Source organism: Uloborus diversus, chromosome 6 (genome assembly GCF_026930045.1).
Source record: "Uloborus diversus isolate 005 chromosome 6, Udiv.v.3.1, whole genome shotgun sequence".
In the NCBI taxonomy this organism is placed as follows: Eukaryota; Metazoa; Arthropoda; class Arachnida; order Araneae; family Uloboridae; genus Uloborus; species Uloborus diversus.
Window position 1 is genome coordinate 121,421,679 of NC_072736.1, and position 144,179 is coordinate 121,565,857.

Genomic DNA, 144,179 nt, shown 5'->3' on the forward strand with positions numbered 1-144,179 from the left:
CTATCTTCGTTATCTATTATTTGCATAGTTTAGGATAAAAATCCTACGTGAGCAATGATAGTGAACACATTTCATGCTTGCTCCAGAGAAGCCTTCATTCAAAATTTTATTTTGATTACTATTAATATTACTGTTGTAAAGTAACGAATGTTTATAACAATGGGTTTTTAAATTTAATCATTCAATGGGGAAATTACATGAAATTTACTGTTTTCCACCCTAAGCGAAATAATAATTTTAATTTAGAATTTAATTTTTCAGCGTTAAGTTGTACCTTGAGATTAATCAAATAATTTCGTGGAATTTCTTAGTGATCTAGTTGCTGAGATATAAGCAAAGCAGGACTCAGAATTTCTACGAGAAACATAGCAAGCATATGAAAAGTGCTTAAAGCTTAAAAAACACTGGAAACACGGGACTTATGACGCATCTGGATCTACCTATTGATTTCTTTACATACAAAACCTCTTTTTTCCCCTACCATAATGGATGATGTCGCACATATTGTTACCCCCCTCTCTCCCCACTCTGTCACAATTTTACGAATAAGATTGTCACCATTTGTGGACGACCCTTAACCGTCAGCTTGACATTGTTTAAGACACAGGGAAAAGTTTATCGAAAAGAAAAAAAAATCATCAAACATGGATATTAAGTGAAATAACAGACTCAATAGGCCTTGAAATATTTATCCAGAATGCATATGTGCAATAAGAGGAAATTAAAAACAAGCTTTTAATAGCGCGCCACACATGTGAATTTCTCTCCGTTTATTGATTATATTAAAAAAATACACACACACACACACACATATATATATATATATATATATATATATATATATATATATATATATATATATATATAACCAATTTAATTTCAATCTTTTTCTTTCAAATAAAAACTTTATAGTTTTAGTATATAATATCATCCATTCATTAGTTGTTTAAATTTTAATAATAAACCTATTAGCAACCTGGAACTTCATATTATGGTAGCTTAAAGGAAATTCAATTCAGGTAATTACGCAGCGTTACAACTATCTTTCCCCCAATTTCCATAATGGTCTTCTCAATATGCTAACTGTCAAGAACTTAAGTTGGTCCTAAGAGTTATTTCTAAAATTAAATTTTCCAGGGACTCCTCAATTAGAGGACAGTTATCCACGCTTTAATGGAATTCATTTACATATATCTGAATGGCAAATATTTATGGAGTGCACGTTTCCTATATAAATTCAGTGGAGCATTTCGAAAACAATATGCAGTCAGCTATAAATGCTTTCATGGATTAATATTAAACTATTCCTGTTAACACATTACGGATTAGTAGTAAACTGAACCTAGATTCAGTTCTTGGTACTAGTTAGTGGATTGAAGTAGATAAAGTATAAAAATGCAAATGGAACTGTTGTTAAGGATCGTGAAATGTAAATGAATGGCAAATGTTATTATCTTTTCAAAATCATAATTTTCATTTTATAGAAAAAAAAAATAAAATAAATAAATAAATAATAATAATATTAAAAAAAAACGAGAAAAGAAAAACTAAAACATTGAATGGCTTCAGTTTTTTCGATCCAATAACAAGTTGCATCAGATTTACTAAACTTAACGAAACGAATAAATAAATAAATTAAACAGTAAAAAATGTTAAAAGTCTACAGGTTGGTTGAAGTGGAAGTACCTATGCGAAGCCAGCTAGTGCTCTTATCCATCCTGGTATATAGATTTCGTTTAAACTATTACTAGGTATTTAACAGCAGATCAATTACAACCAAAGAGTAGAGAGGTCCATAAAAGTGGTCATCATCAGAGGACATGGAGAAATAATAGCCAATAGGTTTGTGAGAATACCTACATGGAACCAACTAACGGTGACGTCAAACCCGATATATAGATTCAGTAAGTTACCGCCCTATAACCATGGCTAAAGCAGAAATACATAGAATACTCCACCAGCTCAGTCAATTCCAGCCGAGTACTGCAGTTCCGTGCTTATTAGCATTCATCAACCCGGTATAGTTGAACCGAACCATTGTTTCGGTCACTCGTCAGGCCAGTGCTAATTCTGTATTAGCTACCAGTTTGTTTGGCACTCTTGGATTTCTTAAGAGGTTTTCCACCTTCAGCTCAGTCACTCCTATGCCAGGCTGATAAGCACGAAATTGCAGTCGTCAGCTGGAATTGATTGAGCTGGCGGTGTATTCCGATATGTAGATTTTGGATAAACTATTGACACGTAACTGATACACGATCAAATTCCTTTTAGTTAGCAATTCGATAAGTTGCCACTAAATTCCTTTTAGGTTTCAAATATATATTAGGTGGACGAGATCAGTGGTCTCAAAAGTGTAAAAAAAAAGGTAACTCTACATTTATCTATTGTCAGAACAGATTAGTTTGTTTTGGTCAAGGCAGAGGAAAAGTTCTCCTCTAATCTCAAGTATCACTATTAGAAAAGAATGAAGCATAACTTTTTTTTGGGCGGGGGGGGGGGGAGGGGAAAGGTTAATAAATCTTTTAATTAAAATAAAAAAGGCATGTAATCTATCAATTTTGATTTCAAAAAAAAAAATGTCATCCAAACATATTGTTCGGAATTTAAATAAAATTATTTTTATTAATTATCATTTTTTTGCACTGTTAGAAGAACCTTTTATCACGTCGTAAAAAAAAAAAGAAAAGCATAGAATTGTACGTAATCGCTATATTGTCCCTGTTAGAAAAACAAATGTCATGTGAGGTGTTTAAAGATTTTATTAAAATTTAAAAAAACCCTTTCGTTACCAGAGTTTAATGTGTGTAGTGTTTGTGGACATTGGATGAACTTCGGAGCTGTTTGGATGTGGTTCGAGCAACATACGGTGTACAGATTGAACATCTTTTCTTCTTGTGGTGATGAAGAGATTACGTATAATTACACTTTGTTCTTTTTTATTTATTTTTATTTTTTCCCTTTTTTTAAGATGCAATAAAACATTCTTGAACCTGTGAAGTATTATGGTACAAACCGCAAATTCATACGACAACTTGTTGCTGTGAATATTTTTTTAAAAATGTGTCAAGGACTTTTTGGACACAATGTATATCGAAATCGCTACCCCTGATAGTATAAATTCAAAAAATGACCGAGTTTCCAACGAAAAATGCTTCATTTTCAGTTATGTTTTGTTAGTTTCTCTCTCATTACATAAAAAAAGAGAAAAATCTTCGTTATGAAATGACGGTTCGTGAAGTTTTGTGTAAATGTTGATAGAAAGCAATTATTAAGCTCATACATGATGCATAAACGAATAAAGAAATCTATATATTTTTTTTAATTTGCTTTGATTTATTTTTATGAACTGTTTTTCTGTGTAAGTATATATAAAGACCACACATTTATGCTGTAAGACTAGGTATTAAAAATTAAAACAGTAATAATTATGGTAAATAATAATAGAAATTTTAATTAAGTGTTTTAACCAAATATCGAATAAGAGGCAAACTATTCAGAAGACTTAAAAATTCTTTCAATCGAGAGTAACATAATTGCATCTTTTAAATTAAAACTGCAAATTTTATTCTTTTAGCGCAAATGAAGAAAATATTCAATTGAAACATTTTTACTGATGAAAAGTAAGAAGCAATTATTTTGGCTGAACTGTTTAATATTTGTTTTTGAAAGTTTTTGTTATTACTAAAGAGAAATCTTTATTCTTTCTTACCTTAAAATTATTTGAGCAAGGAATATGTTTCGTCGTTTGGTTTCCGGTTTAAATAGCATTGCATTTTTATCGCATTTTTGAAGATTATTCTAATTGCCGTTTTATGTGTATTGTGTTTGGCTTACGTTTCAATATGAAAGTTTTCTCCCAGGAGTTTTCAAGTTTATTTATTTATTTTTTTGCAAAACTATTTATAAAGAAAAAAATGTGTTAACACTAGCTGAAAGATTTACGGAATTTTTGTTTCTCAAAAGAGTACTTCCTAAAAAATAGTAGATAAAAGCAATTTCTATGTGACAGAAAAGAAAGGAAAGAAAAGAAACATTCAATCACCGTTCAGGGTTAAACAATACGATTTCTCAATTCAATCCTTTGTACATTTATAATAAAAAGGCACCTCGACTAACCTAACCTTAGCTGACGATTAGTGCCTACATCTAAACACTGCTTAATTAGCACGGGAGCTTAACCTTCTGTCCTTCGCAACATTTTCACATGACACTTTTAGACGGAATTAAACATATTTGAGCCTAAAAAAAGTTTTAGAATCTGGTACTCCCGCACTTTTCTTTGGTAAGAGTTAATTCCTGTATGTGACCAATTCACCCCTAAAGACCCACTGCATTATACAGTGCTGGCAAAAAAATCTTTACATTTGGTTGGCAATTAAAAACCTTACAAGCAAAATTCTTGTCATGATTTTACTTGGCATGCTCATTAGTGATTTGGCCGAATAGTGAATTTGGTCACTCCAGAATGTGACCAAATATTCGGTATTCGGCCAAATCACTAGGGAGCTTGCCAAATAAAATCACGACAAAAAGTTTGCATGCTAAGTTTTTAATAGCCAACCAAAAGATTTTTTTTGCCTGTATTGTATGAAAAATATATCTTGTTGCTAGTGTTAGTTTCCTGCTCAAATTTCGAGGAAAATTATTACTTATGTATTGCAAAAATATTAAAATTTCAAGAGCTCTGTTGCTAGGACGATACGTATTTTATGCATATAGATTTTTCATAAATTTCCAAATAAATCTTTCCCCAAATCTTTCCCCGCATCTCAACTCAGAGCGTAAAAACCTGAGTAACAAAATATTTCTTCGGAAATATATTGCATGATATATTATGGCGCGTCGATCTTCCAATCTTGCATCGAGTGAATGTTGCACGACACTTTTTAGGCAGGAGCGTCGCAACCAGCTGTCAAAAAGAAATTGATAAGTGACTCCTTGCTTTCATAGGTTTATAGTTGAAAGTGACGGCCGTCACCGAAATTTAAGTCTAAAGTTTGAGGCAGCACATTTCTTTTACAAGTCACAAGTATATATTTTTACTGCCAAGAATTAGATGTTTGAATGGAATTGCTGTGGAAAGCTACTATTTTTGTAAGCATTGATTATTCAATAATAAAGGGTGTTTTTTTTTAGAGGTAGAGAAATTTAGATTCAAATAAAACACAGTTAAATATTTTTGATTGCCATGAATGTTGCTTTATTCGAAAGATGATTCTTTGCCATTTTTATTTAAATATGATTTCTGTCATACGGCCACCTCGGCTGGCTCGGAGAAAGTTCAATTGGAAAGTCCAATTTTCTCACTTTTTGCATCAATAGAGGCCGTATGTCAGTGATAAGGTGGTGAATGTTCTTTTCCAAGGCGTCAATCGTCTGTGGCTTATCGGTGCAGACCAGAGACTTCACATAGCCCTACAAAAAGTAGTCCAGCGGTGTTAAATCGCATGATCTTGCAGGCCAATTCACGGGTCCATTACGCGAAATTATTCGTTCACCGAACGTTTCTTTCAATAAATCAATTGTGACACACGCTGTGTGGCATGTTGCACCGCCTTGTTGTCTATTCATGATGAAATGACAAACCGAACTGAACACAAAACAAGTGACAGCTATCAAAATGGCACACATATCAAACAGTGTTGCCAACTAAAAGTTCTATACCTCTAAAAAAACACCCTTTATATTCTTTCCTGCGATGAAAAATTGTTTAAATGTTGTCAAAGTAGATTCAAGGATTTATTTGTCATCAATTTATTTTGTGTTTAACAAAAATGTAGATAGATTTATGTTTAGTCAAATACAGTTTTTTTTAAATGTGAGATTAAAAATTATCCCTAATACTTCGGACACTATAATTTAAATATTCTTTGCATTTTCCCCTATTGTCTCGTCGATTTCACTATTTTTTTCATCTGCTTAAGTTGAACTTCAGCTAAAATATAATCTGAAATAAGTCCAACGATCCCAACTTCTACTATCCGAATCGCTTTTTGAACTTCGGATAAAAACATTAAGATAGAAATGTTCTACGATTCGCAAAATAATGATTTTGTCTACGAGCTATTTCCTCCTCTAGTTAACCTACCATAACTGTGGCAAATACAGCTTGGCCGGATAAGGAAGGCTACGCAAATCTTAGTCCTAGTATTACAATACTGCCAGGTTAGGTTTTGCCCAACTATAGTTAAACAGTTTTCTTTGACTGATACATTCAGCAAGTAATGACTTTAAATGAAAAATTATCATATAAGCTATGTGCTATAATATGATTAAAGTTAATAACCAACGTAAAAAAGCACATGTTGTGAAAAATTTGTTTTCCACAATTTGTGTTTTATTTACGTTGTTTTTCAATTTAATCAATGACTTTAATTTTAAGTACGGTACGTACCACGTACACACTCTGCAAATGTACAGTACTTGTAATTTTCTCCCATTTTCAATATGAATAACCCTTTTTTTGAAAAAAAAAAAAAAAAATCTGATTATCCGGATTTTTTGATTATCTGTACGGGGTTCACTTTCAATTGATTCGGATAATTGTAATTCTACTGTGTGTCGAAAGTGATGATAATATTAATGCCTACAAATAAAAAAAATTCAAATTTTTCTCTACACCCACGACTCAAAAAAAAGCCCTGCATACTTGTTTTCCGGACATATGAGAGCTGTTCAGTTCGACACTGAATTTATTATTTAAAACATACATACCCCCCCCCCCCCATAAAAAGGTTTTGAGTCAATTTCCTTAGAAATATGCTCCATTGACAGTAACACACTTGGCCCACCGAAGTTTCCAGTCCTCGAAACAATTCTGGAACTCTGACTTTCAGGATTGCTTGAAGCTGCTGCGTCGAATTCTGTTTTATGGTATCAATGTCCTTGAACTCGGTGTCTTTTTAAGGTGTTCTTGATATCCTTTTTCAAAATTTCATCACACGATCCTACGGAAATGTCACACTCCCTTGAAATTTCTCGGACTGTTAAACGACGATCAGAGAGCACAGCAACCTACACTTGTGCAATCTTGTCCTCATTGTGAGAGGTGGACGTGCGTCCAAAACGGGGATCACTGTCCTGTTTTCATGATCTCGTAGGTTTTAGTGCCCGTTTTACAGAGCTTAAAGCAAAAATTGATACAGATTCGCTGCTCCATGTTTTCACATATTTTTTGTTTTCGACGAATGCTCGCAAATACTCTACATGAAAGAAGTCAGTGTGAACGAACGGTGCACTGTACACACCTACCGATTTTTATGAGACGAGGTGAAATTTGCGCGCGCATGATGCGCGCAGTCCCACCGCTAGGGGTTTTCTGGAATAAATAGAATACATTCAGTCTCGATACTTTCTGAGCAGCCCTTGTATAAAGCATCATTTACTTTCAGTTGAATTCGAAACATTAAGAATTTTGGTAAGAAAGGATTTTTTTTTAAATTACTTCTTTCAAAAAGTTAAAGGGGTATAAGTTTTTAATTATTTGCTCTTTCGAGCATACAAAGTCTAGCAGTTCACTATAAAAATGAAAAATCTCATGAAAGGGAGAGCGTCTTAAAAAAAGGGGAATCACGGTCCTTCCGGAGTGCAGAGAAGTCGAAGAGGTGCCCGCCATTCATGTCCACTGCTTCGTCACTAAAATGCAGTTATGAGAGTCCACCAGTCTAAAACGATGTAGAGGAGCCTGAAGAAGGTCATGTCCTGTCACCTGGCGAAAAGAAGAGACCCCCACAGCTCTAGGTAGGTCCCTGGGAATGCAAGATGACAAAAGGCTATCCCAAGATTTGCCGACAATTTATAACCCAAGATTTGCCGGTGAGAAAGAATAAGCTAAGCTGCAAGTTCAGTATGACCTCGTTTATCCAACCTCCGTTTATCCGTTTTTCTTGGTTTGTCAGGAATTAATTTGTAGAGAAAAAGAAATATATTCATGTAAATAACTAGGCGGCTCCTCTGCCCCCTGCTCGCTAACGCTCACCAACCCCCGAAGATTGCTTCGCAACCTTATTTGATTCGCAAAGATTTAAATCGTCAATTAAAAAGAAACAGATTAGAAACACATTATGAGCTCCCTTTTGGAACAAAAAGTACCCCTTCCTCGGGTTTCAAAATAACTTGTACCAACTTGCAGATCCATAAGGGCTAAGGGGCTCTTGAGCATTGCAAAACTGCAGTTTTGTATGTTTGAAATGTCGCTTTCATATTCGTGGTCTCTGCAATTTGATCTTTAGCTCGGGGATTGTACTGAGTTGAGCTTAAGATTTTCCGTTAAAATCGAAACCCTTAAAGTTGTGAATAAGAAAGAAGAAACATGTGAATCAAAAAGACGTAACTATAGCAACGCCAAATAAAACATCAATAATTTTAATGGATATGAAATTACTCGAACTTGATTTTTAACGGCTTGTAACTTTTTTTTTCTTTGGAGATAGAATCTTAGTTTTTCGACCATAGGTCGAGTTCGATCTGGAGTAAAAAAGAGCCGCTCTTTCCAGTGGCTCAAAAAGAAAACTGGGGGAGAATTCCTTCGCTTTTTACTGATAGATTTCATAGGGAAAGTAGTGCCTAAATTTTAACTAAGCCTAAAACAGTTCGAGCTAAAAACGCAAATAACTCCCGCCGTATTTAAGTTATTGAAATAAATTGCGTAGAACGCGGAAAATTCTACCCTTTCCAACGATATATAATATTAATATGTCCAAGTAATTTTTCACCCCTTTTATAGGCAATAATAGGCAATTTACGCGTTTTTGGAGCTTAAAAAATTAATTACAATAAATAAATAAATAAATAATTCGAATTAAAAAAAATAAAACGTGAGGTGCACACCCCCCGGGGCTCGAAGTAATTTCGAACAAAATTTCAATGCTGTAGGTGCTATAGGGTGTCCTGGACACCGGTCCGCCACAGACTTCCTTCCTAAATTTCTTAGAGACCTTACGACCAATATTCACCGAGATATGAAACGCAGCGTTTTGTGACTTACACCACTTTTCACTCGTTGTCAATAACACGTTTTGGGGGAAAATATAGCTGTTAACAAGTGTTTAAAACTATATGTGTGCACAGAGTGTGGTTTTTCAAATTGTTCGAGGTTTTGTAGTGTATTTTTGCGTATATCACGGATAACATTTTCATTTATTTTTGAATAGCAATGAAAAATATAAGTACCTTAAGCAATAAATAAATACCTTTGTGCCGAGGAATAACAGGAAATATCCAACGTTGTTTAGCACAAATAAACAGATTTCAGAATACACGTGTTTCGAGGTTCCTTGAAACCTCGAAACACGTGTATTCTGAAATCTGTTTATTTGTGCTAAACAACGTTGGATATTTCCTGTTATATAAGTACCTTGTTTTTCTTACTTTGATGGCCTGTCTTTCTTCTAAAAGGGCGATAAGTTCCAATCTCATCTTCTGTATGGTCCCTTAAAACTTTGAAATGGAATATCTCCTTGAGTTTTGGTTACACAAATGTCAAGTTTTTTTTTAGTAATAGTTTTCAATGGAGGTTATTTCCCTAAATATAAGTTGGGGGCCCTGAAGCCCGTATGAAAAGTTAAAATTTTGTATTTTTTGACTAATTTTATTTTTATTTCAAACTTTCGCTATCTTAAATCTGCATCTGATTTTGAACATTTTTGCAACTGGAAGTATACATCTAAGACTAACGGTTGCGAAAATAAAGGTCTTGCAGGTTAAAACGGAACACTTTGTATAAAATTAGCACGGACCAGACGAGTGACCGAAGCAATGGTGCGGTTCAACACAAAGATTGAAGGCAAACCTAAGTATTTTGCTGCAATTTACCACCCTATGTCAGGGCTAAGGCAGAATTATGTAACTTACTGCAAAACATACGCAACTAATTCAACAAACAATATGGCATACTTAAGAGTAAGTTTTTTACCCGAAATATCCGGATTAGTTTTAGTCCTAATTAGTCCGGATTAACGATGTTGTGCTGTAGGCAGAAATTTTATGAATTACAAAAATATTGTTCATTCTGGAGATATTGTTCATTGCTTATTCTCGTAGTTACATGCACCAACTAATAGATTTAACATGTGACAACCAAATTATTTCTTATTTACTCGTTAAATCCGGATTCTTGTTAAATAAGGGGGCGTTATAAACGAGTTGGACTGTACAAGCTACTTTGTAAATTATTGAAAATTCCTAGTGAAAATGAACATAAAAAATTTGAAAAGTTCATATAATGAGCAAATTAGAAATATTTTATCAAATGAAGTTCTTTTACTATTTATGCATTTTAAGAAGATTTATTTGAAGTTTTAATATTTCTTTAAAAGCAAATTTTATATCACTCATTTGGAAAAAGAGTGCCACAATACGAAATTTTTTTAATTTTCTTCTTTTTTGCGCTTAAAGGGATTCAAATGACGTTTCCTTACTTGAAAAATGATGTTAGATTTTTTTGTTCAAATTTTAACGACTGGAGAGGACAGTAAATTTACTTTTATTACAGTAAATTTCCTAAACAGTTAAATTTCAAACGCTTCTTCTGTAAAATTTCATTTCTTTGTATTTCTTCTTCCTAATGAGCGATATTTTGTAATAAAGTGAAAGAAAATTATATCATCATTAAGTTGGACTACAATGATGTTTAATAATATTATTTTTCTGTTATTATATATTCAAAATATTCAACTTAAGGGCTTTCAAACGACACCAAATGTTATGTTTCTAGTAGATTATAAGTAGCATAAAAGTTTAGAATTTTAACATTACTCGTATACAAGGTACAGACTCATCTTAATCATGCGTTTCATATGAAATATTGTTTTTTTCTTTTTATCAGCTTAAATTCTGTACATAACTTAGAAGCAAACAACATAGTTAGAGGAACAAAATATTTTTAAAGACATTTCTGCAAAGAATTACCAGGACAGTTCGGAGTAATCTAAGTACGGAATTAGGTAATGGGAATCCAGATGAAAAAATTTTTCAAAATGCGTTTTCTTCCACAGGGAATATATTACATTTGTCGAATACATTTAAGTTTTTGAGGAAGTCATCTGGTATAATTCTTTTGACTGCAGGGAAATTTTTGCCGCATGATTGATGTTTTTCATACTTAATTCAATTCTGCGGAAATAAAAAACGAAATTTGTACCCACGTTTTTCATTTATTTCTCTTTCAAAGTTAGGCCTAGCAGTTTGGTACGACGTTATTCGAGCCAATTGATGCATAACATGTTTCTAATTTATCATGCTACGTAGAAAAATTGAGTGTTGTATACTTAGTGCTGAGGTTTAAATGATTGCGTCTTTACGATGAAATTGAAAAGAGAAAGAAATTAAAACTGTAAATTTTATGAAAAGTGAGATATTTTTTTGAAAATAATAAATATTTTGAAAGGTTCGCTAAGAGTTATTACTGCACCTTAATTAACATTCTTATAAGAGGAGCATAGGAGAAGATTTTTTTCACAGCAGAGTAAAAATCTTAAAAATAGTCTGCAAGATAAATCGACAGTAAATTAATCATGAAATGCATAAAAACAAGAGGCTAAACTTCTTAAAAACTGCAAGTACATGCTACTCGTGAAATATATCCCAGAAACGAGAAAGTTCAGTCCAAATCTTTCTTCGCTGAAATTTAAGATTTATTATTCCTTGAAAACTTACTTGTTTTCTTTCACTTGAACTAAGAAATACTCTGCAGAGTTACTTAAGAATGCGTCGTACGTGGCAGCATCACGCTGTTTCTGCTACCAGGAAAAGGTAAATATATTTTAGACTAGTGGCACCCGCACGGTTTTGCCCGTAGTAGAAAATTAAAAGGTCTTTTGGTTAGCCTGTATTTTTACAAGTAATGTATGATGAATTTCTTGCCAATTGGCTTGACCATGTTACGGTTCCACGTGATGACAACTTGGTAATTTACTCGTCCATCTTATGATAATTTTGCTCGGGAAAATGTTCTTAAAATTGGATTAGAAAAAGAACAAAATCGAATTTTTGAAAAATCGCTTCGAGGGGCACGCCTTCATTCTACAAACTAATTCTGTGCCAAGTTTCATGAAAATCGGCCGAACGGTCAAGGCGTTATGCGCGTCACAGAGATCCTGACAGACAGACAGAGATCCGGACAGATATCCAGACAGAGAGACTTTCACCTTTATTATTAATAAAGATTTAACAAATATAACTAATATGCATTTAATGACTAACACATTTTATTACGAGTCACACCAGGGACCGATTAATCTCTGAAGTTGGGGGAAGCTAAGTCTCAATTCAGGGCCCCCCACCTTTTGTTTTTAGTACATATATTCTAAAAATTCTACGCACATTGAAACAAAACTCACTAATGCTATAAGCAGACTTCCAATTAATGTTCATCTCGCTCCCCCAGACATATTGAATTTTTGTACAAGTTACACATTTTTGTACTCCCATTTGCAGCAGATAAGTTGGTTAGTTGCTGTTTCAGGTTTGTCACTTCATACAATTTATCCAGTGTGATATTGTAGTACATTGGGGCGAACTCTATAGATGAAAATAGCTTGCTACACATTTCATGAACTGTGCCCTCACTTTTTAAAATTCTTCCAAACTTTTTATTTAGCAAATTCTAATGTTTGAATATCTTTAAAAGTATATTCAAAAACGGAAATCGAAAATTTTATGTAATTTCTGAGACCCCTGTTAAATCTGAGGGGAAGCTCAAACTTCCTGAGTCTTTTGGGTAATCAGGCCGTGAGTCCCACGCATATAAAGCGATACAATTTCCGCTAACTTTTAGCACAGTTTTAAATTTAGAATAGTGCTGGACATGACATAATATTACTTTATCTGGTTTGTGTTTTTTTCAGTGAGCGCGAAAACCTTTTCCTCCTAATTTTAATATTTTATGTAAATTAACGCTTTACATGTTTAGTGATTTTATAAAAAAAATTTGAACTTTAAATTACGAAATATTGTCCCTTTTTCATGAGAAGGCACTTCGCCACGCCTCCTCGAACGCAGAGCTCCATTTTACGCGGGGGTGATCGGTACGCAGTTCACGCGCTTCTAAAGGAGACAATCAGACAGCCTTAATTTGGGCGTGCATTTTAATGTGCAAAACAGTCTAGTGTCCTTTACATCACTTGATTCACTTGTCTGTTGTCATCTTAGTTATTCTTACATATTAAAAACAGCTGCTTTTACAACGAAATTCTATGATCCGAATGTACCTTCTGCCGAAAACAGCAAAATAGAACCATCGAATACCACGTGACGAGGGAGGAGTCAAGTGCCTTCTTGTGAAAAACGGACAATACCATTAGTTTATAATCGTCAACCGAACTAACAAAAGTATCAAAAGTTGAAGCAGTAATATTTTAAATTATACTCGGGGAAATCCCAACCTTATAGTTGAAGGCTACCAGAGTGTATTCGTGTGTGTTGCATACTGTTCGTTAGTTTTGCGCCAACTATAGTTAAATTTGACTGACTGTTTTCATTTTCTACACTTTAATTTCTAAAAAAAATGTATAACAAAGTTACAACACGTAACAATGAAAACCAGCCTTTGCATAGAAAATGTATAAAACTTAACAATGAAATCCAGATTTTGTGTAGCAAATGTACAAAACACAATGATGAAATCCAGAATTGTTATAAAAAATGTTCAAAACGTAACAATGAAATACAGAATTTGTGTAAAAAACGTACACGTAACAATGCAATCCTGAATTTTTGTAAAAATGTACTAAACGTAACAATAAAATCCTGAATGTTATAAAAAATGTGCAAAGTGTGACAATAAAATTCAGAGTTTGTATATAAAATGTACTAAACGTAACAATGAAATCCATAATTTGTATAACAAATGTACAAAACGTAAAAATGAAATGCAGAATTTGTATAACAAACGTACACGTAACAATGCAATCCTGAATTGTTGTAAAAATTTACAAAACATAACAATAAAATCCGGAATGTTATAAAAAATGCACAAAATGTGACAATAAAATTCTGAATTTGTATATAAAATGTACTAAACGTAGTAATGAAATCCGTAATTTGTGTAACAAATGTACAAAACGTAACAATGAAATCGAGAACTTGTACAACAAATGTACAAAACGTAACAATGAAATCCAGAATTTGTATGAGGCATAAAATTGTATGACACCAGAGAATGAAAAAGAAGCTATTGCATAAGAGATATTTCATAAATTAAGAGGGCATTGAAAGTATTTTCTACTTTCTCGATAATTGTTTTCTGATTAATCTATATTGTAGCAAAGGTTTCTCGCTGTCAGAAATTCAAGACTTATCATGAGTCGGGGAACCTCAAAATACTTTGACTTCCTTTTCCCTCACTTATTGGAATGACTTCTCAAGACGCAGTAATGATTAATGTTCCTGGCTTTATTTGAGCAACATAATTAATTGTACTTCCGCAGCAATAAGGCCCAATGTCTTGGAAAATTCTTAATTCTAATTTCAAATGTTGATTAAATACTTCGAATACTTTTGCGGCTATTCATCAATGCCTTTCTTGACATCAAGAAATTCTCAGTTTAAAGGAAATGTCCGTTTGACTTATTGGAAACATTTATTGTATTCTGCATTATTTAAATATCATTTCTGATATGTTTTGGTTTAATTTTTACGAAATTATTGCCCAAATTAGTGTTATTCTGCTAAGTGATAGATTTGTTTGCGTTTCAGTAATTTATTCATTTAAGGTTATTAAACACGAGTAAATCTTTACATAGGGTTTTTATTTTACTAAATGAGATCACAATAATTTCTACATGAGCATTTCTGAAAACTAATTGAACTTTTTGTGCTGAATTTCTAAGCATATAATGTAGACATTTGAACTAGTGCATGCGAAAGAAAATATAATTTTATCATCGTCTCCTCTTCTTCACTATCCCACATATAGTATGCATCAATGTGTCAAACCGTTCACGTGTTTTGCATAACAAACATTAATTATAACTTTGTAATTTAATACAAAATTTTTCTTTGAAACGTTAATTAAAATTTTCAAAGCAAGCAAGTAAAACTTTCAATCATGCATACGAATTTTTGAGTCATGGAGTTTTAAAGGCATTTGCACGAAGTATTTTATCATCAAAAATGGAAGGATACATGCATAATTAAGAAACGAAAAAAAAATCTGAAGGTCATAGATATTATTTCTCAAAGGATTTTTTTTGTGGGAGTGCCATAACTTCCTTAACGTGTCATCAAACTTCTTGAGTAGGGCATAATTTTAAGTCCTCCCCCCCCCCCTCGTTTTCTGAAAAAAAAAAGAAAAAAAAAACTAACAAAGAGTTATAGGGTTTAAAGCAACAAAGAGTTAACTCTATTTTTGGTTGTTTGGTTCAACAAGGAGTTATCTCCTGTTGATAGTTCTCAAGTTCGTTTTATTCAAAAAGGAATTATCTCCGGTTGATAGTTCTCAAGTTATTCGCTAGAATGAGTTAGCTGCATCATTTGCTTGAGGCACTATGGAGTTAACTTTAGGAGATTTCCCAACAATAAAAAAAATTGAATCAACTCTTTGTTGCTGTAAACCATTTCAATTCTTATTTTGCAAGTTTTTATCAAAATTACTCTAAAAAAACGAGATGGATTTGTTCGGTTATGCTACACACTTCCGCTTGCATTGCTTCAAGAAAAAGTCATATACTGTCTAACCACGGATTGCATGGAATTTTCCACCGTCCGGATAATACGAATCTATGTGAATAAGGGGGGAAAGTAAAAATTTGATGCTCGTATTCCGCTCATTTGAATGAGACTCTGCTTCTGCAAAAGCTGACATCGGTAAAAAATCATAGATTCGTCCATTTCTGGCTGTAAAACGGATGTTTGTCTTTCCACACAATCCGTGGTCAGACAGTAGCTCATTCGGTAAAGCGTTAGACTTTCAGCCAAACGGTCCCTGTTCAAGGGGTCTTTCATGGTCCTTTAATTGCAAAAATTTTGCGTATAATACCTCAACGTTGAAGTTAATGCAGCGATAATGCTCTTCTACCAAGAAAACTAAGTGTAATGTTAGCTTTAAACGAAGCATCATCTAAAAAATTCATAATTAAAGACTTCGTAAAGGTGGATGATTTTCTGCTGAATGCTGAGCTGTAAATTTTCTTCATAACTCTATATTTTTGTGGGCCGAAAAAATGTCGAAATTCTGATGAAAACTTGCCTTAGTGCAGAAAATTTGTGAATCCCTAGTTCCTAACACCAATTACTGTACAAAATTTTGTGACTCTGAGTTAACGTCTTCTGCTCTGGCAAGAAACGTGAACTTTTAAGATTTTTCGAACGAGGGACGCATTACAAAGTAGCACCTACATAATACGATGTAATGCTTCGAATTTTTAATCATATCAATGACATCAGACCACGCTTTGAACCAGGATGATCATTTAAAAGGTTTAGGGGAAGAGGGTAAATGGTTCCCCTTTCTTAAAAAAATATTTTTACATATAGGGGGCGAGGTTTTGTAGTTTTCCGATAAAATTTCACTGCGCTTGTGTCTTTTATCTCCCGCCCCTGAAAAAATTCGAAATAACGGATCTGTCTTTGATTTTGTAAATTCCTAACACAAATTATAATTAAAAAAAAATATGTAAAGTCTCCTATCTCTGAGTTAATTCCCTCTGCTCTGGCAAGTGGTCTAAATTGCAATGGAGCAAGCATTATTTTTTTCGCGTTACTGTTGAAGTGGGTAGAGATTTAAAACTTATAAGGTCTTTAATTACAATGTAATTGATGAAAAAACAAGTTCAATTAAAGATCAAAGTTTTTATACGAATACAAAAACTCTCTGGAAAATACGCAAAAAATTAACTGCATTTAGGATATATATTTCTATTCATTGAGAAAAAAATATAAAACGACTTATAAAGTTTGTTAACTGTGAGTTATTAAAACTGCAAAATGTACCTTTTTCGGGGAACAGACGGTATCAATTACATTGATACATTTTTGGCAAGTATCTTGATGCATATTTGAATTTCCACGCATGCTTTGATCCGTCTCTAATAGTATTGGTCAGTTTTTATTGTAAACCAGGATCAAGTATATGCATTTAAAAATAAATTTGAGCAAGATTTGAAACTCAGTTGATAGTTTTATTGTTAAAGTGTTCAACCTCAAGATTCTATTAGCTGTTCTCAAGCAGCGAGACGTATTTAAGTCACCCAGATCGCGGTTAGTAAGATAAGGAGAGTATACGCGTTGTTTCACGCAGGTTGATATCAGTAATAAATATTGTTGCTCTTTACTCATCATTGTCGGGTCAACTTGCATTCTACTGGCTTAAAACTAACTATGCGACACTTTTTAGAGTCGCACGGACTTTTTTGCTTTTTCCAATTTTACCCGAGTAAAATTTATGACCTAACGTTGTACCATCAAGAAACTGGAAGGGATGCCGCAATTGGAGTTCGTTAAAATGTAAAAGGCAAATAGCCCTCTGCAAGAGTCATCAAAGATTTTGCTTTAAGTGACGAATGATTTCAGCTTTTAATCCAGTGAATTGAAAGCATTTTGAAATATTAATCAGACACAACAGACAACTTTTAACAAATGTTGAAACCACGTGACTTCTTTATTAGTCTTCCCTTATAAACAACGAAGTAGAGCCGATTTCAGTTCAAGGCAGACTCGTTATTTCGATTGTTTCCAGGTCGGGGGGGAATAAGGAGCTCAATGAAACTTTATTTGAAAATCTCAAAACCCCCATTTATATGTAAAAATATTATTTTTTCGAAGTAAGGAGGGCCATTGACCCCCTTCCTGAAAAGCATCTAAATGGCGGGCCTGGTTCAATGGGTGATCTGATGTCATTGATGTGATTAAAAATTCGAAATATTGCAGCGAATTATGCACTACTTTGTAATGTGTCTCTCGTATTTAAGGATTTTTTTACAAAATTCTCAAAATTCAGGTTTCTTTCCAGAGCAGAAAAAATAACACACAGGCTTGAAATTTTACGCAGTAGTCTGCGTGAGGAAGTTACGAAATTTCCGCACTAAAAATTGAAGTTCTGTGGAATGTATTGTAAATAACTAAAAATATTTTGTAAATTTTTCTCTTCAACTGATATTTTTCTAAAAATCTCAAAATCCCAAGTCTCTTGCCAAAGCACAAGACATTAGCTCAGAGTCACAAGATTTCACACAGTAATTAGTGTTAGGGAGTCACAAATTTTCCGCATTAAGCCTAGGTGCTCGGCAGAATTTCGATTTTTTCGGTCCACCCTACTGAATATTTGACCTTTAGTAAAAATGTTTACAACTTGAAATAGAAATTATGCTATTTACTCAGTAAACGTATGAGTCCATAGAGCATTAGGTTTTTTTGACTTAAGGGCCCAAGGTGCGAATCCCGGTTCGGGCTGTGTACCTACGGGTTATTTTTAATTGGACTCTATTTTTTTTATTAAGACCTTTAAAACTTCCTTTAATATATCTCAATTACCATCTTCTCATAAAAACATATTTTACGTTAGAGAAGACGTTCTTATATTACATATCTTTAAAAGTTCCTTACTCAATAGCATACCTTGGTATACATTTTTTACATTATTGGACGTACTATGTTTAGTGTACAGAAATTTTTAGCAATCAAAATCATTTCTTTGAACCCATTACAGTTAAAATAGTTCTAAGCTAATATTTTCGAAAAGCCTTTGAATCTTAAAGCTTACTTTTTGCAATCTAATTGCCTCAAAAATGTCTTTCATTTTACTTCTGAACAGTGTTTTTTTTTGGTTGCGCCAAAGCTTCCTACATACTTTAACTATCATAACTCATACTGCACGCATATCACATCATTAACCGACTTGAAAAAAGGAGGTTATAATTTCGTATTAAGGCTTTTTATGTGTGTTTTCGAATTATTCCAACACTACTGGACCGATTTGATTTTTTTTTTTGTTTGGATGGGTATACTTCCCAGATGGTTCCATTGTAATTTGGTCTGGATCTGATAAGGGGTCTCGGAGAAATCCAAGAAACTTTAAATTTCATATGTCATTATCACGTGGTGTTGCTGTGATCGGTGTATTTTCGCGCCTATATATATAAGTTTTGGCTTTCTCTTGAACGATATTTAATTCTCGCGACACATGAATGATTAATTTTCTCAACGCTGCGCCGCATGGTAATTTTTATCTTATAGGTGTTACTAATGTATTTATTACTGCGTAGCAAAGTAGTAAATTAAATATATTTTGCTACTTTAATAGTTGAATCAATTACCTTAATATTTTATTTACTAATAAATAACTTTATTTAGGCACTGAAATATAAAGTTCTTTATTTATTATTCCAATTTTTAAATATATTTAGTGTTCAATTGAGGGGGAATTGAATACAGAACACCCCTCCCCCACGATTTAATGTATGTTCTTTAATAATATACATTATAAATGTGTATGATTCCTGAATTTTGATCAATATTCTAGATTTACTATTTCACGATGCCGCCAGTTCAATTTGAAATTAGGGTTATATTAATAAGCAGGCTTCAAAAAAAGGAGGAGGTTCTGAACTCGTCGGATTTGTTTTTTCTTTGTACAATGTTCCATAAATACTCGAAGACACCTTTACCCAGGGGGGTGCACAGGGATGGGGAGGGACAACTGTTGGCCCGGGCCCGAGCCTGGAGGGTGCCCAATATTTTTGTAACTAAAGGTGAAATATAGGGGCAAACAATATGGAGAGGAGTACGGAAAAGTCATTTGTGATGGGCTCCAAAATTTCTGTGCACGCCCCTGCCTGTACCGATAAGGAAAAGTCTTTTTTTGTTTGAAACAGCATTGTTCCTCGGCGGTCTAATGTTAATCAAGTTCAGGTTTGATGAAATTGGAGAAACTCTTCAAATATCATACTCACATTTAAATCGATTTGTACTTTATTAACTTTGTATATCGTTTCACTTAGTCAACCGGTTTTTATGCTTTTTTTTTTGTTTAGGAGTGGTCTAACTTAGGTTCCAAATCTTTGATTTACCCAATTTGTTCTTTAGGGAAAAGTTAAGGGTAAAACAATAAATTTTATGCAATTTCCCTCACAAACGATTAAATATAAAACCCATTGATAAACAAAGGCCATAAAACAAAGGTTTATACTTTCTTTACCTATAGTTAAAGAAAGTGCTAAAAATATATATTATTAAGAGTAATGATAATGAAAATTTTGAATTAGGGTTTTCCAAAGCAAACATAAAATTCATTCTAGTGGAATTTTTAATCTTCATCTATAATGGGACCATGTGAAGAAACATGCGACTTTTATCACGAGTTACATGACACTAATTGTGAGACATAAATGACAATTTTCAATATTACAAATTTAAACTTAAAGCGATTTCACTTTTTTTTTTAGTGACTCGTGAATTTGCTTTCGGAAAGCAAACTTTGATAAAGTTGAATAAATGATGAAGACAATTTTTTTGTACATAGTTACGCATTTGAAAAAGCCTTTCTTTACAGCCGTCGGAAGTCTCCGAGACGCTCGCCGTGTTATTTACACCACTAAAAAGCAAAAAAATAAATTACTTTTAAATTAAAAAAAAACGCCTTCGAAAAATACCCAGGAACTAAAAAGCAAAAAATAACTGATTACACTTACATTCTATTTCCTATTCAAACATAGAAATGAAATTTATTTTACAATTCCAGTACAAAAATCAACTAAACTAAACACCGAATTATAAAATAAACACTGATTTAAATTACTATACGATGAATTATTTTAAATACCTAACTAATTATATACGATCTCTTAATTTTTAATAACCTTTTGAAGTCGGGGCCTCCCATAAACTACTACCTAACGTAACTGAGTAGGTTTAGTTTTAGACTAATTTCGCGTATAGTTAAATCAGTGTTTAATTCAGGATTCGGTGGGTTGTCAGTTACGTCATGTAGTTGTTTATAGGAGACCCCGACTTCAAAAGGTTATTAAAAATTAAGAGATCGTATATAATTAGTTAGGTATTTAAAATATTTCATCGTATAGTAATTTAAATCAGTGTATGTTTTATAATTCGGTGTATAGTTTAGTTGATTTTTGTACTGGAATTGTAAAATAAATTTCATTTCTATGTTTGGGTAGGAAATAGAATGTAAGTGTAATCAGTTATTTTTTGCTTTTTAGTTCCTGGGTATTTTTTGAAGGCGTTTTTTTTTATTTAAAAGTAATTTTTTTTAAAGATTTTACCGCTTTCGGCGAAAAATAAAGAAACAATTCATAGTTAGATTTTTAACTTCCTTTTTACAAAAAAGGAAGTATTGCATTCGCGAAAAAAATTTCATTCAAAATTCTGCCTTAATTTCCATTTTGCTCACCCCCAAATTAATGCTGCGTTTTTTTTTCAACCCGACCACACGCGAATAAGTGCCTAAGAACGTATAGACATTCCCCGAGATAATTACAATGGCTTTTCTCGTGACGTCCGTATGTACGTATGTGCGTATGTGCGTATGTATGTCGCATCACTCAAGAACGGTATGACCTAGAAAGTTGAAATTCGGTACGAGACTCGTAGTGGGGTCTAGTTGTGCTCCTCTCTTTTTGGTTGCATTCGGATGTTCCAAAGGGGTCTTTTACACCTTTTTGGGGGGAAATCAATGTTAATTTTAATGCAAACTCAAGTGGTGTTATAATTTATGCAAATACTTGACGATATATCGCCAGTCTTTTGGTCGCCACGTTTTGTCACCAACTTGGCGACAAATTTGGCAATTTTTTAAAATCTGGTTTCGATTTGGCCAATGTTGGTGATAGTTAGAGAGTTAACTATTGAATCATATTAAAATTGCTATTGATGGGAAAATAACTTTAAATTGGTGTAAAAGAAAGTCTTGTGATGCACACATCAGCTCGTTTCCAAACAAATCACACATAAAAAACTGGACATTAATTAGTTCAAGTCAGACCAAACAACGTAAGTAGAAGCACAAATTTGTAAATTACAGCAGACACGTGTTTCGGCGTTACAGGGAACGCCTTTTTCAATGCAAAAATAATGAGCTTATGGATGAAAAGACATCCGACAAAAGTCTTTTGTCGGATGTCTTTTCACCCAAGTATTTTTGCATTGAAAAAGGCGTTCCCTGTAACGCCGAAACACGTGTCTGCTGTAATTTACAAATTTGTGCTTCTACTTACGTTGTTTGGTCTGACTTTACTATTCAGCACAAAGGTATTTATTTATTTTATATTAATTAGTTCGTTCGTTTGATTACATACGAAAAATGTTGTAAAAAGGTAGACTTGTGTGGCCATCTTGAAAGAGCAACTACGGTAAAGTAATAACTCTGCAGGAAAGTTTAACTTTTTTTTTTAAAATAAAAACAGTTATATTCCATATTTTGCTCAAAACTTTTTAACTATGATTAGTTTCGGCTGTTTTTATGTACTTAGAGTTGTAGTTGTACTAAAATATTTGGGTGAACTTTATATTTCGGGGGTAAAAATATTTCAAAAAAATTCAAAAATAAGTTAGAAAAAGTTAAGTAAGTATAGAAAAATAAAAAAAATTGGAAAGTAGGATTTTGAGATGGGGAGGCTGTTGTCTGTCGATCTGTCCCTGTTTAAAACCTTTTTAGGGAATTATGATCGGTTTCGATAGTTTTCATGTATTCGAAGCAAAAGCTGTACCAAAATATTTCGGTGAACTCGATATTTTGAGGTTAAAATATCGCAAAAATACTCAAAAATAAATAAGAAAAAATTAAATAAGTATAGAAAAACAAATAATTGGAAAGTTGGATTTTGAAATGGGGAGTCTGTTGTTTGTCCCTGATTAACAACTTTCGAGGGAATACTGTGATGTGAACAAATCTTTTTTTTCTTCGAAAGAGCTCGGCACCGATACCCCATTACCACATTTTATTTCTTGATTTGAAAAAAAATTCGTTCAGTTTTGGACAGTAAAAAAAAAAAAAAAAAAAAAAAAAAAAAAAAAAAAAAACTGAACACTAGTGTCTACGGGGAATGCAAATGCAGATCTCGAAAAAGCGGATATGCTTGAAAGAAACTTAGTTGGAGAAATGCTCTTGACGAATAACATGTTCAACAAGAAGTTCTGTCTAGAACTAGACGAGCCTACTTTCCCGTATACCCATACTACTTTCTAGTACCTGATCAATATTCTCAAAAATAGCTAAAACCGCAAATGTTTTCAAACATATTTTTAAAGTACTTTAAGCTGATTTCTAGGAATAAAATATTCCTCACTCATCTAAAAAAATAGATGCGTAAAAAAAAGGAACAAATAAAATAGCAGCAACTTTTAAACAAAGCAGCTAATACACTTTTTTCCATTAAAAAAATCTTTAACAGCTTTCAAAACGAAAAAATAATAATTAAAATTAATAAGCTCATTAAAATAAATACATCATATCAAAAAAAAAAAAAAAAAAAAAATCGTTTCTTTTTCCCCTGTTGCCAAAAACAATTTTTTAAATGCATCAGTGCACTTACCAAAATAAATAAAAACATTAAAATGTCAACTTAAAGAAATAATTTTCATTGTCAAAAAAAAAAAAAAATCGTCTGCGCATATCTTTATGTAGAAACATAAATGACTTCGAGTTTATTCGCCGAAAACTGAATACCTAATTTAAAACTTTAGCGTAAAAATAAAAACAAGTCAGATCAACAATAATTGTTTCCGTCAAAACCATAGCCGCGGAATCGGAGTCGGAGTCAATCTCATTTTGGGGTAAAGGAGTCGGAGTCGAATATCTAAGAATCGGAGCCAGTCATTTGTCCTCCGTGTATAAATTTTTGCCAAAGCTAGGAAGTCAGAGTCGAAGTCGGGGAGTCGGAGTTCGATTAATTGTCGGGAACAAGAGTCGGAGTCGGAGTAAAGCGCCCCTAAATTCTCGGAGTCGAAGTCTGGAGTTTGGCGTCAAGAGCTATTTCCACCAAAATTTGTTAGAAGTAAATCCGCTTTCAAGTACGGAATCTACATTGACTTTACGTTTCCCCGTAGGCGCTAATGTTAAGGGATTTGAACTGTTCAAAATTGAACGGAAAATTGTTCAAATAAAAAAGATATTTTATATTCAAGTTTTTCATCAAAAGCTTTTTCCTACAAAGTTTGTTTGAAGCAAATTTGCCTCACAGTTCGGAATTACCTTGAATTTGCCCGTAGGCGCTAATTTTAAGTTTTTTTGAACTGTTAAAAATTGAACGAAAAATTGTTCAAATCAAAAAATGAATTATGGGAATGAGATCTCCTCGCCGAGATCTTTCTAACAAAAAAAAAAAAAAAAATTGTTCGAATCGGACTATTCATTCAAAAGTTATTAGGGGGGGGGGTTGTTGGGTCTATTCATTCAAAAGTTATTAGGGGGGGACAAACAGACAGACAGACCGACAGACATTTTTCCCCATCTCAATACCCTACTCTCCAATTTTTAATTTTTCAACATTTATCTAATTTTTTTATTTATTTTTGACTTTTTTTTTGTTTTTCGAAATATTTTTAAGATGCATTAAGCCTTCTTTCATGCTTTTTTCTTCTTTCTCTGACTTTTACTGAGAAAGTAGGCTAAAAATGAACGTCCAAAATGATTAAATCGAAACATTTTAAACATAACGCCTGCGGAGAAATTGAAAGCAAGTATGAATCTATATTTCAAAGTTTATTTTCTTGAAACAAACTTTGGCGGAAAAATATCTCGATGAAGAACCTGTTCGATAAAGGACGTAAAAAATGAGCAGAAAAAAAAATGATATAAATTTCTATGGAGAGAGAAATGTAGATTCGAAAATAAATTCAGATTCACTTCCACGAAACTGCGTTGGGAAAAGATTTTGACGATTAACATGATAAAAATTAACGTTCAAAATGAGCAATTAATTTTTTTAGCATTAAAACCTGCGGGGAAATTTAAGGCAAATCTAGATTCCGAACGTAAAGGTGGATTTTGAAATAAAATTTGTTACAAAAGGTACTTGACAAAGAACATGTTCATGAACGAACAATCAATATGAACAATTTAAAAAAAAAATATTATTAACGATTGTGCAGAAATTTATCAGAGGAATCTAACTGCGATGGGGAGGTACCGGGTTTGAATCCCGTGTTTGGCATGGATGTACTTTCTATCCTGTCCTTGTCCGTTCTTGTTGTGAATGTACTGTTATGCTGTGAATGGTTACCTACCCTATAAACAGGTCCTTATGGGAAATGTGTACTGTGGAAATCGAACTCACACCAAATTACGGTACAGTTTGAAAAGTGAAGCAACGCTCCCTAAATTGCCAGCCTAGCTGGCACATAACAACAACAACAATCCAGATCCAGAACTTAAAAGTGGATTTGCTTGTATCAAACTTGGTTGGAAAAAGATCTTGATGAAGAACATGTTCAAAAACAAACGTTCAAAATTAACGATTAAGTTTTGATTTAAATATTAACACCTACGAGATAACTTATTTATTTTATATTTGGCAACGGAAAATAGAAGGAAATTCAAAGGCATTTATTATGTACCAACATTTTTACCACTCTTTGGGGGACCCATGTTTCCCTGAATAAGTACAGTTTATATTGAGAAAAACACTCAAAATGAAAATATGTGAAAGAAAATGGATTTATGTATGATAAAAGAGGAAGGAAATTGTATGTATTATGTTTCTCACATTTGCTCTAAAATAGTCCTGGAAACTACTTTTTAAGAGAAAAGCGGCTGGTGGCGCGATGGTTAGGCGCTGGTCTTTTACTCCCGTTAACCCGGGTTCTGATTTGGAGTGGCCAGTCGGTGGATTTTGGAGATGCAGAAAATCATCTGCGCTCATGTCCTATGATTATGCGGCATGTAAAAGATCCCTTGGTCATTCGTTTGGCTTAGAATTATCTCGGCAAAATTAAATATCTAGTGCAATTTCGCATCAAAGAGAGCCCAGGTGCCTCCATCTAGTGGAAACTGGGTGTCAAAATTACCCTTGCCATTGACATCCGCGCCTTAATGGTGGCACATGAAAGACTGGCTGGTTTATCGGGGGATTGCACTAGGTCTACTAAAGGCCTATTGAAGCCCCATTATAGAGAAAAACTTTAAAGAGAAATGCAGTTACAATTGCTAAGCTTGTTACCAAATCTTCGTAACTGGAAAACTTATGCATTCAATTTTTATTTCACAAATTTTACATTATTTGCATTGGATTTATTCAAGTGTACAGTTTACCACAAAGGTTAAGATTTACTACTTTGTTATTTGCTTGAAAATATACTTTCATACCATTAGTACAACTTTCAAACGTTACTTTGCGATTCTAAGTCAGGAAACCATTTTAGAATATTGTTTGATTTTTTTAAAGGGAATAAAATAGACTTAAAGAAAAAAACATCGCAAAAGAATGTGCCTGATGAACCATAATTCCACGTAAAAAAAGTCAAATAAGAACACAGCTTTGACGAAATATTTGCTGCAAAAAAATTGTACTGAAAATAATTTAAATATCTTAACAATGAAACGCAGAATACATAAATAATTTCATCAACAGATTTTTGCTGTTTCAAACAAACTAGTGGAATGAAGAAATCTGTTGTAAATGCGACTCACACACATAAAAAATTCCAAGCATTTAACATTCGATTTGCTTTGAGTTCTATTCAATCATGTCAGGTCTTCCTAAATTACATCCTAGATTTAGAGAAAAATAACAGGAGACTTTCTCGGAGAAAAAAAAAATAAACCCTCGAATTCTCCTGAAAGTGACGGCTTCAGAAATTTCATTTCCTCCTCCACAAACAGCTCAAATGCACTTCAAGCCGAAAATTATCAGTGAAGTCACAAAGAATCACGGAAACGAACGTAGACGCTACATTCAATTTCCCTCTGGTTTTGTTTGCGGCGAGCCTCCGCCAGATAGCGCTATTCTTCCAACCTCTCGTCCAATCACGCCGAAGAAAATAGATCGTTCTCGGCTCTCGCGGGATGAACTGGAGAAAGTCACGGTTCTACGAAGATATTTACTCGGCGTGGGTGCATTTGGAATCTTCACTCGTCCACGTGCGTCGGAAAATGTGCCACACTTGAAGATTCGGATTTAACTTTGGCGAAAATGTGCATATATAAGTGGAGATTGATGCAGTAGAGGAAAAAAATTAATTTTTAGAACTTTTTTCGTTTTGGATTATTTCTCTGATGTAAACTAAGCTAAATTGAAAGAAACGAGGAATATTTCTATCGAATCCGTAAATGCATTGACAATTATAATATCAACTCAATCAACTTTTACATAAAATAATACGGTCTTTAATTTCAAAATTTGAATATTTAGCTGACTGATTTTTAGTTTCGGAATGTGAAAAAAATCCAGAATTTTGAAAGTGATAAGGTTATATTAGATAGACATATTGTGTATTCAACTTTTAAAATGAAAATTTTTCTGTCAAAAGTGTTACTGTTTCTTCTATAAACTTTTCAATAGATAAAGTTTCTGTAAAGTAAACTAAGCGACGGTTCAACGGAATTAAAAGAAACGAAGATTGTTCAATCAAATACATCAGTTACATCATCAGCTCAATCAGCTTTTACGTCATATAAATATTATACTCATTGATTTCAAAATGAAAAAATTCAACAGACTGATTTTAAGCTTTGGAGTGTAAAAACGTTCTGGAATTGGAGGTGGTAAGGTTATATTTTATGGCAGACAAAGTGTTAAAAACATTAAAATGGTTATATCAAAACTTTTATCTTTAATATATAAACTGTTCAACAGATAAAATTTCTGTAAAGTAAACTAAGCGACGGCTCAACAGAATTGAAGGAAGCGAGGACTGTTCAATCAAATACATCATATGTTGTCAATATTATCAGCTCAACCAACTTTTGCATAAAATTTTAGTGTTTGATTTCAAAATGAAAAATTCAATATACTGATTTGAAGCTTCAGAATGTAAAAAAAAAAAAAAAAACCGGAGTTGAAAGTGATAACGTTATTTTTTCAAGATTAAAATCGGCAAAAAATTTTAAAATAGTTATATCAAAACTGTGTTACTGCAAAATATATAAACTTTTTAACAGATGAATTTCTGTAAAGTAAACAAGGCGACGGTTTAACAGAATTGAAAGAAACAAGAATTATCTATAAGATACATAATATATTGTCTATATTATCAGCTGAATGAATTACATAAAATATTATACTCTTTGATTTAAAAATGAGAAACAACAGACTAATGTTGAGCTTCGGAATGTAAACTTTCCGGAATTGAAAGTGACAGTGAGTGATTTGATGAAGAACAAAGTGTAAAAATGTTTACAATAGGAATAGTTATACCAATTGTAAAAATGTCCTAACAAATGTTATTCTTCAACATATGAACTACTCATATAACTGAATATATTTAGGAAGACAAATAAATACTTTTTAGGTTACTACACTTCGTTATCTTTTAGAATGATGACAAGATAAAATTTAAAAATATTGACATTCTCCCGAAAAAAACATAGTAGTGAAGTAATTTGTCTTGTCTGAAATATTTTCTTGCTTACAAATTATTGTTATTTCTTTTGAACTTAAAACTTAAAATTCTGATTATGAATTCAAAAGCTGAAAATTTATACGTTATGTGATAGATTTAGTAACATGCATAAGTATTAGCAATAGATGTTTATTTGGTAGAATTTTTAATAGATATAACTAATGAAATAAAAAATATCACATCAAGACTGATTAAGATATTCAAAAACACTACTTAAAATACTCGCAGATACACGAATGTATGGGTAATACTTTTGCAATTTTATGTTAAAAAATGATTTCGCGCATTATGTAACAATCAAAATACAGGCAATTGCACCAAAAGCTTAAAAATTTTTGAAAAATAAAGGAAGGAAGAAACCGTTATTAGAATTCTAACAAATGTTACGCAATCGGTTTCTGTGCTGTCCATGATAATACAGCAGTTTACTTTAAAAGTTGTTTAAATAACAGCACCACCATTGCTCTGCATACAAAAATGAATTTTAATTCTAAAATTACAGTAAAACAGAACTAACTCTTTGGAATAATCTTCGAAGAGAACAAATTGCAGCAAGAATTTCTATCTGCAAATTTCAACCTCTTACACGTATTTGGCCAATAAGAGGGCAGTTAAACTTTTGAACTAATTCACGCTAACAGTTTGGCTACTTTTATATTTGGTCTGCGAAACACATATGGACTAGTGGAAAAGTTAGATCTACTAAGTCTTTGTGATGAATGATTGAAGACGAGTACGAGCACTAACAAGAATGGATGAACAAAAAATATCAGGTAAATGTTTTGCTTTTTTAACAGTTAAAATACTTATAGTTGTATAGATCCAGAAACATTTATTCTGATTGTTTAGCATTTCGGGAGTTTGTGATGGCTAGCACTTGACAATTTCACAACTAAGCTATACGTGTTTTAAAACAATTATCTGTAGACACTAAGTTTTTTTCATTGCCCTTTAATTTCTCATTTGGCATATGTTGTGAGATATTGCTTAGATCGTGACTTGTAAAAATTACTAAGACTCTTCTAAAAAAAAATATTGGTGTGTAGTCAAAGTTCAATTTGTGACTTGTTTATCGAGATTTCTATTGTTCAAGAAGTAACAGGCGGTATCAAATAAAAATTGGTCCACTGGTAGAATCTATAGGGTGCAGACGTTGATTCAAGTTTGGTACCAATATCTTAAAGGGGGAAGAGGGGAAGGCAATTAAACCTTTTTTTTGTTACTCGTGACTGCTATAGCTCAAGAAGTAACGAACGGAATCAAGCTGAACATGGTTCACAGGTAAAACTTAGTGGGTACAAGAGCAAATTAAATTTTGGTGCCAATAGCTTTAAAGAGAATAGCGCAATCGAACGTTCTTTTTCTTTAATTGCGATTGCTTTATCTCAAGAATTAACATTACAATTTAGAAGAAATTTGGAATAAAAGTGAACCTACACCGCAACGGGCGCTGATTCAGTTTTGGCGATAACCGCTCCAAGGATCTGACTTCGGTTACCTGATGCACTCAATCAAATCAACAATGTGAAAAACGAATCACTTTAAAAGGTTATCACTTGTTATTGCCTCGTGCAAGTTTTTCACGTGATTTCGTTGTTGCAGATAATCGAAGAAAACTCAATAGTTTAAATTTATCAGCGGGAATCTTCTATTTGTTAACAAAAAAAAAAAAAATCATTTAAGCAAGGTGTTTTTTAAAAAATGATTTTCAATTTTCACATGATTCTACTTCTGTGAGTAGATGAATTTTGTTGAGAAGTCATAAGTAAATTATAGGAGAAAGTTTCGTGATGGCCACAACATTTGTCGAATTTTTGCAACTTTTATGGATCACTTTAATGTAGAAACGAGAAGTTCCACCAACTTCAAATTAGCCCACAAGAGTAGCAATCGCACAGTAACTTTAAAAGTATTGGATTATAAAATGAGGTTCCTACTGTGCTTCTAGTAATTTTTTCATGTAGAAATTAGAAAACTGATACAGCCTTGCCAGCATAGTGTGGCATTGGGCATACTACACTTTTTTTTAAGGCAGATATACTACAAAATTTGAAGTTGTTCAGAGTTAGCAGAAAAGGCTTAAAGTTACGTTAAAAGACTTCCTATTCAAAATAACTACATTTAAGTGCCCTTGCTTGGGGGACAGTACCCTAACTTGGGACATCGTGTAAAATTTTGTTTTGAAGGCTGGTGCACCTGTCGGTACTCCATTAGTAAGAAATAAATGTTGTTACAGAATAAATGAATAGTTATCTTTTAAGACTATGTCAGTTGAACTTAGGTGGACAATATATGCGGTTTTGAAGTATAAAAATAACTCTGGTGGCCTACGCTAACACAGCATTATTAGTTTGAATTTTTGTCATATATGTTCTCGGTTATGTGCTTGTACCTTATTTGTGCAAAATAAATTTCCACTGAGCTAATTTAATTTAACTTAATTATCCATAATTTTGGGAAATTGCAAATGCCTTCCAAACTTGAGACACTTCTAATTTCGGGTACTGAGTCATAAAAAGTATCTATGAAGAATACTGTGGAAATAAATTGTATAACGGCATTGAGAAAAAAAAACAACCTAGTTCATTTTTTTTAATGATGACAACTTTAATGACAATAAATGTGCCATACTGTTACAAGGGGAGACAATCAAATGTTTAAATGACAAGTGTACATTCTGAAATCTGTGAAAGCTTAAAAGACTATTACTCGTATCTAATATATTTTTTCTTTATTATATAGTTATGAAATTAACTTCTTTATAATGATAATTGGTTTCCCGAACTACTATCTACGGCTGCATTCGTAATAGAAAAATGAAAATGTTACGTGCCCCAAGTTAGAAAGGGGGGATCCCTAGCTTGAGACAATTTTTTTGCTTTATTTTTGAAGTGATATGTCTACATAATTATACCTTGTCCGGAATTGAAGTATTAAGACCCAGACTAAGAAGATAATACTTATTTCAAACGGAAAGCCTGTAATTTATAGGTTATTAGAGGTACACTATATCACCAAAAATATTGGGATTTATTCAAACATTTTTGCAGATTTTTTTGAGAAATAAAAATTAATTGTTCTGTAACTTTCGTTACATAAAAGGTATTCTCCCGCCGTCATTTTCCAGTGAAAGTTTAATTCATTATGCATTGAGGGAACCAGCAACTAATCGATGAAACCAAAAACGAATTTTGACCATTTTTACCGTAAGTAACTGTGAATAAGTTGTAAATGTCAGCAATTAAATTACTTACTGTGCACAGTAACTTTATTCATTTACGTGAAAGTATCATCTATATTTATTAAGATATAAGCATTTCTTTCAATAATATCAATTTTGTTCGCATGTTTTTCGCTCAAAACAGGCAGAGTTTTCCATTTTCTTTAAAAAAAAAATTAATTTTTTTCAAATCTGAACAAACTTGCAGAAAACTTGACAGAAAACAAAAGAAGTATAATACTAAAATTTGAAATTGAAAATTTTATGAAATATGAACTTTTAAAGCAATTAATCTTTTACTGCGAAAGCGCAAAAGATAGCAATTTATAACCTTCATAATTTAAAACGCAAGTAGACCCCCAAACTTCTTAAAAAAATTTCAGTTCAATATCTTAAAAATATAGAAAGGTATCAGCGACCTAATGAGCAAAATTTCAATAATTCTTGGATGGATGACGAATCGTAAGGGATCGCTCGCAAATTTGCAACACTTGCGTACAATCGACCAGTGCGTGATTCATAGTAAAACAGATTATATACGAACGATCCCTAACGATTCATCGCCTATCCAAGAAATACGAAGTTCCGCTCCTTAGAACTGATGTTTTCCCAAAAGTTTTAGATATTGAACTGGAACTTTATTATGAGTTGGGGGATCTACTTGAGTTTAAAATTAGGAAGGCTATCTTTCGGAGTGTAAAATTAATTGCTTTAAACGTTCATATTTCATCAAATTTTCAAATCTTAAACTTCAAATTTTAGTATTATACCTTTCTTGTATGCTGTCAAGTTTTCTGCAAGTTTGTTAAGAGTTGGTGGAAAACTCACCCATTTATCGAGCTAAAAACATGCAAAAGAGCTGATACTTTTAAAAGAAATGTCCCAATACTTTTGGTGATATAGTGTCCCATTGGTAGCACAACAGTGACACTTGACTGTATCACTGTTCTGCTACCTTAAAATAAAGAACTATATTCTGCGGTTCAAATGATTTTATAATAATACACCTGCTACAATAAACTGTATTGCGTAACATATCAACTATTTGTAAAATAATATGGCATTTCTAGTCATTAACTTCTGCGCAGTTATGCACCAAAAGTATTTTATCGACCGAAGAGTTTTTCCGACACACAGAAAAATGTCTTACTATTCATCGCAACATGAGTTTATAGAGTGATTTTTTCTTTATTTTTTAAATTTTGTAATCATAACTTTTCTTGCAGCGATTTTTTAAAAGAAAGCTTCTTTATCTTTATAGTTGCAACTTTCAAAAATTTAACTCACTCGATTTGATCAACATTAATTCGTTAATCATTAAAAGGAGAGGAAATTAATCCTCCTCATTAAAAAAAAAGAATGGGGTTTTTCAGAAATCTCACTTTAAAAATCGCAACTATTGGGAAAATTTGATTTTCAAATTGAATTTCCAACGTTGTATGAATCTTTGGTTTGCAATGAAACACGGCACGAAAGTTTCATTAAAAAACAAACAAACTAATATTTCAATCACTGTTTAGCATTGAAATAAATTGTAAAAAAATGAAAAAAGATCTGAGTCGGACGTTTTAGAATCTAGGAGTCGGTCATTTTCCCTCCAACTCCGCAGCCCTAATCAATAATTTCTCAAGTAGTTGAAGATGCAAGTTATGCTGTACATAGCTTTTCAACATTTAAAACTGATGTCAAACAACAAAATATGTATTTGCGATGCATTAAAAAAAACTGATTTAGATTTTGTAGCATAAAATTCAATTTCTTAAATTAATTGGGTTATTTTTCAATGAATTTCAACCATTAATGAAGACAAATTGAAAAACTAAATTCCGTTGGAATTTTTCTTTTTATCTGAATATGTGTAGAATAAAAGAAACGAAGTAAGAGTAGTCGTGCAAAAGCAAAGTATACTAGCCCTTCTGTACAAAAAAGTTTCAGTTGTTTTGAAAATTTAAAAACTTTTAAAAAAATTCAAAAATGTTATTAAAAAAAGTGAAATTGTTTTGTTTATCAAGCGTGAAATCGAAAGCAGCTATTTTTTTAGAGTAAAAAAAAAAAAAAAAAATCACCGTCTCATCATTTATTTTTCTTTTTTTTTGTTGCCAAAACTTTAAATAAATCAATAAATGAAGCATTTAAACTTTGGCAGCGGCGTGCCCAGGTAAAACACGAAGTGTCAAAAAAAAAAAAAAAAACTAAGCTAAGAAGGCAGAGTGTTATAATAAAAAAACTGAATTACACCAATATCTTTTGACCCTATAAAACGCTTCTGCAAGTTCCTAACTAGAAGGTGGAAAGGGAAAATGTTTTTTTTTTTTTTTCACGCCTATGTAAAGATAACCCATTTTTCAAAACTATTAAGGAGAAATATGGCACAAAACAATACCCAGGCAATAACGAGAAAGAGTCAAAAGCAGAAGTGAAAATTTTAAGAAGTAAAACAATTACTATTTGCATAAAATCTTGAACTTCATTACTGTTTTTTTGAAGTTATTCTTCTAATATGTACGTGTAATATCGAATTATTTAGTACATATTTTAAACTGACCAAATGTCAGATCATTGAACTTTATACCAAAGTCTGCAAAACAAATGAACCGATTATTTCAGAAGGGGTGTAAATCCTACAGATATCCATTGGACTTGCGCTATTTCTGAAATAATCGATTCAAACACACTACTACGGAGATAAAAAAAGAAGAAGAAAAATACATTTCGTTTTATTGGAATTTCAAATTATGTGAATTCGTAAAAGATAGTATTCATGAAATATTTTATTTTGAAATATTAGTTTAACAAAACTGAAATAAAATTAAAACACGCGCGCACACACACACACACACACACACACACACATATATATATATATATATATATATATATATATATATATATATATATATATATATATATATATATATATATATATATATATATATATATATATATATATATATATATATATATATCAGTGGTAAGGGAAAGGAGGGCACCTTTTTTTGAACTGGGAGTAACTTAAAGCACCGAAAATATTTTATTTGATCAAAATGTTGTATTTTAAGCATAGAATAGCAGTCTCACTGCAACAAAGTGTGTAAAGTTTTACCATTTTACATGTAGTACTGTCTGAGCAAGGTTTGAGTATTTTTCCTTACTGAATCAAACCTTGGGAAAATCAAGTTATAATTTTCTGTTGATAAATTTCTATTCCTTTATAAATCGAAATTAATTTTTATTTGTTCAAAAGTTTAGTTCAAATGCTTGCGAATTTGAGTAATTTGTTCTAATGCTTAACTTCATATGAAGGGTCACCTTTGAACTGAAAAGCCGGGGCATCATTGAAAAAAAATATAAATGTATCTGTCGTGTAGGTTCCCCAAGGTGAGGGGGGAATAAATTGGAAAGGCAACCGTGTCGTATAGTGGGAACATGGAACCCAAGCCGGAGTCTTGCAACCACGACAATCGCAAGGACTCCTTGACCAACGAAGCATACAACTCGTAAGTGTGAGAATTCTATGACTGGAACAATCAGACTTAAAATGACATCATCATACAGGTCAAGCACTTTTAAAGATAACTAAAGTTGGCACTTTTGATTAGATAATTACGGGAATAAAATGGAAGTGTCTCACCCATCATGTGACTTCGCTTTGCAGGCCCGCTGTAAACCAAACATGAAAAGTCCACACAAAGTTTAGAATGGTAAAGAAGGAAGTTTATTTTCACCAAGTTGAATAAAGACACCAAAAATTGGCACACCAGCCGTGCGATGCGCGGTCGGCGGCACAGGGACAAAATATCTTCAGCACAGAATAATATTACATTATCAATTCCAATTTAGGCCATCATAATATGCGATAGGGAACTAACATCCAGAAACATCAAGCACCCACATGCAGGCAGGTTGGGGACATAATGAACATCCCCGGCTCAAAATCGGGAAGTTTGGCCAGGCACAGCGGGAAACGGCACATCCGCTAAAAAAACAAACAAGCCCCGCGCACGTCAGCACGGCACGGAGGAAAAATTATGAGCTCTCGAAATATCCGAGCAAAATACGTGGCAAGCAAAAAGTCGGTTACACCGATAACAAAACGGGTGATCGAAATTCACAAATCAAAACTCTTAAACAAAGCATTACCATATACGGCAGCCTATGATCGCGGGGAAAAGACCCTGGCGCCACATACGAAATAACCGTCTGTTGTGACGTCATCACAATACTAAAATCACAGACCGGGATAGATCAAAAGTTCGCTCAGAGGAAATCTCCTGCGCGAAATCGAAACAAACGACAAAAAAAAAAGGTAATCCAATGTGGATTACACCACATTTCCCCCCTTCGACAAAGTTTTGAAAAAAAAAAAAAAAATTTGGTCAAACAGGAGAAGAAAAAAAAATGTCTGGTACAACTAGTACAAATAGGCACAGGCTCACAGCAGAAGCTGTAAAGTAGTCTTACACAACATGTGTTATCACAAAAAAAATATTTAAGAGGTTTCCAAAAAAAAAAATTTTGTGCATCGAAATTCTACTTACGCCACGTAATTTTCAACATGCTCAAAGAAGGCACAACACAGGGCAAACTATTATGTACAAAAGCTCTAAATTGCAAACAAAAAAAATTAAATTGGCACGTGCTGCTCAAAATTTTAACACTTCCAATTGAGCCTCAAAAACTTCCCAAAAGAGCATTAACAAAAAAAAACTTTCAGTTTTTTTTTTCTTAAAATTGCCAAAATTTTCAAAATCAACTATGTACAATGGCATCAAACATGGCCAACAATTCAAATTTTCAAATGCCAAAAAGAAAAAGAGAGCAAAGTGGCCAAAAATTTTCAATTTCAAAAAAAAAACTCTCTCTTTCAAAGGTTTCTCAAAAAGGCCAAAACATGCCAAAAGTATCCTGATCAGCAAAATATCCTTTCACTTTCATTCATCTCCATATATACAAGGATACTCAAAATTTCAAATTGGCATTTTACAACAAATTTATGATGCATTCAATTTTTAACATGTCATTTCACAATATCAAATTCAAAACATTTCATTTCCAAAACCCTTGCATCAAATTCAAAATTTTGGCATTGCATCAATTGAAACCTTTCTTCAAAATTTTTACACATCATACAATCAAATTACTCAGATGCAATTCTCTTTATACATAGTGTTTCAGCTAACACAGAACATGGGTGCATTAAAAATTTCAATCAAAAAAAAAAAAAAAAAAATTCACTTCTCAAAAACGCACAAAAACATTTCAATGGTACCAAAAAATATACAAAATGGCCAGATATCAATTTTTGCAATATTTACCATCACTAGTGAATCTCAAAATCAAATATGTGTACACACGGCAACTGCAGCATTCATTCAAACAAAAAAATTTACACAAGAATTAGCTCTGATCAGAGGAGATGTTAAATTTTCAGTCATCTCAAAAAAAAATTTGCATGCTTCAAATTCACTTCACAAAACATGGAATTCCACAAAGAAACAAAGAAAAATATTTACATGTTGACACAGAACGCCCTTCATTCAAATCATTCATTTCAAGTTGTCACACATCATACAATTGGTACTCCAAGAAGGTTACAATTTTGAATGAGGTACGAAGGAAGATTTTTTCTTCACTTCACAAATCAATTTTGTACAAAAAAAAGTTTTCCAAATCAGTGAAATTTTGAGGTCGAAATAAAAAGTCAGTACTTAGTAAAATTTAGATAGCCAAAAATGTACCTCTACCACAACAAACCAAAATGAGGAAAACGGGACAAAAGAAGTAGGTGATCACCAATTTCAACAGGGCTCAACCAAACCAAAGAGCACCATCAAATGAACCTTTCACATTCAGCAAATCATTACAATCAGTCAACCTGCAAAAAGGGCAAACAAAAGTGACAACAAAGGAATTCAAATTTACAAAATAAAGGTATTTCACATATAAATATCAAAAGCAGGTCTCACAATTTTTCATTCTAAATTCACTTTTCCATTATTTTGATGCTTTCTAAGACATGTGACCAATAATTCAAGAGCATACCAAAATATATTTCAAATTCAAATAAAAAAATTGCTCCCAAATTTTGCTTTCGAAAGGGCAATGCACAGAAAAAAATTTTGCAAAAATCTGCCATTATTTTCAACAACATGTCACATGGGTCATAAACAAAAAAAAAAAAAAAAACCAAAGCAGTATGCAAGTTGAGTGAGATCAAATGCCCTTCAAGTGAATTTTTAACTTCAATAGACAATCATCAAAAAAATTTGGCTATTCATTCACAAGCATATTTTATGTTATGCATCAACCCCTAAAAAAAATTCACTTTTCATCACTCAACATTTGCTTTTGCCAAAAGAGAAAAACTAGAATTGTGTGACAAGGACAATTCCAAATTTCAACCACAAGCCAAAGGGAAAGCATATGCACAACATCAATCATCATTTTAAAAAGAATTTCACCAACAAACATCAAAATTTTCAATCAAAATTCCGTCAAGAAAGAAAAATATATACAAGATACTTGACAGCATTTCATCTTGGAAGAGGTGACCAAGGTCCATGTTTCTTGCAGAAGACAAATTCTTCATGCGCTTTAATTTGCAAAAAGTTCCAGCAGCAATTGCACATAAACTGTAAAAAAAAAAATTTAAACACTTATCACCAAATTTCTGGAGGCACTACCACCTATTGATGAGATCACTTCATCATCAGGAAACACTTGCACAAATCAGAGGTCCCTTCATGGCACTCGGTAGATAGAGACAGGATCATTAGGCACTATTATTTCAGAGGCCCAATCACTATCACGGTCAGCAGAAGGAGCCACAGGGACATAGCGGCGGCAGCGCATATCCAGCCACTCAACGTCGCCGAAGCTGGTATGGGTATCTGGTCTGTTGCACCGGCACAGGATCATGCTGGGGAACAGGAGCTCCGACATCATTCTGGATGTCAGGCACAGGAACGGCATCAGGAACCGAAGACGGTCCGGCGGAAGCATCAGGGCTCTGGGGTCTCACAGCAGGAACCACATCAGCATTGACAGGTACCTGAAATGGGATAGGAGATTCCGGTCTCCCAACATCATTGTTCTTTTTCACCGATTGTTCGCCATACAAATGTGGTTGTCTTTTCTGGAACTTCACCAAACGGTTTACATGTATTTTCTTCAGTGGTGCCTGCTTGTTATTCAATTCCTGAATTAGACGCAATACAGGTGAGATCACTTTTTTAACAAAATATGGGCCGTCATATGAAGGTTTGTACTTGTTTTTTGACTTCAAGTACACAAGATGACCAGCTTGAATATTACGAGGTTTACAATTTTCATTATGACTTTGATTTTGTGCCAACTTTTTAGTTACAGAATTCCGGTAGATTTCACGATACACAAATTGAAGTTGCTCTAAGAGCTTGTGCAATTCAAAAGCCGAATCCAAAGATGGATTAATATTGAAATTGACAATGTCTGTGATCAAAGACAACTCCCGACCGAAGTGAACAAGATTAGGAGAGAATTCAGTAGTTGAATGTGTGGACGCGTTATAACAGGCTTTATGAACATCAACAGCATAATCAAAATCAAGACCAGAAGCTAGCAAAGCTTTAATTGAAGTTTTAATGGACAAGTTCACCCTTTCACTCAGAGTGTTAGCCTGGGCATTTGCCGACGTTGTATGCCTTAATTGTATATTAAAAAGCTGATTAAATTTAGCAAACAGTTCACAATTGAACTGACGACCAAGATCTGTCAAAACTAATTCAGGTCTGCCAAACAAAGTGACGTATTTAAAGAAAGATTTAGCAACTGACACAGCAGTTATATTATTCAAAATATACAACTCTAAGTGTCTCGAAAAGGCATCAATGACAGTTAAGATATATTTGTTATTGCCAAGAGGTCCAACAATGTCGAGTGTCACTAATTGATTACATTTAACAGGTGAAAAGGTTTCCTGAAAGGGTGCTTTGTTTATCCGATGAGGCTTTGCCTGAATGCACTTAGTACAACTAGCACAGTAATTTAAGCAGTCAACATACATTCTCTCCCAATAAACATTTTTAGTTAAAAATGCATAAGTCTTATTTATGCCAAGATGTGAATGATGAGCAATACTTAAAACTTTAGCTTTTAATGAATCAGGAATGACAATTTTTAAATTTTCCTGATCATCATTAGATGAATTACTTTTGCACATCATTAAAACCAAAGTTTCAGGATGGATACAAAATTTGTTATGTTTTTCAAGAGCAACTCTATTAAGAATATTATTATAAATAACAGATAATTTGGGATCTTTTAATTGCTCTTTTAAAATAGTCGACTGAGTTACTTGCAACAAAGGATCTTTCTCCTTTTCTCCAACATCAATTAAACTCAACACATTAACACAATGTTGTAAAAGTGTACCAGAATTCTGTACATTATCAACAAAATTAACATTTTGATCAGAACCATCAGTGTTTACACAATTCCCAGTATTATCCTCATACACTTCAACAATTTCCGGTAAAACTTCCCCTTTATCGAAAGTTGTGTCAACCACAGGGTTAATTCGATTATCACGTAACAAAGAATGATCTGATACTATATCAACTTGATGATTTGTAAGGTCTGTGCGAGAGAGCATATCAGCAAATAAATTTTTTTCACCAGCCAAATGTAAGAAGGAATAATTGTATTCAGATAAAGTCATTAGCCACCGAGTAGTTAAAGATGCAGGAGACGAGTTTTTACCGTAAAATTTCAGACTTTTGGCATCACATAATAAAAAGATGTGGCGATTAAATATGTATGACTTGAATGCTTCGAGAGTCTTCACAATTGCCATCAATTCTAGCTTTATAGCAGGATACCTTGTTTCAGCTGGAGAAAGCAATTTCGAGAAGAAAGAAATTGGGATAAACAAACCATCCCTCTTTTGCAAGAGAACACCACTTATTGCCAGTCCACTTGCATCTGTGTTCACATAGAATTTCTCATTCCAATTCGGTTGATTAATATATGGATTCTTGAAAAACACTTCTTGCAATTTTTGAAAACATTCATTTACTTCATCTGTCCATTTAAAAACTGCTTTAGGATGGGTCAACTGATTCAGTGGATGAATCAAATCAGAAAATTTGTATATGAGTGTTCTGTAATATGAGCAAATACCAATGAAACGCTTCAGCTGCTTCTTTGTTTTTGGCGGAAGAAAGGAAGTAATTTTCACAATATTTGACGAAATTGGCAAGACTTTATGTTGGGAAATCTGGAATCCCAGGTAATCTATTTTGTCCATGAAAAAATGACATTTCTTTGGTGACAGAGTCAAGTTAAAGTCTTTAAGGACTGAAAACAGTTTCTGAAGCTTAGCCTTCATCTCATCAAAGGTTCTGGAACCAACGATCAAATCGTCTTGATAACTAAAAATTCCATCCATGTTTGTTTGTTTACAAACAGTGTCAGAATAATGTTGTTGTATGCTCGCTCCACTGGCCACGCCAAAAGGAATTATGTGAAAAGCATAAGTACCCCAAGGGGTAGTGAAGGAAAATTTGTCTCGGTACTCTTCTGGTAAATCAATTTGATGATAGGCAGCATGTAAGTCCAAAGTTGAAAAATATTTGTATTCTGACAATGAGTTGATCAGGGAATGGATCTTCGGAAGCGGGTAAGATGAATGAACAATTATGGCATTTAAAAGTCTTAAGTCTAAGGCCAATCTGTACTTTTGTACACCTGATCCATCATCTTTTTTCTTCACCAGGAGACAGGGGCAACCATAGTTAGATAAATTCCTAGAAATTACGCCAGCCTCTTGTAATTGATTTAACTGATTTTTAGCTTCTTCTTGAAGACTCTGAGGTATGGGGAAAGGAAGCGCCTTAATTGGATAATCATGAGTGAATTGAAAATCAACTCTGATTCTGTCTGAATGACCGAGAGAGTTCAAAGAACTTGAAAAACACTGTGTATTTTCTTTCAACAAATTTTGCATGTCAGACCGTTGATTATCCTTTAAATGAGCCAAATTAAAATTTTCCAAGTTAAATTCCTTTTCCCTGAGTTGCACAACTTCATTAGACGCCTGAATAAAGTTCAGTGAATGCTCATTATTTTTATTCTCAATCTCCTGAATATGGTCAATTTGACTCAAGTGCCCCAAAGTCATGTTTTTATTGAGATGAACTTTTTGGGAAGAATGGTTCTCAACATATAGATAAAAAGAATTTTTTTTGCACAACTGCCCATTCGGGTCCTCATCAATAGCAATTATTGAGTCTTCAATTTTAACTGAATTTACCGAATCACAAATTGTAAACAAAAAATGTGATTTGTTGTCTAACTTCCCATGAGCAAAAACTTTAATGAAAGCAGTTTGTTTTGGTTCAACAAACTGTTTAGAAAAAACCTGAACTCTATTCATAGCTTCCAAACTGGGAGATGTGTAAGCACTACAATTATTACACAAGTTCACATTGTTGTCAAGTTCATGAGGGCTCCTCAACAAAGGAAATTTGTTACCGTCATAAAATAATACATTCTCTTTAGGGAGAATATACATGTTATGTTTAGTTAAGAAATCATAACCAAGAATTCCCACAAATGGAGAATTATCTCTGATATTCATAGTGTAGAAAGAATGACGAAATAAATTATTTTGAATTTTAAATGAGAATTCTACACATGAAATAAAATCTACACTGGAATTCACAGTGGATACAGTTATTCGTCTTCCTAAATTTTTGATTTTGACAATTTGTTTAATTTTTTGGACAACATCATCACTCAAAATGCTTAGACTAGCTCCAGAATCAATTAAAAAAGGAAAAAACAAATTCGAAATTTGAACTTTGACCAATGGTAACTTATTTGACAAGTCCTCATGATGTGAACTTTGTAATCTTACATTTACCAGAGCAGCAGGAATAAATTCCTGAGCTTCAACCGACAATGAGGAATTATTTTTCACAGGAGAAGTTTGAGTTGCAAGAGTTTTACCCAATTTAAGGACACCGGTAGACTTTCTAACAGGTTTCGAGCAACTATAACCACTAGAGCGAGTCACATCTGATAGAAAAGCACTATGATTAACAGGATTATTGCCCATCACACTTAAATTTTGATGAAAAGGCATTAAATTGTCAAAAACAGGTGGTTGTGACATCACAGCATTATTTGCAGGCAAAAGTGACAAATTAAAACCAGGAGGAGGTGGAATAACCTGATTTTGTACGTTGTAACCAGCATTATTACTATTATGGACATTTTGTGTATTTCTATTAGAGTTCATAAAATTTTGTCCATTAACAACATTATGGTTAGCAAAATTTGCTCTGTGTTCAATAACTGGTTGAACTAATGAAGAATTACCTCCACCTGAATATGAATTATTAACCATGGGAAAATTGTTAGGTATGAAATTACAATTGTAATTTGGTAACAATTCAACAGTGTTATGAATAGGTTGTGGGAACTGAAATCTGGGCTCTGGATTTTGTACCGACAGACTTCTATTTGGAACATGATGTTCAAAATTTTCCATTGGTGTCTGATTTCGCATTTGACACGAATTCTCTGATGTCAGTGGGACAGAATTTTGAATTGTGTCAACGCGAACAGTCTGCGAACACTGAACACTTTTAATTGGAGAAAATTGAGTTCCCACATCATTATATGTCACCTTATTTTTTAAGAATCTCTGAATAACTCAAAAAATTAACCTGAATATTCTTCTTATTTTCATGCAAAGGAAAACGTTCATTTCTTCTCCGATACAAATTATCAGTTCTAGCATTTACATTATTACATTGAGAAAAATTTCTCGACAAAGATTTATTTTGAAATCTCACATTGTTATTAAATTGTTTCAAAAATTGAAAACACTTTGATTGAACATGCCCCAATTTACCACAAAAATTACAAATGATTTTAGCACTTTCTCTATCATTACAAAATTTTTGTTTCCCATGAAACACACCATTTTGATCACAACGCTTTAAAGGAATTTCATCAACATCAGACAATTCATCCACAGAGGTAAACAACTTTTTTCTAGGTAAACAATCATCAGAGTTCATTTGTGAATTTGCATTGAGATTTTCAGCATTTTTTAACTGCTCTTCTAAAAACACAATTTTTTTGTTAAGAGCTACTACCTGTTCATCAGAAAAATGAGGTTGGTCATAAGACTGAACATCTCGTTCTAATTGTTGCAATTGTTCAATTTTGTTTACAGCTGAATCAAAAGACTTTATGTTCAACTCCAAAATTTTGGATCTAAAGTCTGAAGGGATAGTGGATAGCAATTTCTGCAACATTATCTCATTCTGGAATTCTGGATTTTTAATTTTGAAAACATTAGTGGTAATTAATTTTATTCTATGAGCCAAATTCAAAATTGACTCTGATTCTTCCATGCAAAGGGCATGAAAATCTTTCATAGAATAAATATTTGTGACAGGCTTGAAAAATGTTAACAAAGCATCAGTTATTTTTTCTACTGAATCAGCATAGCGTAAATCAGGTGTTTCCAAAATATATTTGAGTGCGGCTCCTGTCAATTTACTTTTTAAATATAGCACTCCCTTCTTATTTTGCCAAGAATTAACTTCAATTATATCTTTTACTTGCTCTACAAAATATTCAACCTGAGTGGAATCACCATTAAAATTGTTTACATGCAACATAAAAGGCGATTTGTTTACATTAGGAGACCTTGAAACATTTTGAGGGGTTTGTGTAACATTTGTGTTTACATTTGGATTCACATTATTTGTACTGTTAGAAATAGCAGCACGAGGTGCACTATTTCTGCGAATATGATTTCTGTTTTTCATGATTATCACTTCGAAAAAAAATATTTTTTTCTCACAATATTCACAAATCAAATATTTTTAGTCATGTCGACACGTCAACATATCAAAATGCATATTGAACATATCAAAAAATTTGCACCTCTAGACCCCCAAAACACATTTTGAGTCTGATTAACCCAGCAAAATTCTTCACACAAATTATTCATTTTGTTTAGAAAAAATTTTTGTCACACCCGAAGATGGGACTGGTCACGCACCAAAATGTCGTGTAGGTTCCCCAAGGTGAGGGGGGAATAAATTGGAAAGGCAACCGTGTCGTATAGTGGGAACATGGAACCCATGCCGGAGTCTTGCAACCACGACAATCGCAAGGACTCCTTGACCAACGAAGCATACAACTCGTAAGTGTGAGAATTCTATGACTGGAACAATCAGACTTAAAATGACATCATCATACAGGTCAAGCACTTTTAAAGATAACTAAAGTTGGCACTTTTGATTAGGTAATTACGGAAATAAAATGGAAGTGTCTCACCCATCATGTGACTTCGCTTTGCAGGCCCGCTGTAAACCAAACATGAAAAGTCCACACAAAGTTTAGAATGGTAAAGAAGGAAGTTTATTTTCACCAAGTTGAATAAAGACACCAAAAATTGGCACACCAGCCGTGCGATGCGCGGTCGGCGGCACAGGGACAAAATATCTTCAGCACAGAATAATATTACATTATCAATTCCAATTTAGGCCATCATAATATGCGATAGGGAACTAACATCCAGAAACATCAAGCACCCACATGCAGGCAGGTTGGGGACATAATGAACATCCCCGGCTCAAAATCGGGAAGTTTGGCCAGGCATAGCGGGAAACGGCACATCCGCTAAAAAAACAAACAAGCCCCGCGCACGTCAGCACGGCACGGAGGAAAAATTATGAACTCTCGAAATATCCGAGCAAATTACGTGGCAAGCAAAAAGTCGGTTACACCGATAACAAAACGGGTGATCGAAATTCACAAATCAAAACTCTTAAACAAAGCATTACCATATACGGCAGCCTATGATCGCGGGGAAAAGACCCTGGCGCCACATACGAAATAACCGTCTGTTGTGACGTCATCACAATACTAAAATCACAGACCGGGATAGATCAAAAGTTCGCTCAGAGGAAATCTCCTGCGCGAAATCGAAACAAACGACAAAAAAAAAAAGGTAATCCAATGTGGATTACACCACAGTATCTAAATATCATTTATTTATTTAGTACATAAAACCAAGTATTAAAATAAAGGCTGATCACTTGATATTAAAGTCTCAGTGATAAGGTTTTCGTAAAATCGGGATTGTTACTTTTCTCACAATAGACGACGATTTTGAACTGGCTTTTATGGCCACCAGACCATTGCGTAAAATTTCGTAACATAATAACAATTCAGTAAATGAAGCAATCCCATAAGCTTCAGCTTTAACTCCTCTTATTCCGAAATTCATACGATCGTATTTGAAAGCCGAATAACGAAAACACAATCTAGATGAACGTAAAAAAGGACGATGCATAATAGTGACATTGATCCCCGAAAATATTTTTATTTAAGCTGAACATAAAGTCCGTTTAAATAATTGAAAAATAACCTTAGCAATTTGACTGTTTTACAAGAATCAACTACTTTGATACATATAAATTTAATTAAATAATACAAAGTTTATAATTTTAATAAATGATGTAGTATAATTTTATTTTATTAATAGTTCCAAGTTCTTATAAATATGCATTTTTTGATAAACTATACTTCGCTATAATTTTTGTTTTATTGTTCAAATGCACCCTCCATAAGTCAGTCTATTGGCCAAGCACAAATATCGTTCAAGTTCGTTTACCAATCTTAGGGATTAAGAAAACTTGCTTAAAATCTATAATTATTGGTGAACCCAATAGAAAAATGCAATGTTCCCACGCCGAAACTTTCTCATTAAGTTTTAATTAGTAATTGAAATAGGAACTATGATCCACGGGGGTGGGGGCTGTTAGCACTTAAACAAAAAATGTTGTCTCTTGGTAGCGCTATTACACAAAATAATTGTAATCTAAAAATTAAAAAAAAAACGTTTTTCAACCGTAATTTTACTGTTGCAAAATTTATTAATACGTTTTAAATTACTTACTTTTACTTAGTATTTGAAAAAAAATCAAACTATATCAATCTGCAGTTCTACATGATCTTAATCTCAAGTTTATTACACTAGAGCTAGAGCACATACACATTGTTAAGTACAAAAAATTAGAAGACACTTTACTTCACAAAAAAGATATTAATAGATCACCGAATAGCAATAATTGATCTACAAAATCTAAAGAATATAAACAACTTCAACAGATGCCAATACATGTTTAAAAAGTATATCAAAGTTAAACATTAGCAGACGATAAATTAAAAATTAAAAAGGATATTTCACTTTCATATCACGATGTTTTATCTTTACCAATTCGCAACTCCAACGAACTATAGGGGGCACTGAAGTCACTGTCTAATGGCGGAATTGAAAACTAAAACAAACGCACATGGTAACGAAGAAAATGCTAAAAGTGTTGTGATTTTTGTTCGTACGCATGATTGTTTCGCTTTATTCTTTTTAAATTAATTTTCAAAGTCTTGTTGATATTCTGACCCACGTAGAAAGAAATGAGAATTCAAGAAGCATTACTAAACGTCAAACATTAATGCAAAGTACGTAGTTCGTAGTTCTAAGCAGCCATTTTCACGATGTTGAATTCGATATTTATCAATTCTTGATAAAACTAAATAATAATTGTGGCCTGACAAGAATAACAATTAATGCTAGAAAATTTAATATGACATTACAAATTATTACCAAAAGAAGATGATACTTCTTTGCTTTGCTTTGGCTAGCGCTTGTTTTCCATTTGTAGCTGAGTTATTTCTCTTGAATTCCCGAATCGGTTAATTTAAAAATTTTCTGTTTCGATTTTTCTAATTTCTGAGTTACGATTTAATTGTGTCATGTTATGCAAATCATCAACAAAATTCTCACGGATATATGGTGGTAGTTTTCTTTTCAGTTGATTGACAATTATTTTTTTTACTTATCGAATTCTGTAATCTTACTACCATTTTATTCCACTCATGATAAAAATTGAAAATGGTTTAACTAAAAACGCGAAATCTCGCCAAGGCTACTTTGCTCGCACAATGCCAAAATTATAACCCTAAACAAATTTGGCGATACCTTTCAGCTGAGAATAAAAGGAATAAAGTAAATTCTTTCTCGGTTATTCATTTTGTTCTACGATAATATATTCAAGAAAATATTTTGCATACTGTCCATTCCAACTAAATGCTGCTGTAAAATATGGTAAGTTTAATTAATTTAAGATTAAAAAAACTCCCATATTCTTACAAATTCATACAAAACAATAAAATTTTTTACCTTGTAGAACGTTATCCAAGTTTGTTAATCCAGAATTTTCGCTTTCACCTATTATTAAGGAAATAATGAAAACTAACATTATTTTGAGGAGCTCGAGAATACTACTAAGGGACGAATTAATTTCTGTAGCTGAAAGCAAACTAAGACACATCGATTGCGTTAATAAATACTCAGAACAAACGGCCTGTGTTTACGTCAACAGACACACATGGAACGCAACGTGGCAAAGTTTTAGTTGCATTCGCAGTTTTATAAATCACCGCAAGGTAGCGTATTCGAGCGCTGGAGTTCCGAATTTTAATGAATTTGATTTTTGATTACAGACGATATTTTGAGTTCATTTTTAGCCTACTTTCCCGTTAAAGTAAAATAAAATAAATAAAGACAAGAAAGGTAGTTTTATAGGTTAAGAGTTAATGTATCGTAAAAGTATTGCTTAGTACAAAAAAAGCCAAAAATAGATTAAAAAAATATTAAATAAATATCCAAAAAAATAACAATTCGAAAGTAAAGCTTTGAGATGGGAAAAATGTGCCTATCGGTTGACCTATTTGCTCCCCCCCCCCCCCCCCCAAAAAAATATTTTTGCATGAATAGTACGGTTCGAACAAATGTTTTTTTTTTTGAAAGATTTCTCCGACGACACCACATTTCGGTATTTCATTTTTTGATTTGTACTATATTTCGTTCAAGTTTGAACAGTTCAAAAAACTTAATATTAGGAATTTTGAGTAAATTTAAGGCAAATATAAATTGGAAACCAAAAGGTGGATTTGTTGGATAAAGCTCTTGATGAAAACAGTTTTACGAAGAGATGTAAAATTGTTCATGACTATGATTTTGCTTTAGTGACTGTAGCTGTGTAAACTCTCAGAAAGAAAATAAATCTGTACATAAAAACAGAATAGATGAGTTCAGTGATTCTGACGATGATACTTCAGAATAAAATGTTTGCTTCTTTAAAAAAAAAAAAAAAAAAAAAAAAAAAAAAAAAACTACTTTTTGATGTACATGCATAATGTTTTAAGCGTACATGTATAATATTTTAAATGTACATGAATAATATTTTAAATGTATATGAATAATATTTTTGACGCATTTAAAATTTGTCCGCCCCTTGCTTGTCATTTTCACTCATTTTCATGTATCTTTAATGGTCTGTAAAAAATTAATGAGACAGTATTTTTTTTTTGGGAACATTGTGTTTTTTTTAATCTGTAGACAGTCAGGACTCACAAAAATATTCCTTTTTGTTGTCCCCGAAATTGGCAAACGAAGCCTTGTTTCTAAGCATCTTTTATGTTTTCGTCCCACAGCTTATCAGGTTTAAATATGAATACTTCAGATTTTTAAAGCATGATCCATTATATTTAATATTTAATTGTAAAATATTTGGATTTGGACTTATATGATGGAGAAATATATTGCCCTTATCATGTAATATTAAAACAATAGCAATTTCGGTAATGGGGTCGTTTCCAAAATTTTAAAAGTACTTTTTTCTGAAAGAGCATGTTTGCTTAAAAACATAGGATCTGACAATTTTTTGATAAATTTGTTTACGTTTAATATTTTTAAAAAATTAATTAAATTGGAGCGCTTTTGTTTACGGTTTCTGCCGATGACATCACAAATGACGAAATGCCATTCAGTGTTGCCGTTCACAGTGCAAAATATTTAATTCTCATCTTTACTGACGTGTATTGGCAACGATAGGGTTGATAGCAAGCGTAGAGCGCAATTTTAATTCGCTTCTTGATTATTATAACCTTCAGACGCGGTAAAAAATGCTCTAAAGAGCATCATTTGTGACGTCATCAAGACCACGCCTTGTTTGCAAAATCGGACATTTAAAAAAATTAATTAAAAAATAACTGTTGGGAAAATAAATAAAAAAATCTGGGTCCGTGTTATTTTTCTTGCTTATTCTATCAATTTCATTGACTAAAAGTACTACTTTTGATTGAAGGAAACAACGCCATTTCGATCTGAATAAGAGGTATTTGTTGATTTTCGTAAAAAATGTTCATAGGTGCCCTGCGTATGTTTACTCTATTTTCTCAAAAAAAAAAAAAAAACTTAAATTTGACGTAAAAATTTGACATATAAGAATGTTTTAAATATTTGATTGATGGTAGAAGTTGGTAGTGAGTGATTGTTTAAACTATATGTGACAAAATAGATAAATACTTTTGAAATTCGAAGATATAAATGATTTCAGTGATATTCACATAAAACCATTTAAAATGTATTCCCAGATTAACTAAAATTTTTCTCTTCAGATTCGTTAGAAATATAATTTGGTGAATAACTTACCATGAAAAATGGATTAACAACATATCAGTGTTTGTTTCGCTGCAAATTTTGATAAGCGTTATAGTATCCGTATTTGTCGTATGAATATTACGTATTGGTTAAAGCAGCGTTTTTAAACACGTTTTCGGTTCACGAAAGGTAAAAATACGTTAAAAAAAGTCCCTGTCTGTTTTTTTTTTTGCTTAAATTATTTCTATTAAGTATTAAAACCTATATAAACTAATGTTGACAATCAATTAAGTGCAATATTTAAATGCAAAGATTATTAGCAAATTTACTTATTAGATATAAGTAAATAAATCTTGGAAAACACAGTGAACGTTATATTTAAAAAACAATGATTACAAAAGACAGTCCAGTAAAAGAAAAATGCAAGTCTGATCGCAGTCCAGCGTTGTCTACCTTTAAAAGTGAAGTCATGAATTATAAATCTCAAAACAATGGCATGATGGTAATGAAGTTTTCCGTTCATTGAAATTTGCTACAAATACTACTATATTAAGGTATAAGCCAGTCTTTGTTTATCATAGAAACGTACAAGTAACCCTACCCAAGTGTGAATCGCCGATTAGAATAAAACTTGGCACATCGATAAAACGCTAAAAAATATTGAGCCTTTTTTTTTATATCGGCAAGAAACATCTTTAACGGGATGATATTTACCCATAAATATTGGATAACTCTGAACTAGAGTAGGCAAAATATATTCTTTTATTTTACAATTTAATCGCAAAAATTTAAATAATGATTGACAATTTGAAAAAACTAAACAAACTAAAGTTGACGTGCAGCCGAAATTATGGTTTTTCTGAAAATACTAATTATAGGGATAAACCATTCCTCGCAATCTTACCCCGTCACGGTGAATGACCTTGAAAATTAAATCTATCAGTGAGAAAGTCGCATAGTATATCAAGCTCTATTTTTTAATTTTAGAAATGTTTTGAAACTTTCATTCTAGAGAGAAGTTTTAGTCATTTGAGGCAGTGAGAAGCAAAGCGATGTAAGTGGGCTATTTAAAGTTTCAAGTTGCCTATGAGCAATTCCATTACGGAAAAATCACCTTCTTGATCTCACCATTTCAGATTTCAATAAAATTTGGCATGAAAAACGCATTTGACAAGTTATCCTTCCAATTTTTAGATTTCTAATTTGAAAATTGTTCGAAATATATAATCCAATAAAAAAAAATTTAAATGTGCGAAAAAAAAAGGGGTTTTTACAAATGACTGTAACTTCTCTCCTAATTGTAGTAGAATGAAAATTCAAAAAATGTTGTAAAGTTACAAAATAGACTGTTCTATTTATATATAACATGACGACCTTGAGAAAGATTTACGTTTTAACATCATTCACCGTGATGGGGTAATATTGCGCAGTATGGTTTACCTCTATAAATACTATTTTCAGAAAAATCTTGAAACACTTCAACTTTAGACTGTTTCTTTTTTTTTTCAAATTTTCAATCATTATTTAAATTTTCGCGATTAAAATTTAAAATAAAAGAAAATATTTTATCCTCTAATTCTGAACTATCCAATATTTAGGGACAAATTTCACCCCGTTGAAGGCGTTTATTGCCGATAAAGAAAAATATGTGTTCAATATTTTTAACTGTTCTATCGATGTGCAAAGTTTTATTCCAATCGGTGATTCACACTTGGGTAGGGTTACTTGTTACAAACATTTAATAAGTGTTGAAAAAACTACTTATATCAATAAGTTTCAATGTTGGCTAAAGCAAGAAAGGGCTAACATTTATTACTACACGCAAGGATTAGAAAATAACAGGGCTGAGGAGTTGGAAGGAAAATGGCCAACTCTGACTCCTGGATTTTGAAACGCTCGACTCCGAGTCCGTTTTTTTTTCTCAGTTCCCTCTCTCCCTTCAGGGGAAGGGGGTAAACCTCTAAACAGAGATTGAAATATTTATTCTTTTTTATGAAAATTTCGCATTTTGTATTTCATTGTAAACCCAAGACGTATACAACGTTAGAAATTCAATTAAAAAATCAAATTTTCCAATAGTTACGAGTTGAAACTTGAGATGACTTAAAATTCCTTTAAAAAATATGTTAGGTTACTTGTAATTTGTCATCCTTTAATGTTTAACAAATAGATATTGATCAAATCGTGTGCTTTCAATTTTTGAAAGCTGTAGCTTGAGAGAAAAAAAAGTTTTTTCTAAGTCTAAGTTCTTGAGTGGGGGTGGTTTGCCCTGTGTGACACCCACTGGTAGGTGACACCCAAAGTTAATTTCAGAGCTTATAAAAAATATAAATATTTTAATTCTGAAAATTTTCCCGAATATATTTAAATTATATTTTATCAATAAAATATCAACGAAAATAGGGCACATATACGTCAGGAGCAAATTTTACACAAAATACGGCGGTATACAAATTTGTACGAATAGCTTTTACTATACCTATGTTTCTTTTTCGCTAAAGTTTTAATTTAAATTTTATTGGCTGCTTTAGAATCATTCTTAATATGAAGATTTTAAGATTAACTGCAATTGTTAAGTGTTGTAATCAAGAAATCATTTACACTTATTTTGTTCCATACTTTTTAGTGAGAACCAAGCTTATAGAAATAGTCTTAATAATGAAAAAAAAAATTAGATTATTTCATCGGATCTTTTGGATTCGTGCTTTTACGCCAGAAATTATTTCAATTTGCCGATCACTCTCAGAAGTTTCCACCTGAGATACGGGCCTCGACTTACTAAATTGTTACGCTCCTTTTACTATTTTACAACTGAGATCGAACAAAACACTATATTTCTATTTTTATTTGAAAGTGATGACATGACTATGTTAGGCAACAAAACCGTCCGCTGACAGTTGCTATTAGTTAACTTAAAAAGCAAGCAAACTAGGGGATGGCTACAGAAAGTTCGGTAAGCTCACAAGCTAGCTGATTGTCATAACATAGCAGTTATTTTCTCTTTCGGGGCCATTCATTAATTACGTTAGGGTCCCGAGGGGGAGGGGGTTGAAAAAATCTCTGTATACCCTTACTTTGTGATTCGCGCGGTCAAGTGATTTGGAAGGGATCATATTTCATTAGTGTTTAGAAGGTATAAGGTAGAAAACGCATTAGGATGAGTTGTTTTTTATTTGTTTTGCAAAGAATGAATAGTGTAAAATATAATTAGGGGCGATTAATATAAGGCATGTTTTATTTTTAATTAGTATTGTACAATAGTCTAGATTTCAACTTTTTAGTAAAGAGTATTTTTTTACTCAAAATGGTTTAAATTAATAATTAGTGAATTTAATTTCGATTCCAGTTATGTAACATTCGTTATTTTATTTTTTTGAAAAACGAAATGGAATCTTACGTAAGTATAGTGGGGAAGGGACTTGAAAAATCTTACGTACCCTTACATGGGGGAGGGGGGTCAATAAATACCAAAATCATCCTTACGTAATTAATGAATGGCCCCTTAGTAGCTTTTTATACATGTAATCGAACCAATTGGTAGTCAGTTTTTAAAAAATGCAAGGAGAGTCGGTGAAAATGAAACAAAAAAAGAAGCCCGGAGTCGTAGTCGACATGTTTTTTAACGACTCCGACTCCTTTACTCCAAAATCAGTCCGACTCCGAATCTTCGACTCCGAATCCATAGTCCTGGAAAATAATCACGTCCGAACGTGGAGAGGGATGTAAGATTTTTTTTCTCCTTCTCAGTGGCGCAAATCTTATTTTTAGTCTCAAAAACCGTATGCGCTCCAAAGAAGCTTTAACACGTGGCATAAAATTGTAACTATTTCCATACTTCATTATTAATGATGGGTAAGAATAGGAGTTCTTTCTCTGGGCGTACACACTTCATAAAAATTAATTTATTTAATTAGCATAGAAGTGCAATAAGAAAGAAATTTCATCCCGTTTTGGGCATATTAATCAAAAATCAAAGGATTCAAGTACCCCTAGTTAACTTCTTTAGACCCTTGACTTATTAATAATGATGTATAATATAGGTTTCATTAGATATATACAGATGTTAGAAAAAGAAAAAAATATGTATTTGGAACATGTATGCATACATATTTTTTTTAATTTGGATTATCTGTAATTCTTCGGTGAATTAGAAAATAAAGGTAATTTTCCAAATCAGCGCAACAAAATAATTGTTTAGACCTTTTTAAAATCTTTTTAAATGCAATTAGTCACCATTTTTTCAAATACCTTTCTTCTTTCGTAATTTTCTTGAAGCCAGTACTATTATTAATAACAATGATAACAATAATAATAATGATAATAACAATAATTTCAACAACAAACATAACTATTATAATACTAACAATGCTAAGATAATAACAACCAATAGTAACGATTAGAACAACACAAACGGAAAAAATATGTTAACAGTATTAAGATAGTTATAATAACAATAATAACAATAACATTTTTTCAGCAAAAGTAATTACAATAATAATTCTAACAGCACTAACTAAAATGGTAAAAAAAAGGGAAATAATAAAGTTAAAAAAGTCATAATATAAACAATGATGATAACATCAATAATAATATTATTAACAATGATGACAATTATAATAACAATAATATACACTATAGAGACTATAGTAGTATTAGCAATAACAATAATAAACAGTGATATATTTAATGTAATAATAATAATAATCCATCTCTTACATTTCGTGGTTAAATCTGTTTAATGGTACTTTTAAGACTTAAACTTTGAGGAATGGAAAATAGATACTTTGTTTGGTGATCTTAAGTGCTCTCTGTTTGAAACGAACCCAGAATTAAAAGAGTTACTTCAAGGTGTTTTAAAACTCCATTTTTACCAGAAAGCGTGATGTGATGAAAAGTGATCTTCGCGAAACCCAATAACTCGAAGTAAATGATTGATGCTCTCTTACCTTTGGAGGGAAATTGATGCTGCAACAATGTTCCATTCCGATAGCTCTTTCATTAATCAAACGACTACGAAAGGAACGATTAAGAGATGGGAAAATTTTGAAAAACATTTTGGGAATTTCAAAAATGTTAACAAATGCCTAATGCTAATTTTAGGTTGACAGCCTTTTAAAAATGGTGGTATTTTCAAAACTTAATCGTTCATAACATGTTTTAGGACATTTATTGCTTTCTATATTTTTTTAAAAGTTGGAATACCCATAATTCTTTTGGTGATAGGATAAAATGTAAGCCGTTTTCCAATTCAGCGCTAAAAAATAACTGTTTAGACTTTCTTCATGTCGTTTTAAATGCAATATGGACCCATTTTTACGAAACCCTTTCTTCTTTTTCAATTTTCTTAAAGATAATTATATTATTAGGAGCAATGACAGTAGTAATAGCAACAAAAATAACCACAACACTATTAACCATACTAAGATACTAACAATAATAACGATACAAATAATAATGTTCCATAAAAACAATGGAAATGATCAGTCTAAGTTTTGAAATAACAGCAGAATGAATACTATATGATTTTAAATAAATTTATCATAATGCAGTTAGTCATATTTTCTCAATAAATTGTATGACATTTCTCTTTTACATTGTTCATCTAGCAATAGGCTAGACATTCATTCAAAATGCTATCTAGAATATTTTTTGGCATTGAATTCAAGATGAATAATTCAAATTTAATGCTGACATTTGTGATATTCTTAAATTTATCTGACATGCATTTAGTAGTAAGCTTGCAGGGATGCCATCTGTAAGCTATTCTTGTTATGGCTTTTTGATGAATAATACATTGGCGCTATGCATTTTTTGAATTTAGTCTATAATATTCCATGAAATCTGCTGTTGAAGCAAATAAATTGTAAGAAAAAGTAAAATTATGTTGATTCTCAAACATTGAACTACTCCGTTAAAACTTGCACTTCAACAAGAACTGGAAACTAAATAATAATATGGGGTTTTTGTAAAGCCATGTACGGATAAATAAAATACTTAGAAAATATTACTTCAGATTTGAACAATTTTTCTTCAAATTTTTGTCTTATTTTTTTTCACAGTTCATACACTCCTAATTGCAGCAAAAATTTGTGGAGTAAGGGTCATAAAAGTCCTTACATGGGTATAAAACGTCGTTTTAGGAATGGAAGTATTATTTAAAATCCATAGCTTTTAACGGGTTGACTGTCAAAATCCCCTCCCTGCGTCCATTTATAGTGAAAATATATTATAGGGAAAAGTTTAAAGATGCCATTATAGATTTAAAGATGTGGCGTATATTCATGTGTCAACGTTCCAAAAATAATTAATGTTTCATAAACCTTAGAAATCTTGACATGGTTTAACATTTTTCCTTATTAAAAGTGAGGCTCAAGTTTTGAAGAAATTTAACACACAAATCAAGGTTGTATGATTATTTTTGTAGAAGTCATTCAATGAAATTCAAAGAGATCACGTGACTGGTGTCTACCAATCACAAAGGTACCTGAGATGAACGTCAAGCTTTCGTTAAAGTAAGAGGACAATAAAGAAACTTTATCGCACCTCCCCTCCCAAATACAAACTCATATACGTATCTGCTTGTCAGCTACAGTGTGGCTTTTGGATACCTAGGGAATTTCGAGAACCCTGTAAGTTTCAGCGCTCAATTGCAATCTTAAGGATCGACAAATTTAATTTTTTGTTTGATTTCTTTTTAAGCAGCGATAAATTGGGGAATGCATAAAAATATCGAAAACTGTTATGTCTCGATTTATGATGCATATAAAACATTGTCTATGGATTAGATTAAAGGATACAGTTGAAAATTATTGACTCTTGCAGAATGCACCCTTGAATAAATTGCGGCTGAACATAAATGATACATCCGATTATAGAAAATCATATTTTCGACAATTCTGCTCATATTGCTTTAAATCAGTGATGCCCAATCATTTTCTGCCAGAAAGCCGCACCTCAACTTTAAGATGATTCTCACGGGCCAGAACACATATAAAGTTTTAAAATATAGTCAACTCTCAATAACTCAAAGGCCCGAAAGGGATCCCCTAAAACTTTCGAGTCATTGGTAGTTTGAGTTATAGGAAGTTTACACAGCCCTCTTAACAGTTTAGAACTCAATGAAAAGCTCAAAATAAGGGAATATTCGAGTTATGAGGCCTTGAGTTATCGAGCATTGACTCCATGCAAAATGTTTCTAAATAACATGGGATAATATAGAAAAGAAAAGAAAATTAAAAATCAGTATAATTATGCTTCGTTTCTTTTAATGCATTTGTCTTTAAGAAACCAATTTTTGATACACTAGTCAACAAAAAATAACTTTTTGTCAGCTTCCCGGTTTTAAATAATCAATTCCTACAAATTTTGGGTCGAGAAAAATGAATATGGTAGTGGATTTGTTACATTAGCTCACGTTTTCAAGATACATAAACGCCCACTGAAGAAAGATACACAGCAACTACACATTGATTTAAAGGTAATGTTAAAACATAAAAATAATGCGTAATACATGTTATTAAATAGGTCTTGTTTTATTAAACATTGCTTATTTTTCGGAAAGCAGTGGTTGCTTTTGGCGTTTTGCTGTAAACGATTCATTTTCAATTGCTTTTTGTACGTCAAAGAAGGACCATTTCTTGTAATAGTGCAGCAGCATTTGGTGAGAATTAACTCAACCCATTGATCCTGATATCTGCGTTCTATTGTAACAGATATATTGTGAAACATTTCCTCATGCTCACCGTTCATAGCTTTAGTTTTTAAGCAAAACATCCTGCAAGAAGTGAACAAAACAGTTTCAGAGATACATAATTCATCAATGGTCACAGAATTTCCGTAGGGATTGTTTGACTAACTGTTTTTAGTTCTCGCCTTCTCTGCTGCTTAGGAATAGTTGTAGTACAACCCTTAAAGGTTATCCTGGGTTTTTTTGCTTTCCTCAGAAATTTTTCTTCAAAACCAGTTATTTTCGTAATCGGTCGTATTTGAAGGACCGTTAAAAATTTTCGCGTAGCTTTCTTCGTTAGCTTCAATATTTTTTTCAAATTTCCCTCTAAGGTATTGGAAAACAGTCTTTGTTGACAGGTTTCACGAAGATTTTCATAATCCCCAGCAGAATGAGCATGGGTGAAAGAAAAAATAGGTGGATCTACTAGATTCTGATTTTGAGCCTTTCTCTTCCCAGAATTTAAATTTCTTGAAGTCCATTTTGGTTTGCATGTACGTTATGAGATTTTCAATCCCAACCAGGGGTCGAAGTTTAGAAGACAGTCAGTCCCATGGTGGCTGTTTCTATCTGCCAGGAACAAAAAAACGTTAGTGAGAATTCACTATCCTAGTTGGCTCCGTATCTTGAAAACTAGAACTAATTTCAACTTTTTATGGTGATTTTCGTGTTTAGCGAAGCAAAATACTTCGAAAATAGCTATTTTTGAGCCGGGTGCATTTTCGGTGTTGACTAGTGACTGTAACAGCGTTATTAATCGCGCGTTTCAATCTGTAACTTTAAAGAAAGCAACGGCCCACACGGATCACCTTGTCGAACGTGGCCCTCGGGCAGTAGGTTGGGCAACACTGCAAGAAATGATGCGTGAATGTAAAGAAAAATATTATTTTTTTTCAGCTTTAATTGTGAGCCTCTTGTTACATGACAAACACCTAAACTGTAAACTAGTTCATTCTACACGCCACACGGTGGGGCGAAAACGCCATAAAGCGTTCATGAAACGTTTTTTTTTCTCTCTATTTAACTAATTGAGGATTAATAAATTTGCACAACCTACCTCTTAGGCAATCAGAATTGGAATTTTAGAGTCTTTGTCCACTACAAACCTGAAGGGAGCCTTTAGAAAGTTGAAGAACCATGAGTGCGGGAATTTTTACAAACATTGCTTTTAAGCAGTCTGTAATTTTTTTTCTTATTAAAGGAGGGTATATTTAATTTCTGCCATGTTCAACGATAGTAATAGAACGAAAAGAATGAGTAATTGAATTCTCAAACTGAAAATCGGCTTTGATCAGCACCGAACACTTGGGAATTCAAGGTTGTTTTTTTTTCAAAACACTCTACATAAAATGTCCTCTTATGTCCTCTTAGAAATTAACAATAATTAGTCATAAATGGTCTGTAGAAAGACCCTGAAAAATAATTTGCTGCGTAAACCTGCGAACTTTAGGCACAGAGCCCAAACAAATCGAGAAAACTCCATTATAGCATGCCCGTGTAAACAAACAAGCAAGAGAGGTTTGAAAACATTTTTCAGCGCTTTTTGGCGTTTCCGCTCCACTGCGCGCCATGTGATTTCTTTTTATGGGGGTTACATCAAAGGCACTGTTTATCAACTCCAGATACCGAAATAGGACAAAACTTCAAAAACACCTTTTTTCAGCATTCCGAACCCTTGACAGCGTGATACTCTGAAATGTGTTGAACGAACTAGATTACAGATTAGATGTTGTCGTGTAACAAAAGGCTTGAACATTCAGAATTTTAAATTGAGCATTTTGTGCAACGTTCTCACTCATTGCACAGTTGTGTAATTGAACTCTATTGGAAAAGAGCTGATGTGTGCATCACATGACTTCTTTTTACGCCAATTTAATGTTATTTCCCCATTATTACCATTTTAATGTAATACAAAAGTCAATTCTCTAAATATCACCAACAGTGATCAAATTGAAACCAAATTAAGAAAAAAAAAATCGCTAAATTTGTCGCCTGGATGGCGACAAAACTTGACGACCAAAAGACTGGCAAATATCGCCAAGTGTCTACCAAATAATAACACTACTTGAGTTTGCATCGAAACTAACAACTATTTCCCCTTAAAAAGGTGCAAAAGACCACTTTAGACACACCCGAATGCAACCAAAAGAAGTGGTGCACAACTAAACCCAACTAAAATTCTACGTACTAAATTTCAACTTTCTAGGACATACCGTTATTGAGTTTATGCGACATACATACGCAGATACGCACATACATACGTACCTACAGACGTCACGGGAAAACTCGTTGTAATTAACTCGAGAATCGTCAAAATGGATATTTCGGGCGTCTATACGTTCTTAGGTATATATGCACGTGTGGTCAGGTCGAAAAAAAAAAAAAAAAGACTCAAATTCATTCGGGGGTGAGCAAAATGGAAATTAAGGTCGATTTTTGAGGGAAAATCTTTTGCGAATACTTCCTTTTTCGTAAAAGGAAGTAAAAATTGGTATATTGGCTTCATGTATCACTTAATGCAATATGTGCAATAATTTCGACTGTATGATTTTTTGAAATTGGAGCCATCATTTGTACTAACCCTTTATTTTGACTTAGGAATGTTCTATTTGCCAATAATTTTAACGTAATAACTTACTCCTGTGTAAGTTGATTGATTGCAAACAATAATACATGAATACATATCCAAAAATTTTAATATTTTAAAAGGACACGTTATTTATCATAGTTTTGTATTTGACTAACTTTTATGAACTGTTGTTAGATTTATATTTCAGTGATATGAAATGGAATTTCTCTTGTCAAACAATATGTCTCGATCAATGGAAGAGAAACGAAATCCAATAACTTTCTTCTGTTTGCCGTTTCTCTTCAGTGCTAGAAACACTTAGAGATGTTCTCTCTTAAAATCCTTCTTTTTTGTTTGTTTCATTGTTGTGGAAGACGGCAGAAAAGATTGGTAAATATTTGAGTACCTTTCTGAATTTGAAATGAAATTCATTTACAAGCGCAATAAACAATGATTTATACCTTGGAAATGAAATTTATGGAACATCATTTTGCCTTGAGGAACTTAAAGTTGAAGTTTTAGAACGGACTGGGATTTCTTGTAATATGTGAAATTATTCTCATAGTTAGTCTGGTACACCCACGTGCATAAGTTCTAAATTTATTCAAAGGTTTTTGAATACAAATAATTTAGTCAATTTTATTGAGAATGAATTGCTGGAAAAACAATAAGCCATTTCGTTTTTTTTTTTTTTTTGACAAAAACAGGATACACACATTTCCCAAGAGAAGGGTGGAAGAAAAAGTTCCATTTAAATAGAGGAGATGTCAGAAAAAAAATATTTTCCTGCACTACCCCTTCAAAGTTCAAAATGGGTACTCGGATACCCGGTTTTTGAGAGGAAGAGAAACGTTTGGTCACTGACGCTAGGGTTACAGGGTTAAAATATCTTTTTTTTTCCTTTTGAAAAATTAACGTTATTAGTATCTATCAAAACAATGAATCACAAAATGAGGATACGTAAAAAATGAAACAAATTCGTCAACCAGGAGCAGATGCAGAATTTTACTGCACGAGGGGAAATTTTCGCCTCTGATTTTGCTTCCTCCCGGAAAAGTTGTTCAAAAGAGGAAAATTTGAAACATTTTATTTCGTTATTCAAAGACATGTATATAATTTGATAGTTAGCTTTCCGGGTAAGGAGCGATTGTCCCTCTTGCCTACCATGTACCTACGCCACTCGTTTACTGCTCTTAAGGTTTAAAAATGTTCGAGGACTAAAAGACATGCGAAAAAATGCCTCTCTCCCAGCAAAAATAAATTTAATACATTATTTCAAAATGCGAAAATGATAAGAGTTTCAAACACAACTCCTTATATTTTTTGAATTCCCTTAATCTGCATTTAAAGAAAAGAAATGTCGTTTTTTTTTCTATGATTAATTTTTTGATTTGCAATTTTCGTGTTACGTGCGGTACCGAAAAGGACTTTAGAATAGCCATTTTCATAAATTTGGTTGAAACTGCATCTGTCCGTTTCCGCAGTACTCTGTTTTTCTATTTATGAATAAAATGCTTTCTTTTTTTGGAGGGAAGGGACTGCTATACAATTAGGGACAAATTCAACTCTAGCAAAATTAGATCAAATAGTAACCATCAATTGTATCTATTAATAGCGGAGTCAAAAATTTGCTTTCCCCACCCAGAAAGAAATTTCTTCTAACGCTACTGGTAGACACAATTCATTCAAATCAAACACAGTTGAGTTGAATGAGCTCCTTAGTCTTTAGTCAAATATTAATGATTCTAAGTTAAAGGTTTTTAGCATTTGTAAGTAAAAAAAATCGATTCAAATTGATATCTTGATTGAGGGACGATTGTGGGTAGACCAATATCTCAATTAACAAGGGGCATTTGAGTTGAAATCGCTTTATTTTCTTCATCAAGGAGGTTTCCCAGACATTCGTTCAAAAGCACCAATTGAATTTTTAACTGACAAACACAGTTTCATTTATTTTATTAAAATGTGCCTCAATTATAAGTAATGCTCAAATAAGTCTTGACAACGAAGTAAAAAAGAGTCTGTCTCTTCATCTGTTTATCGGATGTGTTGTTTTCACGGAAAAAGCGGATAATATTTGAACGTAAATTTGAGGAAAAATAGTTTAGAGAATGCTTAAAAATGTAAAAAGAAATTAAGATAATTCTTAAAATACAATCATTACTTTTGATTTTTATTCGTAATTTTGACACAAACTTTAGTTTAAATGTTGAATGAAACAAAAAAATATAGAAAACAATAAAAATATTATCTATTTTTGATAAATTGCATTTACTACTAAGAAACTAATAATTTTGTTTTCTTTAACAAGTATTTTAATCGTAAAAGCATAGAAGAGCTTTGTGTTTGGTGCCCGCAATTTTTGGCTTACATAATTGTAAGACAAACTACAAATTAACATTAAAACACCAACTAACGAGCATTGAAATAATTGATATTTATTTTATGTGTTATTAAACTTATAATATTTTAATGAAAGAACTATATTTTTACTTTTAAACGTTCATTAGAATATTCATTTTCAATATTACACGGATCATCTCCTTATAGCAACCAAAAGTAATTAACTTAGCACTTTTGCATCAATCAAATTCTTTTGTGCATTACATATGTTTGATGTGGGGACCGTCTGGTGGCGTGATGGTTAGGCGCTGGCCTTCTAACCCTGGGGATCCAGGTTCTGACCTGGGTGGATAGTCGGAGGATTTTCGAGATGCAGAAAATCCTCAGAGCCCATTACGTATGATTATGCGGCATGTAAAAGATCCCTTTGGTATTCGTTTGGCTTAGTATATCCCTCGGCTAAATTAAATTCCTAGTGCAATTTTGCATCAAATGAGAGTTCAGGTACCTCCACCTGGTGGAAACTGGGCGTCAAAAACACTACTGTGTCATGCATCGGCGCCTTAATGGTGACAAACGAAAGGCTGATGCATTGTTGGGGAGCGCACTAGGTCTGGTCATGGCCCAAACGCCTCTTGAGGTGGGTCTCTTATACAGGCCCATTGAAAAGAAAGAAAAATGTTTGATGTTGATTTTAAACGTATAGTTTTCAAGTTCTAAAAACCATATTTTCCCCCGCTATTTTTCACAAATTGTAACACTCAGCTTTGAGCGAATTACTGTTCCAATACTAGAGAAGACGACAGTCAAAATATACTGCTGTGAGCAAGTAAAGGGCAGTAACTGCAATTTTTTTCCTTCTTTGAATTTTTGTCATCTATTGTGCATTAACTTTATTGTGTATAAGTTTGCTTGATTAGTTTTCGCTGATAAACAAAACACGAAAAAAAAGTCATTTTCCAACATTTCCCTTTTCTTAGTATTAAATCCAAAACGCGTTTCTTTAAATGTCTTGAAAACTTATTTCTGCAGAAACTGCTGTTTACTTGCCCACGGCAGTATAGCGTATAATGCAAGGTTTAACGTTATGGAACTTTAAGTTAAATTTATTAAGTTTTTCCTTTGGTTCTTCTCGTACTTTTTTTTACAAAGACGTTTGCCTTTTAATTCATTGCGTGTTAAATTTGGTTACAGAATTTTGTAAAAGTTCTAAAATACCAGAAAACTAAATTTCCTTTCATAAGCGATTGATATTTTCCATTTGTTACAATTTTTATGAACTAAAATCAAATTATTTCAATGTTAAGAAAACTCTTCAGACAAACTCGCTTGGGCTCCTTAAACGTAATGGACTGGAATGCGCTTACACTTCAAGTGTATTCAAATGAGTTCAAGTTGATGCTCTATATTCGGAAAATACCCAGAGAGAATTAAAAAGTCACAAACTCTTTCCTGGAGGAAAAACAACCGCAAAGTAACATCAATACTGGTATTTTTCATTTTGGGGGGAAAAATGTCTTTTTTTCAGCCTCCAGTTTAGAAAGCAAAAGAAAATACGCATCCTATTTAACTTCTCCTCGGAGGCTGCGGAAAATAAATACATGGAAAAGGAACTATTTTCTGTTGTTGCAATTTTGCGGAATTCTCTGGAGTACATTAGAATAAAAAGAGTGTTTTGTAACGAAAAGCGAAATTTCTGTTACGATTAGGAACCGAAGCAATTTTCATAATGTACCGAAAGTTTTGTAACAAAAGAAAAGCTTTGAAAAAACTAAGTGAAAAAATTACGAAAATGTTTGCCTAATGCTGAAATTTAATAATAAATATGAGAATATTTTTGCATGATGATTAACATAATGTTCAGAAAAAAATCTCTAAAATGAACAAGGCGCAAAAAATAAATAAATACGTAATACAAGGCGTAAAGAAAAAAATGTAACCGGGGAAATTTTTGCACGCAGAAGATTAAAATCCTATACATTTAACTGCCAACTAATAGAATAAAGTTTCATGGTACTAACCATTCTAGCAACACTAGAAAATCCCTCACCAAGGTAAGACGGGTGAAAATTGCTTCTACATTTGAACGAAGCAATTGCCTATTTGGTGATATTTTGATAGTTGAAATTTTAACTCCAGCTGATTGAACTTAAACTCCAGTAGATAGCGTTCGTTGTTAACCATTTTTTCGTTTCTTCATTCCACTGAAATGACACAGTCTTACCGGTAAAACAGTTAAGCGACCGGATCCAGTTCAGCCTTGTCACAATAAAGCCTTTTCCTGCACGTTAAACATTACCAAAACTCATTATCAAATTATCATGCCGTGGCGTGAGTTTCATTGTTAATGAAGTCAGGAGCGTTACTTGATCATTGGCTGTTATATATATGAGGATGTTACTTTCTGCACATGCTTGTTAGTTAAAATGCAATAAGCTACATTATAAAAAGAAAACTTTCCTCAAATACAGGGTTACTACAAATGATTCATTTGTTTTCAAAACGGTGTACAAGATGATTCATGAAAAAAAAAAAAAAAAAGTGGACAAAATGACATGGCAAATCTGTCATACAACAAGGGTCAAAAATCGCATCGGAACAGTCTATCTCAATCGCAATACTCACGCGCTTAATGCACACAAATCCAGACACTGACGGATGTACGACGTATCACATCCTTATATATATTACACAAAGACGATTTTATATAACATTTCAGTTTTTAAGGAAGATAGCGGAAGCGGTTAGTGAAATTTGCGGCTTCCAATTTTCATACACGCGTCACAACGAAAACGCAGCGATCTGTGAAATCTTGTCAAAACGGATCGTTATTACGACGTTTGGTGCGCTGCCGATGCGACGCATGTATGACAGCTGAGGGGCACAAATTTCAACAACCGCTTTACGCCTTTCTTCTAAACAAAAATGTTGTGTAATATCTTCTTTGGTGATATGTAGGGGAAAGTGGGGTAAAACAGAAGTCGGGAGCAAACCGAATACCCCGTTCCAACCCCTGTAAGCGCTGAAATCGCGTGGACAAAAGAGGAACTACCTTCCACTTGGATGAAAAAGCAGCGGCTAGCGACGGCCACAAATAGATTCGCATCTTTCGTTCCTGTGAAGAAAATTCTGTTTGAGTGGTTTTTGCTTAATTTTTTTTAAACAAAACTAGACCGATTATACTACGTTCCTGTTTCTGAAACAGTAAAGGTATGTAGCTCTCTTTGTAAAACATTTAATTACTTTCATTATCATTCTAAGTAATTGTCTGTAGTACTAGTCATATAACGGCATTTTTTATGAAAGCTGTACGTGCGAGGCAAAACCGGGTACTACCTCCATACACTGAGAGAAATACGCAGCCGAATAAGGACAAGAGAAATGGAAGAACTGTCATTTTGACGGGCTCCCCATACAAGCTTATTTTCAGGCAGCATTAGAAGAAAAGAAAAAGGAAAATGATTTAAAGAAAACCAAAGATGGACGGAAGAAAAAAAACCTGAAAGCAATATAAACGAGAGAGAGAGAGAATCAAAGAAAAAGCAACATTATAAAGATGCTAAAAAGGAACAGATTGAAAATAAAAAAAGCGTCCAAAAAAAAAAAAAAAAGAAAGAAAGAAAGAAAAGCCGAAGGAGCAAATGAGGGATGAGTCCAATGAAGAGGATGACAATGCTGCCTGCATTTACTGCAAAGAGCTTTATTCGGAATCCAAGGGTGGTGAGGGATGGGATCCAATGTTTCCAATGTCGTCGTTGGGTCCATGAAAGCTGCTCATACCTGAAAATAACAATTTTACTTGAGACTGGTGCCAATAGGCCTTGTATTACAGCAAAAAATTAAAGGTAAAGACAAGTAAATTTACTGTCAGCGCTTTAATATGTGTCCTTTTATGCTTCTTCTAATATGTTATGACAATATTTAACATATGTCACTAAATAAAACTAGAATTTTGTGGAAACTTTTAAAAAATTTTATTTTCCCCCTAGCAATAACATGTCTACCCGGTTTTACCCCTCTAGTGAGGCAAAACCGGGTAAATTGACTTTAAAAAAAATAAATATTAAAAAAAAAACAAGCACTTATGTTTTTGAAACAGTGATTGCATTAATAGATAAGTAGTACATACTTTGCAAAATTTTGTTCCATTATGCTAAAAACTGATTTCTGGAAGCCTGCAAACCCTAGAGTCCCGGTTTTACCCCACTTTCCCCTATGCGATATTCGTGCATCCAACAGTGTCTGCTTTTGTGTGTATGTCTCGCCAGAAGTGTATTTGTGACTTTCAGTTCCTATGCGATTTTTAAAATCCTTATTGTATGACTGATCTGTAACAGATAGTTCTAAGTTTGGATTTAAACAATAAGCATTTTAGGTGAGTTAAATTGATGTTGCTGTGGCTAATGAATATGATGCACCTATCTAGTGTTACTAGAGGGAATTTTATGAGACGGTTGATATTTACAAGGCAGTGGTGGAAAGGTATGAACAGCCACCACGAGGTCTGCCGGTGTTTCATGTTCATTTGAATTTAATAATGTTTTATGTCTAAAAATAAAGTACATTTTTCACATTTTGAAGAGAAAAGGGGAATTCTGTCCATTATTTATCCTTTCCGCATGCTATCTGTTACTGGGTATCAACAGAATTTTCAGTGTCTGTTACTGGGGGGTGGGACCTTTTTTTCAAAATTGAGCAAATAAAAGTAGAATTAACTTATTCAGAGGACCCAGAAGCGACCAAATGTGAGATGAATAGTTTTGAGTACACATCAAAGTTTGAGTACACACATACATCAAAAGGCGCAGAAAACTGAGTTAACCTAAGAGCGAAGTCTTAAGTATGTCCGTTACTAGTACCGTTACCCTAACTCATGCGCACTAATCCTGTTATTCAGTGTTGAAAAGGCTTGATAAAAACGTATTGATGAGTAACTTTGTACACTTTCACATGTGATTGAAGGTATTTTTAAAAATAGGTTAGAATATAAAGTGGCTGTGGTAAAACTTTGTTGTTTAATCCTTAGATGTTTCAATTTAGCGTTATTAAACAAAAATTCACAAATGCAAAGGATTTGAAAATGGGAAATTTAAATTTTCTCATAAGAGCTTTCATCAGAGGTTATTGTTTTGTGGAAGCATTAGTCAAAAAAGCGGTAAACATTTGTTTCAGTCTGAAGTTAGTTAGTTCGTCAGTAAAATCTGACGAGAAAATTTTGACTGATAATGATTTCGAAATATGAGACTTTTTTTAGGTTAAAGAAGAAGGACGCTGTTTTAACTGGTAACAGCAAAAAGTTAAGGAATGAGAAATTATATATTTTCTTCTTAAGAACTTTAAAAACGTCAAAACATAAATCTACACCAGAATTTCCCGATCTGTGGGTTCAGACCCAATGCCGGGTTATGTGCCGAGTTCTGGTGGTGGCGGTTAGTGGCACTCCTATACTTTCTTTCAAATTTACTGTAAAGTAAAAAAATATCATATGAATTCTCTTTATTTTGTTTACAAATTTACAAAGTTTCAGTCTACGAATGGAATACAAGAAAAACTAGAGAAAAAACAAGAAAGTGTTAAACTTGAAACTAAACTGCTTTAACGACCATGGTAGGACATAATGTTCCCGAAGTATAATTCTATTTTATAAATTTTTGAACAAAAATAATGTAAAAATTATCTATATTTTTCATGATATTTAGACTTCATAGTCTTAATATTAGTAAAGAAAACATTGTTAGAAACTTACACTGATTTATTTTTAAAATATTGCAAATTTTAATGATCTAATTCAGTGTTTCTGTACTTCAAATTTCTGTCAAGTTAGGTTATTCTAACAAGTAAAACTTACTTTGTCAAAAACTTAGACGGTTTATTAAAATAGCTTTCAGGTTCATAAAAAATGAGAAACAAATTGAATGAATAGATAATCATAATTTTTAATAGAAGCATTTTTTCAGCTAGGCTCCTGCTCCCTAATAAAATAAAATGGAGCGAAATATTAAGAAAAAATCACTTCGCCAATCAGGAAGTGCATCACAAGAAATTGGATTTATAAAACGTGAGTCACAATGTGTTTAAAAATTTAGAGCACAAGGATCTAGGCCATCCGAAAAAAAAAATCATTTTAAAGGCATCACTTTCCAACGGAAAGATTTAAGCAAGAGCAGAACTAAATAAATTTCGAAAAAGTAAAAAAGCAGATAAAACTGTTTGAAGACATTGCGAAATCTGCGTTATAGTTCTTATTTTCATTAAAAAAAAATACTACATACATTTTCCAGAAATTCGATAAATTGTTTGACCTCAAATGCTTTTCGTCAAAAACTTTTTGACATCAGAACTCTCTTTTGCACTTGTTACTTTCTGTATTTCCAAAAATATCTTTTTACTTTTAGAAAGCTGAAAATATCTATAACCATTTATTTACGGGAAAAGAAAAATTGGATTTGTTTCACTATTCCTACTTTGATTTACTGACTCATTCTTTAAAGTGGGCTTCAATTTGTCGCATGATATCGCAAAGTACTTTACTGGTTCCAGATAACCTACGTTTCTTTTTGTTGATTTATTTCACTAATATTTCTGGAACACTCATTACACGTCTCAAATTTCCACGAAAAATAGAAAAAAAGTTCAGATCTAGTACGTTTCATCTTTTTTTTCATGTGTTTTGAAACATTTTTTTTTTTTTTTGGCTATTTAATTATTTGCTGTGACATCTCGCAACGTAATGTTTTTCTTTGTAAACAATAGTGGATCTGGTTTGCTTTTTTAAAGGGAGCGTGTACCCTGAATACGCGTAACGTTAAATTGCTAAGCTTTATGAACCTTTCTCTCAAAAAGTTTAATAAAAAATTTTCAGTGTTTGTAAGAGATATCTAGGAGTCTACTGATGTGAAATTTTTAGGCAATTCTTTTGATTTCATAATTTATTTACTTTTAACCTAGGGTCACTTTTTAATCCTTTATACAGAATTATGAAATATTTAATTAAAAATGTTTTTATTTGGTAGACAGTTTGTGTAGAAAGACCAAAAAAGATTTTATATGGTAAAGACTATCTCATAGGGAAAAAAAATAAGTTTGTAGGCGAAAAATTAAAAGAGTTATGATATGCCCGATGTTACGGGACTAAATTTGGATAACACATATTTTTTTCGATTATTTAATTAGTTGCTGTCACATCTCCTATAGCAATGTCTTTTTTTTTTTGTAAACACTAGTGAATCTTGTGTTTTTTTTTCTTAAGGGGAGTCGGTACCCTGAATATGAGTAACGTTAAATTGCTCAACTTTCTGTACCGTTTCCTCAAAAAGTTTTAATGAATGAAATTTAAAAATTTCAATGTTTTCAAGGGATATCTAAGAGTCTACTGAAGTGAAATTTTACGGCAATTCTTTATGTTTCGTAATTTATTTATTTTTAACCTATAGTCACGTTTTAACTCATTCAATCGGAATTGCGAAATACTTAACCAAACATTTTTATTTGGTAGACAGTTTGGTAGATAGACCAAAAATGTTTTTATTTGGTAGACAATTTGGTAGATAAACCAAAAATGTTTTTATTTGGTAGACAGGTTGATAGATAAAAAATGTATTTATTTAGTACTCAGTTTGGTAGGTAGACCAAAAATGTTTTCATTTTGTCTACACTTTGGTATATAGACCAAAAATATTTTTATGTGGTAAAGAGTAACTCATAGAAAAAAATTTCAAGTTTTTAGGAAAAAAAAATAAAAGAGTAATATAATGTGTCCAGTGTTCTGGACCTATATTTTGGAAAAAAAAAATTAAAAAAAAAAAAAAAAAAAACACGCGAAGAACATTAAGCAAACTTCATTGTAAAATGTTCTCCAAAGAATCATTAAACAAAATATAAGCATTTGAAATGATCAATAATACACTGTATATTGTTTTAAAAAATCAGAAAAAAAACCCTCGTCTTTACGACAAGAATCCATGGTTGGAAAATCTAAGGGGTGAGAGAGAGGAGGATAAGAAGCAAAGAATCATAAGGAACTTATGGTCGCTATCCTATTATATGCACACAAAGCCAGAAACTTATGGATGCAAAACAGGTCACAAATTTGTTACACGAAGATGATTTTACCCAACATTTTAGTTTTTAAGAAATATTTAGAGCAGTTGTTAAAAGTTACCGCCTGTAGTAACTCTAATACACGCATCGCAACAAAGGCGCAGCGACTGATGAAAGTTTTTGAAAAGTCTCGTTATTGCAACAGTACTTAGTGATTGCGACGCATGTATTACAGATACTGGCCGCAAATTTCATTAATCGCTTTAAAACTTTCTTAAGATCTAAAATGTTGTGTAAAATTGTCTTTGTAAATTATATAAATAAATTTGTGACCTGTTTTGCATCCATTAGTTTCTGTCTTTGCGTGCATGTAGCATGTCAGCGTTGTGTTTGTGACTATATGTTTCTTATGATTCTTGCCTCTGATCTTCCCCTCCAACACCTTTTAATAATTTGCTCGGGAGTTCAAACTCACCCTGTGTACATGTATATCATATGCTAGTATGAAAGTGTCTACTAGAATACGAATGCGTATATACGTGTCTACCTGAGCATATAAGTGTTCGTTTATATACGAGAATAAGCAGTTATATATGCGTATTGTCAAATGTATATCTGTATAGATAAAAAATACTTGCAGATACCTATATACGTGTTTATTGGTACATTTATGTTAATACGTATATATACATGCCTACACGAGTATATGCGTAAGCATACGCATATACTCGTATATTTAACCCTGTTTACTGTAAAAACAATGCATATTAATTGGAATAAATATTTAATTTATATCTACTTTATACATTAAGTAAAATTATAAGAACTATCTTCGTTAAGCCTAATATTTTGACCACTTTACTCCATCTTACTTAAATTGTTCTAAGAAAGAAATCAACAAACTGCTAATAAGTAAGAGTTCTTGACACATGTAGGAAGCTTCCTGCGCAGCCAATCTGTTAATTTTTTGTACAAACAAAATTCCCCAAGGGAATTAAAAGTGGTGTTTAAATTTTAAAATTGTTCATATTTACACAAAAATATATTTTTTTTTACAAAAGAAAATGTTGCCTGTTGTAAAATTTTGTTTTCAAAATGTAGTTTTTAACTGCCCTACCCTATAATTAAATTTTCATATTCATTCGAACATTTATTTCCAAGCTATAGCCATTTGTTTGATGTGTTACTTGTCCGGAAGAATTACGGTATAGCAGAGTCCCGAAAACGTGGCTTTAATTGGTGCGAAAAGTGGCTACATTTGTGAAAACGCTGGGATTTTGGGAATAGGTTAATCGACAGAGGTCAGCGCTCGAGGTCTAATTTTTTAAACTCTGCAGAATCATCGTGTGCTAAGATTTCGGAGGTTACTATATCAAAAAAAGAAAAAGACTCGTCGGGTAATAAACTGATAACTTATGATTGGTAAAACCTGATTTAAAATTCAATGAAAGTTAAATTTATTATTTCTTAATGACAATTGAAAATAACTTAATGTCCTACCAAAATAGCAGAATTTACACTTTAAATTTGAGGGATAAAAAAAATATTTCGTCACAAACGGAAGTATGAAAAAAAAAACCCCACTTTTAAAACTAATCACATCAAATTGTGAATATATCTTCCTAAATTTTCTCAAGTAATGTGGTTTTCCGGAAATACTTTCCTTCATCCTTCTTTTACCTTTAAAGTATACATTTTATAGGTTAAAGAAATTTGTTTGCTTTTCTGACTGAATTAAAAAAAAAAAATCAGCATGAAATAATGCTATTTAATTATTTCGGCTAATTGCTTCCCTTAAAAACTTGCCGCAACCAAAAATGAACAAGTTTTATTTATTTATTCTCTAAATTTAATACTTCGTTTCAAACGGGGCTAATTTCATTTAATTTAATTGGATGAAATTCATGAAGTAATTTAGAACAAACGATTAAAGTCTGTAATCAGTGCCATAAATTTTCAATTATTTAATTTCTGTCATTTTTCTTTTAGACTCATCTAAAATAAATTTGGTCATCATTTACGAAAGGGAGAGATAGGTTTTAATGAGAAATCTAAATAAAAATCATTTTATTTTTGCTAAAGCTTATGTTTAATTTAACACCAATTTGACAATATTAGTTTCTAAAGAGTCCGCAGATTAGAATTTTTTTCTACTGTAATCATTATGTTTTTTGTCAGACGTTGTCATTTGTCATGTTATTTAAGAATAATATTAATTCTATGCTTCAAGAAAGAATAACATTTACGATTGCGGTGATAAGTAGGCACTATTTTTGAGAGTCGTTTATTGCAACAAACGAAAAGGAAATATTTTGTGCTTCATGGTAGAAATGTATTGTCATCTGTTTCAACTGATTGATAGTAGGTTAATTTTGCATGCTTAGTTATTAGTAATACAAAACAATTTTTTATTTACAAGCAATATGCAGACAGCCCGGTCCAGAAACTGGCATAAATTTATTTTAGCTGCCAGTATGGTAGCGCTCTCACCTTCAGTGATATGACACTGCCTCCAGCTCGGTTGTTGACTATTCCTGACTGATGAGTCCATAACAAACTGCATTCTCTGGAAGTTATAACTCAAGCTGTTGGTATACTGCATCTAGTTCTACCATAGTTGCATAAGGACGGTACCTTGTTAAACATTCAAGAAACTTTTATGGTAAATATTACTGTATAATGGAGTGTTTACCGTACAGAAAAAATGACAGTAAACTGTACCGTAAAAAATAAACGATTGCAACTGTCACTGATGTGCCATGTGACTTACAATGCGAAGCACATAAAACCATATTTCTTTTCATTCGAATGCATCCCGATTCGTATGGTGGGCAGCAGTGGCGCAACGAAGGGGGGAGGGGGTTAAAACACACCCCAGAGACATTGGTTTTAGCATAAATACGTATTCTAATACAGTAATTCAAATTTATGAAAGGATTGTTTTGATTAAAAACCCTTTCCCAGAAGGTATTTTCCATCAAAAAACCCTTTCCAGAAGATGTTTTTCATTAAAAAAATAAGTAAAAACACTCCAGAAGGTATTTGTGATAAAAAAAACCTCCAGATGGTTTTTTTTAATCAAAAAACCCCCTCCAGACGGTTTTTCTGGCTTCGCTAGTGGTGGGCAGCAAAGTCGCCTGCCAATCCGAAGGTCCCGAGATCGAAACCTGCTACTCGCATTTTGCGTTTTTTAACTCTCGTTTATTCTACCGTAAAATTTTACAGCAAGATAGGATTTTAGGGTGAAAGTTACTGGCGACATGAATGCCAGTAACTTTTATCGTAAAATTTCAGGATTTTTTTAAACAGTGTAATGTACTGCTTAATTGTTTATTCGCAGCAAAATTTAACATGAAGTGATTAAGGACTGTCGAAACACTGATTAGTATATAATGAATTACTACTATTAAGTTTCTGTCATCAGTAGCGTCACTATGAAGGTTGGGGCGGCGGCGGGGGGAGGAGGGCTGCTCCATCCCGGGTAACACACATCTAGGGAGGGGGGAGGACCCAAAGTGTACTTTAGAACTAATAAAAATATAAATGCTTTAACTCTGAAAATTTCATCCAATATTTCTTCAGTTATATTTAATCTATAAAATGTCAATGAAAATTGAGCATAATGTTGCGACTATTTGTTGGTTACATATGCGTCTTTTGCAAATTTTATTAAAATGCATTTGTAGTACACTGGCCTCAAAAAGTTAAGGTACAACCTGTTTTTTGCGTCTAATTTGCAAATGAATGAATGTAGAAACAAAAAATATGGAGGATATTTGCATTAAATGGTTTTTTATTGAATGCGTCATATAAGTGTATAGCAAAAACGATTTATAACAAGAAAAGCAATCTTTGCGAAAAATCCCATTTTTGAAGAAAACAGAACATCACAGTGTTATGTAGAAAAATGTCATAGAAACAATACAAAAAATGAGTTCAAATAAGGAATGTGTCCCCCCTAACTTGAATTTATTGGCGACATATCGATTTTCCATGCTGTTTTGTAAGTTGTCGGACATCGGAATAGGAAGCGAAGACCAGACACAGAGTAAGCGTTGTTCCATCTTATGTAACGACCTTGGAGGAGGATTTAAAGCATCAAGCTACCTGCCAAGTTAGTCCCAAAGAAGTTCTATCGGATTCAGGTCTAGAGATCGAGCTGTCCATTCCATCCGTTCGAAATCTCGACCCTCAAGATACTCCTCAACATGCGGACTCAGTGAGGTCGTGCATTATAATCCATCAGAAATGAAGTCACTGCCAATAGCACCAGCATGTGGGCGGACATATGGATCGATGATCTCATCCCGATATCTCAAACGAGTCACAGTTCCTCCATGGAACACATGCAAGCCAGTGTGACCACCGAGCGAGGTTCCTGCCCAAACCGTGATTCCACCACCTCTATGAGGGTCATTCTCCAGAAAACGTAACTTTTAACGAAAATACTTTTCAATTTCAAAGCCTTTTGTTTTCTTTTCATTCTTACATGAAAGTGTTACCTACTAGAAGTAACCATATGGACCAGCTAAGTTCTAATTATTTTATTCCTAAATAAAAAAAGAAATACTTGTGAAAGGAGTAACAAATAAATAAGTATATAATTTTAATTAAACAAGTCATTAAGCAACATAAACAGTCACACAAGGTGTGTGACATGCCACGGAGGTGAGAATTCACATGTTGTGAACCAAAAATATACTAAAATAAAAATTATTATTAAAAAATTGTTGGCAGGTTTAAAGAGGTATATTTTGGATAAAATTAAAAATCATTGTGAAATGAATTGCTCCTCAAAGTTTTTACTGTAAAAGGCGTGTGACTGAGAAGTTACACTTTTTGGAGAATGACCCATAGCTGTGGTCTTTCAACAGTGTTTGATTGATGGTATCTAGTGCGCTGTTCTCTCCAGATCAGTAGAAGCCCTGAATCACTCTCCAGTGTAAATCTGGACTCCTTTGTGAACAGCACAGAAGCCCATTGCTGCTGGGCCCATGAAACATCTTCTCTTGCCCAGCATAAGCGGATCCTTCGCTGTGGTCCGTTGAGGGGAACAAACACAACTAGTCGTTTTGCATAGAAACCTGCATTGTGAAGACGATTTCGCACCGTAGTAGCAGTGATTCTTCTTCCTGATGCTACAATGTGGTCTGCACAGAGCTGCGGCACAGTAGTGGTTCTTCTTCTTCGGGCCGAAAGAACTAGAAAACGGTTCTCTGGGGCCGTGGTAGCCCGATCGGTAGAGTGTCGGATTCGGGGCCGGAGGATCCTGAGTTCGAACCTCGATGGTCAAAGACCCACCGTCGTCATTAAAGGGGACTGGGCGACGTTAAATATGCTCGTGGTCTCAATGTCTTCCAAGTGAAACGATACCTCTGGGGGTGCTAGCACCAGGTAGCTATTAGCTGCTGGTCTAGTTCCAAATTCTCATTAACTGTTCGATCCGGTGATGGTGCTGCCATCTATCGACATAAAAAATAATGGAGGCAAGGCACTTAGTATGCAGTCCTCGACATAAATACAGTTGTAGTCAGTTGTGACTCGGAATCGGAATGGTCCTCTGCAGGTGTTGTAGCTCGTGGCCGGCCTGGAACAGGTCTTCTGGACACTTGACACCCTCAGAGACCACCCGCACATACCAAATGCTCGGTTTATCGGTTTTAAATGCTCAGATAAATCTGAGCAAGTGGGTCTCTGAGGATCTTTATTTAAATATAAATATTGAGACGTTTAGCAGCATCAGCCTGCGACGGTCGCATTTCCATCGGTCTAACTGCCCTCCACCTTAACGAATCGGGGTAAACGACCTCTCTGAGATATTTTCTTTGACTTTTGTCATCGAAACTGCCAACAATAGTTGAAAATCAACACAACTTACACAGAAAAGTACGAAAGCTTGATATTTGCATGTTTTTTTCTTACTCGTAAAAACAGGTTCTTTTCTATAAAATAAAAGTGCTAGCTCTCGTTTTTTTATAAATGGTTTTAAAGTTCGTTAATATCATTCATGCAAACTATGCATTTTATTGTTACTGCCATTTTTTATGGTGGGTTTAAAAGAAAATACATGTTGTACCTTAACTTTTTGAGGCCAGTGTACATATTTGTGTGTTTTAATAAACTGTCGCTACACCACAAAAACAAAAAAGTTGTTTCTGAAAAATTTTTGCGTTTACATAAAACATTAAAAGTTATTATTTTTCTTTTTTGGTGGATAGGGGGCAAATAACAACACAAACTACCACTTCATGTAACGCTTGTGTTAAGAACGCCACTATTTTTTTTATTGTATGAGCATTTAAAAATATGAACCTGTTATATTTTTAGAGAGAGATTTAAATTTAAAATTTTAAATGAGCTGCATGAAATATTCAATACGTACAACTAAAAATTTTGTAATCCATCAGTATTAATATAAACCTGTTATATTTTCAGAGAGAGATTTAAATTTAAGATTTTTAATAAACTGCATGAAATATTCAGTACCGTCCAACTAAAATTTTGTAATCCATTAGTGTTATTTTTTCACAATATAAGACAAACCTTAAGTGTAATTTAAAATATAAACGAGCTGATGTGTACATCACATGACTTCCTTTTACTCCAATTTAACGCCATTTTCCCATTATTGGCAATTTTAATGTGAATCAATAGTTTACTCTCTAATTATCACCAACAGTGGCCAAATCGAAACCAGATTTAAAAAAAAAAGAAAAGAAAAAAGAAATCGCCAAACTTATCGCCAAGTTGGTGACAAAACTTGGCGACCAAAAGACTGGCGATATATCGCCAAGTGTCTGCCAAATTATAACACCACTTGAGTTTACATCGAAATTAACAATGATTTCCCTCCAAAAAGGGGCAAAAGACCCCCTTAGGAACATCCGAATGCAACCAAAAGGGAAAATGCGCAACTAGACTTCACTAGGAGTCCACGTACCAAATCTAAACTTTCTAGGACATACCGTTTTTGAGTTATGCGAGATACATACACACACAAGAAAAAAACACTAAAAGCAAGGATTTTCTTATTTTAAGGCGGGGCTTGAGCCCCCACTTAACCCCCTATATGAGCGCCCGTGCTTGCATTGTAAATGCTATGGACCCTAACTACCTAGCTATTTAGAGAAGCCACTTTTGGTGTTCCTGGAATATTGGTTACATACTTGATATTGAAAATTTAAGACAAACCTGCCCATGCCAGCAATTGTATTTTAATGGAATTGAATCCCGCTATAGTGAACCCTCACTGGACTGATTTAGTAGATTCCAAACCTCTATTAGTCAAAGCTTCGATGCATCCGATTTTTCAAAAAAAAAAAAAAGAGAGCCAAACTAGCTCAGATACTTCAATAATCAATGTATTTTATAACGCAAAATTATTAAGACACAGTAAAATTCCAGTATCAACTTTTATACTCAGTAATAAGCAAACCATAAAAGTTTATCTTTTATTGTTTGTCCTCATTATGCGAAGAAAAATGTCGTTTTTGGTTACAAGCTTTTCAATTTTATGCACTTTTTATTTATTTGTCTGTAAACTATTGTTAACAAATCTGCAACGTGTTTATCATGTTTATGTCGTATAAAAATTTCTCAAAAGACTGACAGCTGCCTTACAATTTCAATTCTGTCAGAGAGTGGCTACAGTAAATTTATACAGTGGAAAATCCATGTAAATTGATAATTATGCAGCTTAACAATTTCGGAATAAAGTTAATCCCCTACAGAAAAATATTTTCGTTTGCTTAATTTAGTAATGGTCAGTGTAAAGTTCACAACATCATTAGAGGAACAATAGGCAAGAAAAGGGATTTAGATCGGAGTATTCTTGTCCAAAAGGTGGTAACTATTGCATAAGATAGTGTTTCCTATGGAAAACTTGGTAAGTAACGTAGGTTGGAGGACGTGCTGAAAGTTAATTAAGCTAGATGAAAAGCTGGAGATTTTAGAAACTGTTTAATCGTTATCGCCGATTCACTAGCGTTTGGTGATCGTTACAAGCGTTTGTGACATTAACGAAGTGTGGCTTCAGTTGGGACCATTTAAAGGTTCCTTACAGCCGAGGGATCGTTACATCCCGGGTTCGCTACAGCGTGGTTCGACTGTATAAATAAATATGAGCGTATGAATTTAATGATATGCGTAAAGCATTTTTTATCAATTAAAAAAACTCTTGGCACATTAATAAGAAATATGTTCAAAATCATTATGATTTTTTTCTCGTTTTTTGAACATTGTTTTAGTATTTTACATTTTACTTTCAGCTTATACTTCCATGACGACTGGCGAAGATTCCTAAAGCTTTGATAGGTAGATTGAATAATGCGGAAGAGACTTCATCTGAAGTACTCACTTATTGGAACTCTTCTATTGGTGATTCTCTCCACGCATTCAGGTAAAGCATTTGGTTTACAATCTACAAAAATATTGATAATAACTTATATTAATTTGTTTTAAATTTAATAAATGGTTTGTTTTCTGTATGCATTTAAGCAGTAAGAAATGACTTTATGGCTTTTATTAAATGGCCATCAGGTAGATATTTCGTGGATTTTCTTGTGACACAGCACTTTGAAAGATAAAAAACTTTCCTAGAGGACTTCAACCCACCTGTTAGGAGTGTCTTGTTGATCCCCTTTACTTTACGAATAAGTTACAGTCAAACCTGTCTATCTCGAATTTTATGGGAGAGAAGAAAATTTCGAGATATGGAGGTTTTGAGAAACAGAGGTTTTGAAAAAAGTTCTAAAAATAAGTTATTGGAGCAATGACTCGAAAGTAAATTTTTGGAAGCAATTTTACTAATCAACAATGTCCCTTTCCTCTCAGTTTCCAAATGGATATAGTTGCTGGAAAACTTGCTTCTTGTACATAAAGTTTTAATTCTGGAGGATTATGTGACTGCCAATATTAAGAAAAATGCTTTTTGTCTCCAAATTCCAGTTAATAAAGATCGTTGGGGGATCGAATTCAAAAAAGGCACTTTAGTCGAAATTCGAGATATACAGGTTTTCAGAAAATATCATTCGAGACAAACATGGAAGAAAACATTGAATTAAAACTTTATGTGCAGGGAAAATGAAAAACTTCGACATAGAGAGGTTTTCAAGATAGGCAGGTTCGAGATAAAGAAGTTCGACTACCTTGCATTCGTGTACTAAACAGGAATAAAAAAAAGTCATATCTGTAATGACTAGAGAGCACACCACAAAAATGGCGCAGCCATAATGTACTTTCTAAGGAAGAGTTTTTACATGTATATGTATACTAGCTGCGTTGCCCGGCTTTGCCCGGTCTATTTTGAAAACAAAAATTGTGTCAAGTGACGTATATTCAACAATGAGGCATAAATAAAAGAAAAAAAAATCATCATGCAAAATTTCCCCTCCAAACAATGACGACAGATATTAAAATACTTTTAAGAAATTAAAATAAAATGAGAAAGATGGATTTAAAAAGCGTAACCATGGAAACACAATAAAATAAGTTTCAGAATTGAAAATGAGAAAGATGGAAACGATGGTTTCAAAAAGCGTTACCATAGAAACGCAAAATAAAATGGTTAAAAACTTGAATAGAGAACAGATTTTTGAACTTCATTTAATTCGCTTGTAACTTTTTTTCTAATGGAGATAGAGGGTTAAACTTCCGACCATAGGTCGCGTTAGATCTGAAGTAAGAAAGGTAGCTCTTTTCAATGATCAATTTGTCAAAAAAAAAAACTGTAGGACAATTCCTTCACTTTTTATTGATAAATTTAATGAAGAAAGTAGTGCCTAAATTTTAGCTAAGCCTAAACAAATTCGAGCTAAAAACGTAAATAACTCCCGCCGCAATTAAGTTAGAGCGTTGGAACAAATTGCGTAGAACGCGGAAAATTCTTCCCTTTCCAACGATATGTAATATTAATATGTGCAAGTAATTTTTCACCCTCATATTTGAGAATTTTTGTGAAAATTGAACGTAAATTAGAATAAAAAAATTCATCAAATTTTATTCGAACTGGTCTGCAAACCTTTTCAGGACTTAAAGGAACAAACTGAAAATTTTAGCGCAATCGACCGGGTAGTTCTCGAGTTTTGCGAGTTCAAACACACAGACGCTTTTTGGGGACTTCATTTTATACTATGTAGAGATATTATGGACAAAGCCCGAAGTTCGACCAGTTCACGGAACACGCGAATTGGCCAGGCAATTTGCGTTTTGGGCAAGAGGTTTGATCAAAGTCCGAAGAGCGTACTTGCCATTAATATTGTCTACTCTACTTTGGTTGGCCATTTCGCGATGTTGCTGGGAATCCTTGGTCAAACCCCTCAGTAATAATGGTGCATTGATCTTATCTTCTTCACGCTATCACGTTGTTACTGCATATACGTTCATCGAATAATTTTTACTATGACCTTAATATGAGAACTGATAACCAAGAGATAAAATTTTATGTATCACAAGGTTATTTGTATTTCAGACGTATCACTTATATTTGAATTCGTTTCTGAAACAATTGTACTTAGGAAATAAAAAAAGAAAGAAAAAAAACACCATTTCTATTTGTAGGATGTAAAGCAATTTGCTCTTGATTTCTTTTTTCTTACTTTGACCGATCGTTCTAAACCATTTTGCGAATTGTCCGACCAAATTCGGAAATAAGGAAACGATCGGACACTGACGATTAAGTTTACAGCAACTTTAGCCAATTCGAATCGGCTGACCAATTCACGAACTGGGCCGATTTCGGGTTTTGGCTGTAACATATGTAAGCTACTGCTTGAGGATTGGAAATAAGGTCACAATCAAGGCCTCTAATTTGTTAACATCTTTCGCGAGGCCATTTATAGCTTACATTTCATCACTTTTAAATTATAGAAGTACCTTCTATTATCCCAGATGTGTTGAGTGTTGTTTAGTTTATTTTGAGAATATTCTTTTTTTAGACTCAAAACGAGGGCTGGAAAAATTTGGGCTGAAATAATATATTTTTTTTATTAAAAAAGGTTTAAATACAATACATTTTCATATTTTGTGTGATTGTATAGGGAACATGTAAGGTTATAACCACGTAAAAGAAAATTTGAGTTGTTCTACCAAACAAGAAATTTTTATAAACTGTGTATTTTATCATAAATTGATCGTTCATTGCTCCAAATTGGCAAATAAATTCCCGTCGAACGTTTTAATTATAATATTTACAAAAGAATTTAAAACCGCGCCCATATATAAGCTTATTTTTTTAAAAATATATCTATTCATGTAAACACAAAATAATTATCGCGAAACAATTTGAACTTTAAACTAGTACGATACAATCATTCTGTAACAGAGGCCATTATTTAAAAAAAAAAAGCATTTGATATCCAAAGAGAGCTCGTTTTAAGTTTGAGAAATCAATACATCCCATACTGCTCGCAAACAAATATCGAACTTTTCTCGTTGAATCCTTAACGCTTTAATATTTGATGAGGACCAGATATCGGAAATTGTTCCATTTCTGTATGGACAAATATTGATCCACGAGTTTTCGATGCATATAATATTCTTTAATTAGATTATGTATGACTTGTGGCCTGGAGCAATATTCAGCCGAGCTTAGAATTGGAATTATCTTAAAGGTTAACTGCTAAATTTCAGCTTAACCCGTCGTGTCCTTTTTTTTTTTCTTTTCTTCTGAAAGCTATTCGCGGTATTGTAGTGAAACCACAAGTGTTTTGCCGAAGCATTATTACAGTTAATATGCACGATTGGGGCCTGAACATATTCTTTCGGAGAATATTTTCAGAACAGCTGTGTCCGTGAATATATTTGCAGAAAGTTTGAAAGGCGTTTTGAATATTAAGTGGAGAGAACAATCAGATTGGTTAGGTAAAATTAATTACGTTTTATGATGCATTTGTATGCAAGACTCATTCTGACTTTGTTACGGGCTTTTGCGTAAGCGAAAGGCTTCTTTTATCTCACTGTTACTTCAAACGTTTTTGAAACTAAGATCTTCCATAGATGTGAAGAAAGTGTGACTTATTTCATTATCATTAATTTTCTGTCAGTTTAGTTGAGCTTTTGTTAGTTTTCTAAATATATTATCATTTGTTCTTACGTATTATTATATTTTGTTAATGATTTTATTGCGTTTGAATAAAACTAAAATGTTCCACAGAACAACAGAAAGTAATCCGTATTTTCTCAATTATTTTAAAATTTTTCCGTAGGTTTGATAACTCCTCATTTAGTTTGAAAATATTTTTTTTTCTTTTATATAAAAGTTTTATTGTACTTTGTCAGTTTTATTTACGTAGTAAATAAAAGTGATAAAGACAGAAAGTGAGCTCTATTTTTTAATTATTTTATTATTTTTCTGTAGGTTTGATAACTCATCATTGAATTAGAAAATGCTTATTTTTTTCTTTTATAAAAGTTTTATTGTACTTTGTAAGTTTTATTTACGTAGTAAATAAAAGTGATAAAGACAGAAAGTGAGCCCTATTTTTGTAATTATTTTATTATTTTTCTGTAGGTTTGATAACTCATCATTGAATTAGAAAATGCTTATTTTTTTCTTTTATAAAAGTTTTATTGTACTTTGTCAGTTTTATTTACGTAGTAAATAAAAGTGATAAAGACAGAAAGTGAGCCCTATTTTTGTAATTATTTTATTATTTTTCTGTAGGTTTGATAACTCATCATTGAATTAGAAAATGCTTTTTCTTTTCTTTTATAAAAGTTTTATTGCACTGTATCAGTTTTTTACGTAGTGAATAAAACTGAAAAAGACAGAAAGGGAGCCTTATTTTCATAATTTATTTATTATTTTACCGTAGGTTTGATGACTTCTCATTTAGTTTTAAAATGTTTTTATTTTTTATTTCTTCTTTAGAAAAAAGTTTTATTGTACTCGATCAGTTTTATTTACATAGTTAATAAAACTAATAAATACAAAAAGTGAGCCTTATTTTCGTAATTATTTTATCGTTTTTCTGCAGGTTTGATAATTCCTCATTTAGTGTGATTTTTTTTTTTTTTTTGTAAAAAAGTTTACCCACTTAGTGAATAAAACTGATAAAAGCAGAAAGTGAGTTTTATTATTTTTCAGTAGGTATGAAAACTCTTTATTTAGTTTGAAAATGCCTTTTTTTCTTGAATAAAAGTTTGGTTATACTTTATCAATTTTATTGTTTTTGATAAGAAATACGAATTTTCATTTAAAAAAATGAGTTGAGATTGCTCCAAAAAATATTTTTATTATTTTTCTGTTGCTTTTCTAAACGTATTTTTACTCACCAAACATTTCATAATACGCACTTTGTCGTCAGTATTATTGTATTTAAATAAAAATAATATTTTTCAAAAGAAAGTGTGCTTTGTTTTATTAATATTTTAATTGTTTCTCTGTCCGCGTCCATTACTTTTCGAAACCCTTTTTTCTTTGCAAAAGTGTTTTATTTCACTTTTTATTCTGTTGTATTGGTTTTGATAGAAAAAGCAATTAGTGCTGCAATTCTCGATTCCAATAAATTGTTGAAGACGCTGCAGTCTTGGGCCAATTGCTGCTTCAAAAGGTAAAACTAAGCTCCACCCACTTACACCTGTCCAATCAGACATCTGCCTTGTTCGCCTCAAATTGCAATGTTTCACCTCTTTGTATTATTTAAAAATCATCTCAAAGTGACGTATCCAAGCTCTTGAACTGCAAATAGAAAAAATCCATTTCATATTTAAAAATAAAACTACTCTTAAATGTCAGATGATATTTTTCACAATATACTAAAAAGCTGTTACATACTAAAGTGTCCTCTTAACTTTAAGAAATTTCATAAAGCTAATTTTCTTTTTAAAATGCTGTAAAATGCTACGCATTTTCTACTAATTCACTGCGAAAAATTGTTCCAAGTAATTTGCCAAGTATTTTTGGTAATTATCCGTGGAACTCTTAGCAAGTTCTACGCTATTAACCAGGATTCAACGATGAAGCCTGCTGGGTTAATTTATTTAATCCTCTATAATCACCACTTCTTAAAACCTCTTGAGATTATAACGGATATGAGAAAATTAAGAGTCGGCGTTATTATAAATTGGTGGATATTTAAATCAGAGAGTTACATTAATCTTTATAAAGTAGCAAGAGTTTAATGTGTTTAGTTTTCTTTTAAAAACAAGAAAAGACTTTTAGAAGTTCATTATCCCAGCAAAAATATTGTATTAAACGTAGCTGGTACTGAATAAGTAAATTTTTTCAGTTAGAAACAGTTTGGTTGGTGTGGGGGGGGGGGGGGGAGTTATGGTGTTTCTTCAGAATTAAATGATCTTACCAGTAAAAGGATGAAACAACGTAAATTAAGCATAAATAGCCAAGAGCGTTTTCTAATACCTTAAATTTCTGTCTTACTTTTCTATTATTTTATTCATATTTTAGCAAAAAGGTTTCTACCGCAATTTCTCAAAATTAGTAAAAATGTCTCCTCAGTTGGCTTAAGGTTCGTTCATTAAATGTTGTCACGCTTTGACAGGGAGGAGGAGGAGGGGAGGTTGTGCATTGGTGACAGTTTGTAACAAGGATAGAGGGGGGGGGGGGGCAACAAGAATTGTGACGTTACTCATTTTGCTTGAAATAAAACCCTCTTTTGTAACAATATGGCTCCGTAATATGACGTCACATGTGACGCGGGAGGGGGTAAGGTAAGGTGTGGCCCTTTGTGACAAAAGGGGGAGGGGGAGAATTTCTAATATGCTGGAAAAATGTGTGGTATTATTGATACACATTCCCTTAGAATTTATTAGTCATAATGTTTAATAAATGTTTTTTAATATAACTTTTCCCAATTTCTTTTTCTTCCTTTCTTTTTTTTTTTTGAAGACAGATTATGTCTTTTTAGTGGAAAACAAAATTTAAAAAATAGCAAGTTAAAAAATGTATGAAAGACACTTTTCAAATTCGTTCGAGTTTAATCCGATCATTAGTTCCGTATTTAGATATGCTTCTTAACTTCTCTTTCGCGTTAATGCTATGTTTCTCTGAAACAAATTGAAAAACTTTTTTGCACATAATCTGCAGCGTATGTTCTTTCTGATAAGGCTTGTTAAAATAAAATCGTTCTTTTGTTTAGGATTCATAAATGCTTAAGATTTCTTCTGAATAGCTAATGATAATATTTTTGAAATATTCAAAAGAACCCCCCTTTTTTTCAGAATACCAAATTAAAAAAAAAATCATTTTCATTCTTTCTTTTTTTGCTTTTCTTTGATATTCTACTTAAAAGACCCTTAGTAAAAAACATTGTTTGAAGCAATTTCACCATTCGTTTCGGACTATCCCAGTCGGCGCTAATGTTAAGTGTTTTTTAATTTTTCAAAGGTTAAAAAAATATTGCTCGAATTACGAAAGGAAATGTGGCAACATGTCTTTATCACCATCAACTAGCTACCTTTTCGCCCAAAACCTTTCGGAATTTCCGCATAGCACGTTAGGAAAAGTGATCTTGAGCAAAATCTTTCGAACAAACGATGATTTATTAAAATGATATCATTTTCTCATAAAGTTTTAGGGGTAGTCAGACCAAGATCTACATTGATTTATTCATAACAGTCCTTTTCAATTATTTTTTAAATAATCATTTAGTTATTTATGACTTTCTTAAAAAAAAACTTTGTTCGACATAAAAATATGAAATGTGGGAACGTGTCTTTATCACTCTTAACTCCCTACCATTTAGCCCGAAGTCTCGAAGTAATTTTTATTTTGTATTTTTTCTTTCATTTTTTTATGATTAATTTGCTATTTTTAAGGACTTTTTAAATATTTCGAGGAATTTTAGGTTACTTTGTACTATTTAAATATTGTTTCCGGATTTTTTTGAAAATTTAATTGCAATAAACATCCATATTTTTCATAACATTCATGCAATTAAACAAGGATCTAACATAGCTGGAGTCTTCGTCAGGTATTTTGCACAACAATTGATACGCTTATTAAAATGAAATTTCCCAATTGTTAAAAACTTACCTTACTGAAATAAATAGGAACACGCGTTTCAAACCCTAAAAACAGATTACGGCAGTAAATATTTTCCTAGAAAGTGGTGTTAACATCTAGTTCGTTAATCTACAATAAGTATCACTGTCATTTGGTCGATTTCTCAAAAACTAATGCCAGGTGACAAGTGGGCCATATCACCACTCAAAGGTACATAAAAAGTTATATTCTTCTGTAACAAGAAAAAATTAATTTTTTTGTTTGTTTGTAATATAAATTTTTAAAATATGAAAAAAAAAAGATGTCGGGGTTTTTTAAGTGATTAAAATTAAATCAAACCTAATCATCAATTTTTACAGGATAATCATAAAGAGTTCAAAATATTTAGGCAGAGCTTCTCTAAATTTTAAAATCTAGTTTTCCTTCCTTTATATCTTCTTTACTAATAATAAAGCTGAAAGTCTCTCTGTCCGGAGGATGTCTGTAGGATGTCTGTGACGTGCATAGCGCCTAGACCGTTCGACCGATTTTAATGAAATTTGGTACAAAGTTAGTTTGTAGCATGGGGGTGTGCACCTCGAAGCGATTTTTCAAAAATTCGATGTGGTTCTTTTTCTATTCCAATTTTAAGAAACAAAAGGATCATAAGATGAACGAGTAAATTACGAAATTATCATAACGTGGAACCATAACATGGGCACAAGCCATTTGGCGAGATACGAAATTATCATAACGTGGAACGGTAACATAGATACAAGCCAATTGGCGAAGTACAAAATTATCATAACGTGGAACCGTAACATGGGCAGAAGCCAATTGGCGAGAAAATTCACCATACATTATTTGTAAATATACAGGCGAACCAAAAGACCTATTAATTTTTCTATTACGGGCAAAGCCGTGCGGGTACCACTAGTGTATAATATAGTCGTTCAGTTTTATTTAAATGGTACTAAATGGCAGTTAAACGGGTATTTTTGGAAACACCAGAAATATAAGCTCTTAACTGTATGCTTTGAATGAAAAAAAAAATTAAGGTTTCCGTCATATGCATTTTTTCCCATTCTGCGATCTTTTTTTTAATTTCACAGAAATGGATATAAATTATAAACGTTGCTTCCACCACTTAAAAAGTGAGCCTAGTGCAATTTTAATTTATACAAATGACGTATACTGAAAAGATGGAGATTCTTTTGAACAAAGAAAAGGCGACTTAAGTTATAATCAACAAAATAACAGAAAATTGCATTAATAAAGAGGAGGGAAATAAAGATTCTAATCAAATTTTATGTATATAGAAAATTAAATTGTTGCCTTATTCATTTATTACGATGAACTATTTCTTACGTTTTCCTCGAAGCAAAATTTAGGCTTTCCAAATATCCCCATTAAGTAGATTAATTTTCTTTAGTAATTTTTCTCTTTTTCCGAAAGCCACGGTACAGAGCTGGATGGAGATTTTTTGCACGAAACTTACAAAATTCTAAGAATATAAGCATATTAAAAATAGATGAACGTATTTATATGTAAAAGTCTTAACTTTCGAACTGTTTGTAAAGGAACACAAAAAATAATTTGGCAAAGTTTGTTAGAAATTATTTTTGAGTATTCATTCAACCTCTATAAATGTAAGATGATCTCACGTGCCTAAAGCTATCATGCATCCAGGGTTGACCCACTTTGTTTGAAATGTAGTGAATTCTAAATTTTATTATTCATTTTAATAAGTTAAAATGCATTAATTGTGGCAGTGAGAAGTAAATTAATGTAAGTGGAGTTTTTAAAGTTTTGAGAAAAACGCATTTGAAGTTCAGATTTTAGGTAAGGTATTCATTGAAATTAATTTCTAAGTACTGCTGTATAGAAGCATCTAACAAAGCAAATAGTTCTCTCTTTTGCCGTGAAACAGAGAAGTTCAACCATTTGTACAGGTTATCCCGAAATTTTTAATTTTTGCACTTACATCCCTTTGCTTTTCACTGCCTCAATTGCTGTTTTCTTAGCATCTTTTATGTCTTTAAGGAGAACTTTGAGGCAAGTTAAGAGGGCAAAATGCTATAATACAGTCTGAAGTAAAATTTTCTAACGCATTCTTTTTTGTTATGTAGATCTGTCGAAAGCTTTCTTTTGAATTTTAGTTTACTGTTTTGCTTAACGCATCAAGCAGGTACTAAATTATACATTAAACAAGTTTCTCTCCGAGTCAATTTTACAGTAAAAACATATTGTATAAAATCATCTATTGTTAAATCTAGGTTAAACTACTTAGTCGCATTGTACGTAAGTCCGCATGTTTTAATATTGAAATTGTTTTCATAAAAGTAACAGAGCGACAATATTTAAAGTTAACTGTCAGAAGAATTGATTTTAAATGATAATATTAAATAACTTATGAAACTAATGTGATCTAAAATTCAGCAGACGTCTTCAAACCTAATAGTTTTACCAAACTATTTACAATAAAAATATAAAACTGTGCAGTTTGAGCAGAAATGTTCAGAAACTTGAGGGATATTTGTTCATGGTTTAGAAAAAAAAAAAAAAAACTAAATTTTATGTTAGCTTTGTTTGTAGACAAATGGTGGGACTGAAGTAGAGTTAATGAAGTTATACCACAGTAAAACTGATTTTGATTTATAACAATGCTTCAAAAAACAGTTGTTCAATGTGCTTCCAATCATTATTTATTACAGCTGTCAGACAACAGAAAATACCCTGCACAGTGTTAAAAAGCAATTCAACGGTTAAACCTCACACATGATGGCATATTGCTTCCTTAAAATTGGCCAAAGAAGTAGGTTCAGTATATACACGTGAATTTTTAGACAGCCCGAAAGTCAAAAGTAAAGGTGTAAAGCAAGGTGCAAAATCTCGAGATCATGGAGGCCCTTCACGCAGAGAACATAGAAGAAGAACATAGCAGTCCAGAAATGTCTCCTTAGAAGCGTCCTAACAGGATAAGCTATGTCCTCTGTCCTGCATGAATATTATTGAATGAGGTATTTGCCTTTCTCGTAAATCAGGGATGATTTTTTTTTCGTTATGTTCATGTATGTTCTGTCAGAAAAACTTTGGAATGCGTCACCATGCAGCTCCTCGAAGAAAAAAGGGCCATTGATTCAGCTCTAGAGCCATCTCTTGGGCAAAAATGTAGCTAATATTATATTTTTCTGTTCATTACAAATAAAATACCGTATTTTTTAGTCATGGTAGTTCTGTGACAACCGCATCGTTTTTTTGCAAATAGATCGACTTTTGGATTTCCAGGTACTGAAAATGCACTAAAAATGTATCACATTGTAATTTAAAACACTAGTTACTAGTGATAAATAGTTAATATGTAAGGAATCAATGCTATGTGTTGGTATTGTTACTTTTTATAGAATCTATGTGTGGTTGTTACCCATTCATGATGGCTTAAACCCTGAGTTATTGGAATTGTCTTAGGTACATTGATGTCTGGTACCTAGGAGCATTTGATTTTTTTTGTTGCAGATTTTATTATTTATTTAATAATACTGATATCAATAGAATGATATGCAGTATAACAGTGAGATGATACCAGTTTTATTACTTTTGAATAATTCCATGACCGTTTTTGTGCAATGAAAAAAGACAGCTCAATGTACACAGACCTCTCCCTAGAATTTATATAAATGTGTGAAAATTTTTATCAAGTACCTCTTAAATGAAATAATTTCTGTTACAGTTCTTCCCGAGGTATTTCTTGAAGCCATGGTAGACAGCAGCGCCAAAATGCCTTGCAACGTTCTTCAGAAGAAAGACGACACCGTCGAGTTCATCTTTTGGTACAAGAACGATGGCGTCACTGCTCTGTACACGCTGGACGCTCGAAGTCGCCCTCTTGGCGAAGCATCTCACATTCGAAACGAAACTTACAGTGATCGAGTGCAATTTTATATTACCGCTGAAACGCCTTATCTACAGCTGGACTACCTCAGGGAAGAAGACAGTGGGAATTACTTCTGCCGTGTTGATTATCAGTGGTCAGCGACGGAGCTTACGAAAGTCAATCTAATTGTTGTTGGTAAGACTAATGAGTATCATTTGAGCTTAAATTTAGTTCAAAATACGATGTAACTATCTTTGATAAAGCCTTATTTAGTCATTTTGGTATTTGCATTATGTTTATCATCTAAATCAGTGATTCTCAACATTTTCACTACTGAGGACAGGCCCGGATTTGAAAATGTTGGGTCCACCTGCAAAAAATCTGTAGGGCCTCTCCCCAGAGTCCAGCAGTGTATATTTGCAACGTTAATAGGTCTTAGGCGCCCCTCCTCACTGCGGGGTCTGCGGGTACACAGATCCAGACCTGACTGAGGATCACTTTGTACCTTTCCGAATCCTAAATGCACCACCTATACGATGGAAATAATATTTTCACATCAATAACAATAAGTGAAATGAGATGAATCCAAAAGTTTTCTTTAATAAATTTAATTACAACTATAAAAATGATATAGATTAGCTTCCACTAGCTGATCAAGGATCAAATGAAATCTGATCGTTGACCTCAGGTTGAGACACACTGATCATGAATCACCAGATTTCGAGTATAATTGAGTAGCTTTGTAGAAACTTCTGTACAAAACATAAATTCTGCCATTCCATAAATGAAATGGCGATTACTTTAGAATTAGCCTTCTTGCACACTTTTGTTCCTATTGCTTTGCAGTATCTGCATTCACCACTGCGGTAGAATGCATTCATCATAATATAAATCGTCCCCCTCCCGTTTTACTGACAAAATGTGCCGAACATGTTAATAGAGTAAAAACTGTGTCAAAGCTCCAAGCTCCAACTTCAATGAAAACACCATTGCATTTGTGAAGCCAAACAAACAATTTTTTTTTGCAGCACTTAAAAGTTAAAATACCGGTTTTTCAAAAAGTTATGAAAAACCGGTGTTTTAAAATTGATTGAAAGTTTTGCTATTAAAAAAAATCCTTATGTGCTATTATTTTACTTACTTATTCAAGGTTTTAAACTACGAATGCAAAAAATTAAATCACTTGTTTAACACTAAATATTGCATTGTTGTATTTTCTGTGCAATATTACATTAACTCATGCAAATAGTTAAATAGGGAATTGATAACTGCTTCGTAATCTTTCTTAAGTAAAACTGTTGATCTTAGTTTTCTATTTCCCTACTGATTTAGTCAGTATAAAAAAATAAATAAATAAATAAAAATTGTTATCTTCAAATAAAAATGCAACAACTAAGCTTATAAACCATTTAGGTGTATAAAATTTAAAACATAAATTCAATTAGTTTTAGTAGTACGTAAATGATTAGATAATAGACTTTTACTGAAGGAGTATGAAAAATCGGAGTAATATTTCACTAATGAAATTTAAATTGAAAATTTAAACAACAAACTGAGTGTACATTTGAATGAAGACATAAGATGGATTAAGCAGAATTTGTATCGTTGGGATGTAACCTAATCAAAATTTCGCTCTTTTATGACAGAAATACTGCAGTTCCATGAGTTTAAATCTAGTTCTCTCTCTCTATTTGCTCAAAGCAATCTTCTTTTTAAATGAAATCAACTATTAAGTATAAATTACTGGTATTGTTCAGAATAATAAGAAATATAATTGGGATTCTCTATTAATTACATAGCTTTAAATTATATTTTTATAACAATCCTACGGAGAATTTCGATTTCAGCTGGTGGGTAATCGATTTTTTAAACAAACAAAACAATTATCGGAACTAAATTATTGGATTACGTAAGTTCCTTTATTTATAAGAAGGCAATTAAAAATTGAGATAGAGTTTTCTTAAAATTTTACGTATATTTTACGTATATAGAAATGAAATTATTTGCTTATGTTGCAAAATTTAAAATTAGACACATAAGAGAAAATAGGAACTTCATGAAACAAAAAATAATAATATGAATGAATTACAAATATATAAGAGATGCGCAAGGCAATGTTAGTGGAATATTATTTTCATTTTTCAACGAATTGTAATTTAGTGTGAAAAAGGGGTATTTCTTTATTCACATGTAGTTTGATAAACAATAATTCTTCGACCACTATTTACATCACGTACTACTGTCTAGTCCAGCAGTAGGTTTCTTTCAGATGCCTGCGACACAGATTAAAAATCATAAAGTATTCGGCAAGATAAACCGACATTAGATTAATCGTAAAATTCAAATGAGCACCGAGAAAGGATCCAAAAAGAATATTGCACTTGAAGACTAAAAGTACATACCACCTGCGATTATATCGCAGAAAATGCGGCACACGTCATTGTTTGCAGAAATTTCAGTTTTTAATTTCTTCCAAAATTTTAGGTTTTCTCTCTTCCGACTTAAAAAAAAAAGTGTGCAAACGTTTTCAAGCATCTGCGATTTTTTTGCACGTCACGACGTCGCTGTTACCGGGCTTTCTAGGTACCTTGGGTCACGCTAAATTAGTTTTCTAATGCTGTAAGAACAGGAAGTATAAAATGATTCAAGTGATTATAGTTAGAAATAAATAAATGCCTTTGCATAGATAAGTACATGTGTAAAAGTAACAACGTTTTGACGAACAAAATTAACAGATTACTGCAGACAAATATTTCGGGGTTACAAGGAACCCCTTTTTCAAAGCAAAATAGTAATACTTTGAATGCAAAGACGTCCAGTAAAACCTGTTGGACATCCGGTAAACCTTTTACCGGATGTCTTTGCACCCAAAAGCTTGCTATTTTGCATTGAAATCCCTGTAACCCCGAAACAAGTGTCTGCAGTAATCTGCTAATTTTGTGCGTCAAAACGTTGTTGTTTGCCATTTGATTATAGTTTGCTCATGTTATGTAGTTTGCTCAAATATATACGACAATTTATTTATCAGCTTACTTGAAAAACAGTTCACATTTTCTTTTTATATTTTTAGTGCCTCCAAAAAAACTAATTATCAGAGATGATTCAGGTCAAGAGGTTCGAGAGTTAGCTGGGCCTTATCGGGAAAAATCTGATATATCTTTATCTTGTGAAGCACAGAAAGGTAATACTTTCCACTCAGTTAAACATGAAATAATTATTTGTTATTTTTCAAATCACTCCCTGATTCTTTTAAATTCGTAAAATGTTTCAGTGGTTCCGAATCTTTTGGAACTCATCGCCTCCCTCCAGAGGTTAACAGACACCCTATATTACCGCCTTCTCACTATTCTTACTTGAAAAAACCATAAAATGGAGAAAGTTAACTTTGATATTATTAAACATAAATGACAGATTGTAATTTAAATATAAATGTATATACAGTGAAATTCTATTATAACGAATACCAATATAACGAAATAACCGTTTCAACGAACTACATTTTCAGTCCCTATATAACTGCCATTACATTATTTAAATTCCATTACAATGAAATTCCCGTTACAACGAACAAAATTTGCGGTCCCTTGAAATTCGTTGTAACGGGATTTCACTGTAATATGTATATATTAAGCAACTGTATCCAATCACTCTTAAACTAAATAAATAAAAAAAAGTACAATTTAAAATTGTCTCTTTCTTTCTTTATCTATTTAAAGGAAAATACATAACAAAGATCACTGACGTACTTTTCAACAGCGGAAGTAAATATTTTGTGAAATTGTTGTCTTTTGTAAATTGTACTAGCAAAAATGTCCAGCGTTGCCTGGGACATAGTAATAACTGTGAGAAACAATCGCTACTTTCATTCGTTTTCCGTTTTAAATGAAAGAACTTAAAATACCCCGCTTTGATGGGATTCAAAATCGAGCTTCTTCCTTACCCGTAAAAGAAAAACAGCAATAAGTATAAAGAACGAAATAGTATTCAGTTAGAAACGAAAGTACGACATTTAAGCATATGAAAATTTGAAGAATTTCTGAAATATGAAATTTTACTTATTTGAAAAGATTTATCACTTATTGTTATTTTTCGAACATAGTCTAAAACGTTTTCTATATGGCTTTTGAAATACAAACGGTTTTTAAACGTGTAGCCACCCATAACCCCTCTGTACATGCCTTAGTTATTCACAGAAATTTCTATTTTTTCTGGGTTCTTGGTGCAAATTAAAATGTTACCAAATCTGTAGTAATTGTTTTGGGATACCTTTGAAAATGCCCCCCCCCTCCCTACTTTGTAAAACTGTCTGTCACTAATTTTCGTCAAAATGATATTGTTGCAAAATAGTGAGATATTTTTGGTGATCACAGAATGATGCTAAATATTTTCTTCCGAAATAAGTAGCAAAACTTGACCAGTATTTGAAGTTGTGAACAAAGAAAAACTATTGGAAGTTTTTATGCTGTTTTAAGATTTGCCTAATTTAGTTAGCGGATTATTTTACATTTTAACAAAAGATTCTTTCAATGGCGATATTTTTGTTACATGGTAAAAGCCGAGAAACATTATTACGTAGTCTTTCACTGCAAAAAACAGTGCCAGTTGAAAAATTGCCTTACTTTATAATTGAATCGTTATAATTAATTATTACTATGTTCTTATTTCGATGAAATTAATATATACAGGGTGTGTAAATTAAGTAATGATACAGGTTTTAAAATCAATGCTTTTTGCATCCGATCGGTACAGCGATTTAATATTCTTCAAAATATCCCCCCCCCTTGCATCAACGCACCGCTGCCAGCGAGATTTCCACGCTTCGAAGGCCTTCTAGAAGTCAGCTCCCGGAATGTCCTTTAGCATTTTGGCTACGGTCACTTGGATGCTGTCGATGTCCCCAAAACGGGTTCCTATCAAGGGAGTCTTGAGTTTCGGGAACAAGAAGAAGTCGGGTGAATTCGGATCTGGACTATAGACTCGAGAAGATGCTTCACTTTTGTCACACTTTCGTCGGTGGTTGCTGTGACAGGGCGTCCAACCCTCTCCTTGTCATCTGCACTCTCCCGACCGCTCCGGAAGTCCTTGCGCCAGCAGAAAACCTGGGCTTGCGATAGAGCTTCCTCCTGGTTGGCCTGCTGGGTCAGGTAAAGTATCTCCGTTGGCGATTTGCCCAATTGAACACAAAATTTAATTGAATAACTTTGATCCAGCGAACGCTCCATTTTCGTCCTCTTCTCACTGTGACCAAAATCTGACTAAGAGGTCTGTTGCCCAAGCGATACACACTGGACCAGAGCTCGGAATCGACTGCTTCGCGGTGCGTCTGGTTCATTATATCTCCCACTACATTGCACAATCGTCGAAAGCGCGTTGGAGCAAATTGCGCGCCGCTCAGCAGCCAGTCTCATTACTTAATTTACACACCCTATGTATTAAGTAACTGATTTCTAATTGTATGTTTGATTCATAAACCCGTTTGTAAGTAATAAACTTACAGAAATTTTGAAAATACTCTTTTTCCCAGAATAGGAAAAAATAGGCTTTTTTGCCCATATATTAACCCCCCCCCCTCCAAAAAAATACATAAATTTACTGTTTTTCATCATAACCTTTTTTAATTAAGTTTTTTAGGGATAAATTATAGCCTATGTTGCTTTCCAATAATGTAGCTATATATGGTGAAAAAAAGGGTTAAAATTGGTCCAGTTGTTTTGAAGATTACCCCGGACATCCTTACATACAGAAGTAGCCATTTGCGTAGGCTGTTTAATAAGTAATAAGACTAATTTTACTCCACGAAACTACTCGTCGGAATGTTAATTCCTGTGGCATGAGAAATGTCTGTTGGCTGTATTAACAAAACCTACTGATAGTTGGCGCGTACAGGCTCATGTTCCTGGGTATCACATGATTAAATTGAAGACTGTTGGCGGGCGCCTACAAGAAATAAGACTAATTTTACTGCCGCAAAACCAGTCATCGGAGTGTTACTTTCTGTGGCATGAAAAATGCTTGTTGTCTGTATTAACAAAATCTACCAGTAGTTGGCGCGTACAAGTATCACGTGTTTAAATTGAAGCCTGTTCGTGGGTGCCTACAAGACGCAGCCAGTTGTCAAAATGGAAGTGTCGTTGGAACAAAGTTATGCGATTAAAGTTTGTTTTCGTCTGCAAAAATCAGCATCGGAGATCTCTGATATGATACGTGAAGTTTTGGACGATGAAGCAATGTTTAGAGTCAGTACTTTTTGCTGGCATAAAGCTATTAAGGAAGGCAAGCAGAATATGGAAGATATTGAACGTGAGGGACAACCTTCAACGTCCATCACAGAGACAATGATTAACACTGCTGCTATTATTATCAAGAGGAATCTCAGAATTATTTTACATCAGTCAGTTCTCAATGTTCCCTCAACTTAAAAAACCATTACGAGGCAAACATTTTTAAAGCATCAAAGCATGGCTAAACTCGTCGGAGGCGGCTTTGAAATAACTCTCAAAAACTTAATGTTCACAAGTGTTTAAGACGAGGACATAATGTTGGAATAAATGCATTTAGTCCCGTAGAAAGTATTCTTAAAAAACCATGTAAATTATGACGATTAATATTGTTCTGTATTTTTCATAAATTTAGTCTTATTACTTATTGAACAGCCTTCGTATGTACATAAATTTTGGGAGAATCAAAAATTCTGATCCTTAAAAAAAAAAAAAAAAAGCAAATGCAAAAATTCATAAATTTAGCGATGAAGGACGGAATACTTTCTTGAGGTTCAACCGGGTGTGAAGAGGAAGTTCCTGAACTTTAATTTGTTCCTTTTTACTTCCTTTTACAAACGAGCTGATGTGTGCATCACATGACTTCCTTTTACACCAATTTAATGTTATTTCTCCATTATTGGCAATTTTAATGTGATTCAATAGTGAACTCTCTAAATATCCCCAACAGTGGCCAAATTGAAACCAGATTTAAAATAAAGATGTAAACTTAATTTTTTTTAATTATTTTTCCCTATTTAAGGATACCAAACTACAACTTTCCAAAAGGGAAAAATCGATTTTTTCGAACTACCCTAGTGCACTACTCTAGTGCTGATACCCAAACTTCAACATTTTACGACATACTGTTTTTAAGTTATGCGAGATGCATGCGCCCATACACTCGTACGACGCGAGAAAACTCGTTGTAATTGTCTATGGATCGTCAAAATGGATATTTCGGGCATCTATACGTTCTTAGGCACGTGCTGTAGGGTTAAAACAAATCACTCAACTTTCATTCGGGGATGAGTAAAATGGTAAATTAGGACGAAATGTGAGGGAATTTTTTTTTCGCGAATACAATACTTCTTTTACTATCTAAAAGGAAGTAAAACGTTCTGTACAGATTAACATTCCCAAAATTGGCAATTTTAATGTGATTCAATGATTAACTCTCTAAATATTTCCATCGGTGGCCAAGTTAATACCAAGTTATTTAAAAAAAAAAAAATCGTCGCCAAGTTGGCGAAAAAACTTGGCGACCAAAAGTTTGGCGATACGTCACCAAGTGTTTACCAAATTATAACACCACTTAAGTTTGCATTGATATTAACAATGATTTCCCCCCAAAAAGGTGCAAAAGACCCCCTTAGGAACATCCGAAAGCAACCAAAAGGGGAGGTGCACAACTAGACCCCACTACGAGTCTATGTACCAAATTTCAACTTTCTAGGACATACCATTTTTGAGTTATGCGAGATACATACGCACATACGCACATACGCACATACGCACATACACACATACGCACATACATACAGACGTCACGAGAAAAGTCGTTGTAATTACCTCGGTGATGGTCAAAATGGATATTTCGCGTGTCTATACATTCTTAGGCACTTTTCCGCATGTGGTCGAATCGAAAAAAAAACTCAACATTCATTTGGGGGTGAGCAAAATGGAAATTAAGGGCGATTTTTGAGTGAAAATTTTTTCGCGAATACAATACTTCCTTTTTTGTAAAAGGAAGTAAAAAGGAAGTATTGTATTCGCGAAAAAATTTTCACTCAAAAATCGCCCTTAATTTCCATTTTGCTCACCCCCAAATGAATGTTGAGTTTTTTTTTCGATTCGACCACATGCGGAAAAGTGCCTAAGAATGTATAGACACGCGAAATATCCATTTTGACCATCACCGAGGTAATTACAACGACTTTTCTCGTGACGTCTGTATGTATGTGCGTATGTGCGTATGTGCGTATGTATCTCGCATAACTCAAAAATGGTATGTCCTAGAAAGTTGAAATTTGGTACATAGACTCGTAGTGGGGTCTAGTTGTGCACCTCCCCTTTTGGTTGCTTTCGGATGTTCCTAAGGGGGTCTTTTGCACCTTTTTGGGGGGAAATCATTGTTAATATCAATGCAAACTTAAGTGGTGTTATAATTTGGTAAACACTTGGTGACGTATCGCCAAGCTTTTGGTCGCCAAGTTTTTTCGCCAACTTGGCGACGATTTTTTTTTTTGTGCTTCTTATAAATTAATTGTTCTCCTGCCAAATATACCTAGCCATTCCTGATTTGTTATTTTATAAGAATGAGATTAAAAAAACATATATTCAGCTCAGTGGTGACTCTTTTTTACTTCCTTTTACAAAAAAGGAAGTATTGTATTCGCGAAAAAATGTTCACTCAAAAATCGGCCTTAATTTCCATTTTGCTCACCCCCAAATGAATGCTGATTTTTTTTTTTTCGACCCGACCACACGTACATATGTACCTAAGAACGTATAGACGCTCGAAATATCCATTTTGAAGTTTCCCGAGTTAATTACAACGAGTTTTCTCGTGACGTCTGTATGTACGTATGTGCGTATGTATGTCGCATAACTCAAGAACGTAATGTCCTAGAAAGTTGAAATTTGGTACGTAGACTCCTAGTGAGGTTTAGTTGTGCACCTCCTTTTTTGGTTGCATTCGGGTGTTTCTAACGGGGACTTTTGCCCCTTTTTGGGGGGAATTCATTGTTAATTTCGATGCAAACTCAAGTGGTGTTACAATTTGGCGGACACTTGGCGATATATCGCCAGTCTTTTGGTAGCCGTTTTGTTGCCAAATTTTTTCGCCAACTTGGCGACAAATTTGGCTATTTTTTTTAAAATCTGGTTTTAATGTAGCCATTGTTGGTGATATTTAGAGAGTTAGAGAGAGAATCACATTAAAATTGCAATAATAGAGAAATAACATTAAATTGGTGTAAAAGGAAGTCATGTGATGCACACATCAGCTCGTTATAGTTAAAGATTCCTTGTCTGAACTCTGAGCAATGAGTTTTATATGCGTTTTCAATTTCGATATTCACTAGCTTTTTATTACTATGATTTTATCTTTAAAATATTTCTCCCTTTCCCCTGTTACCTCTCAAGAAATCATTACTCCCTTGAAGATTTGACTGATCGCTCCCAGGTTGGGAATCGTTGGCTTACTCACTGGGATTCCCAACTAGAAAGGATCATGGGTATTCTTACCAATTGGCAAATTACCCCTATATGATAAAAGCAAAAACTCAGGAGTTAGTAGGTATGAATAAAATTCCGATCTGATACAAAACAGCAGTAAAGAAATCCTTCAAAAACTTAAATACAAAGAAAATTTCATTTTCTTCATTTTGAGCAAACTTAATACTGACAGTACTACGCAAGCCTGTCCATTACTGGTTGGGTGACCATAACTAGTCATTTGTTTGTTGTTCTTGTACTGTAAGAGCTAGGCTGGCAATTTGGAGTGCGATGCTTCGACTGAACCATAATTTGGTGTGATGTCCGATTTCCACAGTACACACATGCCATAAAGACCCATTTATAGAGTAGGCAAACAATCAAAGCACAGAAACACATTCACACGAAGGTAGGACAAGGACAAGAGAGAGAAAGTACATCCATGCCAAGCCAGAATTCGATCCCGGGATCTCCCCCATTGCAATCCGACTTCTTTGACCACTAGAAAAGGCGGCCAGCAACTAGTCGCTTCTCGCTTACCCTATAATTATAACCTAATGATTTTTTGAAGCATTGTATGCTTATAATTCCACAGTATTTTAACCTTTCCTCGCTTTGAATTATATTTATGTTTCCATTTCTTGCAGGTTTTCCACCACCTAATGTTACTTGGTGGAGGGATGGTAAGCTATGGGACAACACTTTCCAAAAATACGCAAGTGGAGTTGTCAACGATTTGAAGTTGATGAATCTTAGCCGATCGGATATCTATGCAACATTTTATTGCAAAGCTCAAAACACTCGGCTAATGGAACCAGTTCTGCGAAGTGTCATCTTAGATATGTACCGTAAGGGATCCCTTACTGAGTTCTTGAAATATTTATTTGTTTAGTACGAGTTCTATTACGGTTTTTTTTCTCTGTTACTTAAATACATAAAAGTAAAATATATGTGCATTGTTCAAAAGAATGTTGAGCGAACAGATATTTATTTATTTTTTGTTTCATTTTTTATTCGAGTTGCATGTTTTAACCTAACAGTTGTAAATTAAATTTTATTTCATTGAATATCAACAAATTGAAGAATTTATTCCATTGTTAATTTAGTGTATCTTAGTATATCGTTTTTTATATCGAAAGAGTTAACTGCAATATACTGAGACAAAAAACTGTAGTTCAGCTAAGATTATGAGTTAACTAAAATAATGTTCTGAATAATACTTAAAAATACTTCTAGACTCAAGGTATAAACAAGCTAATGTCTTTAACACCTTCATCTGCCTTGATCTAAAAGAATGGACTTTTTCCTGAATGTTAGAAGTTAAATATATTCAAAAAAGAACAGTATGTTTTACCTTAATTTGGTAATTCCTTTTCTATAAAAAAAACCTTGTTTTACATTTAAAAACTATTTTTCAGCAAATCGTCGACAGTAAACACGTTGCCGTTAATATATCGCTCCCCCGCAAAGAAAGTGACCCAGCTCAAAAAAACATCATTGGAGAAAACCAAGGTCTTACACAACAGTAGTTTTAAACTACTTAGTCTCAAATATTACAATTCGTGCAAAAAAGTTATGATGTGCTGTTTACTAATTAATTTTTGTTGTCTTAATTAAGAGTGGAAACTGAAAGTTCGAAAAACTTTTCTTCTAAGTTATGAAATCTTAATGATGTGTCATTATATCAATTTTACGCCTCTTTATCGATTTTCGATATCTGTCTAAAAATCCATTCCAATTAGCATTTTAAGCAATATAACCTTCTAAAGTGAGTTATTAAATCAATTATTTTTTTACAGTTTATCCTCAAAGAGTCAGCATCATCAACAGGCCGACGTCTATATCAGCTGGTAAGCGGCTGGAGTTCAAATGTGAATCGTGGGGATCTCGACCTCCGGCAAAGATATTTTGGAAACTGAATGGGACCATGTTGTCCGACCATACTGAAACCGTCCAAGACAACGTAACCTCCTCCATTCTTCGTCTTTTTCCGAAATTACGCCATCACAAGTTGGTTCTTTCATGTACTGCAGAAAATCCAAAAATGTTCGGCAGTGGCATGATTGATAACAGAGTGCTCAATATCACATGTAAGATTTTTTTGAACTTATTATTTATTTTTTTTCTGAACTCTTGTACTGTCCATCTCTGACAAATTGAGCTATGGCCTTGAGCAAGTCCATTTCTTTCAAGGGAGAGCAATCAGTAAGAAGAGGAATTGTTAGGCGCAGAGTTGGGCTTCCATTGCAAAACTTTTATTGGCGAGAAAATTCTGTACCGCTTGCTACTTCTTACCTGAATTTTATTGTTCGCCAAATAGGCAGTAACACTGCAAACTAAATCCGCAAGTTCTAAAGCCGTTTATCCTCACTCCTATTTTCAACAAATGGAATCGTTTAATCGGTCGGTCAGCGGAGCTCAAAACTAGCCAAGATAAACAGTATATCTTTTCTTTTCTTTTGTATGAACCGCGATTGTATTTGCGTTTCATAACATTCAATTTTGATAGCAAAGTTAGAAAATTTTAACGTATAAATATTATAGATAAGGTATTAGTTTGTGTTCCTGACCCTTTATTGTCGATTTCCCTGCGCTTTTTTTAGCCTATTTTCTCATACAATTTAAAGAAAGAAGGGAAAAAAAACGTGAACAAAGGCGTAGTGCTTCTTTGAAATATCGGTAAAAAAAGTCAAATATAAATAATAATTTGATATTATTGAGTAATAAAATATGGGGAAAATATTTGTTGGTCGGTCTATATCTGTCCGACCCCTGCTAACAACTTTTGGCTGAATGGACAGATTCGACCTTTTTGTTCGAAAGATGTCAGAGAGGACACTTCATTCCCTTATTTCTCTTTTTGACTTGAAAATTTTTTTCTTTCAATTTTGAGGAGTTCAAAAAAATATAACATTAGGGCCTACGGGGAAATTTAAGACAAATATGGGTCCTGAACCAAAATGCGGATTTGTTACAAACAAACTCTGTTGGAAAAGCTCTTGATGAATAATTTCCTGTTTGACTATTTTAAGGTTATGTTATGAACAATCCAAAACTTTTGAGCATTAATGAAAAATCGAAAAAAAAAAAAAATCACCAAAGGGTTGAAAAAATTATGCTGATTTATGCTGATTTTGAATATATTCTCTATTTTTGCCTTCAAGAAAAATCGAATATAGATTATGCTGCTACCAACACAACTATTGAACACAACCATCTGTTGAAAATAGTCCAACCGTCCTCAATCTCCCCTGTAAAGAGTATTAGAGAAACTCATAACTATTCTTCAGTAAGATAAGAATTATTTTATGTTCTAGACGTACCTCAAGTGTCTCTTCGCCTCATTAAGGAGGAAGCTGACCGTCAACCAAAAGAAGACGACTATTTACGCTTGGTCTGTGAAATCGATGCCAATCCTCTCGTGCTAAAAATTGGATGGCTATTCCAAGACTTGCCTTTATCTCATAATCAATCTAGAACTGATATCGTCAGTGGCAACACACTAGTGTTCAAGAGACTTACCAGAAGGAATCGAGGACGATACAGGTGTTATGCCACCAATGCAGAAGGCAGAGGAATGAGTCAAGAACTAACGCTTAACATAAGTCGTAAGTATTATATTTTCTGTACATGGTACCAATGCATATTTTGAGATAAAAGTTTTAAAATAAAGCTTGAAATGGAAATTTTCATGCGTTGGAAATAGTGAATACATGAAAGATTTTATCCCAATCATTTGGAAAGGTGTGAGTGGCGGCAAATGAAAATGATTTTTCAGCAATTGAAAAAACGATTATTGTCTTTCTTGAAATGCATTGTATCATAGAAGAGTGTCTAAACAAAATCAATTAACTAGATCTAATGTTAGGATGACAATGTATCAGTGTGAAATCTACCATACGTGTAATATCGATAACTATTCTAAACAACTAAATGTGATTTTAAGAACGTCGAATCAATTTTCTGATAACGGAAATGCATTCTGAATACTTGCCAAAAGTTATATACATTCAACTCTTGATAAATATAATCTTTTAATTTGAATATTTCTATAACTCAAAGTTTTTATTAAGTGCCAAATTTTTTACTGTTTTCAATACAAAGTTGTCTCGATATCTCGAATATACTCCTTTTCAGTCGAAGTTTTAACGAAAGTTTCGTTCTTTTCTTATGCATGAAAACGCAGAAAAGGCGGAAAAAAAAAAAAAAAACCGGCTTCCCCCTTCCCTTTAACACATTGTGTCGTTGCCTATCAGTTTGTGTGAAGGGAATAATTTATATAATAATGCTCCTTAGTGTAGATTGTATTGTAAAATTGTGTGATAAGTATCGGATACAGCTAATTTTTGCTTTGGCTGGCAACCTTAAATTTCTATGCCGGCTAATCTTTGAGCGACTTAAAATTTTGGCAAAAAATAGAAAAAAAGTATCCTTTACTTTCTGGATGATTCAAATAATCAGCTTTTAGGAAAAAAGGATTCAAAAATTCAATATGAACTAAAATCAAGGGGGAAGAAATTGGGCCTACGACATGCAAACTTAATAACGAATTTTCTAAGATATTTTTATAAAGTACTAATAATTAATTTTATCTAAACTATAAGAGTTATTGTCTATCCATTATTATGCACTATTTCTGAAAAAGAAAATGAAAATTATTCTTGAAAAGGCTGGAAGGGGAACTTCCGATAACTCGAACTACCGATTTCTCGAAGGTTTTAGTCAGTCCCTGGGGACTTTGAGTTATTGAGAGTTGACTGTGCTAACAATATCACTCAGTAGGTATGAATTTAAACTAGAAGCTTTTCAGCAGTAATTTCATTTCATTCGGTATTAACATCTCTACTTCGGTTTTTGTAGACATAGGGAAACTATCAATACTTTTGGAAAATACGTTAACGATAAGAGAAATATAACGAGTTTTTGAAGCCTACGCTATTTTTTTCCGAAGCGAAGCAAGAAACTTTAGTATCTCCTCCATTTTTTTTTACTACACGATAACAAAATATTAAAATTCAGGTTAAAAAAAGCTAAAATTTAATTTAATTCTAAAAGTGAACTCATACAAATGAAAAGTTGTACGGGAGGCTCAATGATCCGTAGGAATATGTAAATATTTTTCAATTCAAGGCTGATCATAAACAATGGGAAAAACACTTGTAAAAACATAATAAAGAAGCAGTTTTAATTAAGTATGCAAAATATTTTTTAAAATTCAAATAATTTTAATATTTTTTCCTGCTTAGAAAACGGTCAACTTCCGGTTAACCTCAAGTGTGTTTGCTTTTTCTTCTTTTTGAATGAAATTTTAACTTAAGCTTTAAATCAAAGATCAAAACCGAAGAATGACTTTTAGATCTGAAAATTAAGCTTAACGGATTTGAAGTATGGATTACTTCCTAATCTGTATTCTGCCGCAAAAAGGTAAAGCGCAGTATATGCATTCCCTCCTCCCCTTCTTTTTTGCATTTATTGTTATCTATTTCACTTCAACTTTATTGTGCAAGGTTGCCTTTTTTTTCGTTGAAAAGTGAAAAAAACTTGAAATTCCAACATTTCCCTATCTTTAGTATGGAATCCAAAACGTATTTCTTCAAATATCTCAGAACCTCATTGCTGCAGATACTGTGCTTTACCTTCATACGGCAGGATTATAGTACCGTAAAACCTCCCTTAAGGGACATCTCCGAATAAGGGACACCTCTATTTAAGGGACATTTTTTCTGGTACCAGTCCTTTTGAATAGGGACTTCCATGTATTTGCCTATAAATAAGGGACACTCTAATTTAGGGACAGTCATAGAAAAAACAAAATTACGAAAAATTATGTACAAGTGCATAAGAAAGAGTGAATTTATTGGAATTTAAGTTTCACTTTTCCTTTAAAAATTCATTGTGGAGAGTTGAACATTAACATATGCTGAAGAAACAAGTATTATACGTTGTAAAATCTTGCTGAGAGTTACATGCATGATTTGCCCACCCAGATATATATTCAAATAGTCTCAGGCCCAAAGAAGAGGGCACAGAAACTGAATAGCTTTTTATTTAAAAATTGAAATGTGAACACTAACTATAATTCAATGTCTTATATTGTAAATTACATGACATGAAGCAAATTTATGCAATGAATTACTTCAAAATAATTGCTTTATGGGGAAAAATTTTGGACTTTCCAAATGTTTAACTCAAAACATAATAATAAAATAATAAAAATTAAAAAAATCATTAAGTGTGAATTTGATTTAGTTGTGTATGAAAAATGAAAAGTATTCAATCTTAAGTGTTAATAGTGTTTGTAAGTTAATAACAAAATTATACTGAGTTAACACGTTGCATTTACAAACTAAAATACCTGCAAAGAAGGGACACCTCTATTTAAGGGCATAATGTTGGGTCCCATTAGTGTCCCTTATTGAGAGGTTCTACTGTACTCATTATTGCTAGCTATCTTATTCATAATATTTCATGTATGCATCTGGCAACAATTAAAATACAACTACGTCACACAAAAAGGCTACGGATCAGAATTTCAAAGCCCTCGAATAAAATGTTTCACCTAAGAGAAAAGAATTCATGGAGAATTTACCAACCACACAAAGCTAAAAGTGTTATTGATTTTTAAATTTCAACTGGCTACATCTTTTTAAACGCTTTATATGAAACAAACTGAATTTTTCTTTCATTTTCTCAGATGCTCCCGTGTGTAAAGAAAACCAACAAATCACGTATGTTGTTGGTCTGAACGAAAGCGTGACTGTGCGATGCGAAGTTGAAGCTGTCCCACCGGACGTAACATTCAAGTGGGAGTTCAGCAACACAGTTCACAAGCACTACAACCTCCAACATACCAACGATCGAGTGGTGAGTCTCGCTACTTACAGACCGGTCACGTCAGCTGACTATGGCACTCTCTTCTGTTGGGCCAATAATAGCATAGGACACCAGCAATCGTCTTGCTTTTTTACCGTGATTGCGCCGGGTAAGTACACTCTTTTCGATTTTGGTGGTTTTATCGTTTTCGTGACTAGGAAGGATTAGGAGTTGCAGATTCTTGCTGAAATGTATGGAAAAAGGATTATCTGCGCCAGAAGTGTTCACTTTAAGATGCAAATTGTTATTCTTGAGGTTCAAAGACATTGCATTTTAATTTGCGGAAATTTCAATCAGATTACATGTAGACAAGATAATTCTATTTTTCTGTATAGCAGTGGATTAAGAAATAGATAGCCAGAAAAACAAAAGAAACCCATGAATATAAACTGTTAATGGTAATCAACAACATTTTAACGCACAAAAATAGCAGAATATTGCATGCACGTGTTTCGGAGTTAACAGGGAACCTTTTTTTCAATGCAAAGTAATGAGTTTTCTGATGTAAAGACATATGGTAAAATTTATATTTCTGGAATGCTTAATATAACCTCTCACCAACAGCTGCCTTTACACATTACAGACTAAAACAGGAATAACCTCACATATTTGTAAAATGAGGCAAACTGGTAGTGTTGCCACTTGAAAAAAAATAATAACGATAACAGCAATGCTGAATTAAAAAAAAAAGTGAATTGTGGTTTGGTTCTTCAAAAAGTGATTCTTTACTTGAAAATACAAGAACTTGATTAGTGTCTCTAATCAATTGGCCACCCACTGTAGATTAGTTTATCTGGAAATAAATTATTAATAATATTTAAATAGACATGCTTTTTTAGTTGATTTTGTGATTAGTAGAAATTTATGATATATATTTGCTTAAAATAGATCTATTTTTTAAATATTTGTTTTGATTTCTTTTGCACGTTATTTGCTCGAACTTTTGCTATTAAATGAGTATTAACATTGGTGTATGACTTTTGATTTTAGCGTGCAAATTGGACAGCACAAAAGTGAATGCCTCTAGCCTTTCAAGAGGTAATTTCTTTTTATTTCAAGTGTTTTGTCTTTGAAAATTTGAAAACAAAATAAGGAACAAAAAACCCAGTGAAAATCATTTATTATTTTAATCACAAAAGAGCAATATTTAGAGAACACTGCATCTGGTGTATAGATTTTTTTTCTGAAATATATCCAAGCTATATTTTTCACGCAGACGATGTTTAGGAAATCAACTGTGTAGAATGTAACACGAAATACATTTTCAATTGTACCAGTTAACAAATCAGGAAGAGCTGGTTTCATTTTTAATAAAAATTCTACCTATGGAAAAAAAACTATTTGTGAGACCGTTTACATTAAATTACTTAACACCCGATTGATTCTCGGGGTTGTTGAACTTAGAGGTTTGAAGGGATTATGTTTAGGCACTTGCAACAAGAAACCTTGGTTGTTAGAAAATAATGTCGCTTCTGCCGCTTCAAAAAGTCAAGATTAACTTACGGTTATGAAGAAGTATTTAATAAGACTTGTTAGTTAGGTATACATTTATACTGCTTAAAAGGAGATATTCAAAGGGGGATAAAATGATGGCATAAGTTCCCTCAAAGGAGGAAGGTTTACTAAAGCCACATCTAATTCCAGCATGTCTTACTGGGTTCAACGTTAAGTGGCATCTGATCTTTTTCCACAGTTCACCAGTTGCGGGAGTCTTTGAGCTGCTGTGGCACCCTTAATTCTATAATTTTCTACAAGTGCAATGTAAACCAGTTCTGTTTTTCGATAGCGATCCTTTTTTTATTGACCCATCATGCCCCGTTAAAACACACACATTTTTTCTAATGTCATCCTGCTGAGCAGTCACACAATTGCCCAGTCCAGAACAGTGCGAACAAGTAATGGACACTTGAAATTAAACTTTTTAAATTTCTCCTTCAAGTTTTATGATAGAAATCACATTATTTCTTGATATTTGAGGCTTAAGAAATTTTCTGTATTTAATGATTCTAAGTACATTTTAGATGGAAGTGAGAACATTTGGCCACATTCCGTGACCACTGCAGTTGTGATAGTGGCTTCATCTGTCGTTATTGTTATTGCTGTTTGTGCAATCTATTTTCGAAGGATATATTTGGAGAAAAAGCAAAGACCGATGAGGGTAAGTGTATTTATTTTTGAAAAGGGGTTAATCTATGACACTTCCATTAAAAATGTCTTTTAATATGATCATTATTTTTCAAAAATAGTTCATGTATCAGTTAGCCAGTATTTTTTTTTATTACCTTAGCTTTTTAAAAAGAAAAAAGTAAGTTTACTGAACTTCACTCTATTTTTAAACATCTTTTTTTTCACTACTTTATCTTAAAAATAATTCAGTTAAACAATTATATATCTGCTATTCAATTTCTTTCATTGCTTTAACTTGTTTCTTAATTTCCATAATTTCACTTGAATTTATAATTTTTTCACCAAAGTTAGTCATTTAATCTTAAACTGAGATGAAACTATTAGAGCCATTAGTTTCTTAAAAGGAAAAAAAAAGTAGATCATTTACTTCTGTTGATAGAAAATTGATTTTTGATGTGAAACTTTTTATGCGAGGGCTTTGAAATTCTGATCCGCAAGTTTTTTTTTGTGTAGCGGAACTTAAGTAGTTATTTTTTTATTGTTGCCAAAAACAATGAAAAATAATAGTAATTATAAAATTAGTTTTGTTACGAGATTTAACAGGTTAATTTTAAGGCTGAAATTAAGCAAGCATATAATTCAAGTCAACAGTTTCAAGTCTAACACAAATTGCTTAAGTTCATCCTTGAAATTTTTTTGTTATATTTTATTGACAAAATTAACTTTATAATTACTAATACTACATACATTGTTCTATAGTTGTCTTAATTTTAAAAAATGGCATTATCGCTATTGCCTTCACTTTTTCTTCAATCGTGGTAGTGGACGAAAATGGGAGAATCTAATTTACCAATATGGCAGCTTCCTGTCCTACGTGAAGTTAACCAAACATCACACAAAACACTCAGATCATTCAGTTTATAACTCAACCAAAACAAACAAACATGTCTTATGCAACTTAATAAGCATGTACTAATAAATCAAATAGAGCATTTACAAATAGTCTAACAAAATTTCACGTTTTCAAAAATCAGAAAATGTGCTTCTGAACGTCAACGCACCGGAAAAGACTCATAAAACTTCCACAACTATATCGTGTTTTTGACTATAACCAAAAAATGTCATCGGTAGTGAAACCAAGAGTCAAAGCAGAGAAGCGTTGAGGGACGAAATTAGGTACGGGGCCGAAATATGGCAATTTACCTAATAAGTTATTTATTTTTTTAAATTTTTATAAGTTATTTTTGTCATAAATAACTCACATGGCCAAAATCCCAATGTATACTGAAATAAGTGAACTAATACATTTCAGAGAACGTATTGTTTTAATTTACACACATGATAGAGAAACAAAGAGAATAGAAAATAAATATTGATTCATAATCTATTTTCAGTATATGAAAGAAATGTGTAAAACAGCGATTTATGTAAATCATCTTAAGGGGTCACAGAACCTTTCAAACATTTTTTTAAAATTTAAGTAAATTTTATATTTCTTTGAAACCATAACATGCATACTTATTTCGTAATCAATAATTTATTTTCAAAATTTAAAAATATTGCCTTGTGTTTTTTTTAAATTCAAAAAATTGAGAAAAATTTCAATTTTTTAAAATGCCTAAGGCTTTTTTATTTTTGAACTAATTAAAAAAAAGTTTTTTGCTAAACGATCACTATAATCATCTCTAAAAATCTGTGCATTCATTTGCTTATGAGTTTATTAGAAAATATTCTGTGATTAATTATGTAAAAAATCAAAGTTTTTTTTTTTTAAACTAGGTTTTTAAAGGTTTAACATGCTCTAAACATTTAAATAATTTATAAAATGCTTATCCAATACACAGTTTTGTCAAATATGTTATCCCAATTGTAAAAAGTATTACTTTAAATCTGTATCTTTAATAGAAAAAAATTCTTAGGGGGTCTAATGACATGAAAACACATAAAAACCATCATCGAGAAAAAGCAATTAAAGTTTTTCTTTTGCATAAGAACACATAGCGAGCATGGCCTAAAACCACATAACTTTCAAATATTTGAACTAAAGCAATGAAACTTTTCCCCTGTGTTCAGAATAGTTTTTAGTTCTGAAATAAGCAATAAAATTTTTTTTATCGTTTCATCATTTTTGAGGTACTGTAACCTTTTAATTGTTTGAGTTCTTGATATTTATAACAAATCTATGAAAATAATTTTCTTTTTGTTTTAGATTTTGGTTATTTATTTTTGGAAACATGTCTTGCGTTTAAGCATTTTAAAGAAAAAAAAACTGTAAAAATTAAACTAATATACATTTATAATCTCTCCCAATTTTTCAGAAATACACTATTTTGTTTTTAATTGTTGAATTAAATACTATACAATCAAATATCTTTCTTTCAATAATTTTTGAATATCGAAATGCGGAAAAATGACTTTTGTTTATAACTGCACAGCAGAGTATTATTGATAAAATGTAACAAAACTCAAATTTGTTTGCAGTTCATTAGTTTCTGTAATTTGTAAGTAAGTTTTATTTATTATTCAGTTTAATCCCTCAGAATCTACTATATGTTCTTCAAGTAAAACAAATTTGAATAAGGCCATAGAAACAAGGGAATTGCATCAGAAAAACAAATTTAATCTCCTCATTTGGAAGAAATAGAACAGCACTGAAACAAATCTCTTTACGAAGCAAAAAGGCTGCAATAACTTTGAAACCGAAATAAATCTAAAAATACTGTGACGTAACCGATTGTTGTATATTTTTTTTACGATGATTTGTGTTATAAACAACAATTTTTCATTGAAAGAGTCTAAACAAAATTGCCAAAAGATGTAAGAAGTTGTTTTAATTCGTGGTTTTAAAAGAATTATTGATTTAAAATCTATTTACAAAAATCTAAATACCTTTTCAAAGAGTCATGTGATACATTTTTTAAGGTTTTTTAGTAAAAACGTTTTATGAATTACAACGATAGAAATTTGCATTATGTAAGCGTATGTATAAAATTTGTAAAATCATCATCATTTGAATAATAATAATAATAATAAAAGTATTTCATTTCATTATTTCGTTTAAGTGACAATTGTTGTACTGAAAAAATTCCGAAAAGGAAAAAGGAAATGCAATTTTTAACTAAAATTACAAGTATAAGTTTTTCTGTGTTCTTGGTTTTTCAAAATAATATTATTCGGAAAAAACAGCATTTCAGATATAAACAATAAAACGTCTTTAGTTAAAAATTTAATACTTTGTATCAAATGAACTATTTTGCATTTTAAATCGTGTTTTTAAACAAAACCTCATAGTTTGTAAGTGAAAAACACCCTAGTGCAATAAACATTGAAAAAAAAAATACTGATCAAGGTCAAAATAAGTTCTTGTTATATTGTTAAAAATATTTCATCCACTGAAATGCAATAAAAATACAAATTTACTATACTTTCAAGAAAAACTTCCAAAACATTAAAAAAAATTTTTTCCTTGCAAGCAGCTCTTTATGATTATCATCACTATTACTGTCATGGTCAGCCTTTATCAACTAATTACAGGCATCTCCTTGATGATTTCAGTGAAGGACACTTAGAAAAAAACGGTCCGCTTAGGATTTAAAATTTGTGTCTTTTATGGTGATTTCTACTGATAAATTGTCATGTATGCGTCTAGAAAACTCAAATTGTTTTTTAAAAATCTTAGTGCATAACACCTCTAAATAGAGTATAAAAAGTTGGGTAAGATTGAGGTTAAACTTTTATTTGTAAAAAATGGACATGGTGCCTTTGACTTCCATGGTACTGCGTTTTGCACTTTAAACACGACATTCTCATCTGTCCAACCACACTAATGTTTCTTCCTCAGTCTTTTATTGTTTTTCGGTATCCACACTTTTGTGATCCATTTATCATCGTTTTTGTTTTGGATAAGTTCTAACTCAGTTAAAAAATTCAGGAATATTTTAGGGTAATATAACTGTAAATTGGAGTATTTATAGTACAGAAAACTTTCTCTGGAAATTTTACCGGAAAACAAAAGCCTACCACGTGACTAAAAATGCGAAAACTATAGTTCTTGATTACTGGTCCTCCATCGAGACACATTCTGTGTACTTGCTAGAACGCCGTTCTGCGGACAAGATCCACTTTCAAACCCGGGTTGAAGGACTCGATGTGTTTTTCTGAGAAATAAAAGCATTGTTCTTGTTTTTCTACCGAAAACTTTTACAGTAAAATAGGATTTAACAGTAAAAAAAGTACCGGTAACATGAATGCCAGCACTTTTTACCGTAAAATTTCAGGGTTTTTAAAAAAAGTTTTTATAGTGCAGTACAGTTTTATTCGCACTTCTTCATGCAACAAATACCACTGGAAACACTAATTTATGTTCTAATCCATGTATCTCATTTTCTGTCGTTTCGGATGAATCCTAGCATGTAAAACTCTTGGCTGTTTGGAGCTTTCATACAATTTTTGCTCGGTAATGTACAAGTTTTTGAAGCTTAAGTTAGTACTAGGAAAATACACCTTCTTCTCCTTTTTAAACAAATTGAGTGGCCAATCTCAATCTTAAATGAATATATAGTCGCCTCAGAGCAACAGTAAGATATCTTAGCGTTATTTATGAAATAAGATATTTTACTGTTACTCTGAGGCGACGATATATATATATATATATATATGCATGCATACAACTCTCGAAGTCCCGAGGGACCGGCTAAAACTTTCGAGTAACCGGTAGTTCGAGACATTAGTAAGTTCCTTTCTCAGCCTTCTAAAGAATAATTTTTATTTTCCTCTTCAGAAATAGCGCATAATGGGTATACTATAACACTTACAGTCTAGATACAATTAATTATTAATACTAGGAAAAAATATTCTTACAGAGAATGATTTTTATTAAGATACTTCAAAAAGTAAAGTTATTTTTGACTGCTTACATGTTTTTATCGCATCTTAAAACTTATTTAGTTTGCATGTCGTAGTCCCAATTTCATTTCTCTTGATTTCAGATCGTATTGCTTTTTAGCTTCTTTTTGTCCTAACAGCAGATTTTTTGAGTCATCCAGAAAATAAAGCCAACTTAAAAAAAAAAAAAAATCCATAATTTTAAATTGCTCAAAGATTAGTCAGCAATAAAATTTTAGGTTGACATCTATGGCAAAAAGTAATCTAATCGGCTACTTCTCACCTAATCTTGCAACACCATTAGCTCAGAGGAGCACTACTACGAAAAAATATCCCCCTCACACAAGCTGATAAGCAAAAAAATGTGTAAAAGGGGGAAAAAATCTTATTTTGGTTGTATTTTTATGCATAAAATGGAGACGAAACTCTCGTCAAAATTTCGACTTAAAAGTAGTGCATTCGAGGTATAGAAATAACTTGGTATTGAAAACCACTAAATTATTTTGGGACCGAATAAAAACTTCGCAATAAAGGAATATTCGAGTTACAATGCTTCGAGTTATCGAGAGTCGACTGTATATTTTAATACTTTATTTATTGATTAAAGTATTTTCCGAAAACCTACCTAAATCAAATTTCAAGGACGTAAAATTGACAGGATTTCATTTGGACTGATGAAAGCAACCGGGAGATCACATTCCAAATTCCAGACTATAATAATGGGAATAATAAAAATGGTCTATACATCGTAAGGGCGGATTCCGGCCGTAATTGATGCTCTAAATAATCCGCGTTATGCTCGTTGAACTATAGGAAGCCGCATTCCATTGAAGGACAAGATTGATTTAAAGAAAGTGAAATGGAGAAAGATGTGTACACGAGAGGTATTGAGTTAAGTATATATATATGATACACATACACATTGTTAATGGGATTTTATAAGAAATTATTTTTAATTTTGTGAGGGCATAAAAGTGATGATAAACATATGAGTTTGTTGGTAAGTAAAAACAAAAGAAAAAAAACAACAAAAAATAAAAATTTTTCATTAAATTAAAATTGACAAATGTGGAAGTACAAAAATTATCAGACATCTGTTTTGTGGTTGCGAGGAACAACGTTTTCAGTTCAGAAATATGTAAATTAATGAATAAGAAGCAAAGCGTTTCTCGGATCATACATTTTGTATTAAAAAGGGGTCGCAACCTTTAAACACGTGGCATTATTTTTAACGCAAATTCGAGCTGTTTTAAACGTTGCCTAATTTACCTTTACTTTTTAAGGGAACATAGTCTGTTTTTCGTTGTTGTGTTGATTTTACTATTGTGCTTCGAATTTTTACCTTTTTAAACTCCAATTTTGCTTACATTTTAATGGGATATAAACAAGAAGAATTAGATTCAACTAAATAAACTGAAAAAGCTAATCTGTTAAAACAACACACCACATTAATAGTAGGGGTAAAATGTTTCAACATTTAATGGCTAGGTTACATTTCTTTAATTCTTGAATAAAAGTTCAGCAAACGCAAAGTGCTCGGACTTTGAGTAGAGTGTTGATCACAATTCCCTCCGGGGTTTGGATGGCTTGCCAAAGCAAATATCTTACCAACACAGCAACAACGTCAATTTTCTAGAGAAAAAAAAGTTTTGTGTCCCAAATGTTTGATATGTGAACTTTTCATTTGGTAAATATCAAGTCTAACGTCTAATTCATGCTTCTTTCGATGTAACCTGTTATAATGAATGGTGGTAAATATAGTAGTGTACATTAGGCGAAAATCTTGGAAATCAAGTGGACTAGGGGCTACGAATACTCCATCCTTGATGAAATCCCATAAGAAATTGCATGGAGTTAGGCCCGGAGATCACGGTGACCACGGAGGAAGGTAATTATCGCCGTCAAAAAAAAAAAAAAAAAAAAAAAACCCGCATCCAATCCAACGACCAGAAAATTTGCTATTGACCTAATGGCGAGCGTCTGTCAATAAATGAAGGGAGGGAATGAGTTTTTGTTGGAAAATTGACGTCCATTGATTGCGACATGTTAGAGCAAAGGAAACAAGAATTAGACTTTAGACTTGATATCTGCAGCATCACAAACGCTTCACTTTTGAAAAATGAAATTTGAAGAGTTTTTTCCCTGCAGTAAGTCAACGTTGCTGTTGTATTGTTAATACGTTTGTTTTAAAATAGGCCTAACAAGCCCCGAGTTAGATTCTGACACTGTCTGTGCAATGCCTTATAAAACTGGATACACTGCAGCAAGTATTTATAGCACGTTTTCATCAGTCTCTATTTTTTTTTCTGAATTATAGATTTTTCGTATGCCTCAAGACTCCCAACATCTAGGATTACTAAACAATCAAACACATTAATAGACCTTCCTAGTTTGAAATATCAACTAAAACCCTAAATGGATTTTTGAAATAATATTTTTAATTGAAGTGTCTGTTTTCTTTTTTTTCGTAATAAATGCATTTAAAGCGAAATTTTAAGAAATAATTTAATTCTTTTTCAGCAAATTCTAGACGAACGAGTTAGCATTTGCAGCAGAGTTCAATGTCACAGCAGTGGGCAACAACTGCACATTCTCATAGCAAAATGAAATGTAAGTATAATCAATGAAAAATTAACCTTTAAAAATGCTTCAATGAAAAAAGAAAAAAAAAATCTTTTCTTGCAATCCCTACTCCTTACTAAAAGGCTAAATGCATAACTTTTATTGACTGTTTCTTTTCTTAATTTAAATTTACTCTAATCAGAAAACATTTTTCAAACGAATGTAAAGATGATACCTTTCAATAAAAATATCTTTTTTTTTGACTTCAAACTCGGGGGAAAAAACAGCATTTACTAAAACTGGGATATGTAGAGGCAGAAATTAAGCAGCTTTTCAAAATCAAGGCCGTAAAATTCAATTCGTAGTAGCTTATCAATTATAATAATATTGTGTATATTCTCTAATTTAAAATGTCCCAATAACTAAACGAAATATTTAAGGAACGTCAATTGATATAACAATCAAGAAATTTCTAATTTAAGTAACTTTATATTAATGTCCCAACTTTCAGTTTAATTTCAATTTTTTTTTCAAGAATAGATTTTTTACGGTAAGTATTTTAATTTACGTTAGATCATTTTCAGTTTACTTTATTTAAATTCTAATCCTTACAATGCAACTAAGTAGTTTCCTACTTTGAAAGAAACTTATAAAGATATTTGAAAATATGATTATCATTATTTTCCATTTTTAAATTATGTTCTTCTCGTTTGTTGTCTCGTTTAAAATATTTTAGAAATTTTTACTTCAAAATTGTCTTTTGAAATCTTCTTTTCGGAGATAGTTGAAATGTGCGTCTTTGCTTATGCTACTTTGCTTTAATTTACTGAAATATGAGATTTAATGATGAATAGGGTGTGAAAATCTCACTTGTAATAGTTTGAATTTAAAAAAAAAACAATATTTTAAATACAGAAACACGGTAAAAACTGTACACTTCCGTTGTCAAAACCTTCGTTTATTGCAATGTATAGCACTATTGAAAGTACATGGAATCAATTTTACGCAGCAAATGAATTCATATTTGCAAGAACTTTTGAGTACAAAACTTTCTCTAGAAGACTTACATTGCCTCATGGAGTTTCACTATTATTTTAAAAGAGATATGAAGCTAAACAGGAATTTTAGACATAAGTTTTAATGAAAAATGCTTCCTTAAAGCGAGGTAGGGTAATGTCGTTCTTTTTAATGATTCGTTTATTAGAGGATCGTTCATTCATTTGATCCGTTCATTCAACTCGTTCATTTGAACGACTTCGTTCATTTGAAAAAGTTGCAGGTGATCTCTCTGCACGACATACTCACGTACCTTTGAAAGGTTTCATTAGACCAGTAATCTTCTTTGAAGAAAAATAGTTAAAATGATCTAAAAGTAAGAAAATATACCTAAAAAATATTTAATCAGATAGATGTATAAAGCAATTATAGTTCATTTTGTAAGATATTTCTCAGTTGCCAAATGGTAAGATATGTTTTCCATTCCCCAAAACTGCAGTTCCAATTCAGCATTTCAAAAAATTAAGTTGTTTTTTTTTAATTTTCCCAGCTACAGCACTGTATATACACTGGTGTGCAAAAATTAAGGACGAAGTCGAAAAATTAGCATATCAGCTGAACGAAGAGGTAGAGCGGACAGAAAGACCAATCAGGAGATTAAGTAAGGTGATGTACGGTAGCACATGCGCAGATATGCAGGCAGACGTAATGGGGGAGTGTCTGAGTAGTATAAAGCATGTTGTCGGTGTAAGATCAGTATTTCTGGCAAAGAGATTGCACGCCGTATAGCAGTTAAAATTACACCGAGTTGCTGCCTCAGCGAGAAATGGCGAATAATCAATCTGTTAGACGACATCTGGATGCTTTTACCCGAGGTCGAATCATTGGGAAGATGGAGAAAGGCCGCAGTGTGACAAGTGTGGCTGCAGAGTTCGGAATTGCTCACAGCATCGTTTCACGACTTTGGAGACAATTTTAAACTACAGGAACAGCTATCCGGGGGTTCAGTAGTGGTCGTCCACAAGGAACCACACCTGCAGATGACCGGTATATTGTCTTACAGGCCAAAAAAAAACAGGCGGTAGACAGCGGGAGAAATCGCTAGACACACGACACAGGCGGCTGGACGACCGATATCGCGTTTTACCGTGGCCAGAAGACTGCACGGTGGTGGTCTGTTTGCACGACGCCCTATACGGTGTGCACCTTTAACGCCTGCCCATCGGAGCAGGCGTTCTCTGTGGTGCCGGGAACACCGGAATTGGAGAGACAATGAATGGGGACGAGTACTCTTTACAGATTAGAGTAGATTTAGTCTGAGTAACGATTCTCATTGCATACTCATGTGGAGAGAGCGGGGAAGCCGCAATCATCCCTCGAACATCATTGAAAGGGACAGGTATGTAGGTCGCGGTGTTCTCGTTTGGGGAGGCATCATGCTTGGTAGTCGTACACACCTTCACATCTTCGACGCAGGTTCAGTCGATGGGACCCATTATTGTAACGAGATTCTTCTTCCATATGTGCGTCTTTTTAGAGGCGCTATGGGTCCGCAGTTCCTTTTCTTGGACGACAATGCACCGTGTCATCGTACAGTAGCTGCCTAACAGCTCTTAGAGGATATTGAACGTATGGATTGGCCGACACAATCTCCGGATCTCAATCCCATCGAGCATGTATGGGATTTTCTAGGCAGACGCTTGGCAGCTCGTACCTTACCACTAGTAACGATTCGGGAGCTTCGATTGGCGCTGCAAGACGAATGGGCAGCAATGCCTCAATAACTCATTGACACTCTCATTTTCAGCATGGGAAGACGCTGTGAAACCTGCCTAGCAGTCGGGGAAGATCATATCCCCTACTAAAGACCGGATGTTTCTTGCTGGACACCCATCACAGGGATGTTTCGGCCTTCAGTCGCATTGCGCTCCATGCTTCTTTTTATCCCTCTGATTTCTCTTTTAGTAAGTGTTGCTTACATTACACATGTCCTTACGTATTGGGGATCTTACGGTATTAAATGTGTTGATTTGGAAAGCTTTTGTACAAAGTTATATTGAAAAAACCGTCTCGTCCTTAATTTTTGCATACCAGTGTATACATATAGTATTACTAATAGACCATGCATAACAAAAAAAGTAAGAACAAATATATCGGTATCTCACCGGAGGACTGGAATACTTAATTTTAAAAAACAAAATACTCAACTTATTCTATATTAGGGAGCTTCAAAATTGTTCCACAATACGAGAAGGGGTGGACAAAAAAAAAAAAAACAGCCCTTTTTTTAAATGGGGAAAAAGTAGACAGTAACAATCCTTGTTAAAATTATCTGGATATTGAAAGTAAAATAAGCGACTTGGAAGATGCCAAGCAAGCTAAAATTAAAGCAAAATCAATATAGATAGTAGTTAATAGGGGTGTTATAGAGACAAAAGGATTGCCAGAAGAGAGATTAAAGGTATTTTTTTTAAAAATAATTTTGGCGGCAGAAAGCGTGAGAAGGATTTTGGCAGGTGCGTAGGACGAAAAGCGGAATTTCCAAGCATTTTGTTAGTAGCCCAAACAAGTTAAACAAAACATTACCAATGGATACATTAGAAAATTGCAAATGAACTGCAACGACTAAAGAAAAATAATGAATAAAGCAGCAAGTAAAATGGTTCGAATGAATATACTGCAACCCCCTGAGAAAAATGAAATTTGAGATTGATTGAGAGTTAAACATTTGCTGTATGATGAATGTAATTAAAAAAAATGCGATTTTATCACAAGTGCATCAATACCATGTTACAAACTGCTTACCTTTCAAAAGAACGGTCGTTCATTTTTTTAAGTGAACGATCGGATCCGTTCATTTTAAGGATTCCTTCTTTTTGACCCGTTCGTTCATGAACGACACATCCCTACTCCACATCTTATTTATTTTTTAAAACATTTAGCGGACTAATGAAATATTTTCTCGACTTTCAGTAACATATTGCACCCTGTCAAGAAAAGTGATACAACTTAAAAAAAAACATCATTTGGGGAGTTTTATGCAATAGTAGTTATGCAATAGTCTCAAATAAAACAATATGCTCAAAAAATTATGTTATGATGTTCACTAGTTAATTTTAGGTGTCTAAATTAATAATGCTTACCTAGAGTTCGAAAATTCATCTTCTAAATTGAAAAATCTTAATTTGAATGATTTAATACTATTGATTATATCGTTTTTATGCCACCACGTACCACTTATGCTAGCTATGTGGGAGTTTTGTGGCAAAAAAGTGCGTTAAATTTAGAATTTAAATAAGTAGTTATTACGTTTTCCCCGAGTTAACCTTGAAAACACAGCTTTGTACCTTTGTTCGTATTCTAAACTTCTCTGTATCAAATATTTCTGTCTCGATAAAAATTGTATTTCTTTTATTTCCTAGAGTTTCCTGCACGCTCAAGGGAAACTGACGAAAACGGACACACCTTCAAATGCTCAAACAGGCACATAAAAATTTTTTAACTGTGATGTGTTAATAAAAATCTGTACCACTAAATCAGTACGTGGACCATATTTTAACTTGCTGTTAAGTGTTAAGTGATATACGAAGAAGACTGTCTTTGACAGAAAGCAGCGACAGATTTTATGTATATCATTGTTGAGTAGGATGTAAACGTGTATTTAATAAAAAATATACTGATAAAAAGCACTGAGCTCTATTTTATGGTGCATTTATTTTATTGTTCTATTTTTTAATGTGAATATTACGGGATGAATGTTTTTCAAATTATGCTGCAGTAAAACTTCGGTTATCTAGACTAACTTTGACTAAAGGCAGTCTGGATAAGCAAAAAATCTGGATAATCCGGCAAATACAGGTACTAAACAAAACACATTCTTCAATAACTAGTCTTATCTTTCATTACAGCAAAAACCAATATTTGTAACAAAATTTCAGAGTATCGTTTCGAGCAAATACACTATCACTCACAGTTCAGATGGTGTCGGACTGACTCTCCAAGTACGGCATGTTGTTTATTAGATTAGTTTTGTACTTTACAAGGCGTGATTCAAAAGTTTTAAGACTAATCTCAGAACTAGAGATGTATTGGACATTAAAGTACAGCGCACTAATATTTTTCAAAATATGATTCTTCAGCATCAACACAGAGCTGCCAGCGCGTCTTCCATTGTTTGTAGCCTTTCTGGAAGTCCTCGGGCGGCATGCTGTCAAGGGCTGTCGTTGAAGCCTGCTGGACTATTTTTTTTCCATCGATGGAATCGAATCGCTTCTTTTTTAGACCTGTTTGGATTAGGGGAAGATGAAAAAGTCAATTGGAACCAAGTCGGAGCTGTAGGGTGACTGCACAGCCTGTCACGTTAAACTTGACCAAAACTTCGTCGTCGGCGAGCGACGTGTGAGCGGGCACGTTGTCATGGAGGAAAACCCAATCGCCCTTGATCGCCAGGCGGACGCAGCAGACTCGACCCCTCAATCGGCGGAGTAGTCCAGTGTGAAAATCTTTTTTCGTATCTCCCATTTTTCGACCTAGGTCAATGACACGCTTTCTCCAGTGTTTCCGAAGCCAACTGCCGCAGCTTCTGTTCATTCACTGACACCCCCCACTACTTCCCTAGCCTATTCGCACCGGTCCGCGCACGCTCCCCTTCTCGGAAAAAAAATCAGTCTTGAAACTTCTAAATCACACCCTGTAGTGTACTTTCTATGTGAGAGTTGTACGTTTAACCAAAATAAAAACCGGCTATGTAAACTATTTATAGTTCCGCTCCTTCTATCACAATTTAAAATTATTATTTAAGCAAAAATAATTCTTTTTTTTTTTGAGCTCCACAAATTTGATTCGGATAAACGTTTGCCGGATAAACAAAGTTCGACTGTGTTAGTGAATGTCATGTAGGCGGCAACATCGTGGGCTGTGTTACAACAAATGGGTCACTACAAATTTGGCAAAATAAAATGATTCACTTTTAGTGAGAAAAATGTTTGAAAGAAGGTATAACTGCTTCAAATAAACTAAACTTAAGAAAGGGTATTTTAATTCCATTTAAATAAGTTCTTCACTCTTTTCAAAGAACAAACATTGTCAAAAAAAAAAAAAAAACATTTATTTGCTGAGTTTTTCTCGAAGCAGTGCGAAAAACAAATTGTAGTTACGAACTTGCAGTATGCACACCACGACAAAAAAAAAGAAAAAAGCCATTCTACGAGGGTTCTGGGGTGTTTTCACTCAACTGTAGATACGTGATCCCATGGTTTCAAGTTCAACCTGTGGAAAAATTATTTTAGATTGTTTCCTTGTGCAGCAGAAGTTCAAACGCGAAATAACTGATTACAAGAAGTTTCATTTGACCGGTGGAATGTCACTACAAACAGTTGGTTGTGAAATTCACCTGAACTGCAGCTTCCATTTAACCTATTCGTGCCTGAGACTGATGGAAAAAACTAAACTTATCAAACTTGTCTGCTTTTAGCGAGGCATTACATATAATATTTTGATGCAAATTAACTTTTTAATGTAAATCACACTGCTGTGTGTGTTTTACGTAAGGGGTTTAACGTTTAATTGAACTTTTAAAATCAAATTTTTTAAATTTTATTTTAAAAAACATTTTATGCTTACATACAGCCCATTTTCCGCAGGATAAATATCGTTGCTATCAAACAACTTAAACCTTTAAACCGACTGTGTTAGGACCAAAACGCGATAACTAATCCCAAGGCATACAAAATTATTAAAATAAATAAATAAATAAATTAAAAAAAATAATTTGAATTCTTAAATTTTGAATTCAAATTATGTTTTTCGCAATCATGAGTTGCGACAGAACCCTACTCATTGGTTACTACTCTACTCACTTGTTTCTAGACACGGCTCTTGTCCCTCCAAGTCTACACTCCTGTTGAACGGAGACGTGTGTATTAGTTGTGTATGTGTAGGCTTTTGTGTGTGTGTAGACCTGTGTGTACGTACGTTGGCGTGTATGTGTGTGAGTGCGTATGTGTATGAGCGTGCATGTGTCTAGGACATGGACGCCACCTACCAGGAGCGGCTACCGGAGGACGGAGCCGCGCCTGCAGGTGGCAGTTGAAAAAGGCACGGAACATCAAAGACGGTCAAATGAGAACAACAAGCAATCGTGATTGCTCAAAAAAAAAAAAAAAAAAACTTTCAGTGTACAAAACTTTAAGTTTTAAAACCGATACCCTCTGATGTTGGTAAAAAATGAAGAGAAAAAATAGTTATAGTTATTTTTAAGCAACTTAATTTACATTCCGAAGTAACATTCAGAGAAAAAGCGTTACGGCAGACTAAAAAGTACTATTTAAAGTTAAAATTCTAATATGAACTCTTTTTTTTTTTCAATTAAGGTTATCCCACACTTTCATGAGCTAGTACATAAATGAAATGTGTAACAGCAAAAAAACTTTAAAGCGTTTTTTGATTATAAAGTCAGTTCATTAAATTATCATAAGTTAATGAGTTTATAGAACATCCTAGTTATGTTACTGATTTGCTAAAAAATATATACAACTGCTAAAAATCGTTTGATAATGAAAAAATCCCTTTTTTTTAAAAACAAGACCTTGGTGTCTGATACGAAAGAGTCCCCTCCACAACGTGGCATTATGTCTCATTTAATTTATTTCACCCTAAAATTATATTTTGTGGGGTGTATTTTTTAAGTCACATTAAAGCCGAACACTGACAGTTCCTTAAAAAAAGTTCATTGCACTAACTTATCACAAAGAGAAGATTTATTAATACTAAATGTAAGTTTTGAATTAATAAACTTTTCTAGTCCCTTTTGTAACGCATTTTCAGAACTTTTTGTGAGCTTCTGTTGAAATACTTGGTACATTTTCATTTTAAAATGTTGTTAGCCTTTATTACACTTTTATAAAAAAATTGAAACTTGGAAAAATATAATTTGGAATGTATAAATGAAATAAGCAAAGTAATGCGCCCTCTCAACGAAAAATGTTACTGCGGTTTGGTTCGTATATAAAGTTTTTGTACCTTAATCTACACAGGGGAGGGAATCTCTTTTTCCATTTACCTACAATTCCACAGACCAAATTAAAACACGCCGATATAAAAGACGGTGAGCATTTGCTCACAAGTAAGAAAGTAAATAAATTTTTTTATATGCAGTTTGTCTGAAACGTAGATGCCTAGGAGGATGAATTTAATCGATCAAAACTTCCCATGCAACACGAATATTAAGAGATAGGGAAAAGAGTAATGAAGCCTTAGTTGTAGTGTTTCCGTGCCGCGGACCCGGGTTCGATTCTTGGGTATGGCATGATCGAACCAGCCTTTCATCCCTTTAGTAGGTTGATAAAATGAGTAGCGAGCGTGCTTCGGGACTAAACACTGGGGGTTCCGCGTTCGGCTGACCATCTGACCGGAACATTGACCCTGGCACCCAAGAGCCCTCAGTTCCGTAAATTGAGATGGATACAGTAGGTCTTTACCCCTATGGGCTGTTGCACCGCTGCGTTTAGTTGGTTGAGGGAACAAGATTTACGGATCCAGGTGACCAAATGTTTTCGCTTATTACCACATTTGCAACAGTAAAGCTGGTAGGATTGATTCCCGCCCTCGCACTGGGTGTAGTTTTCCTATCTTCGTGGTATCGATCCTTCCCGTGTAGTCTTCTGTGTAAAAATGATATTGCAAGTTAATTGAAAAAAAAATCAATTACTAAACGTACAAGCGTACACCAGTGGTGCCAGTATACACCTCCTTATCTGTATACAAATCAACTCGAAATCAACACATAATGGACAATATCGAAACCGAAAATACGGAAAACGTTTATGTTACAATATTGTTTGAAAATACTAGCATGCATACCGAGGAAACGTCAAGGTTCTCCAAAATTACTGTAGTGACACCAGCATTATGTACCACAACTTCTACTAACTATCTACTACAACTTTCACTCGCTTTGCTGGAACTGCTGTGTCGTGTGTTCGCCGATTAAGCACCAAGAGTCCTCGTGCACTTATCATATAGTTTATGGTTGTGATATAAATGACTATTTTTCGTAAGATATTCTAAAAATCAATAGAAAACGCAAAAATAACGTCAGTTTATGTGACGGAAATTTTGAGAAGCATTTATAATAAAATGGAAAATTTGCAGCTGCTGTAGTTGATCAAAAATGACTTACAAAAAGAACTTTGTATCAAACTATTTACCAAGTGACCAGCCTCTAACAGCTTTTCAAGGATGTAAATGGACTACATAGATTGAAGGTATTTTACAATTCAATACATTATGCGAAAATGCCGTCATTTCAGTTGACAGAAGTTTTAAGAAGCATTTATGCTAAAAATAGACAATTGGCAGCAACTGTACTTGATTAAAATTGACTTACAAAAAGAACTTTTACCAAGTGGCCAGCCTCATACAGCTTTTCAAGAATGCAAATGGATTACACAGCGACTGATGATGCAGCTACGCACCATTTGAGCGGATTATTTAGTGACTGATGATAGATGTCTGACAGGAAGCCGAACTCCACCTGGTCTTGGCAAGTTGTTCTTTTTTTTTGTGATTTTTTTCTTGTTGTTCAATAGGTTAGTCAATTTTTAAGAGTAGAAGGGATAGCAGTACTGCATTGACCTTTTTATCCTATTTTGTGCTTAAAAATGAGAAAAAAACCAATCGAGTTCGTTTCGAGTTTAGAACAAAGTTTCTTTTAACTGGTATGTCATCAAACGAGGAAAATATATACATATATAATTATGTAAGTGTCACTATTACGATTACGAGACAACAACAAGGCGTTTTTTTTTGGAAATCTCGACAGGTGTAAAAATAATGTAAATTCAATTACATTTGCTACAACTTCATTTATATTAGAGTTCAGTCGTAAATGTAACGCCAATACCTAACATCATAAACATTAGCTCGCAAAGCTACGAGCCGATACTGCGCATTTCCAAAGCAAACTTCTATAAAATTCTTGTGTGTTTGTTAGACATTTCATTTGGAAGAGAATTAAGTAGAGCTTTAAAGTACTTGATAAACAATATTAATTAACCTTTCTAATATATATATATATATATATAATTAATATGATTTATACCTGTAATTAAAACCCCGCAGTAAATCTAAATTTTACTGCGTAGGAAAGCAGTAATTTTGTTATATGATAACAACGCTGGGAAACTGACAAAAGTTATTTGATGTTTTTGATTCTAAATATGAAGCACTGAAACATGATGCATTCAATGCGTAACTAAATGCTGCTACAGCGGTTTGTGTGTCCCTGTGTGGTTATTTTATGTGAGCACTTCAAATTATGTTCTATTTAAACCTTAAATCAACCCATCATTATGTCGCACAATCATATACATCGCACATTTATTCTGCCTTTAAAAAAAATGAAGATAAGACTAAGCTCCGAATTAGGAACCTCTTAATTAGTAAAAACATTGTTATTTCTCAGGAAAACGCTTTACCTACACTTAGGTCACAAACAAAAAAAGTGAGGCATTCAGTTCTTCTGAATTTTCCGCATTTTAAATTGCAACTGAGGCAGTGAAAAGGGGGGGGGATGAAACAAAGGGATGTAAGTGGACATTTTCAAGTTTTGAGTGAAACTCGTTTAAAAATAACATCCTAGGTAGGCTTTCATTGAATTTTTTTCTAAATCCTGCTGTATAGCAGCAACTACCAGGACTACTAGTACCATCTCTTGCCTCAAGACAGAGGAGAGGTTCACCTACCACGTGTACTGGTTATCTCCGAATTTTTAATTTTGCCACTTACATCCTTTTGACTCTCACTGCCTGAATTGTTAAGTCTTATTTTCCCCAAAATCTATTGTGATGTTTCAAAGAAATTGTGAAAAAAGCACATTGTGAAATTGTCTGTGGCGGGGCAGCGTCCAGGAGACCCAATAGCACCTGCAGCCTTGAAATTTTGTGCAAAATTATTTTGAGCGTCGGGGGTCTGCCCCTGGGTTTTTTAAATTTTAAGTTTCGAACGAGCTTTTTAAGTTAATTTTCATAAGAGATTTTTTTTAATCAATTGCTTATTGAAGGGATGAACGATTTCCCACATCCCTTAACATTCTACATCGTTCAAAATATGTATATATTTTTTTTTTTGCATCAAATACAGTTTGTCACAATTTTCTCAATTTATTAGGACAGCAGATATGATAGTTTCTATTTTAACAAAAAATCCTAGGCTCAACTCGATTCTAGCTTGGAGCTAAAGAATAAAATATACTACTAGAGAACACTAACTTGAAATCGATTTTTCAAGCGTACAAAACAGCCATTTTGCACCTATAGTTGGGCAAGTTTTTACACTTTAGTTTGGAATCCGAGAAAGAGGTGCTTTTTAAGATGTCTCGTTTATGCACATGTCTAACAAGTTCTCTTTGGATGGTAACGGGATTGTGTTCTAATTATGAGTTCTTTACTTAAATTCTATTTTCTACAAGAGGGAGAAGGGGATTTTCATTTTGTTTGAAACGAAAAGATCGTTTTTCAATCTGACTCTTTCTAATTGTCGGTTTAAATCTTTCGAATTAAATAAAGATTGCGAAGCATTAAGGATTTTTGAGCGGTAGGGAGCGGGGCTCCCTAGCATTAAAAAAAAAAAGTTGATAAGATTATTTGTTAATTTTATTCTAAACTAGTGGTACCCGCACGGCTGTGCCGCAGTAGAAAATTAAAAGGTCATTTGGTTCACCTGTAAATTTACAAATAATGGATGATAAATTTCTCGCTAATTGGCTATGTCCATTCACTCTCCCATTCCACGTCATGATAATTTCGTAATTTACTCGTCCATCTTATGATAATTTTGCTCCAGAAAATGTTCTTAAAATTGAAATAGAAAAAGAACAAAATCGAATTTTCGAAAAATCACTTCGAGGTGCACACTCCAATGCTACAAACTTTGTGCCAAACTTCATGAAAATCAGCCGAACGGTCTAGGCGCTATGCGCCTCACAGAGATCTAGACATTCTGACAGAGAGACTTTGAGCTTTATTATTAGTAAAGCTTTTCCATCTGATATAAGAACAAACCAAGTTTGTTCTTCATGCACAAATCAAATATTTGAATACTAGTACAACCGTTATTTTTAATGACCTAAGTTATGTCGCATTTTCGAATATATCGCATATTTTTTATGATCTTTCGACAAGCGCGATAATAGCGATGGTCGATTTCATTAAAAAAAGATTATACAAATTTTGTTGCTCTAATTTTGTAAACTGATTTTGCTGATTGAACAAATTTTTTTAACTCTGCTTTCTTCGTTTTATTTACGTTTTTACGTTTTCCAAAAATTAGCTCTTTTGTGGCTGAAACTAGTTGAAGCAAATCAAAATTCTTCGACAATGTCAAAATAATAATTCTTACAACAAGCAAATATACAGCGCATTCTTAGTAATACAACAGTTTGAGTACTTGTAGTTTTACAGTTCAGGCCATGTCATCTATGTTCTATGCGACGCATGATTATTGTTCTTTAATAGTTGGGGCAAACCTAACCTAGCAGCATCATAGTTCTATGATTATGATCTGCGTAGCCTTCACATTGTTGTCAGGTTAGGTTTTCCCGGAAAACTGATAAAACTGCTTACTGATCATATTTAAACGGCGTTATATTTATAGTTAAATATAAGATTTTTAAGGTTTTCTTTAAATATTAGCAGAGCTTTTAAAAAGTTTGAAAATGACATTATTTTCTCGTTTTTTAAATTTTTTCTAAATGTTTTTGCGTGCCACAATGTGGTTTGCGTGCTGCGATTTGGTTCTTCTCACTCTAGACCGTTCTCATTTCGTTCGCGATCATATGTTCTTTTATGGTTTTAGATTGTTATTGTTCCCTCTAACTCCTTTTCAAAATTAGGTTAGATCTTTTCCGATCACACTATACAATCGCTTTATATGAAAATTCAATTTCTTAAAACCATTTAAAAAGAACTCCAGAGTCGCTTGGAAAGTTAAAAGATTTTAAAGCTTATTTTTTTTAGACTATCCATAAAAGAAAAAAACTTTTTCATAATCGGAGATAATTAAGCTTTTTCACTAGTCTTTTAGTTTTCATTTTCCCCAGACAATAATCAATTAACAAAGACAGAAAGAGCTTAAAAAAAACATTAAATACGACAACGATTTGACACATTAAAGAATCGATAACAATTTATGACATTTTAATTACTTCCAGTGAAATACATTTAAGGAGATAATTAAAAAGTAACTTATTAACCTGATTTGAAGTAACTATTTTCAAATTTCTTATTGTTTCGAAAGAAAATATTTTTTAAGGAGCAATTTTTTTGTAATCTGTATTTATTTATTATTATTTTTACTTCTAAAGTTGCAAAAATCCAATAATTATCTCGATCTTTCTCATTTTATTTATTAGAGGAATTTTATTTTATTTAAAAATTTTCTAAATTAAATAAAACGTTTTTAAGCAGCATAACTGTTTAATGCAAAAGAAATTTAATGTCATTTATAAACTTATATTTTTAGAGCTTTTTGACTCATACGGAATAGTCATTTAGGGTTGCTTTAAACTTCGTCTCCTGTTTTATTTATTTTACCGAAAAAGAATGGAAGTATTGTATACAGCTAATAGAGGGTCGTTTCCGAAATTTTAAAAGTTTTTTTTTTCTGAAAGAGCATGCTTAATAACATAGAATCTGACCATTTTTAAATAATTTGACTAAGTTTAATATTTTAAAGAAATATTTTAATCGGTGCGCTTTCCTTGTTTTTGCTTCTGCCGATGACACCACAAGTGATGAAAGGACATTCATTGATGCCATTCAGAGCACAATATTTAATTCTTTTCTTTACTCACATGTGTTGGCAACGATATGTTTGATACGTAGCAAGCGCCATATTTAATTCGCTTCTTGATATCATAACGTGGACACGCGGTTGACAAATGCGCCAAAGTACATCATTTGTGACGTCATAAAGACAAGGCCTCATTTTTTAAATTTGACATGTGAAAAAAATGAATTAAAAATCAAGCGTTGGGAAAATGAAAGTTTCTTCTCCGCTCCAAGTTATATTTTGTTTGCTTATTCTATCAATTTCAGTGACTAAAAGTACTACTTGTGACTGAAGGAAACAACCTCATTGTATCCTTCAATAACTCCGAAGATACTGTTTCGAAGCAATTTTTGAAATTGCTAATCCAACAACCAATAGGGTCATTCCGCCGTCACGCGTGGGACAATCTGACTCGATAATTTCATTTTTTATTATAGATCTTTATATTACTATTAAATAGGAGCAAGAACTTTTTTAATCTTTACATTTGCTACAAAGATACTCCTGAAACTGTATGTTTTTTATTAAACAAATTTTTTGCTTAAATTTATTTGCATGCGTAGCGTAACGTGTGGGCATCTAAAGGTAACCTATTGTAGTTTAAAATTGCATCTATTTCTGATTTTTTCTGGTTTTTAGCAGAACAGTTAAAAATCACTGTTTTAGTTCACTTCAAATAGATTAAATGAATTTGGATTTTCGATCAATATACACTTGTTTAGATTTTTTCCGTATGGTTAAATACAATTAAACTGTTAAAATGTGAATGAAATAGTTCGAAGTTTAGGCATTATTGCTCAAAATTACCAGAATAACTGCAACGGAAGCAAATAATTAGATCGATAAATAAATACCTTTGTGCTGAGAAGTAACTGGAGAGAACCAACGTATTTATAGCAAAAATATACAGATTACTGCATACATATGTTTCGGGGTTTCAAGGAGACGTTTTTTAATGCAAAAGTTGTGAGCTTTTGCATTAAAAAGGAGGTTCCTTGAAACTCCGAAACATGTTTGCAGTAATCTGTATATTTGTGCTATGAATGTTTTGGTTTTCTCGAGTTAAAGTACTGGATTGTTTGCGCAAGTACGTCTAAAATACAAAGTCATTCATACAGAAAACGTCTATTTAACGAATGCATTCTTTCTGTTTTACTTACTTTTACAAAAAAGGAACTATTGTATTCGCGAAAAAATTTTCACTCAAAAATTGACCTGAATTTCCATTTTGTTCACCCCCGAATGAATGTTGAGTTTTTTTTTTCGACCCGACCACACGTGCATATATACTTAAGAACTTATAGAACCCCGAAATATCCATTTTGGCCATTCCCGAGTTAATTTCAACGAGTTTTCTAGTGACGTCTGTATGTATGTACGTATGTATGTGCGTATGTACGTGGCATAACTCAAGAATGGTATGTCCTAGAAAGTTGAAATTTGGTACGTAGACTCCTAGTGGGTTCTAGTTGTGCACCTCCCTTTTTGGATGCATTCGACTGTTTCTAAGGGAATCTTTTGCCCCTTTTTGGGGGGAAATCATTGTTAATTTCGATGTAAACTCAAGTGGTGTTACAATTTGGCGGACACTTGGCAATATATCGCCAGTCTTTTGGTCGCCAAGTTTTGTCGCCAAGTTAGCGGCAAATTTGGCGATTTTTTTAATTTTTAAATCTGGTTTCAATTTGGCTACTGTTATTGATATTTAGAGAGAAAACTATTGAATCACATTAAAATTACCAATGATGGGAAAATGACATTAAGTTGGAGTAAAAGGAAGTCATGTGAGGCACACACCAGCTCGTTTTTTTTAGTGCAAGATATACGGTGTCCTTCTACTTTTGCCGACACGTAATTCCCCCCCCCCACCCTGGTTTTCAGTTTCAACCTTACCTTTTGATATATTTAAGGGGGAGGGGACTTTAAATGTCGGTAAAAAGTGGGGCGAACAAGATTTACATATGGATGCCTCTGTTGCAAATTGATTAACTCCACTTTAAAAAAAAATCCTCATTTCTGCTTTAATAGTGCTAAATGCTTTGAATGTGAATTTATATAACACTTTTTCTTCAGTACATTTCTGATCCTGCGATGGCAGAAAATGTAACAGAGGACCCATTCACTCCTATGGATAACACTATCGTCTTCATCACTTTTCTTGAATTTTTGTTTATGGAGTTAATCGATTTGTCAAGTGAAGCATACATAATGCATTAATAAAGCCAAGGTATCTCGAGTAGTTAAGCGCCGAACTCGTGGCCGAAAGGTTACGATTCTGTTGGCCACACAGTCGAGTATCCTCCATTTAATGCTAACGGTGAATGATACAAAGTTAATCTGTCATGGTCTCCCAAGTCCTTGAAAATCCATTTCAAATCAATAATAGGGTAACGGCACCAGTAACAGACAAGGATCCAGTAACAGACTTTCGTTAGTGTGGACTTAAATAATAAGAATCTTAGGCAGGTGAAACTGATGTTGCTGTGACCCATGAATACAGTGCAACCATCTAGTGTTTTCAGAGTGAATTTTATGAGCCAGTTCTATTGACAAGGCAGTGGTGGAAGTTTATGAACAGCTACCACGAGGTCTGCTGGTGTTTCACGTTCATTTGAATTTAATAAAGTTTTAGATCTAAATATAAAGAACTTTTACACATTTTGAAGAGACAAAGGGAATTCTGTCCGTTACTCATCCTATCTATTACTGGGTATCATTAGAATTGTGGGTATCTGTTACTAGGGGTTGGAACTTTTTTTGATATAATGCTACTCGGGCTCAATTTCCCGAATGTTTTGAATGATGGCTACAACATATTACTTTCATTTAATATGCTCGTTAGTTTTAAGAAATCGAGAAGACAATTTTAAGATAACGAATTTCTCTCATTATTAGAAGCGAAAAACAATGTCATAAGCATCTTATTAGCCATACACTGTTCATAAAACTTTTGGGAAAGTTGTTTAACCCATTAAGCGCCAAGTCTCCCATTTTGGGAACCTTCAATTAATATTTTTTTCTTCATCAAGTAATTAAGATATCATTTTGAAATTTTTTAAAATGAATGATAGAGAACCAAACTTTATTCCTATTTTTTTCAAAAAGGTTTGGAATGTATATTCTTTTTTTAAAAAAATTTAAATTTTGCAAAAATTTCTTGATTTTGCATTACACGGGGAAAAAATTCCATAAAAATAATTAATGCGAATGTAGGAAATTCGAAACATGGAATATGAAGCTCAATAGAGCTTTTTTCAAATCACAACAAACAGGGGCCAAGAAAAACAATTTAAAGGAGTTTTATTGGACTTTATTTACTGAAGTCCCAAAATGGGAGACTTGGCGTGTTCTGATTAGCAGAGCTAGTCATGCCTAACCCATTCTGCATGAATGAACTCTCCCCTTTTTTCCTGTCGAAGCCAGAGCCCCCTTTGTATTTTCTCACTGTAAACACTCTTTTGTTGTTCAAGGTCAAGAGCAGGCGCTTTTATCAAAACAAAGTGACACTTCACTCGTTTAGAAAAAAGTTCTGGAATAACAGGGGTGCAAATCCTCCCTAAGGAAGATGACGCATCTCTCTGAATTTCTACAGATCACGAAAGAGATTCCTGTAAAAGATCAAAATTCCCTTTAAAAGTATTCTTCCCCCCATAAAAATATTTCCTTCCCCTCCCCCTTGAGGGCTCCCCCTTCAATAAGGGAGGTTGAATTTCAATAGAGAAATTTCTTCACTTTTTTTTTTTGAAATCAAATATATAGTTAGAATTTTCGACTTTCCTACGAGCTTCAAACAATATTAAAATAATACATTTAAGCTTAAAACAAGAAGATGAGTGCAGTATCACTTGTTAGTGAAATGCCAAATTCTGTTCAGATAGTCGAGAAAAATTTGCTTTAATGGAAATCGCTTAGATCACAGATAATGCGATAACTGTCTCAATTTACCCATTTTCAATTTATCGTAATTTGTTGGATGAAATCGGAGAAACTATAACCGTTGATAATTCCTCAATGTCAAGCATGCTGGACATTTATTTCTAAAAACATTATGATGATGCATAAATCATGTCATCAAACATGTTATGAAGCAGTCGAAATGTTAACTGTGAAAAAACCCTTGCCTATAATCACACAAATGCACCGTCATGGAGCCCAAAAATATCTTAGTTCCATTTTATTAGAGCCATTTTATATAGTGCTTCGGGTCATTGCCATTTACCGTCCCTCGATCCCCGACATGGTTAATAAAAAAAACCCTACCTCTTTCTCTTTTTGTGTATGAAAATCCTAAGGCTTTTTGCTAAAAGGTAGTAAAATGTGTGGGAAAAGTTCCATTTTGAACAAAAATCTGTAAGAAGAAGGAATGAAACAAGAATGAAAACCAGACCTGGAGTGATGTACGGGCAGAACGAGGGGGAGGGGGGGAGACGTCCTTAAGGGGCCGAACGGCTCAAGAAATTGAAAATAACTAGCATACTAATACTTATTAACGTTGTAAATGTACACTGCTAGCCCCTGGTGCTGGCCTCCACAGCTTTTGTTGCAAGGGGGCCAACAATTTATAGCTTTGGATCTCATGAAAACTTAAAAGTTCTACATTTTAAAGCTTGACTATGTTAAATATGCACCTAAAGTACCAATAACTAGCTGTATTCATTACATAAAAATGATTTTAGGGCTTTCTAATTGGATTTATCCAGAAATTATTCAAGTATCAACATAGTGACAGGGATATGTATGTTATCCCCATTAAACGCCAAGTCTCCCATTTTGGGACCATACCATATCTCCTAACCTAATAAATATTTTTGCAAAATTTCAGCTACATATGGTTAGAGATGTGTATTGAACATCCAAACACATGAAAACTTATGTATTTCCAATGTGGTTCATATAGCGGCGCTTAATGGGTTAATACAGACACATGTTTTCGCCCTTTGAAAAAAAATAAATAAAATTGAGAGACAAAAATAGTTTCAAACGAATTTCTTTTTATAACAAGAAATAAAATATAATACCAGTCGTTTACTTAAAAAACGCAACTAAGAGAATGGAAAAAATATTTTTTACCGGAAAACTGATTGTATGAAATGGGATATTCGTGTAAAACAATGATTATTCTCGAGGTTTGATAGGAAAATTAATCAGTAGCAGTTGTTTGGTGGAAGAAAGAAAATTAAAATCGACAAATTAAGAATACAAGTGTTTACTAAAGCTTTAAGTAGGCATTAGTTTTCTACAGCAAGCACTTTTAAAGAGACATAGAAAAGTGACATCTCATTTTACAGGCTTATTTAACAGGCAGAACTTGAATTTATGCACTCAGGGTCGACATTTAATACACTGAATCCAAACCTTTTTGTCTTGAATTGTGGATTGTCATAAATTATCACTTAAGCTGCAAGCGTCATAACTTTTCTGTTCCACTTCAGATGATGTCTCTCCTTTTTTGGCGGCTTTTTATTCTTTAGCAAGGTTAGAATTGTAATGTCTCAAATGATACATCAATTCCTAATTAAGATTGCATAATTCAAAATAAGAATACAATACAAATGTTTATTAAAGCTTTAAGTAAGCATTAGTTTTCTACAGCAAGCACTTTTAAAGAGACATAGAAAAGTGACATCTCATTTTACAGGCTTATTTAACAGGCAGAACTTGAATTTATGCACTCAGGGTCGACATTTAATACACTGAATCCAAACCTTTTTGTCTTGAATTGTGGATTGTCATAAGTTATCACTTAAGCTGCAAGCGTCATAACTTTTCTGTTCCACTTCAGATGATGTCTGTCCTTTTTTGGCGGCTTTTTATTCTTTAGCAAGGTTAGAATTGTAATGTCTCAAATGATACATCAATTCCTAATTAAGATTGCATAATTCAAAATAAGAATACAATACAAATGTTTATTAAAGCTTTAAGTAAGCATTAGTTTTCTGCAGCAAGCACTTTTAAAGAGACATAGAAAAGTGACATCTCATTTTACAGGCTTATTTAACAGGCAGAACTTGAATTTATGCACTTAGGGTCGACATTTAATACACTGAATCCAAACCTTTTTGTCTTGAATTGTGGATTGTCATAAGTTATCACTTAAGCTGCAAGCGTCATAACTTTTCTGTTCCACTTCAGGTGATGTCTGTCCTTTTTTGGCGGCTTTTTATTCTTTAGCAAGGTTAGAATTGTAATGTTTCAAATGATACATCAATTCCTAATTTTGATTGCATAATTCAAAATAAGAATACAATACAAATGTTTATTAAAACTATAAGTAAGCATTAGTTTTCTACAGCAAAATAATTAAATTAAACAAGAAGTTCGGTCCAGCACTTCTTGTTTAATTTAATTATTTTTATTATTTGAACTAAATGAGAGTACTTCCCCGTAAACCAAAATCCGGTATCTGAGTAACATTTTAACCTGATTTCTATAGAAAGAAAATATGCCTTTCTCATCTCATAAAATAAATAAGTAAAAATTGTTAAACAAATAAAGTAGAATCTTTTAAAGAAAGCAGCTAATACATTTTTTCCATTAAACAAATATTTAATCGCTTTTAAAAAGGAAAAAAATAAAGAGAAAAAACAAGCTCATTGAAATAAATTTTGTCAACGAAAAATTGTTTGTTTTTACCCTCTTGTCAAAAATATTTTTAAAAAAATGAATAAATGTATTTTCAAAAAAATATAAGACAACAAAATGTCAAATTAAAGAATTATTTTTCATTCTCAAAGGAAAAAAAAACCGTCTTTATGTAGAAGCATAAAGGACTCCGAATTTCTCTGCCCAACACCAAAACCATGAACAGAAACTTGAGCGTGAAAATAAAAACATCATATCCATAATAAATATTTCAAAGTAAAAACCATGGCGTCGGAGTCGATCTCATTTTGGGGGTAAAAGAGGGAGATTCGGAAGTTTCAAGTTTTTAACTTGAAGACTCGGAATCGTCATTTTCCCTTAAAGTCCGTAACTCTGCCAATGTTTTCGGAATCGTAGTCGGACATTTTTTTGAGATAAAGGAGTCGGAGACTTGAAATTTCCAAGAGTCGGTGTCAGTCATTTTCCCTCCGTGTCTATTTTTTTTTCTTTAGCCAAAGCTACGGAATCAGGGTCAGAGTCATGGAGTGGGATTCCGACTAATTTTCGGTAACAGGAGTCTGACTCGGAGTCAATTGCCCTAAAATTCTAAAAGTCGGAGTCGGGAGTTGATCATCAAAAGCTATTTCCAACAAATTTGTTTGAAGTAAATCCGTCTTTAAGTTCGGAATGTATATTGACTTTCAGTTCCCCCGCAGGTGCTAATGTTAAGGTATATGAACTGTTCAAAATTGCACGGAAAATTGCTCAAATAAGAAAGATAATTTCTATACATGTTCTTTATCAAAAGCTTTTTCCTACAAAGTTTGTTTGAAGCAAACTCACCTCAAAGTGCGGGATTTATATTTGCCATGAATTTTCCCGTAGGCGCTAATGTTAAAGTATTTGAACTGTTCAAAATTGAACGGAAAATTGTTCAAATCGAAAAATGAAATATGGGAATACCTCGCCGAGATCTTGCGAAGAAAAAGAATTATTCGAATCGGACTATTTAATCAAAAGTTTTTTTTTGTGGGGGGGGGGGGCAGAAAAACAGACCGACAGACATTTTGTCCTATTTCAATACCCTACTTTCCAATTTTTAATTTTTTGATATTTAATTTACTTTTTGACTTTTTTGTTTTTTTTTGCGATATTTCTAAGATGCACTAAGCCTTCTTCCGTGCTTTTTTCTTTTTTTTCTGACAAATAGAAGGCTAAAAAGACACTTAGAAAACCGACATCGCATTTTACAGGTTTATTTAACGGGCAGAACTTGAAATTATGCACCCAGGGTCGACATGAAATACACTGAATTCAAGACTCTTTGTCCTGAATTGTCATAAGTGCTGCTGTAATCAGCACTTTTCTGCTAATCTTCAGATGATGTCTGTCCTCTTATTGGCGGATTTTCGTTCTTTAGTATTGTAATGTCTCTAATGATATATCAATTCCTACACTCAGACATCTGAAATAGCTATTATATCTTCCTTGCTTTTTCGCAGCATCTACTTTGGAAGACATCCTCTTCTTTCAAGTGTTCTTCAGCTTTCTATTTACAGTTACGGAAAACCTAACATGGTAGCTTTGTAAAGGTTTCGCATATCCTAATCGTAGCATTAATACGATGCTACGATTAGGATATATAAGACTTTAGGTTTGCCCCAAATATAGCGTTCCTTAAAGAGCAGTGCAGACCGTAAATGCTTGTCTATTACATACGTTTCCCTTCAACAGTGAATTGCTCGAACTTGCTCTACCGATACCAGTTTTGTTAATATAGTTAAACCTGTAAAGTTTACCACCCTTGTAAGTTGACTACCTGTTTAAGTTGACCACTAAAGTAGTTCACCGCAGGTGGTCAACTTACACAGGTTTTACTGTAGCTTTTCTTTAATACAGCCTTTTTCTCAAAAATCTCAACACAAAATAATGTGCGACGTAAACTATCTGAATCGAGAACATTTTGGTTCTCAAAAATAGAAGTATCTTTATACATAAATGTTTTCAATATGCACTTTTTACATTCTTTTCTATATTTGTGTATTCTATACTTTAAGTTTAATTTGTAAGATATTTTCAAAATGCTTATGAAAGCATGGTAAAGAGTCAGTTGAGGGGCTTTGTCTCAAAACTAGCTTAATTCATTTTCATTTTCTTTAACACAGTAAAGAAAGTGTAACCGTGAAATTTTCCCCTCGCAAGAACTTAAATTTTCATTTTACTCACCCCTGAATGAATGTTGAGTAGTTTTTACTTCCTATACGCACGCGCATATGCATCTAAGAATGGAGAGTCAAAATATTCATTTTGACGATCCCCGATTTAATTATCACGAGTGTTCTTGTGACGTCTATATTTACAGATGTATGTTTATCGCATAACTCAAAAGACGGCACGGCGTTGAAGGTAGAATTTTTGTATGCAGATTATGCGCGTGGTCTAGTCGTGCATCTCCCGTTTTGGTTACATTCGGAAGTTCCTTTTACATTTTTCGGGGCAGATTGGTGCTAATTTTAATGCAGACTGAAGGTGTGTAATAAGTGATTAGCGACCACTTGGTGATACATTGCCAAGCTTATGGTCGCCAAGTTTTATCACCAGCGTGGAGACAAGCTTAGCAAAAAAAAATCTAATCTGGTTTCAATTTGGCGCTTTTGGAGATTTTAACGAAATAGTCATGCAATCATGACAAGATCGTCGATATTTTAAGAAATGAATTTCTGTAAAACATTGATTCTTGATAAACTAGATGTTTAATATTTTGAAGTGTTTCCTTGTGATCGCCGAGTTTTGGTCACCAACTTTAAACAAATTTAGCAAAGAAAAAAAGATTTTTTGAATCAGGGTTTAATTTCGCTCTTTTGGAGATATTAACGATATAGCTATGCAATCGGGTCAAAATCGCCGATATTTGGGAAATGAATTTCAGCAGAACACTGATTTGCAGTGATTCTTGATAAACTAGATGTGTAAATATTAAAGGTGTTTCCTTGATCGCTCTTATGCATCATTATAGTGTGTTTTTCTCTTTATGCACGCTAGAGTTTTTATACAATTTTAGATCAGACTTTAATCGAATTATTACTTTTCCTTACATTTGAAAGTACTCTCTGCGTTTACCATACTCTTTATAACTGTAGGAAAATGTCTAAAAAGAAATCCATTTATGAAGCATTGCTTCTAACGCTCGTACACGAGTACACGCACCGAATCTTTAAAGTAAAAGCTCATCGATCATTTTATAAACGAAAAAAAGTAATGAGGGGTCTATACCCAATTTTTTAAAGAAAATATATAGATATTTCACGCTTTGCCAAATGAATTTCATCTCTTTCGCTCAAATCATTTGGTGTACAATTTCTTTTTTGTTTTCTCTTTAAACTATCAGTATTTTCTTATTATATACAGATAAAAATAATTTTGATTGAGCTAGCTTTGAAGTAAATCGTCCTTGTTATTAATTTGTCCGTTTAAATTCTAACTAAATTCCTATGATAACTGAAACTTCATCATGTATTAACCTGTACAAAATTCAAAAACGTAAATTGACAAAGAAATTTTTGACAATAATATTGCTGATGTTACCCGTACGTTTTGAAGGTGGCTATATGCAGTGGCGCCCCGAATTAAATTTTTTGGGACTGCGGAAACTCTCATTTGCCGAAAGAAAATCCAAATTTTGGGGAATGATGATAACTTTTCCGAATGAAACTCCAAATTTCGCCGAATCGTTAGACAAAATTTACCAAGTAACAAAATTTTTGGAAAGTCGGTGACCTCCCGTGACCTCTTATCGGGGTGCCCCGGCCATGTGGTAAAACTAATTTAGAAGGATTTGTTATTATTTGGCCTATTTTTCAATAATCGCGAAACATATAGTTTTATTATAAAAATGAAAATTAATATAAAAATTACCAAAATATCTATGTATATGTAGTATGACCTTTTGACAGTATGAGGACCATGAAAATTTTTTAATAAAGATTTTTAGTACAGGAAATTTTGAACTACTAGAAAATCGCGTAACTCCGACTCTTCGCTTACAGTTCTCAGTTGTATAAAGGATACAAGACTAAAGTTGTCTCATGGATATAAATATTTGAGCTCTCGTATCGCATTTTGCTACAATATTTTAACTTTTTATTGAAAAAAGAACATTCATTAAAATGTTCCCTAGCTGTAGTAAAGTATTAAATTCATGAATTATTCACGAATTTTCTGTGCGTTCTATAAAATTCACAAGATCTTGGAAAGTTAATTTTTTTATCAAAACATTTTTGAGATTGAAGATCTCGTTCGGAAAGATAAGCTAAGATAACGCAGCATAAGCATATTAAGCAAATTTATTGCTTTAGAGGGCACTACGAGGCTAAATAAGTTATCTGTTCGTTAAAAAAAACCAGATTGTCTGCAACTCTAGATTCAAGTTTGGAAAATGTGATAAATTTTAAGTTAATAAATTCTGAGGTACAATAAAATTACTGCCAGAAATTATGATAAGAAAACTAATAAAACATAAGTTAATTAGATGCAAATGAATGCATAATTTGATTTAAAATGAGAAATAACAGCGTCAAATAGCTCAATTTGCAGATTACTGCAGGAAAGTGTTTCAACGTTTCAAGAAACTCCTATTTCAATGGAAAAGAAATATGCTTATGGATGAAAAGAAATCTTTTGTTGAATGTACTTTCATCCATAATCTAATTTCTTTTGCATTGAAAAAGGCTTTCCTTGTAACGCCGAAACACGTGTCTGCAATAATCTGCAATTTGCGCTATTTGACGCTGATATTTCTTGTTTCACTTTTTGTGCAGAAAAGGTATTTTGTGAAATTTAACATGATTTGATTTTTTCGTGAATTGAAAATAGCATTTCATCATGAACTGATTCTGATGTGTGCTCTGTTTTCTGTGTTATAAAGCAATCAATTCATTACCCAGTGCACGTGTTTTACTAAAACCTCTTCTTGGAAAAAAAATGAGCATCCAGCATTAATTTGAATTTTTTACGTCTTGAATTCAAATTATGTTTTTCACAATCACTAATTGCAACATGGCCCCACTCGTTGTGTTTTTTGTTTCCATAAACGAAATAGAATGGAAATGGCCAAGAAATTTGCAATTTCATGTTATGGCTGGTGATTTTCCATAATAGGTAATATGATGCATATCCATAAAAATAGGAATGATTAGGATATGGTATTTAAGATAAAACTTTTATGGCTGATATCCACCAGTACATTTATCATAAAGATTATTTACAGCGTATAACGTTATGTGTATATATATATATATATATATATATATATATATATATATATATATATATATATATATATATATATATATATATATATATAAAATTTTTCAATGTGTTTTGTATTAAGATGAAATATTGCTGTATCATTCCATTTATATAGGTGTTTTTTCCTGAAAATACGTAGTTTTACACAAAAGAACATTTTTTTTAATGTCAAGTCTGCTTGAGTCAAGCCCTGAAAAAAATGTGAATAAAATCAAACCAGATACCATTGGTAACTATGACGACAAAAATTTAGCTCTCTTAAATAAATATTTAAAACAACCGTTGTCATGGCAATCTGAAAAATCAGAGGAACATCAACTTTGGTCAAGTGGGGATAGTATGCATTTCGTGATTGATCAAAAAAAAAAAAGTATCTAACACAAGGGTGACGCTAAAAACAAAGTTCAAAGGGCCAAAACAAGCGTGTGCGGAAACGTTGTCCACTCCATACCAGTAAGATTATCAAGATCAAGATACTATTTTTTTGCTTCCTCTGCCGGGTTGAAAATTCATTTTGGAAAAAAAGTGACTTCTGCTTGTTTTTGAAAAATGAAACCCAATAGGCCAAAAGAGCTGGGTACTTAAAGATTAGGTAATTGTATCACTTAGAAAGATAGGCGTGATAAGATTTTCTGCAACATTAGCCAAAACACGGTTATGACACAGTAGTTAACCCTTTCAACACCAGTTTTTGCTTTTCAAAAAAAAAGAAAAAAATATTTAGGGCTTTAGTGGGCTAAATAAAGTAGGTAAAATCGGTAAAAAGTTACACTAAAGTATCAGTGTAATCACAGAAAACCAGTGGGACATGCACTCCGCTAAATTTTGAGCTTATTTATCCCATACAGTGTTTGGGAAATATCTTTGGGACATAAGTGTCTTAGTGGGTTCGAAAGGGTTAAAGCACAATTTTTGCTTCTTTTCTGAAAGAACACCATAAAAACTACTTAATTTGACGGGAAAAAATATGTTCTGTCTAATGGTATTAATGAAAAGATGCCAGGTGACAAACTTAAGTTAAAGTGTATTGAAAATACGATATTTTTCATGGAACCATTTCGATAGCCACTTTGAGTGATAATATAATTTAGAAGATCAACATTTACGCTCTGCAACGGTTACCCATAAAGAACAGGAATTTTGACAAAATTACGATGCATGAGCTTTTGAATTGTTTTTGTTCAGAATTTATGATAGAAGGGGGAGGGGGAACTAAAATAAAAAAATAAATAAATAATTTGAAGTTTGTCATCTTGAATTCAAATTATGTTTTTCGCAATCACAAGTGTGTGTGTGTACACTCAAAAAACTGAAATACTCAAATTTGAGTACATTTTCAAATTCAAAATTTCGTGAGTCAAAATGTTTCAAATATGAATTTTTTTTTTCAAATATGAGGCACAACATTTTTCATTATGAAATTGGATGTTTTCAAATTTGACGAAAATTAATATTTATGCGTTTAATGAACCCAATTTTAGCGTGGTAGTTGAACTTATTCATATAATATTTCATCTGTCGCTATTTTGAGACAAATACTAACTTTTGGTAATGAAGTATTTGATAAAATACAGCGAACTATTTCTTGTCAGGTTTGCAGTGATTCGTATGACGGCGGAAGAATTTATACAAGATGGCCGCCTTCTAAAAATGTGATTGTTTTGCTTTTGTTATTCTGTTAAATATTGACAATTTTGAAAGTAAGTTCAATGAATTTTGACATTTTGAAATTATGTTTTCCGTTCTTATTGTACCTACTCTCTTGTTTCAATAGCGATTAGAAAAATCGAGAATGATTACATTCAT

General features: G+C 33.0%; 1 protein-coding gene across 1 annotated transcript; it reads left to right on the forward strand.

Annotated features, from left to right (window-relative positions):
• The first annotated feature begins 26,967 nt into the window (after positions 1–26,967).
• LOC129223923 (hemicentin-2-like) lies at positions 26,968–121,329 on the forward strand. Its single transcript, XM_054858303.1, has 12 exons — positions 26,968–29,282; positions 79,192–79,322; positions 90,595–90,933; positions 93,809–93,919; positions 100,862–101,062; positions 102,014–102,304; positions 103,532–103,822; positions 106,909–107,196; positions 108,078–108,125; positions 109,109–109,245; positions 116,619–116,708; positions 121,079–121,329. Exons 2-11 carry the CDS (start codon positions 79,250–79,252, stop codon positions 116,703–116,705), a joined length of 1,866 nt encoding a protein of 621 aa, XP_054714278.1. The 5' UTR covers positions 26,968–29,282; positions 79,192–79,249; the 3' UTR covers positions 116,706–116,708; positions 121,079–121,329.
• Positions 121,330–144,179: the final 22,850 nt, after the last annotated feature.

Bases quoted from the DNA above. Each gene is read 5' to 3' on its own strand.
- LOC129223923 (XM_054858303.1), top strand. From the start codon at position 79,250: ATGCGGAAGAGACTTCATCTGAAGTACTCACTTATTGGAACTCTTCTA. The intron at 79,323-90,594 runs GTAAAGCATTTG...TTTCTGTTACAG, and splicing joins GATTCTCTCCACGCATTCAG to TTCTTCCCGAGGTATTTCTT. The intron at 109,246-116,618 runs GTAAGTGTATTT...ATTCTTTTTCAG, and splicing joins AAAAGCAAAGACCGATGAGG to CAAATTCTAGACGAACGAGT.